This window comes from Dipteris shenzhenensis, chromosome 5, assembly GCF_047967505.1.
Source record: "Dipteris shenzhenensis isolate YYH24624 ecotype China chromosome 5, Dip_SZ_1.0, whole genome shotgun sequence".
Lineage (NCBI taxonomy): Eukaryota > Viridiplantae > Streptophyta > Polypodiopsida > Gleicheniales > Dipteridaceae > Dipteris > Dipteris shenzhenensis.
The window spans coordinates 51,919,730-52,063,908 of NC_141600.1; the positions used below are offsets into that span (position 1 = coordinate 51,919,730).

General features: G+C 44.3%; 1 protein-coding gene across 12 annotated transcripts; it reads right to left on the reverse strand.

The window, feature by feature from the left end:
- Positions 1–10,329: 10,329 nt before the first annotated feature.
- On the reverse strand, positions 10,330–83,794 carry MEE44 (Nucleotidyltransferase family protein). Of its 12 annotated transcripts, none has more exons than XM_087374728.1 (19): positions 82,747–83,794; positions 81,791–82,306; positions 78,658–80,988; positions 78,454–78,573; positions 78,145–78,327; positions 71,301–71,363; positions 58,736–58,807; positions 58,290–58,598; positions 58,076–58,195; positions 53,274–53,333; positions 53,099–53,139; positions 50,518–50,595; positions 50,339–50,423; positions 31,341–31,477; positions 18,277–18,475; positions 11,841–11,940; positions 11,545–11,706; positions 10,847–11,099; positions 10,330–10,750 (listed from the first exon to the last, which is right to left on the reverse strand). In XM_087374728.1, the coding sequence occupies exons 1-15, from the start codon at positions 83,755–83,757 to the stop codon at positions 18,445–18,447; spliced, it is 5,157 nt and encodes a 1,718-aa protein (XP_087230854.1). In that variant the 5' UTR covers positions 83,758–83,794; the 3' UTR covers positions 10,330–10,750; positions 10,847–11,099; positions 11,545–11,706; positions 11,841–11,940; positions 18,277–18,444. The 12 variants fall into 12 exon arrangements, with proteins under 12 accessions (XP_087230854.1, XP_087230856.1, XP_087230853.1 ...); XM_087374730.1 differs by having other exon boundaries at positions 10,964–11,099; positions 11,841–11,947; XM_087374727.1 differs by having other exon boundaries at positions 11,841–11,947.
- Between the last annotated feature and the right edge of the window lie 60,385 nt (positions 83,795–144,179).

Here is a 144,179-nt window from a genome sequence, read left to right on the forward strand (position 1 = left end):
TAAGTCAACAAGCTGTGAAACATTCTCCTTACTATGTCTGGGTCCAAGAGTAGAGAAGAACTGCTTGTTGAACCTACCTCCCATCAAAGTCCAAATTGACTCTCTGGCATGAAAGGCATACTCTGCTCTCTAATCTAACAATGACTACTGCTGAGCCCTTCTTGGAGCAATAAGGCGCTCCTGAACCCAAGCACCTGTAGGCCTCTTCTGCTCTTCCCTCTAAAGAGTAGCCAACTGCTGGTGGATACCTATCTCTTGCCTGAGGATCTCAGCTCTCCTGATACAAGCAACTGAGTGATAAAAGTCGCTAATATCCAAAAGGGCTGCACCTATATCTAACGGGGAAAGTTGCCCATCGTGCAAGTGAGATGACCAAGTCCGCAACACTGCCTCTATGAGGCCCTCCTCTACATAGAAGGCATATGGAATCCTGATACTGGCAAAGCGACTCCTCACGTTGAGAATCTGAAACAAATAAAACGACTAGAAAATGATCTAAGGTGGACACCCCAGTGTAATGCATTCTATCCCACCTCTCAATCATCCACATAAATCTGTCAATCTGTACATAGATAGGCATCTACAACCTCCTATTTGACCAAGAAAGCAAGAGTGACTGCGCGGCTGAGTGTGGAAAGCATCATCATGCCAAGCATCTCTGCCACTCTACTGAAAAAGGAAGGCATCCCAGGCTGCTCTCTCTAGGGAATGGATACCACCTTCTCTACCTCCTCTTTTATGTGTGAGCATTTCAACCATGTTGAAATTACCCCCAATTATCCAAGACTCTGCAATGCAAGAACAAGAAAGCAGTTCTTTCCATAGGACACAGTCCCCTATTGAATTGGGGGCATAGAGGTTTAAGAAACCAACCTTACGCCAACCAATCAAAAGAATGATCCACTGAGCTCTAGAGGGAACTATGGTCCCATGCCCAATCACACCAAGGGTAAGAAGAAACATAAATACAAGTAGCTCCCCTGGTGCCCAAGGCGGGTGACTGCCTGAGAGAAGCTTACCCAACTTGGCACAATCCCTAACATCCAGTTTGTGTTCTTGAATCATGAGAATATCAATGGGGCCCCTAGTAACACTTGGATGAAGTTGATTATGAATCAGATGCTTATGGTGGCGGCCGGTGAGGTACACCTCCAAGGCCCTAAATGTTCCAACTAATAATCCTCATCAGCGAGAGGAAGAGGCCAGATGAAAAACCTTACTTGACCTGGTAGCAGAGATATCCCTCTCTTGGGAAAAATCCATCCTATCAAGAGGAGAGACTGACCTGGTAGCAGAGATATCCCTCTCTTGGGAAAACTTCATCCTATCAAGAGGAGAGAAATCAACTGGGGAAAGCACTCCCACACCTGCAGAAGGAGAAGCTCTATCCACAGTGATCTGAACAAGCTGGTCCCCAAAAGGCAAATATCTCTCACAATGGAGTTCTTTCTCAATGAAGGACTCTCCCTATATTTCTCACAAAGGATCTCACTCTCACAATCTCTCAATGATGGAACTCTTGAAATGGAGTTGAATGGATAGAAATTTTCTCTCTCAAGTGACGGAAATTTTCTTTCAAAGAATGGATGAAGATTTCTCACCAGAAGTGGACTCTCACGGAGAACACTCAAGAGAACCTCACTCTCTCAATCAATCACACTCTCTCATATGGATTGCAATTCCTTAGTGGAAGCCAAGGGAGCTCTGATACCATGACAAAATATTAAGAGGGGAGAGGAGAGGAGTAGAGATGAGCAGAGAGGGCACAACTAGAGTGCACACCACAAATGACTAACTATATACTAGATTTAGTTGAAAATGTAGAATATATACAAACCCATTTAGGGTTAGGGCTAGGGCATCTAATCCTTTCCTTTATAGCACTCTATTGGGCTAGTGCTATGTGCATATGATCACATGATGTTGAGCGTGATCTTGGTCATGTTAATGTACAACGACTTAAATCAATGCAGGCCCAAAATATTGTTGCAGGATTGCCTAAATTCAAGGTTGCAGAAATGCATAAGGTGTGTGAAGCCTGTCAATTTGGAAAACAGGCAAGGAAACCATTTCCTAGGCATGTTCAAGAGAGTAAGAAGCCATTGGAATTAATCCACTCTGATGTGTGGACTACTAAAGCTGCATCTATTGGAGGCTGTCATTACTTTGTCACCTTTATTGATGATTACAGCATAAAAGTTTGGGTGTATTTTATGAAAAAGAAAAGTGAAGTGTTTGGGCACTTCAAAGTTTTTAAAGCTATGGTTGAAAAAGAAACAGGCTTGCAAATAAAATGCCTAAGGTCAGATGGAGGGGGAGAGTACCTCTCAAATGAATTTGCAAGGTTCCTGCAGGAGCATGGCATAAAGCAACAATATTCATGTAGTCATACTCCATAGCAAAATGGACTTGCAGAAAGGAAAAACAGGCATATTGGAGAGGTATCTCGTGCCATGCTCAATGAAAAAGACCTGCCAGATTCAAAGTCCTCCTCTAACTCAAACTCTACCATCTCTGCCAGAACTACAAAAGAATTGTTAAATGATGCTTTTAGCGCACAAGTGTGGAGGATTCCTATGAAGTAGAAGCTATAATCCTCTTCCCTCTGTCAAGAGGTGAAGAAAGAGGAGTACAAGAGAAAGGGAGCTGCTAACGGCGGCTTGGCGCTGGTGAAGCTTGGCCAAATAAGTATCATTAGCATGGAGTATGGCACGGGTTTTGGCAACAAATTGCTCCATAGATGGAAGCTCCTTCACATGAATATCTGAGGGGACAAGAGCAACCACATCAGCACTAGGAACTAGGATAGGAATATCTCTTGCCTACAAGGAAGGGTCCGTGGCACCATCAGTAGCCTCTTGAGGTGGAACAGGCTCAATAACTCTGACTGGCACCCAACGAGGGACGATTGGAACAAGACGTGTTGATGGTCCTATAGGCACTTTAGAAGAAGGTCCAAGATGAGAGGCTATAGCCAACGGTCCTAGGCAAAAGATGGAAGGTCCAGCAGCACAAGAAGTGGTAGGATGTGCAGTAGATCGAGAAGTAGGTCCAATCGAGGTGGTGCTATGAGGCGCTACACCCGTGGACCTTTTAGAACATTCTTTTTTCTCTTCCTTGGGTAATCTCTGGCAAAGTGTCCAGGGGTCCTGCAAATCCTACACTGATCGTGTCTCCCAACGATCTTGACTCCTGCAAATCTTGCACTGATCCTGTCTACCAGCGATCCTGAAGAATGAGCCATCTGGATGCTGGAGCATGATGTGGTCATCTGTGACGTTAGGGTCAAAGACAATGACGCTAACACTTGGTACCCCATCCAACCTGACCGCCTTTGCTGTCGAAGAAGGCATCCCAGGGAGGGGGGGATCTCGATGACCATCCCAAAAGCTGCTTTAATGGAAGATAAGAGTCAATGGTACACCTGAGGGAGGCCGGGGAACCTGAGGAAGAGTGAAAACATCCGACCATCCTCCACAGGGTCGAAACCCAATGAGAAGGGTGCCAAGAAATCCTCCTGGAGCTCATTACTTAAGGACTGGTCTGAAGCACTATACCTGCTGCATCTGGGGAATCAAAAACAACCTAAAAGAAACCTTGAACAAACAGTCGAACATCTGTGAGGTGCCATGCAAGGTCTCCAGGTAAAGCAACAAGCATCCACTCCCTAGCCTTGTAACCTAGAAGGGTGGGACCCATGAGTGCAAGCAAAGAGCGATGTCGAGCTCTCCTTTGTGTATCTTTTCTAACCTGCTCCAACTCGTCTTTTGAGAATGTGATGGTTTTTGTGGCCGGTGGAAGCAGGCGAGGATTGGCTGAGCCATCTTCAATCGAGGTGGGAAGGCCGACTCGAACATTGTTGAGCTCCGTCCAACTAAAAATGTTGCTACGATAGAGAAGAGGTGAAGGCAGAGGGTAAGAGTAGAGTGAGGAGGTGAAGAGAGGCTAGGAGGCTAGGAAGGGAGGAAAGAGAGGCGGAAGAGGGGGGGGCTGAAAGGACTAGGAGGAGAGGCTAGCAAGGGACAGGGGAAAGAATGCAAGGAGAGGGGCTTATGGAGGAGGGGAGGGGTGAGGAAAGGGGCTGAGGGAGGAGGCGAGGGGTGAGGCAAGGGGCGGGGGTAGGGAGGTAGAGAAGAGGGGCTCAGGAGGGGGGGTGTAGGGACTAGGGGAGGTAGTGGTAGGGGGCGAGGGTAGAAGCTGAGGGAGGCAAGGGTGTGGGGAGGGGGTAGGGGTAGGGGCTAAGGGTTCGGGGTAGGGGCTGAAGGAAGCAGGGGTAGCGGGCGAGGATAGGGCTTGAGGGTAGCAAGGTTAGGGGTGGGGGTAGGGAGGCAGAGAGGGGGCTGAGGGAGGCGAGAGAGGGGAGGCAGGGAGGAGGGTGAGGAGAGGGAGGATAGAGGGGCAGGAAAGGGAGGAAAGGAGAGGCTGAGAGAGGGTAGCAAGGGGAAGGCGGGGAGCAGCAGCAACTCGCATCTCATACCCCTACTTTTGAAGCTTTTCATCAAATGACTACAAGGGAATTTGAGGTAGTTATTGTCTACAAAGCCAATTGCATAATTTGGAATATCATGGATCATGAAGGGAATTATAGATGCTACATAAGAATTTTTAATTTCGATTTGAATTTCAACCTTTGGCCCATCACTCAGTGAGAAGCCAAGGGTCCTAGTTCTACCTTGCTTAACAAGATGCAACTATATGAATGATTACCTCATGGTTACACTATGTTGGAAGGCACGAACAAAACCCCAATTTGTCTACAATATTCTTAAAAAAATGTGCAAGATGTATCTAGTTATCTAGAAACCTTATCAAAACCTTGAATAGCTAGATATCCCATAAAGCTGGGTTAGGAAGACACTCAAGAGAGAGAGAGCACATGTGGGTTTGTGATGGACATAGAAATATTATATGCGTAGTGAGAGAGAGAGAGAGAGAGTGTGTGTGTGTGTGATAGGTGGGAGAGAGAGAGAGAGAGAGAGAGAGAGAGAGAGAGAGAGAGAGAGAGAGAGAGAGAGAGAGAGAGAGAGAGAGGATATAAGCATCAGCTAGATCAAAGTAGAGATCTTGTTCTTCACGCATTAGAGCTTCTATTCTTCAATGAGTGGCTTGAATTTCTAAAGCTATCCTCTATCCTCTCAATCCTAGGTTGGAGATGCATCAAGACACTTAGAAGGCTTTTTTTTTCCCCTCTCCTCCTCATAAAGTCCATGATGTCCTCAGCCTTACAGTCTCTCAAATTCTCTTTCTCACGGATACTTAAGACACATCTTCAAGAAATTTTGAACATTTTCCAAGGTTTATTCACTTCAATTTGCATTTGCTATTCCATTTTGCTACACACTCACATTTCATGGAACTTATCAACCTTGTAAAGCTTACCTACCACCCCTATGCCTCCCATGGTTGGTATTGTGAGGATTCATTTGATTTGTCTAAAATTTTCCACAAAAAAGTACACCATTGTTACATTTAAATTGAATATCGTCACTATTTTACTATAGTCCATGTGTGATATCTAAGATCGAGGGGATTATTATTATTATTTGACATAAAAATAGTTTCTCAATATTAAAAGACATTTGTACTAGATTTTTTCTTTTAGGTGCAAATACTTTTTTAGAAAAGTTTGGAAACCATGATGTCATACACTGTTACATTACCAATCTATTATTAAAGATTCCAATTCTTTGCATGGCCATAAAATGATTCACAAGTGAAATGCAACAATGAGATCATCTTTAAATAGTTTATCATAGAGTGTATGATCCTCAATTCGATTCCATATATCCGAAAGTTCACACTAGATTGTGCTTTGCCACCACTAATTGCAATGGTTTTTTCTAACGCTAAATGAGGACCTTATTCACCACATCCCTTGTACTTTGTGTTGGCGTTATGTACGTTTTTTCTATTAAACATTATGTGCAATGTATCTAGACAAGTTGTCACCTCACGCCATTTCCTTTGCAAATTTTAAATTACATTTAACATTCATTCAACTTCATTGTCTAAACTGAACATTCTTTTTTTATTCCCAACCATAGCTTTTAATTCTTTGAGTTTCTTTAAGCACAAATGAAAAAGGGGCTCCGGCCACACCCTTAAAAAAAGTTATGTTTAGGGTGGTGCCCCTCTTTCTCCTCATTTAGAAAATTAACCCATGTGTGCTTGCTATAGTCATCAAGAAAGGTGACACAAGTGAGTGACATAATATAGTCATCCATTTATAGTCCATCTTCTTCATCACATTTAAGGCTTCAATTGTTTTTTCCCATTTGTAACTGCCAATCCATTCTCCCTTTGGAACATATAAAGCATTACCAATGTATGCTTCCTTTCATATATGCATATTGATATCAATCACTTAAATTGAATTGGATGTATTATCTTTTGTATAAATTACATTTCTATGCCCCTTCTAATGGATATATCCTTTGATCCATTCTTTCTATGTTGTCTTATGAGATGAAATTCCACTAGTAATTCACCATGGCATGAAAATGACATTGTAATGTACAATGTGTTTGATACATCCACTCTTCTTCCATGCCTTCAATTGTTAAAAATGCTCTTTTTGTATCAATTACATATCTTTTCCCAAGCAATCCTTGATTTGCATAATGTCCCATCATATGCCCATGCCCTCTTCCTGCTAAATTTCCTAATCTATTCTATTTTTCTTGGTCATAAAGTTTCCTCTTGTAATGTATTTCATAATGTCCACTTCTTATTGCATTGAGCATTGTTGATGGCCTTGGCATATTTCCCTTTTTACAATTGATCACATCAATAGGATGATATGCCTCTACTAATATCCTAGTCTATTATTTAGATATAGATCGGATTGGATGATGCTACCACTATTTGTAGATGCAAGTATTTGTTCATGACTCTTTTCTAGCTTTAATAGCATGTGTTCACTACTCTTTCGTGATTCTTACAGTTTGAATGTCTTGGAGTGTTAAAAACTCTTTTTGAGCTAGAAATCAGAGTGGGTGATCAAAACTTGAAATAACCTCTTTGATATCTCAAAGCAATTCTTCAAATGTAATGGGATTCTCTTTTGAAGCAAGGTGATTATTGAAGGCTTCACCATTCGATGCCTTGCCTCTGTAATTCTTTAACATGCAATCCTGCACGATTTGATTCTTGAGTGTTATAGTGCTACAAACATATCCAATGTTTGATTTTTTGGCTTATTTTAAATAGTCTAGCATAACATCTCGTCTCAACCTTTTCCACATGCTACTTGATCCCTCCTCACATCCCCATCAATGTTGAATGCCTTGAACAACAAGAATAGCCTTAGCCTTACCAAATTGATATGGATGACTCATTGTTGGTCTTGTTATGGGACAATAGAAATGGGAGACTCACAACTGAGGTATTCTTGAAAACTAATAGTAAGTAATACTTTCCAAAAATATTCCATTTCGACATATTAGACTTATCATTGAAAGAACCTTCCAATATAAATGAGAAAAGTTTGCCAAAATATTACCTTTGACCAATAGGCCTGTAGTAAAGATGTCTTTGAAAATGGATGCAAAACAGAAAGAGACCTTTCCAGGTGCTTGTAACTTAGCTCAAGTCTTTTGATGAAACTAAGAGTGAGTAATACTTTCAAAAAATATTCCCTTGTGATGTACTAAACTTATCATTGAAGGAAGCTTTGAATATAACTGAGAAAAGTTTGCCAAAATATTGCCTTTGACTACTAGGCCTTTAATGAAGATGTCTTTGAAAATGGATGTAAACCACCTCAGAAGGAAAAAGACCTTTCCAAGTGCTCGTGACCAATGTCTGCAATTGTTTAATAAAATATATAAACATTGTACAAAACTTGTTAAAATCATGCCAAATACTTGCTTTAAGTGTTGACTGAAACTAGGCTGGATTTCGCCTCCAAATCCTTCTTCAAGATCAATGCAAAAATTGATGAGCAAGCTTTTCAAAATGCAAACCATTGAATTCCTTCCATGGCCTTCATAGTTTATCAAAATTGCTAAAATGAGATTAACTTACAAAAGCTTCTAAACTTGAATGTGATAGTTCTGTAAGTCATGGATGATAGCCCGGAAACATGGCATGCCAAGTCTAACAATATTGCACTTGGACAAAATGCTCATGATGCGGCCATATGCCACATTCATAGCATTGATTGGTTGAGTTTGATGACAATGCAATCTCAAAGTCAACGTATAAGTCAAATGATATAAGCCAATCAGTCATCATCAAGTAAACCCCAGCGCCTACTTGGCCCCAGTTCATGCCAAATCAGCCCTTGTTCCAGTCAGCCATGTTTGGGACAGGTTCAACCTATAAAGGCAACTCTAGGCTTGATTCTAAAGGGCCAAAGTTGAGGCAGTTCCTTTGGCATCCAGTCCCATCCATAACCCCTTCAACCCAAGTAGATCCAGCCCTCACCATTGAGGAACCAAAAGCTCAAACCAGAAGCTCACAATTACATTCAAGGGGATTTTGGAGATTGCCAAAACCAACAGTAATAAAGACAATACTTGGCATAACTCCTAGTCTTCCATGTGTAACAATTACTAGTATGATGTGATAAATTTTACGCATGCCCACGATCTCCCTCCCTCTCTCTTCAGATAGCATTCACACTCGAAGGCCTCGTCGCTTTACTGTTCTAGTTTTAATATTTCACATAGCTTTAAAGTCCTCATCGTCTTACTATTTAGTTTTCAATATTAAAGTTCAAACCCCAAGATGTCTTTGAAAATTAATGCAAAACCATCTTAAAATGAAAGAGACCTTTCCAAGCACTTGTAACCGATGTCTGCAGTTGTCTTATAAATTGTCTAGATATTGTACAAAACATGTTTTAAACTAACAGTGAGTAAAATATTCCCTTTCGATGTACTAGACTTGCCATTGAAGGAAGCTTTGAATATGAATGAGAAAAGTTTGCCAAAATATTGCCTTTGACCACTAGGCCTTTAGTGAAGATGTCTTTGAAAATGGATGTAAAACCACCTTAAAAGGAAAGAGTCCTTTCCAAGTGCTCTTAACCAATATCTGCAGTTGTTTCATAAAATATCTAAATACTGTACACAACTTGTTTAAAATAATGCATGGATGTAAAACCACCTTAAAAGGAAAGAGTCCTTTCCAAGTGCTCTTAACCAATATCTGCAGTTGTTTCATAAAATATCTAAATACTGTACACAACTTGTTTAAAATAATGCCAAAGACTTGCTTGAAGTGTGATTGAAACTAGGCCTGATTTTGCCTCCAAATCCTTCTTCAAGGTTTGACCAGAAATCGGTGAACAAGCTTTCCAAAACACAATCTATTTAATTCCTTCCATGGTCTTCAAAGTTTATCGAAATTGCTGATACAAGATTGACTCACAAAAACTTCTTAATTCGAATGTGATATTTCAATGACCAGTTGATGATGAATGTAAGGCTTAAGCCATGGATAATAGCATGGAAAAATGGCATGCCAAGTCTAACAATATTGCAAAATGCTCACGATGCGGCCATATGCCTCATTCATAGCATTGTGGTTGAGCTTGATGACAAGGAAATCTCAACCTTAAAGGCAATGATAAAGCCAGTTGGCCATCATCGAGTCAGCCCAGTTGGCCCTACTTCACACCCAATCAGCCCTTGTTTGAGTCGGCCATGTTTGGGACTGGTTCAACCTATTAAGGCAACCATATGCTTGATTCGAAAGGATCAAAGTTGAGGCAGCTCCTTCCTCAGCCTCAGCATCCAGTAACCCCAGCCATAACCCCTTCAGCCCAAGTAGATCCAGCCCTCATCATTGAGGAACCAAAAGCTCAGACCAGAAGCTCACAATTACATTCAAAGGGATTTTGGAGATTGCCAAAACCAAAAGTAATAAAGACAGTAGTTACTCCTAGTCTTCCACCGTGTAATAATTACAAGTATGATGTGATTAATTTTACGCATGCCCACAAGCTCTCTCCCTCTCTCTTCAGATAGCATTCACACTTGAAGGTCTCGTCGCTTTACTTTTCTAGTTTTAATATTTCAGATAGCATTAATTCATCGCTTTGCTGTTTAGTTTTCAACATCTTAGGACAAAGTTCAAACCACCCCCCGCACGCCCCGTGCCCCCCCCCCCCCCCCCCCAACACCCCCTCAAGCAAGCATTGTGTCTCAGTGCTAGACCAAGTATTGCCAGGGCATCTTGTGAAAGAATTTATAATCTAATGCTTTTATCTTTAAATCATCTACCTCCACATATAACAGACTGATGGAAAGGGAAATTAGATACTGATTTCCAAAATCAAAATATCTATTGAACACCATCTTTATTTCATGAGGTTTTGGGGCTTCTGACTTCACCTGGTGAATTATACACATATAGGTATAGCATCCTCATGCAAGCCATCACATGCCAACATTTGCCCACTGTCTGCTCATGTTATGTTTTTGTCCTGAAAATTACTTAAGGCAGTGAGAATTACTTTCCCACACCCAGGTTTTCTTATGAACTTCATACATTTTAACGCTCCTGATCCCTCTCTCTCATCCACACCAGGAGTGTGCTCATCTTCCAAATTTCTTGTATTCAACCAGCCTGGTTGTGGCAATCTTATCTCCTCCACTTCTTATCCCCGGTGTTGCCATTTGATCAGAGAAAAGATCATGAAATGGTCCATGAATACGGAGGTCTGCATATGGCACTATCTGCTGTCACCTGCAGGAGCTGACAGTGAGATGTAGGTGTTATGTTTGTGATTCAAATCCTGGACCTGGTGGACAGAAAACCAGGCCATCAACAACCAATCCAAAGACCTCACCTAATGCCATATGAAATAAGACAGCACACAATCCAGATCACAACCTACTAAAAGAAAAGTGCATCTATATTCATCTTCTAGTTTACTGTGGCTCAGTCAAGTAAACCCTTCTGGCTGTTGTATATATAATGGTGAAACTATCCAATATTCATACTATTAGGTTACTTTGAGAAGTCTTGGTGCTTGCTCGGAAATGTTTTCAGCCCATCAACTTCACTGCCTCCCTCTCCTCAATAAAGGTGATATCATGCAGTTCTGATAGTAGAGATCAAGGACACAAATGAACATAATTCGAATGTACCTGATGCATCACAATGTCAGATTGCTTGGCATAATGTTTATTTCCATCAAGTCCACTGCAGTCGCCTCATTTCATCTTTCTCTCTCTCTCTGGGGAACCTTCTGCTCTCATGCATTCATTGAAAATGAAAAAATCATGTTTGCAGAGCAGTGTACATCCTCACCTATGATGATGCAAGTCCCAACAGCGACATTTTCGTGCCAATAATTACAAATAATTCAGAATTGGATCTTTGTACAATCCCTCATGTCATCTAGAGTCTTGTTTGCACACAAAATTTTAACAAAAAATGATAGGGCGGAGTATTTGCAAAAGCTCTCATAAACAAAACAGGAACTACATCACTCAGCCCAAAAGATCGTTCCTTTTGAAATGCCTGAATATCATTCAATACAAAACTTCTGGAAATGCTCAAAGATCATCACTTATGGGGCACAAGTCATACCTTCCACAAATAATCCATCCATCCCTCTGCATATGCATGGATTCCCACAATCCCTGAAATACTGCAGGTATCTTGTTGCATATAGAGCCCTGGTTCTGAAAGAAAAACCAGATTTGGAAAAATAGTTTGAGATTTATGAGAAGCGCAGGATCATCAGAGGTCCTGCAAGAGCACCCGATGTGGATGTTACTGTAACTTTGAAGAATACATTGTATGAAATTACTTCTTGTAGGGGATACACAACATTTCAATGTTAGATGTAGATGCTAATACTAACAAAAAAACCCAGGACTTACCTATTTTGCAGTTACAATCGAAATTGCACTGTACTGTGGACGAGTTGATACTGTGGCCTGCCTATCACCCAGCCAAAATACCGGAAACCTTATCATCCTCCTGCAGACTTGAAACAGGATTTACAATGTTCCATCAATGAGTAAAAACAGAGGAATGGGAAAGAACATCAGCTGCAATATAGAAATTATAGGCCGATCCTGCAAGTAGTCCCATTTATAAGGGGTGCACTACATGATGCACTTCATTCTATTTCTTTGACTCTAACAAATCTCGTGCTTCCTTTAGAGACACATGAAGACATTGGCAAAATTGGTGATTCGTAATAAAGTTTTTAAAAAAGGTGCTTAAACTTCAAAGCTTCAGAGATTTGATTTCCTGAGCCACATAATGACATGCAGATATATACATAGGTAACAAATAGGTGGAGCAAGAACTTTTATTCAGTGCTATATAATGATTTTATAACACACATATTCTAAAAGTTTCACTAAGGCTTGCAATTCATGTCATAAGGGGGAATGATTATTTAAATTGACTAGGGTCAGTTTATGAGTTTAATTTACAAATTTCAATCACAATATATGGATAATTGCAACTTACAACTCATCCCAACACATTCTACAGTCCTTGAAGTTGCCTTTGACTCATGCATAGAATTCTCTAGCGTTCCCTAGATTACTCAAGGCATCTCAGATATATGAAAGAAAAGGCAAGATTGCAAGAGTAGAAGTAACATAGCCAAAGCATGCAGGTATCCTCCTATACAGATACTGATATGTCATCCTCTTCATTATGCCTGCATAGCATCTTCTTCGATAAGACCTTCACTGCATTATTGTCAACCTGTACCTCTATAGGGATCCTGTAGATCTGCTTGAAATATGCAAGCATAAGATTCACAAATAAAATAAAGGTCCCTCACCCTGTTGTGAATAGATACTTTCCATTAAATAAATGTGTAATGCCCTAGTATTTATCCCACCTATGCACTAGAGGTGCAGTCTTAGTAGCGGGTTCTGGAGTAAAAAAGTATTGTGTAGCTTTTGCAAAAAATATGCTCATGCAAATAGGCTGAATTCCTCGCATACAACTAGAGCAGCAAAGTTCACAAATGTCACAAGGATCCATATTTTGATGAAAAAGGCTTGGTAAGGATAAGAGCTCCATTTGTTGCAAAGTTCAAAGCCAATCATGACTCATGTCTATATCACTCCCAAACAAAGAACAGAGAATGTAAGCTATTACATGGGTAAAGATGCAGGTCGCGAGGTTATATTGGGGTTGCCTACTGAGGTTTTTAATGTGCTGATGCCTCAAGCATAGTTCCAACCAAACGTTACAAATGTTTGAAGTATGAGACGTTTATAGACCCCCTACTAGCCCTCTCTTGGAAGCATAACACACATAGAATGCCTTCAATAAGAATATTCATTGTAGATGGTATACCCCGCCCCCCCCCCCCGGCACCCCAAAAACACACACACACACACACATCCCGCACCATATGAGTTTGATCCAAATGTTTGCAAACATTTGTCTCATGAAACATGCAAGTATGGTTGGAACTATGGCCCCAAGTACTACGAGATCCAGGCTGATACCGCTACTTATTTGACCAAGAATTTCTAGATATGAATTAACTGTCAACACTTTGTTGCTCTCTTTGTATCTGAGATCACTTTTAGTTTCAAATTGTCCTAAACATTTGAGGGTGTGCTAAGAACTTTTAGTTCCCCTGTGAGGGGTGTTCTCTCATAATGTAACTCGAATTACATAGAGAGAGGCATTCAAAAGCAGATCCACTGGATACATCTATGTCCATAGTATCAATCGAGCAGGACACATCTCAGCCTACATGGTTTACACCATGATCAGAATGGAGTGACACCGATGGAACAGGTCGCGCACACAGTGGCGAGGTGGATTTGGTTGCAATATCTCGTGCTATTTGGACTTAGGCATGTAGCCAACAAGCACATGCAAACACATAACCTCTTACGAGAACAATCACTTCTCGAGCAACCTTGTAGTACAATGAGAAAGAGAAATAGAGAGTTTCTCGCACTATGGAGTGCAAAGTACAAAAGATTTCAAACAGATTGAAAAAATGTCATCTTTTGCAGTTTAAATCACTCCACTTGAGTGTGAAAGTTGTGATTTTTTATCCCCAAAAAAATTCATGAAAATTTTTAACAATTTTGCCTCAAATCTGCTTTTTGCAAACAAACAAGTTCACATTTGCAAGAAATTACAAAAATTCAGAGTTGTGCAGGTTCTTTTGCAAACATTTGGGGGCTTAAAGCTATTGTTGCAGCTTTTTGAGTCTAGTGTAGACTTAGGGCAATTTTTACATATATTTGCAATCGGTGTGAGTCAGATTTTTAGAGCAAGTTGCAAGCATTTTCTGGATTTTTGTTTGTGGAATAATGGGCCAGCAAGGAGGAGATGCCTTTGATGTATTGAATAGGAGGACGTGTTGGATGGAACTAGACACTCCATATGGAACCTTATGGCAAAAATATGTTGGTTTGTCAGAAGTGGACAGCAAGCTGTTAGACAGCAAACTATAGGACCTTCGGCTCCCACAAAAGATTAGAGGTGGGATTCATGTGATGATCAGCCCTAGCAGTGATCTCTATGTCAATCAAGAGATCCATCATTCTTCACGTCCGTTCATGAAACACTTTGTAGCGTGCATGGAAGATTCTTGAGACCATGTTTCAGGCCAAGCATGAGGCAAAAGTTTCTTTTCTCAAAGATTCCTGAGACCATATATCAGGCCAAGCATGAGGCAAAAGTTGCTTTTCTCAAAAAGTTGTTTTTCTCAAGAAGGAGATTGAGAATTTGGAGATGCATGAAGGTGACAGCCTGGATGATCATCTTTCAAATATCTAGGATCCTCTGGAGCAAATCCTAAATATTGATCAAGTCTTTCTTAACTGATTTCTAGGACTTTGTCATCATTGCCAAAGACCTACTTGGGGTAATGCTTAGCCGCTTACCTTGAGGAGTTAGTGAGTTTATTGTTGCAGGAGAAACAAACGAGGAAAAATAAATATTCCTCAATGCATGGCAATGATCTGGCATTTGCAGCCCATGACAAGGGAAACGGCAAAAATTCAAGTGCTTTTCAGTTAAAGGCTGCTTCAGAACAGTAGTCAAATAAAGCAAAGGTTCACACAGGGCAGCCCAAGAAGAAAGGAAAATGCCACTACTGTAAAAAACCAGGTCACTATACCACAAGAGATTGGCCAAAGAAAAGAAGAAAGAATCTGGTTTGGCTATTGCTTCCTCTCCTCTACAGCAACTGAAGCTGATGACTCAGCACACTTTGTGCAACTTTTATCGTTTGCAGTTATGGTATATCACATGTTGCATATCTCCTTGAATGTGAATGTAAAACAAGTCACATGCAACTTTGACAGTGGAGCTTCAAGACACATCACCTCCAGGAGGGAATTGTTTTGTGCTAATACTTTTTGCCTATCCAGTTAAAGGCATGGGTGATGTCAGATTTGTGCATTTCAAATCTGCCATGCATGAAAGGGAGTTATGGATGCCAAGTTTGGGCATCTGAATTATGGGAGCCTAAATATGGTATGGTACAGAATATGCCTTCTCCAGTCAAGAAATTGCAGCTCATTCAGAGTCATCTGTGTGGTCCCATGCGGACACCATCTTTTGGAAAGTACCTAGTAGCCCATATTTTTTCCGGTATGCAAGTATGGAGTAATTATGGAAAAAAGCCCCTGGCTGAACCATACATGGCCCTAAGAATTGTCATACTTTCAAATGTAAAATGTAGGACATTTTTTTAAGAAGTTCAAGTTTCACGTTTCAACTACTTAAGCATTCCAAAAATATATATTAAACCATAAACAGATTATAGATCTAGATCCACTAACATTGAAAGACTTGTCACTTCATGATTCATCATTCGCCAAATACATCAATGATCAAGGATTGAAGAGCCATAAGGATTAAAACTAAAAGACAAACGCACAGGCAAGGTAGAAGAAAAGCGAAATCAAAATTGTCAAAAACGAGGGCATTCAACATAAATACCCCCCCTTCTCCCCCCTTCGCGGGTAACATTTGAAATGCCATTTTATACGTCTTTTTTCAGACGTTTGCAAACATTGGTTTTCCATACCATACGCGTGCGGAAAAAACTATGTTGTTGATGATTTCTCCAAATTTGCTTGGGTTTACCCATTGAAAGCAAAGTCTTAAGTACTTAAATGTTTTCAGCATTTCGTTGCAATGGCCGAAAATGAATCAATTTTCAAGGTGCAGACCCTCCGCACAAACAGAGGGGGGGGATATGTGTCAAATGCATTAAAAGCATACTTCACAGAAAGGGGATAAAGCATTAGTGTACTATGCCATACACACCACCAATGAATGGTGATGCTAAAGGAAGAACATGAGCTTGATGGAGATGACAAGATGCATCATGAGGGCCAAACATCTGCCTTATAAGCTTTGGCTTGATGTGATCATGTGTGCAGCACACATTCTGAATAGGTTCCCTATGAAGGCTTTGAAGACCGCCACTCCAGTTGAAGACCGGTATGATAGAAAGCCTAAGGTTGACTATCTCAGGACTTTTGGTAACCTTGCTTATGTTCATGTGCCTTCACAAAGGAGAGGCATATTAGATGACAAGGCTGTCAAATGCATATTTTTGGGTTACAACAGTGGCAATAGGGGATATTCTATCCATGGAAGCTGAGAATATTTGATAGTAGCAATGTTTTTGTAGAGACATTCACCTCTTCCATGTGCTGAATTCCATAGACAGATAGCAAGTAGCTCACATGATATATTTGAAGGTTTATTTCCATTGGACACAGAGATCCATGAAGACCAGCAACTTGTAATGCCTAATGGACAGCATGTTCAGGTAGAAAATCAGCCCATCACTAACCGTAGTTAGGGATTAGACTGTGGTTAGGGGGAAAAACCTCTAAGAGGGAAAAGTGCCCCTAACCCACTTATTACATTACATTGGCCACTGCCTAGAATATAATAATAATTCTAACATTATAAACATAGAAATGTGCTAGCTGAATTGGCACAACCACTAGCTGATCGCAAAACTATAAGCAAGGGAAAGTAATCATAAGCAATGAAATAGGGGTCAAGCAAGATTTTTCAGATTGTTCATTGATGAATTGGAAGAATGGATGAGAGACTACAGTGGAGGGGAGTCCAGATTGCGGGCTATGCCCTACTCCTACTCATCTATGTGGATGATATGATCCTCTTTGCAAAGGACAAAAAAGATATGCAGGCCCACCTGGATGCATTGGGCGAATTTTGCAGACACTCAAGAATGCAAGTAAATTATTGCCAAAACAAACGTGATGGCAATCGGGACATGAAACAAACAAATGGCATTCATGTTTGAAGGGGACCCTTGGAAGCAACCACCTCATACAAATATTTGGGACTTGGAATGAGTGCGTGGAAAGGAGAGTCATGGGAGGGTTGAAGGAATTATACTACTTTCAAAACAAATGCAATAAGGCACATCTATGGGGCTGGGAAATGAGAAAGTTTCTGTACACCATGCTCATACAAACAGTAGTGCTCTAGGGTTGCCTAGCCTGGGCACCCAGAGATCAAGGGCATATTGGAAAAGACCAAAGACAATCCACAAATGTTTTCTCATCGGTGAGTTAGGGGTTAAAGCCCAAACTCTATACCCTCCTTCTTGCAGAGACGGGGATGTTACCTATTGAGGGGAAGGCATTATAACAGTACATGGCATACCTCAACAAGCTCGAAAAGATGGATGCAAGCAGGATCCCACGAAAGGCAATGGAGGCCACAAGAACCACAGGGTGGCACAAAGAAGGGGCTACATGGATGGAATAGTGGGAAATACCGGCTGCCCATATCCCATAGTGTGGAGAAGAAATCAGAAATCTGGTCAGGCAAAAAATACTACAGAGATTATGGCAAGACCCACAAAAGAAAATGGATGACATTATTCTATCAAAGTTTGCATTGAGACCACTCCACATGGACAAAAAAATGTATATTAAGCACCTTTCTGCATTGACAAAATGGTCTAAGCAAAATTCCCTGTGAACAACTATCAGGGGAGGTAAAATAATAGAATTGCATGCCTTTCTGCCTTACAGAGGAAGTTGAAAGGGGAGGTAAAATAATAGAAATGCTGTTTAAGAATTCAATGTTGAGAATTATTAGAAGGCGTAAAAAGTGTAGAACTACATGCCTTTCTGCCTTACAGATAGAAAGAAAGAAAGTCTATTAATGTCCACAGGAGACCAACAGGTCCATGCGACAGCAGAAAAGCAACTAGTACATCACCTTTTAGGGAGGGCACATGGCCTCCATGAACCGAAGAGAAAGCGAACAGACCAAGTTTAAAAACTTCACAATAACACCAGATTCAATCCCTACCTTGTGTGTTGACCATGTCTGTTTAAGAAGCAACAGATGCACGAACTGTGGAGTACAGGGGAAATCTCCTTTTACTGCTCCCCTGTTAAAGCACAGTCTCACAATGATAGTTTGTTTTCTACCAATAGCACCCTCAACTTGTCAATTCCTTTGACATCTCAAACTTACTTAAGTTTCATAAAGACGATTACCATTAAACCTGCCAAAAAAAGATCCTCAAAGTGAGACCCTCAAGATTAACAGCTAAACTTGGATACTAAGATGCTTTGTCCTCTGATACATCCAAAAGAAGACTCAGTGAGTGCAGTCACAAACCTTCAAGCCTTAAACAATGCCATGATAGCATCAACAAAAAGCTACTGCACCATTCATTACATCAAGGCCCCCAAAAAACATGTCACTTATGCCTTACAATCTCAAAAACCTACAACCATTGTGGAGGGACAGTTCATCAATTCACACGCTCAACCAACAAAACGCAAGTGCAGCTGGTTGTGCAACTGCACTGCATTAAACGTATTAGCATAAACAGCTCAATAATAATTTGTATGTCCACTATTACAATAGAAAAACATATCAAGATTATTCCCAAACATGGCATTACGAAAACAGACAAGCATACAAATTGTCAACACAACTTATGATTGAGACACTTCTTAATTGGCTGGTAAACAAACACAGGCTTCAAATCTAACTATGTTACACCCATTCGACCATTTCAGAAATAGTATGAGGATGGATATTCCTTTGAGATATAGGTTACATTTACTTTTGACCTTGTTTTGACTTATTTGACTATATATACCAAGTGGATTGAGTTAAATTTAGATGCTTTGGATTGTGACTGTGGTGACTAGATCCGCCACCCTAGGTTGAATACCAGGGAAGGGAATTGCTTCTAGGATTTATGACCAGGTTAACCCAAGGTCTAACTGCTCATCACACAATTGTAAATGCAAAACAGGCAATTCATCAGCAGCTGAGCTCTGGAAATGGTGTGACAAGGGTCCCCCACTTGTCACTACTCCCGACTGTAAAACACATAATAAATAGAAGCTCATGTAAGCTGTTTAGACTAGAATTAGGCCTTGGTGTTAGCTTTGAGACAATTGTACTTGAGAGATCTAAAAGAGACATCAAGTCCAACCAATCATGATTCAAGGATTATGACTAAACATGGGCTAATCATTGATCTAGGTTGAGCACCCCCTACATGTATTGAAGAACGGCTGCCCAAGACAGTTCCATTCAAATTCCAGAACTTCCAATCCTCTACGTACCAGGCTGCCTATGTTGACTTGCTCTAGCCAGCTCCAACTTCCAGGTGCCCATTGCCTCAATTCAACATGCAAAAAGCCCTCTATAAATGCACTAGCCATCTTCCTGCCAGTCACTGCCAATTGCCCCAGCAAAGCTTGCCATTCCTTGCCTGCATCAAATGCTCTGTGCTTCCACCTTCATAGTTTTCCCTATGCACATTGCATGTCGTTAGGCAGCCAGTCGTCTTGCTTCAATCATCAAACACTTTCAAGCTTCTTGGCTCCAGTTGCAATACCTGCAGCAGACCATAACAGAAACAAAACAATGGTGCAGCCAGCAAACCCTGCACCAACTACTCTGTTAGCGGCGTCTAATTTCTGCCAATAAATAAAGCCAGCCGTTTATGCTGTCCAGCAGGCCATTGATATCAAGCACCTCCCAACTGCCATTTGGGCCCAACTGGAGCACTTCCTAAACTGCAACATTTTCCTCTATGTAATGAAAGCAGTTACCTTCTCATCCAATATCCATTTGCAGGCCGTCCAATCTCTAAGAGTGCTCAGCTCACGACAAGCAGGGCAAGCAAAAAATTAAAATTAAAATAAATGCTCGAAGAAACATTGAAGCAAGATGTTGAAGAAATAGAGGTCCTCGTCAAAAGCCACAAGGGTAATAGTTCTCCTCAAATTCAAAGAAGGTTTAGATGTATCTTTTGACAAGAAAGTAAAACTGCTTCCAGGGGTGGTGACCCCATAGGCTCCCAAATTGTGTGTAAGATTTTCTCCCCATCCTTCATCCCCTTACTACTCTGATTTCGTATTTCTCATTAAGATTCATGCATCAACTAGATCTTTGCTAGGGCATACCTTGGGTCTTTTGGTATGTTCAAATTGCTCTAAAAGTTGAGTCTAAAACTCTGTTGGTATCTCAAATGCTATTTGATGCAATTCTTCTTCCTTTTTCTTTTTTCATGAAGAAGACTTCTATTAAGTATGACAAAAGCCCCAAGCGCAAATGCTCAAGGCAAAAGTACACCATGTGTAGCATGAGAAAAACCCTAGAAAGTCAAGCCTTGCTCAACAAAAAAGCCATAAAGATCAGGGCTGAGGCTGAAAATGCCACCTCAAACCTATAGTGGCATCCAAAGACAAAGGAAAACCTCGCCATTTCTTGAGGAATATATCCCCTTGGCAGAAGCAGCCCTGGAAGACCCATGCATACTTGACCAAATGGCCATCAAGTGTGTAAGATGTCTGTCCAAATACTGGCCAAGGTACGAAATAGGTGGACCTGGAAACCATCAATACCTCTATGCATCTGGATCTCCAGATACCCCAAGCTGAAATGCTCACTATGAGCTCCCAACTAGTGTCCATCAAGGCAAGTGCAGGTCTATAGGGAGAGGAGGGACCAACATCCACAAAGCATAGCTCAACGCTAAACCAAAGAAGCCCAAGAGCAGCTATGCATCTCATAAAACACTTGAGGCCTGAACACAAAGAGCCAAGCCACTAAGCCCCACGTGATGAAGAAAGGGGAGGGAGCAAACCTTCTCAAAAGTCCCACAATCCCGTTCGAGACAACCCTGGCCTGTCTGCAATCGCACAGGCAATGAATGGACTCCTCAACACAGAGGCAACATGGGCAAGGAGGGGAGTTCCAAACCTGGACCACCCACTAATGTACTCCTCCATGAATAGAAAGAGTAATTTTCCTATTCTTGAGGGACTTCCAAAGCCTTCTCTTTAATGGCCATTTGGGCGAACATACAGGGAACCTCCAAGACTGCTACTGCTAGGAGGGTTACTTTTCTCAGAGTCTGAAAGGATTGTCCTTTCTTCTCTGACTCTCCCTCAGGGATGAGGTGGCATTTTCAGCCGCCACCTGGGTTTTTTATTTCCTCATTCTGAGCTGTTTTTTTTTCTCATGCTTGACATGATATACTCCCACACTTGAGCTTGCTCTGCGGTTTTTATTCATACTTAATGAAGTACTTTTCTTGAAAAAAAAAAACTGCAGATTTGCAAAATATGAAACACCTCCCAGTGAGAGGCTCTAGAACATGATGTACTCCCGCACTTGAGCTTGCTCTGCGGTTTTTATTCATACTTAATGAAGTACTTTTCTTGAAAAAAAAAAATGCATATTTGCAAAATATGAAACACCTCCCAGTGAGAGGCTCTAGAGGGTATCCAACCCTTAACCATGATCTGGAACCTCTTGGAGCAATGTAGTGGAAGAATGGGAGGTTCTTCTCATGGTTTCTTGCATTAATCCATGTATTAAATCCTAGTAATTTAGCATCACTAGGGAGTTGAGGAGCAAAAAAGAGATTGTAGTGATAGCAGAGAACAAGAATAAGTGTATTATTTGAAGTGTTAGAAGTAACTATCTCATCTACAAGAGGCTTCCCTTATATAGATAAGAGCCACACACGAAAAGGTGAGTGCTCCAAAGCGCGTGTGCATGAAGAGGTGTGTACCTCTAGTGAAGGGTGCAACCCTTGATGAGAAAGTACATTACAATGTTACAAATAGAAGTGAAGTTGCCCCATCTTGAAGGGCATACCGTTTTACAAGTGTCCGTTCATTGAACAATTTAGGACAGGAATACATCATAGATCATGACATCCCCTCCCACTCAAAAGAAGATCTTGGTGGAAAAGATGAACTAATGTAGAATGGATCATGTCTGATGCTGAAAATACTGCTGTAAAATCTCAAGGTACTGCCATATCTTCATTGATCTACCAAGTAGCATTAGAATCATCAAGATCGTGCCACTCAAGGAGGAACTCAGTGATAAGTGGATGTTGTCTCTTGTTGTCCATGGTCCAAAATGCACTTGGAAATGAGAAGAACATCGTTGTCTTAGATTTCTAGAACATAATCGCCTGAAGGTAGAACATCTTCATCACCTAGAACACATGCCGAACTTCAATAACTTGTCAAAGATGTTGCTAGTCTTCGATCAAGGATCTGTGAAAAAGTAGGATGTCATCCAAGTAGACGATGAAAAACTTATCGAGGTATGGCCGAAAGACGTGGTTCATAAGAGTCATAAATGTTGATGGGCTAATGTTTAACCCAAATGGAATAACTAAACAATCATAATGTCAGCACTTTGTGCGAGACGCTTTCTTATACTGATCATCTTTTTGTATGTAGAGTTGGTGATGACTTAAACGGTAATCAAGCTTGGAGAAATGTGTTGCATCATGCATGTAGCAATGTACCAAGGTATGGTCGGAAGATGTCGTTCATAAGAGTCATAAATGTTGCTCGGGCATTACTTAACCCAAATGGCATGACTAAACATTCATAATGTCCGTACTTTGTGCAAGAAGTTGCCTTGTACTCATCACCTTCTTTTATGCGGATTTATTGATAACTTGAACAGAGATCAATCTTGAAGACGTGTTGCATGTAACAATTTGGTCATCATTTCGAGGCAATGGGTACTTGTTCTTTATGGTGAGCTTGTTTAGAGCTCTATAGTTAATGCAGAGGTGCATAGACTTTTCTTTTTTCCTAAAGGAGTATAGGGGAGCCAAACAGACTATCTTTGTTGAGTAAATCTGTAACTTGCCGTTCAGTTTCCTCATTAACCTGATAAGGAGGCCTTGGCAATGGAATATTGCCAAGAATGAGTTCAATTGCATGGTCCACTAGTCATCAAGGTGATAACTGATATTCGGTAACTCCTTTGGAAATATATCCAAATAGGGCTAGAAAACGGATGGGTCTAATACTTAGAAGGATCTTGCTTAGGTGTCTCTTTGACTGAGTAACCCACAAAAGTCTAGTTTGAACTTATCGCTTTCAAACCCATTTCCTTACTTGTAACAACAAGACAATGGGTGTAATAGGAGCATCCCTAGAGCCAATTAACTCATAAGTTACTATTCTGGACAAACTTGATCGTGTCACTACGAAAACTAATTGGACAATATTAGTCGTAGAGCCATTGTTGTCCAAGGATGACATCATATCATGTTGTCCAAGGATGACATCATATCATGAGAGTGGCGTGACATTAAAATTCAACTTGTCCATGTATTGTTCGATATAGAAGGAAAATTGCTTCACCCATGGTTTGCACAAGAAAGTAGTTCTATTTGCAAGTTCGATTCAGTACTCAACAAGACTAGGCCTCTTATTCAATCTGAGTTGTTGTACCCAGAAAATCGCTAGAAAAATATGTAAGCAACCATTGTCAATCAAGATGGTTACTGAGGTACCATGGATTAAGCCTTATACACAAAGAAACTGTTCGACCAAAGGAATCTTCCGAGTTGGTAGCAAGGGTCATATAGATGATATTGGCTACTCAAGGTGCTTTGCCTTTTGTATGATGTGCTGGTATTCTAGATGAGGAGAGGTGCTCGGCTCCATATTGGAGTTCTTCTTGGGTCATTTAGGACAGTCAACCATTGGCGATTGCCTGTACAGATGGTGCATAGTCCTTTGGATGAATTTCCATTCATCTTGTCAGTCCTCTAGCTGCGCCTGTCAAGTACTGAGGGCGATCGTTGCTACATTGGGGTCAAGAAGAAGAAAAAGCATGAGCCTGCTTCTGTTGTTGGCTTAAATAAGGCTTGTGAACATGTATAAGAAGAAGTATAAGCTTGCGTCTGGCTTGAATATGATTATGTAGATTATGAAGGATATAGAGCTCCTCCTCCGACTCCTCTACTCCTGCCATGCTCCCACTCCTAGCTAGGCTGAGCTCCCATGGCTTAGCTTAAGGGATTAGATATAAGTCTAGAGCCTTCAATAAGATGATATTGTTCAAAATGAATCCTAGGAGTCCCTCCCTAGCCGTTGTCAAGTCTTACCAAGCTGCTGCTCTAGGCTTGTTTTTTCACAAGCAGAGAAATTAGCATCATTTTCCGAGGTTTGCTTGGATCACTACAAAAGTCAAATAAAATTGTATTCCTTAGATGATGATCTACACTTTTGTCTTATGAGTCAAAGTTAGATTCTTCATTTATTGAGCGCCAAAAGTGCTGCAAGAATGGTGTAGACTATCATTTTTTGGTTCTAAATGAGTGATAGAAAAAGAGAGAAGCAACCCTCCTATGCTGCAACAGTAGCATCTGCCATCAACTCTCATTAGCACTAGGCAGAATGAGCCCTACTTATTCTCCAGCAGCGACTTCTCCTTCTTACAAAGGAGAACAATGAGCTGAAGCGCAGATTTAAGGAATTAGAAGAAAGAGTAAACGCTACTGAGCTCAAGATGAACAAGCCAACTCCCTACTCAGCTTTAGATGAGGAGCTAGTTTCTACTCGGATGAAAGGGTTCCACAAAAAGCTTAAGGGAGAGATTCAAGAGAAATTTAAAGGAGAGTTGAAAAGCCACAGGATGAGAAAGAAGAAAGGAGCAAGGTGAAAGGCATCTCAACTCGAAGAAAATCAAGAATGGAGGACTACCAGATAACTAGAATATGGTAGAAGGTACTGAGAGTGAGACCCTCAAAAAACTCAGCAAAGCTCTACCAGAAATTGATCGGGAATATGCAAATTTTGACATTGGTCAAGAAGGAGCTCAACCAGCACAAGAAAGAAAAGAACACGGATTCTTTGACAACCCAACAAGTTGAAAGAATTTCCAGTGTGGATTACAGAAAAAATCACAAAAACCTAGCTAGCAAGCAAAGCTTCAGGGCTTGCAAAGGTGAAGGCAGGCTACGGCCAGAAAAAGGAGGTAAATGGGTTGTCTGCCGAGATGGCAAGGCACTAATCAGGGACTTCAAAGCTAAACCAAAAATACTCTCAGTCTATAACTGACGTATGATCATCATTTACTTTCTCTTGTTCAGTTTTTGGCTTTTCCACTGTACAGGTTGTGAACCAGTTGCAATCGAAACTTCAAGTTATCACCTCATGTCTTTTAAAAACATAATATTTTGCTCAAAGAATAAGGCTTGCAAAACTTGTTGGAATCTTGATTTGGTCCAGAATCTTCATTGCTAAACCTTGTTTGGATATGTTGGTATCCTGAGAACAAGAAGTGTTGGCTACAATAGCCTCGTTTGAAGGAGACTTGAAAGTCAGTGAGTGACCGCATCTGATATAGTAGAGAGGTTGGTTTCTTTCTCTTTTTTTCCAAAGAAAGGAACCTTCTATTAATGCTTGAAAGATTTCATACAAGACAACAGCCCCGAAGGTGCTGCGTATGAAAAAAACCGAAAAAGGCTGAAAGAAAAACTGGCCTGTTCCAGAGAAGCCCAGCTCACTGCCTAGAGGATCTCGGGAACTAGAGCTAACAGCCAAGTGGGGGGACTATACAGCCAAAGAATCCCTCGCAGAGTGAAAATGTAGAAAACACCTGCAAGCCAAGCCTTGCATAAACGAGAACGCCTATCAATAGTCGCCCTGGAGCCTGGAGTCCCACGCTCCCAGGTGGACCGTAGAGTGTAAATGATATCCTGCCAGATGGCAACCAAGGTAGCCGAGGGTGGAACCGGGTGCTCTCCCATCACGAGACTGCAACGAGCCACCCAAATGTTCCAAGCCGTGATGCTGGCTACCACCTCCCAAACACTGTCTTCCCTAGGGGAAGGAGGAGCTAGGGCATCAGGGGGGGCTGCCTCGTGGAGTGCAATCCTCTGAATGCTCTAACCTTGTATCCGATAGGCTAGGGAGATCTCATCAATCTGGAACGCGTGTCCTCCCTCTGTCAACCAAGCCACCATCCCCCAGGTGTAGTCTCTGTGAAGGCTCTGCATGCATGTCATGATCCTGAGGGCTCTCATCCAGAACCTCGCTGCGCTACAACAGCTCCATAGGCAGTGTGGGATAGTTTCCAGGACACCATCTGAGCAGCAATGGCACAGCTTCCAAGGCTCAGCACCTGGGGCAAGGCCACAAACCACCAACTTGCCTAGAAGGGCTCTGCTCTGCATCTCCGGATCAATGATACCCAAGCCTCCCAGTGCCTACAGGATCACCGTCTACCAAGCTACTCGGGCCCTAGTGTTCCTCGTGCCGTCTGAACCGGCCCAAAGGAAGTTCCGTACCAACCGTCAGAGCTGCCCAATGCATCCTCTGTGAAATGGAGAGGTTGGTCTTAAGGAGATCACACGAGATTGAGGCCTAAGATGAAGGCATGCAACCTATCACCTTCAGTTACGCCATCGATCTCCAATACCAATGTGGTGAACTGGGAGATGTAGGTAGACAAGGAGGCAGTTTGCTCCAATTGTCGGAGTTTTAAGTGTGCTTCGAAGTCCGCATTGACAGACACAAACTGCTTACAAAGCATTGCTCAAAATGATCCCATGTAACTATGTCTTTTCCAACTTTTAGGCGTCTTTGCCACCAAAGAAAATAACTAATGTCATGGTTGCACATGTTCATCTTGTAGGGATATAGCAACATATGACTGTACAGAACATAACAAATCAAGTCACAAGAGGTACTAAGTTTGTGACAAAAATCAACACAAACTCGTGTGCTCTGAAGTAGCTTGTTCCATCCACATTGAGGGAAACTCTCTTGATATCAATTATTTGATCGATGGTAATGATTGATCAATGGTAATGATTGTTTGGATCTAATATCTAGTTTTGCAATAGATTTGCAAGTGAAACCCCCCCAGCATGAGGCTCTTCCACGTCCATGAAACTCCAGAGATTTGTGCCATATTGCATCATTCGTGGTTTTAGTTTTCCCCACCACTGGTGATCAGCAGATCAGTCCTCAACATGAGGCTCTTCCATCTCCATCAGATTCCAAAGATTTATGCCATTTGCATCATTCTTGGATTCAGTTTTCACCACCCCTTGTGATCAGCGGATCAATCCTCAATATGAGGAAATTTCAGCATCAAGTCAGTCATGTCATAGTGCAGGTTAATATTATTAGTTTTTGCTATAGAGCAAATTGGGGAACAACAGTGTTCTAGTATGTGTTCATGACTATTTTGCAAGATGTAGTTGATGTAGTTTTGTGATGTCCTTCAAGACTACTAGTTTGACACATGAGAGCCTAGAGAGAGGGCTGCCCCCAATAACAGGAGGGAGTTGAGGAGAGATAGCGGAGTGCGAGGCTCCGGGGGGGTGGCTGTCCTTTTCAAGTCATACTTGAGACCACTCATATCTGTGGTCCAGAGAGAGGAGCATGCACGACACATGTGGATACGCGTTCCGCTTCCAGATGCTCAACCCATCTTCATTGCAGTGTGTTACTTCCCTCCAGACACGTCATCCTCTGCACGAGACATCACTACAAACGGACAAAGCCCCTATGAGATGATTCAGGATGACATCATGGAGTTCTCCAGATAGGGAGACACCCTCCTATTGGGGGATTTCAATGCACGGACAGGAAATAAGCAAGTTGGCTTGCTTGACCTCACTGATGACAGAGATCCAAATATAGTCCCAGAGCTAGATGCAGCTGAGCTCGGGATATTGAGGCACTTTGCAGATGCCCCACAGGTGGCAGGATATGGACGACATCTACTTGAGCTAGGGGCAGTCCACGAGGCCATCATCTGAAGGACTCACATGCTTCCCACATGGTGGTGGATCTAGTACAATGGACTATCTACTAGGCCCACTAGATTTTGTCTCACGAATACACAACTTTGTCATAACCCCCCCACACTCAGAGCTGATCCCTCATACTTAGCCTTCCATATCTCTGCCACTATGCCCGCAACAAGGACAGCCCCCCCGCACTTGCACGCATCCAAATCCACTTAGACCGTGCCCTTGACCCAGTGTACATGAGTCAATTAGCCAGGGGGCTCCCAGCTCTACTTGGAGATGATGTAGACCTCACCAGCGCCTCCAACACCCTTGTCTCTGTGGTACAAGACGTTGCTACCAGATCATTTCCCACGACCCGACCCATGCAGATTTGAGATGGGAAGATGCCCCAAAACCCTTGGTTCGATGACGAGTGCAGAGAGGCAAGAGCCCACCTAACACACGAGCGGGCTTTGGGTCATCTGACACCATTCGAGACACGTGACCTACCGATAGCAAAGTGGAGGAGATTTGAGCGGCTACAGGTGACTATGGGATCTAGGATGATTCGGAACAAGCCCTCAGTCCCGCATGAGATATTACAAGCAGAGTTCGCCATGACACCACTACAGACTGATGCCATCTTCCAAAGAGTGACATTCATTCATAGAGTCTGGGACTTGTCCCAGTGGAGACTACCAATGTTGGCTTTGGAGTCATACAAATGACTAGCTAAGAGCAGGGCAGACACATGGTATGCACGTATATCCACATGGTTTTCCAGACATAGGATTCAGATGGACAGGCTCCCTCCCTTTCAGTAGAGTATGAATGCACCCCTTGAGCCGATTCCACGAGATGAGATTAACCTTATCATACGGTTAGACCTCCTCCAGCTCCACACATCTTGCGCCCCTTTTTTTTTGGGGGGGGGGAGAGGGGGGGGGGGGGGGGGGGTTTGGTTCAAGAGCTCCCCACCAAGACCCAATTCTACCGTGACCATTTCCTCAGAGTCTCGAAGGAGGGATTCATCATCAGACTCCAGTATCCCAAGGACAAGGGAGTCTCGCACGCACTGAGGATCGCCACTGAGCAAATGCCGTTTTCATCCCATTAGCTGAGGATTGAGACAAAGAGAGCAGCACGCATACCTAGAGAGCAGCGGATCTGCATGATATGCATACTAGGAGAGATTGAGACAGAGGAGCACTTTCTATGTGCCTGCCCAGCCTACTACGAGATCTGAGGGCGATACCACTATCTTTATCGGGATGGGAATGTGTTCGGCCCACTGTCACGATTGATCCACTTCCATGACCAGGTCTGGGCTCTATTTACTTGAGATGCGCTGCCACAGGGAGACCTTGCTACGACAGATCAAGGAGCAGTAGGAGGGGACCATACCACAAGATACAAAGGCTGATCAGATACAGCGGCATGTCACAAATTTCTATGCATTTGAGTCAGCCCCAGGACACAGTGGGGTGGAGGAGGAGGAGCTAGCTGATATGTAGGCGGTACGGATTGCTGAGAGAGGATTGTAGAGGCTATCCGTGACACGTAGAGCGCCCAGAGAGAACACTCAATTGAGGTCCGACCTATCACATCTTTCCTCAAAAGAGACCGCCCGAGACAAGGGGTCACTCTGAACATAGCTCAGCAGTGAGAGATCGAGGAGACCACGCCCTCCTCCGCCACCATAGCATGAGACGGCCAGACAAAGGCAAATCCGAGACATCTTCGCCACTCATAGACGAGCCACTACAGTGCCAGGTTTCGGATTCTAAGATCCAGTCCCAGTCCCAGCTCTCTTCCTACCTTAGATAGCACATGACATGATATGATATGATACGACATGTTTTGCATTCGATTTTTCTTGAGCTATTGAGCACTTTATTCAGCATAGTACTCAGCAAGGGCCTTAGCGTGCCCTTTGCTCCAGCCCTTTGTGGCTTGAGTGAGTTTTTTCCTTTTTGTTGTTTTCCGCACTTTGTCCCAAAGCCCGCAAGGCCTTCCACAGCCGTTAATATATCTTTCTTTCTTTCTTTCTTCTCCAGTTTTGCTTGTGTGTGGTTTGGTCTCTCTCTCTCTCTCTCTCTCTCTCTCTCTCTCTCTCTCTCTCTCTCTCTCTCTCTTGCACTTTGTCTCATAGGCCCGCGAGGCCTCTCACAGATGTTAATATATCTTTCTTTCTTTCTCTCTCCATTTCTGTCCAGTTCTGCTGCAGTTCTCACAGTTAAGTCCCATATCTCTTCAAACACCCCTGGCAAATTCCTGACTAAGAGTTCATACACTAGCTAGACAATGAAAGGATCGGGTGTCGGGCTCACCTCCCCAGCCATATATCCACAGAACTCTGAGTCACCCGTGAGCTGAAGGTTTAGGATTACCCTCCTAAGCTGGAACATTCAAACAAGAAGCCATGGCATTTCATACCATCCTGACAGACCCCAAGAGCGTCATGTTCAACAAGCTAACACTAAGGAGTCCATGCACCAAAACAATCCATAGACAAATAATGAGGGTCAAGCCACTTATATAACCTCAGTTTGTATGGCTATGCTAGGCAGGGCTTAAGTAACTTCCTAAACCTCCCCTTAGATGCCAGTGCTATGGTCCTTAGCCTTGGATGTTCTTCACTGCATCATAGTCTAGTGATGCCTCCCCGCGATTGCTTTTACTAGTCCCTATAATGTGAAATATAAACCAGCCATCCATGTCAATCACTTGGCCATTGACTACTGTGCCCAAAACTGCCATCAGGCTGGTGGGCCTTAGCCCAAGGTGTGACAATCTATGCCAACTGTCGTGAACAAAACCAAAAATGTGCAGCAAGGTATATAATGACCTGGAAGCAGTGTTGAAAAAAGGGAGCTTAGCTGATGAGGATGTATCAAAACAACAAAAGGTGTATAATGGTACCGGAAGCCAGGTATATAATGGTACCGGAAGCAAGTGTTCAAACAAAGGAGCTTAGCTGATGAGGATGCTGTCAAAACAACAAAAGGCTTGTTTGACACCAAGAATTTCTAGCTCCTCCACATGCACACATCCAGCACTTTCATATGTGCATGTGCACAGACTTTTTTTGGTAAACCCATGAGAGGTATATTATCAGCAAGATTTACATGAGGGTCTCAAAAAACAGAGAGCCTCAACAGGAAATCAAAAGCAAAGAGAAACTATTTCCAGGCATGACTGAGGAAGATCTCCTTGATGTGCACACACACCACGGAGGGGTGAACACTCACATACACATGAACACGACAAAGAAAAAACACAATATACAAGGCTTTGTAAAGATTAGGATCTCTCACTTACTCACGGTCCAGATTGCAAGCTTGCCACACTTGGTAAAATATTTGGAAGTATATTGAAACAATCTCCCTCGACTTGAGCAGAAGAGCCTTCTGGGATCTCCATGAGAGCCTTCTCAAAATACGCATACGCATCTGCAAAAGCCTGCAGCAACAACAAGATGAATATCGAAGCACGAGCATTAAACCTCCAATATTAGACATGATTTTATAACACTATCAGTGGGGCTGGGGCACATCCAAACTTGGTTTAAAGTTGAAATTCCAAAATGCAGCAACCTCTAGACAACTTACCTTACAATACAATAAATGTGAAACATTTTTTCTACTTGGTGAGTCAAGACCAGAAAGACATGGATCTTGAATCCCTAGCCTTTACAAACCTTCTTCATCAAAATACTCACCAGAAACAATTCGTGCACAGAGAATCTACTCTGAAAATTAGATCACCAGGAACACACAAATAAGCAGCACACATTTCAGCTACTCTTGTTCTTAACAGCGAGTAGGTTCCATTAATGTAAATTCTTGGCATAGAAGACCTGCCAAGCATTGAGAGAGGGAGGATTTAAGGAACAGTACATGGCGCAGTAAGGGCTCGGCTGTTCGTGTGATAAGGAAGTCAAGTTGTTGGACTGACATGGGGGGTGAGATGGGAACGAATAGGATTGAGAGTAGATAAAAGGTGTCTCGACAAGTGCGGCTAGAAGCCGTTTGTACTTCCTTGGGTAGAAACGAAGTAATGAATGGAACACTCCACATTGTCCAATGCAATGATCAAGCCTTGAACAAGTATTGTATCATGCCTTTGCATATTCTTAATTTACTGACTAATGAGCATTCTGCATTACGGATTGAGTCCATCTTTGCAATGAACGATTTCTTGTGTTAGGCCATCTGAAAAAAGGCATTCTCCTTAATGGAGCCAAAGCCTAAACGAACCGATGCATGTCCGAGAGAACAGACTCACATGTTAGCAGCAATTCATAGCCGCCATCTTTAGTGATCCTATTGGGGAATGTCTGCGCTAGATGTGCCTATGACAAAGATGGTAGGATGGAGTCTGGACGAATGGCGATGAAAATCCAGCACTGACAAAGGACTAAGATGAGAAGTACGGCAAAGATGCCAGCAACCGTTAGAGGAGGTGTCAACCCAAATCAGTGTCAAGATGCAGGATGCAGCAAAGCTAGTGTCAAGATGAGTGACCGGCCATCTACGAAGTCAGTGTGGCTATCTGAAGCTCAACAAGAACAGGCTGGAGTATTATTATTCAATATCGAGCTCCTGCGAGCTTCCCCTCCCCCCCCTCGCCGTTAGCTCTACCTCCCCCTAGCTCCCCCCTCGCCGCGACCACCCCCACCCCTCCCCCTCCGCCCTCGACCCCCGTCCCCCCTCCCCCCCCCCCGCCGGACACCTCGCTGCCCCTCGCCTCACCTCCGCTCCAACCCGCCCCCTCGCTCCAACCCGCCCCCTCGCCTCCGCTCCATCCCGCCCCCTCGCTCCAGCCCGCCCCCTCGCCTCCACTCCAACCCGCCCCTCGCCCCCGCTCCAACCCGCCCCTCGCCTCCGCTCCAACCCGCCCCCTCCGCTCCAACCCGCCTCGCCCTCGCCTCGCCTCCGCTCCAACCCACCCCCTCGCCTCCGCTCCAACCCGCCCCCTCCGCTCCAACCCGCCCTCGCCTCGCCTCCGCTCCAACCCGCCCCTCGCTACTCCCTCGCCATCCACCCCGCTCCAACCTGCCCCCTCGCTTCACCCGCCCCCGCCTCATTCCGCTCTCCCCGCCCCCCGCTTCACCCCTCCACCCCCGCCATTCCAACCCCGCCCCCCCCGCCCTCCCGCGCCTTTCCGTACTCCCCCGCACCCCGCAGCCTTCACCCCGCCCTCCGTTCCGACCCCCCCGTCCCCTCACTTCGCCTCGCCCGCCTCACCCCCAGGCTCCACCTCCCGCTTCGTCCCCTTCTTGGGTGGCAGCCTGTTTTTCCTCATCGGAAGCTTGCAGTTAGTCTTGGCGGTATGGCGGCCCCCTGCCCGGATCCGGAGGCCCAGTCGGACCCTCCCTCTCCAGATGCCTACCGCGTTATCCTGACAGAGCAACAATCATCTCGTGTTCAGGAGGTAGCCATTGACTTTGCTCGTACCTCTGTTTACGGTAGAGTCATTGGACACTCCCCCTCCAGGTCTACCATCAGGGACTGGCTCCAGTCCACTCTCCTGCTAGAGGATGGCCATATTGAGGAGGTGGCCCTTATGGGAAGGGGCATCTTCTGGCTCAAACTCTCCAGTGAGAAACCTGCGAGCAATCTGATTGCTGGTTCCCCCACATCGGTGGATGGGAAGATCATCATGATAGTCCCGTGGTACCGTGGTTTCAGCGCAGCGGATTTCGATGTTCGGTTCCGTATACCTCGCCACCCAGTGACACTAGTTTTTCCAGGGCTTGCTACTGAGCTGCGGCCGATTGTCAAGGACTTGGGCTCCCATTTTGGCTCGGTTATGCACGACACCTTTGCCGACGCGGTGACCACGGCAGGAGCTCCCCGAGTCCGTGTGGCTGTGGCGGATCCTGCGACTCTCCCTGCAGTGATCGAGATTGTGACAGGTGCCGGCAGCATCACCCAGAGCATGATAGTCACCGGACAGCCAGGTCAGTGCCTGCGGTGCCACGGCTTTGGGCACTTGGCGGCTGCTTGTCCACGCTTCGCCAGCTCGTCTCGACCCTCCCCGCCCCCGCCCCCTCCGCCCCCACCCCCCCCCGGACAGCCACGTCAGGAGGAGCCGAGGCAGTCGGAGCCTGGTCCAGAGGTAGTGGGCGGTTGGACCGAGGTTCGAAGGAAAAGAGGAAAGAACAAGAAGATTTCGGATAAAGGCAAGGAGGCAGAGGTTACCCTTCCTGCAGCAGCACTCCAGAGACCTGACAGGCAGATGCCCCAGGGACCTGGGAGAGCTTCTTCTTCGACGGCAGCCCGCCCTCCACAGCCTCAGATCCTCCTCTCTCCCACCCCCCCGCCTTCTCCCCAGTTTCCCCCCCCTTCGTCCGACCCGCAGTTTCAGCCCCCGCCTCCTCTTCCTCAGTCTCCTCCTCCTCCCCCTCAGCCCCAGTTCCAGAGGCATCCCCATCCCCCTCCCCCTGTCCCCCTCGCCTCTCCTACAGAGTTAGCTGCACCGTCGGCTTTCCAGCCGAGTGCAGCCCCCGCTCCACCTCCTCCACCTTCTCCGCCAGTCGCCTCCGTGGAGTCCGAGTCGCCTATCCCGCAGCCTCCTCCCCCTCCCCCCCCGATGGCAGGACACCCGGAGTCTATACCACCAGTGGAGCAGGCTTTCCTTCCCGCTAGCCCCTCAGTGGCAGACTCAGCTGGGTCTCAGCTCCAGGAGAGAGAGCTTCCTCGAGACTTTTACAGATCTGGCCCCTGGGACTACCTGGATGTGGCCGACCTTGGGACCTTCCCGGCTTGTCTCGACATTAGTATCTTCCTGCTCCGCAAAGGGGCGGATGGGAAGATTGCTGCCTTGGCTCCCAGGGATGGCCCTAGCTTCGCTTTCACGTTCCTCAGCGATGGCACCGAGACCTGGACAGACGACTCGGTTTGGGAGGCTCTCAGAGAGCAGACACACGCCCAGATTTGCTCTTGGATAGGCCCGTCCGGTGGGCAGCTCCTCGAGACTCAGTGGTCCGAGGGCGATGTGCGCTTGCGGTGGCGTTGCGCTGCCAAACGCTTCCGACTGATTGTGATCCTCAGACCCCCCCTGTCATGGCCTCTTCCCCAGGATGTCAGAGCTTGGTCCCAACAGAAACTCCGAACCTTCTACGGGATGACCACTTCAGAGATCTCGAGCTGGCTCGAGAAAGCATTTGCTCATGGCACCAGAGGCCTCTCGCCATTGCTGAAGGTGTTGAAGAACGGGCAGGACGACCCCGTCTCCCCCTCCAAACCTTCTCATAAGCGACAGCGCCTCCATTCCGATATATCTGATTCTTCTTCGACTTCGACCGCGAGCAGACAGCTGTTCGCAGCCCCCCATCCCTCTCCATGAGCCTACACCTCGTATCCTGGAATGTGAACGGGTTTCACTCTTCGGGCACCCGTGGTCCCAGGAAGCTCATTTTGCGACAGGAACTTCAGCCTGCAGTGATTGGTCGATTGGATGTACTTTTGCTCCAGGAGCACAAGCTTTCTGCAGCTCATTCCCGTAGCTGCGGGAAGGTTCTCCCTGGACGCTCCTACACTTATTGGGAGCCTTCGATCGGCGCACAGGGGAGGAGTGGGGGTGTCTGTACCTCCGTGTGCGAGCAGTTAGCCCAGGAAGTTTTCGATCACGGCACGTTGATCCCAGGCCGAGCCCTTTGGGTAGGCCTGAATTTGGAGGGATCCAAAATAGGAATCCTCAACATTTATGCTCCCACAGACCTCCGATGCAGAGCCACTTTCTGGAGGACACTTACAGGGATTCTTCCAGACATGGATTCCTGGATTGTTGGAGGAGACTTCAACAACCTGGAGACCTTGGAGGACCAGTAGGGCAGAGATCCGGAGTTCACAGGTATGGCTCAGGCAGAGCAGTCAGCTTGGGACTCTTTCATCTTCGCGACAGGAGGGAGGGACAGTTGGAGAGACCCGTCCTTCCGGCGTTGGCACGGGAGCCTGGACTTCTCTTGAGGCTTCCGCAGGGAAGGAGGCAGACTCCTGGAGAGGCTTGATAGATTTTATGTCAGTGATTGGGCCATCAGCAGAGGCGGCCAGGCGGGTATAGTTCCAGGGACGACACTCTCCGACCATGCGCCTGTGCTCCTATCATTAGATTCGGCAGCCCAGACTCTCCCTCCCCGATCATGCAGGATTCCCGACTCCATCTTCTCGAGGGTGGACGTGCGCAGCAGCATTTGCAGTCTTTGGGACAGAGACTGGGGGGAGGGCGTGGATCTGGTAGACTCGATCGCGCAGGCTCTGCAGGAGTCCAGCCAGATCTGCCAGCTCGCAGCCCTACAGGTTCGACAGGATTGGTGGGGCAGAGAGAGAGCTCTTCGGAGGGACCTCGCCTCCATTCAACGACTCCAGCAGGCTTCCCCGGGCTCAGAGGAGCTTCGGATCCAGGCCCTTCGAGCCAGAGCCCTCCTGGAGGAGACCCTCCAGCGTCGCTCCGAGTTCTCCTATCACGCCTCTCTCTCCTTCTGGGCCCGGAAGGGTGACCGGATGTGCAGGGAGTTCTTCAGGACGCACGGCCAGAGAGCTGCAGGTGATCAGCTTCGGAGTCTCAGGACAGCGGATGGTCACATCGTTACGGATTCGGGGGAGGTCCTGGGGTTGGCCACTGACTTCTACAGGACCCTCTTCCAGCAGGAGCCGCTTGCCCCTCGTGCTAGTCGTGCCCGTGAGGAGGTGTGGAGGCACATTCCATCCCTGGTCCAGCCTAGCATGCAGGCGACGTTGTTGGCGTCGTTCACCTCGGATGAGATGTTGGAGGCCTTGATGGCTATTGACGGACAGAAATGCCCAGGTGAGGATGGGCTATCCCGAGCATTCTTCACCTCCTTCTGGGACCAGATCCATCAGCCCCTCCTTGCAGCTCTGCAGGGGATTTTCAGCAGCGGTCAGATGCCAGAGAGCCTTTCCTCAGGACTGATTTGCCTCATCCCGAAGGGAGGAGATAGACAGGAGATCCGCCAGTGGCGTCCGATCACTCTCCTTACCACTGCCTACAAAATCCTCGCCAAGATGATCAGTGCCAGAGTTCGGCCTCTACTCCCAGACCTCGTCCATGACACTCAGACAGGCTTTGTCCAGGATCGCAGTATCCTGGATAATGTCTTCACCTTTTCAGAGGCGGCGGAGTGGGCTCAGTACAGCGGATCACACCTTGCCATTTTACTTCTCGACTTCGAGAAGGCCTACGATCGCGTGGACTGGTCCTTTTTGGAGGGGACTCTGGAGCGACTAGGTTTCCCGGTAGGTTGGATTCAGGGTATCTCAGCTTTGTACAGGACAGCGTCTAGCAGAGTCATCATTGGAGGCAGGATGGGTGAGCGCTTTAGCTTGGAGAGATCAGTACGTCAGGGCTGTCCCCTGGCTCCTTACCTGTTTCTCTTCTTCGCCGAGGCCATGACTTACTACCTTCGGGCGAGGTCCACAGGGCTCAGGGGTGTTCGCCTTCCACTCCGAGAGGACACGGAGCTTCTGGACTCGGAGTACGCAGATGATACAGCCCTTTATGTCCAGGACGATGAGAGGATGCTAGAGAGGGTGCGGATGGCCCTGGAGGTTTTCTGCTCGGCCGCTGGTGCGAAAATCAACTGGAACAAATCAGTTGGTTTTCTCACAGACCCGGGGGCGTGTTCTCAGTGGGGGCGATTTCTGGGTTTCAGATGGATTCCACGTGGACAGACAGCTAGATACCTTGGCTTCCAGGTTGGCCTAGACATCACGTCAGCTCAGCAGTTTCTCCCGGTGCTAGATTCCATCCGACGGAAGCTGGCTTTCTGGAGCACTGCTAAGCTTTCCCTTGCAGGTCGTGCCTTGGTAGTCAACCAGGTCCTCCTAGCCACGGCTTGGTATGTGGCTTCCTGCTGGTGCTTCTCGAGATCCAGCGTGGCACAACTCAGGAGGTTGGTTCGGAACTTCCTTTGGTCTGGGGAGGATGGGCATAGAGATACCAGAGCCAGGGTTGCTTGGCAGACAGTCATTCTTCCGCAGGCTGAGGGTGGTCTGGGGGTCATTGATCCAGAGCTTCAGAGTCAAGCCTTGTTAGGCAAGCTTATCATTCGCGGTTTGACCCCAGGGGGACAGACGTGGAAGATGTTACTTCAGCAGGGAGTCGGCTCTTGTGTCCCGCGCCGAGGTGGAGAGTGGCCACCGTCCCTCAGGTGGATCTTCACTTCCGCCCCGCTCACTCAGCCCCGCTCCCCACTCGTTCGTAGCCTCCTCATGGTTTGGAGGCGGCTCCGTCTCAGTCTCATTCAGTCCCCTCCCAGCTGTCAGGAGGAGATCGATCGACAGCCGCTTATCTGGAACGGTCAGGTCAGAGATGCCGAGGGTCTTCAGTTGGGGGAGAGATCACATATCAGGTGGGACGGCTGGATGAGGGGGCCAGCCCGATCCCTTCGTGTTTGGAGGGATACGTACAGACATCTGGAGATGACTGATCTTGCAGACGCAGCTGGAGGTGCACGTGGAGCCCAGGCGAGACGTACGGAGATCGACGGTGCGATCCCAGCTACTTGGTTGGTTCCACCTGAGCATCAGATTCTCATGCCTGGTGACACCCGCTGGCTGGGACAGTTCACCCCCCGCGGCATTCCACTGGTGATCGCAGGACGTTTGGATGACTCTTCTATCTCCTTCTTCGCGGTCTCTGGGGATGGCCGACTCAGGAGAGAGGGTGCGCTCATCGACCCCCTACTCCCGTGGCAGAGGGTTCGGGTCGTAGGCCTCTTGGGGAAGGTCTGGCGTACCGACCCTAGCATCGAGCAGGACCAGGTGCAGCTTTGGCGTCTTTGGCTCTGGGAGGGGCGGGCCTTGTCAGAGCTTGAGTGGGACCCAGGAGAGTGGTGGTGGCCAGAGATTGTGACAGGACAGGGGCCGACCTCCTTCTTCGCCTACAGTACGACTCTGGGCAGGCGAGTTCTCGGGAGGATGCAGAGCCGCCCCCCCACCCAACGACCCAGCTGGTACGCACAGGGTATTTCCAGGTTCTTTTTGCAGGCATTCTGGAAGGCCTTGTGGGAGAGCTGGCGGCCGCGGAAGATCTCATACTTCCTGTGGCTTCTTGCCCACAAAGGTCTTCCAGTGGGGAGCTGGTTGAGGCAGATAGGCCAGGACGGTTGCTGCCAGATTTGCCATGCGGATGAGGAGACACCAAAACACTGCCTGTGGAGCTGCACGCGCGCCCAGGAAGTGTGGAGGTGGACTTTTGGGATTCTTACTCGCGCAGCACCAGAGCTAGGATTGATCACTTGGGGCGCGTTCTGCTGGTGCAGCACCGCACCTGGTCTTCATCACTTATTCGAGGCATGCCAGCAGGACCCCACTTTCCTTATTACACAGGGGACGTGGGGACCGCTCGAGGGCATCCCACAGCACCTAGCAGAGGCTGATACAGGAGTCCGGGAGAGGCAGCCAGTCTGGGAGATTATTAGCAGCATCACAGGGTGGCACATCTGGACCTCGCGCTGCGCGCAGATCCTAGGTGGCACCTCCTTATCGACTGCCCAGATCATGGCGGAGATTTGGAGTGAGATTATTCATACTCTCAGAGGCCAGTGGGACCAGATTCAGGGAGACTCCCGAGCCGGTCAGGAGAAGCGGAGACGCTTCCTCCGGGCTTGGGACACACAGGGCCTCTTCTTCGCGCAGACTACGCAGGGCCTTCGGTGGCATTACTCACCACCCCGATGGCTGTTCATTCATACTCGTCTTATCCCTCCGTGAGAGGATGGTTTATTTTGCTACCTTTTAGGGCTGCGTCCGATTTGTGAACGCGGCCGTCAGCTATAAGCTGACCTCTTGTATCTTGTTCTCGAAGTAATATAATTAGCACTGTTTTTTCGGCAAAAAAAAAATCTGAAGCTCAACAAAGTCCCCCAAAATAAATTTGGGGGAATGTGTACGACTTTACAACCCGAATGAGGGTGCTCACCAATCAATTGAACACCATTCAAGCCGAAATGGTGCTTCATTCATGGTTATTGAGCGGCCTCACAAATGGTGTAGAGCTGAGAAATATGGAGACTCTTGGCCTCAAGAAGGGAAATAGCCACCCGCCGCTGGATGTGCCAGGAACTCTCTAAGTGGGCCAATCGGTATTGAACACGCAGTGGTGCCATCCACGGATTTCATAGTATATAGGGCATCTAAAAGTATAGTGATCCTCTAGGAAAAGAGATGGGAATAATGAGCTCTAGGAAAAAAAGAGGTCTAGATATACCACCAATAAAAGCAAGGACTGCATAGGTCCAACAAATGGAAAGAGTGGGCAAAAGACCCTATTCAGCTCAGAGAATCTGAAACACCAATACCGCATGTTTCTTCTATGCAAAGGAAGGTCACCGAAAGAACAGCTACAGACTATGGAGGAAGCAACTAGACATGCTACAAAGAGCATGCAACCAGGATGAGCAGGCACCAACTACAAGTTTTGTGTTGACACAAATAGAAACAAATGACGAATCAACAAAAGTAAAAAAAAGCCAAGGCTTCACTTGTAGAAAAAAGAATACTGCGAGAAAAATCACCAAGGCACTAAAACACAAAGAGCTGCTGGTAGAAACAAAGTTTATTAACATCTTCAAAAAACTAAAGGGTCTATGAGACTAGTGGGGCCTCTAAAACAGACATCCACACCCAAGGCTGATGTCTAAAACAAAAAATAAAATACATGTGCTATCACTGTACATGAGAGTACCCAAAGTGCAAAGAACAAAAGGGAGACAAGTCCCTTGCAATCAACCAGCCACCCTAGTGATGGAACCTATGTATGCTGTCTATGGAACCAGCTCCACTGGTCAACTGAGGATAGAATAGATTACCTCGACCGATAGTGGCCATGGTCTGGTGAGGGATGGTGTAGAAATTAGTACTAGAGTGTTGCTGGTGCTCAACCTAATCAACCTGTTTGGGACTCTCTCTCCTCCATAATCTTCAAGAGGTAGCTCGTCATCTAACAAGCAGTACTATCACTCTAGTGGCCTGTCTCCCCAAGTAAAATAGTAAAGAGGAGATGTATGCGGTCCTCATGTGAGGATCAACCCTCAAGACGCAAAGATTAGGAACCAAACGGTGAATGGAGTCCTCATTGATTGAGGCTCCATAGTCAACATCATCTCGAAAGAGGTCCAAGAGCAGCTCAAGTTGAAGAACTTGAAGCCACCAACTTTCAAAATTTGTATGGCAAAACAACGGGTGGTGATGATGCCGAAGGGAATGCTCAAGGATGTGTGCATCTAAAAATAAGTGATGCTTATTTCACCGTGACATTCATTCATTGTGGTAAAGATGAAAAATGAGCAAGGAACCCTATGCCACTGGGAAGGCCGTGGTTACAGGGGGCCAATGTGGTGCACGATTCGGGAGGTGATACGCTCCGCATTGCAAATGAAGGAAATGAGGTACAAAGACTTATGGCAAAGAGCACAATCATCAAAGAATGCAAGCCAGAATGCTTAGAAGGGGAGAAGTCATTGGCCACGGATACAGAAGATAAGCTACTGGCATAGAGCATTGTGATAGCAACTATTGATGCCATGAAGTGATACAATGGATGAGAAGAGCCAAAAATGGTGTTTTCAAAGAGGTTCATTGAAGACAAAGAAGGAGAGAGGGAGATCCAAGAAGAATCTATGCATCACATCAGTCAAATCAGCGGCAATGGCCAAATCAATGAGGGCAAGCCATCAAAGAACTCAATGTGGGTTTTTAAAGAAAAACCAAAGCTGATACAAATCGATGAGAAATTACCAGCGAACTCATCAAGCAAGCCCGAGAACTCTTTTTGCATAATACAAAGATATATTCGTATGAGATTACATAAACCTAAAGGATGTACCACCACCTTTGATTCAACACCGAATCCCCTTGATCTCAGATGCAAAGCCAATTCTGTAAAAGAGATACAAAATAAATCCCAACTATGCAAAGCTGCCGCAGGCTGATTGACCAACTATTAAGGGTAGGGTTCATCTATGAAGTGGATAAAAGCGATTAGCTGCTTCCGATCGTCATTGTGCATGAAAAGAATGGGAAGCTGAGGGTGTGTGTAGACTATAGGAAGATGAACGAACAAAACATCAAAGACCCATTCCTGGGGCACACATGTATTCGTTTATGGACGGATAAAATGGGTACAACCTGATCACACTAACTGAAAAAGACAGGAAAAAGAATACCTTCATCTCCGATTTGGGGGCATACTCAAGCAAGATGATGCCATTCGGGTCGAAGAATGGACCAGCTATGTTTCAAAGATTCATGGTGGAAACCTTCCTAGAATAGATAGACGAATTCCTAACAATCTTCTTGGATGACTTTTCAGTCTACAGCATGAAGCTAACACACATAGAATGCCTACAAAGGTGTTTCAAAAACGCAAGGAGACCCAAATCTCCCTTCAGTGTGTATTCTGTGTCTTTTCATGAGTCTTGCTGGGACACACTATTTCAAGTGAAGGCATAATGACAAAGAAAACAAAGATTGATGCCATTCATAAAATAAAGGAGCCTAGCGATTTTAAGCAAGTTGTTCATTCGTTCATTTGTCTTCTGAGCTTCTATACACGATTCATCAAGAAATTCCTCGGAGTGGAAAAACCCATGCATCAACTAAAGAGACAAGATATGAAGTTTGAGTGGCCGAATGATCTAAAGTATTTCAGCTTTTGCAAGAGATGGAAGTAAAGGTGCAAGTACTCCGAAAGCGAGACTAGAATAAGATTTTCCATGTGCATGTCAATACAATGGGGTCCATTCTAACTCAACCTTGGATTTCCCTATCTTTTATGCGAGCCGAATGTTCTCAATGGCAGAAACGAAATACTCTACTACTGAAAGGGACGCCTTGGGAGTGGTGTACAGCGTACAAAAGTTTCAGCACTATTTACTAGGCCATCTGTTCATGTTATTTGTGGATCACCAGGCCTTGCTCTATTTGATTAAAAAGACAATCATGAAATCAAGGCTGATCAAAAGGATGCTTTTGTTGCAAGAATTCAACTTCAAGATTATTCATAAACTTGGTTCACCTCACTATGAGGCCCATTATTTGTCTCACACTGAAGGCAATACATCCAATGGATGATAAGCTGCTAGATCCAAGATTGTTTGCTTTGTCGATGTATGAAGCTAAGCACCAAGAAATCTTGCAGTATTTCTCCATAGTAACATTCCCTGAAGACGTGTCACTAGATGAAAGACGAAGGATTGCACTCAAATGCTGGAAATACAAATTGATTATGGGTCATCTATACAGAAAAAGTGGGGACATGATTTTCTGATGATGCATCTTTCCACATGAGAGCGATTGTCATTGCCGAAGCACGTTGTAGAAGGTCATTTCTCGACCTACGTCACTGTAAAAGAAAATTCGATTGCTAGGTTGTGGTGGTGGAGCACAATGTATACACGTCGCAAGACATTGCAAAGATGTAATGTGAAATTATCTAGAATGAGGCATCTCGTGGAAAGCTCTCACTTGCAAATTTTACTAGGATGATGGTATGTGGTGTACACCGCTTCCCCCAAATCGCGCAAGATAGCATCATGACCTATAGCCTCACAAATCTAGTCCACTCATCCTCTCAGAGATCTACTAGAAACACCCGCATATGAAGCCGTTGGTCAAACAAGAGAGTCAAAGAGGAGCAACTTCATGTTCACATGCTAGAAATGTGGCTGGAAACACTATCTCTCTAGTCAAGGCAAAGAGCCATGCCCTCTGGTCAATCGTGCCCGTGCAACTGGTTTTCATGGTAAAGTTGGGGCCTTTGAAAATGCACCCCAATTATACGTAAGGCTTGATTATCACAACCAGCTCCTCTGCAAGTATGAAGGCCTCCCACTAGAGCTAACCCTTGTTAGTATTCAAGATATGACCTTGGTTTTAATCCAGGTTGACCTTTATGTCGGGGCCCTCATAGAAAGCCTATATAGCTATCAGATGCATCTATAACCCATGTCCTGCATCTAAAATCAAAACCACATCATCTACGTAGAACAAGATGGGTATGACTAACTATGCTAAGATTGATTCTCCACGTGTGTGTCCCAAGATGCTAGCTCATCTATGTAAAGTCCAAAGAGGGTGGGGGAGAGTGTTGGGATATGTGTGATCAAGGGCTTGCTAGGTGCATGTGTGCATCCACTAGCAGTCATATGGTTGTGTGTGTGTGTAGTGTGTGTGTGTAGAAGAGGCACACTTAGTGCCATAGGCCATGACACAGGTGATGATGTAATGCAAAGGCTCCCACATGGGGTGGTGCCTATGATTGTAAATTCCTATGATTTAGGAGTTACCTCCATTGATGTAGAAGAGGTGCCACTAATTTAGGCCACCCTCTCTCCATTTCTATAAAAGAGGGATTTTCCTCTCAAATCAATAGAACACCCATTGCAATATCTTTTGTGTTCTCACTCCTCTTGCCACAATGCACCTGTTCTTCCCCACATTCCAACAAAGAGGAGGCAACCCTGCTTCACCCCAATAGTACCGCTTGCCTCCTTGGACATCCCTTGTGTGGTGCACACTCTGCTTGTAACCCCTCTCATATAGAGCCACGACTGCCCAAATAACATCATGTGCCATAGCCAAAGCTCGAAGTTGTGCAATAAGTGGAGCTTGAGGTACAGACTCGAATGCCTTTCGGAAGTCTACAAAGCAGTTGCATACTCTATATTTTCAGAATATGGCCTCCACTATAATGGCTATTTATGTGAAGATGGGCTCCAACGTGGAGAGATCTCGTGTGCGCAAGCCCTTGCTTGCTACAGTGTGTCTCGGGAGCTGCTCCATATACATTGGCCACCAGAGACAACCATGATAGTCTGGTAGTTGCTTGCATTCATGGGATCCCCTACCATGTGAGTGGGTATGATGGCATTCGTGGTCCAAGAGCTGCGAAGGCTTGTACAAAAATAATTTGGCTAGGATTGGAGCAAGTACCTCCCACCCGTGGGGTACGAGTTTAACTTGGAGGCACTCTTGATCCTGGGCTTTGCCATTCTAGATCTTCTTAATGGCTTCTTTAAAAGGGCTAAGGTGAAAAGGATGGATGTGGTGGGGCAAAGCATGTCCTCTGATCAAGCATGGGTTGGTTAGGAACATCATAGACTGTACCCACGTAAGCTTTCCAAATCTGTGATAGGACAATGATCTCTTTTCCAATAGCTTCATCCAAAACTTGTTGGAATTACTGCTATGAAGGACATTAAAGAGCTCTCATTCATGCAAGGTATGAAACTATTTTTTCTTATGTCACACTAAACATTGACACTTTTTTCCAATCTGATTTTGGCCAAGGTGTCCTTGATTGATCTCAAAGTGCCAATGTTGCCTAAAAACTTTGCACCCATCATCATACCAATTATTTTGAGATACGGACCTTCACGTGACTTTCTTGTGTTTTTAATATTGTATGGAAAGAAGTGTTGTGTTGTTGCGATGTGGATTGCATGAGCTTTGGCATCTATCTGATTGCTCATCTATGTGATCTAATATAGTGGCAAGATAACTACCATAGATGTGGTCCAGTGAATGATCAAAGTCATACTAAAAGACGAGCCTATGGAAATCATGTAAGGGTTGAAAAGGGATCAAATCAAAGGATATATGTCACGGGTACGCTCCCAGCGTAAGGGGGGCACCATAAAATCAAAAATCCTTTATGTGAAGACAGGGGATCCCATGCCCACTACACTCTGACCTCCTCCATGTGCACAGCATGTATATCCCTCTGAACCTGTAGTCAATCATATTCATGACCAGTACACATGTCTAGCAAATATCTCTCGGAATGTGATGGGAGGTACAGCATGTGTGTCCTCTGATCTACAACAAAAGTCCCCGATGTGGGCGCCAAGTAGTGCTAGGGCATCCTCCTAGAAAACCAACATCTCTGTCTATGCATCCCTAGTTCGGGCATTGAAGTCGCCCATGAGCAAAGACCTCACCCAACTGTCTATACCTCTAGATGTCTTCATAAGTGCTAGGAAAGGTGAGATCCTCCCTCTCCCTTAGGTTGTTTTGGTCTAATCAGATGCTTGCAAGGGAAGTAGCACGCTGCAATGTACACATCTATGTCTTGGGACTCCTACATATAGGGCGTATGCTCATCTGTACCAGTGACTATGATCTGGTGGGATTAGAAGAGGACTACCAGTGTATCACTCTTCTAGACCCCCACATCCTTTCGTACGTGTGGGTCTGTGACCTAAATACAGACTACCATGTGTGCGCATGTATGATGGGTAATCTTCTCTTTGGGCTCTGGTTGTCTCTTGAATACTATGAGACCTCCCCCCCCCAAAAAAAAAGTCTTTGCAAATTTGCCTAGTGAGGACCACACAGTCCCCTTCCCATTCCAAAGAACAAGTAGAGGGGAAATAACTAGTGGTCCACATGTTTTGTACCCCACTTGAAGGAGGGAAAAGGGAAGGGAGGGGCGGGCCACTCCCATCCTAGATAATGACCTTGCCATCCCTATATACATCCCATTTTCCCTGGCTTCCATGACCCTTTTGATGCCCTCATTGCGATGTTTTATTACCAAATGGCCCATTTTTCCTTATCCCTAGCTGCCATGACCTTTTGATGCCCTCTTTGCAATGTTTTAATTGCATTTGTGTGAGGTCTTCATTAATGAAGACCAGATTGCCTCTCAAGCTTGCTCTTTTTTGTTAACATGTGTTGTCTTGCAGAGGCATCCTTGAACCTCACAATCAAAGGCTTCTCTGTTGTCTCATCAACCCTCCAAAAAATCTCAACTGATTTTTATCCACCCGAACATAGCACGCATGAACTTCCTCGCTGTATCTTAAGTGCAGCATTTTCATCTTTCACTATTGCATGTCTTGGCATTCAATGCTATTGGGCTGCCTTTCCGTTCCTTCTAAATCTAAGTTAAAGGGCTTTTATGGCTGATGCTTTGTGTGTGTGCACGCACGCGTGTGCGTGTGACACACACACACAGAGTTTATTAAAAATCTTCGAAAGACCGAAAGGTCCATGTGACTGAAAAAACAAGATACAATGAGCTGAATGGCTGGAGCCTTTATGCGGGCATCTACATGCAAGACAAGTGCAACATAAACATAAAAACATTAGTGCAAAGTGCAAAGTGTCTACGCCCACAAGAAGCAAGAAAGTTGTGGTGTGGTGTCACTGAGGTTATTCTCTAGATGTTGGCAGAGGAGTCAAGTCCACAAGGAGCTCTGATGAAGTACGAGGCTATGGCGACATAAAGCCTATGATGGAGCACTGCCAATGACGAGTATGTGTGGTCCGCCGTGGTCTCCTACTAGTTGTGGCCTTGCACCGGACAAGTGCCACTGTCACACACCGGGTGTGCCTCTAGTTTGCAAAGCATGGAGGGGAGATCTCTGCATCAAGACGCAGATTGGTCTGTCGTATCTTTAGCTCTGGGCCTTAGCTACATCGTCTCCCTCGGGCCCAAAGAGAGAGAGAGAGAGAGAGAGAGAGAGAGAGAGAGAGAGAGAGAGAGAGAGAGAAGAAATACTGTTTAGTAAAAGTCTGGACGTGGATCTATGTATAGCTTGATGGGCTGATGAAGCCCTCCTCTGAAATCCGTAAGTAGTGGTCCCTTTAGAAGCTAAGCTTCACACAAAGCGTGCTAGATGCCAACCACGTCCTAAATGTGTATAGCGGTGAGAGATCCTCTTGGAAAACCTAGTTGACCTCGGTGGTAGGATGCTATACTAAAAGGGGGGTAATCTATCCATATGAAGCCCCATACTCTCAAGCCATTTGCATGTACATGTGTACCAACACCTCTGATTGCCCTCAACTACTAAAACCATCGATGAGATAGATCTAGCCATGGTAACCTATGTCGGCCTGAGATATAAGAGCCATAATCCTTGACTCAGCTGTGGTACGTGGTAACTTAGAATGCCATGTCAAGCTGTAGTAAAGATACCTCAAACTTGGCTAGAACTATTTGATGTGGGCTAATAGCTTACTGTGGATCATCCACGACAGCAAGAGAACTTGGATCCTCTCTACTTAGCCCAATCTGGCTCCGATAGGTCAAACCCCCAACAAGGACTCCCATACATGCCGTCGGGTAAACCAAGGAGCCAAAGAGAAGAGACTTGGTCTGGGGATCTTGAAAATGAGAGTGAAAGCACTACCGCTTGAGTCTAGCAAGCGCAGCATATCCTTGGCTCAGTCAGGCCTACCTCGTTGGTCACGTCGTGAAAATCATAGAAAAGAACCCCCATGTATGTTTAGGATGCGACGACCCCCAAAGGCACTCCGTCCAACGTGAATTGCTATCTATGCATGGCTGCTCAGGACGTGTTGAAAATCATGACCTTGGTTTTACCGAGGTTGACCTTCAAGCCATATGACTTGCAGAAGGTATGTAGTGCATCCAACTTTCGTTGGAGATCCTCCATTAAGGATGAGAGTAAGACCACATTGTCTACATATAGGAGAATCTAAATCAAGGAGCTGGCGAGAGAGTAGCCTGTTCCCTAGTATCCCAATGAAAGCCTCAAGCTCGTCTAGCTCATTATCTCCTCTATGCAAAGGGAAAGAAGTTTATCAACATCTTAGAAAAATCAAAGGGTCTATGACACTTTAATAGACCAAATACAATAAAAGCTAAGGGGTGGGTCCACTAAAGCGAGGATGTCTGAGGCAAGAATATCAAATAGAGAGATACATTGCACTGTCACTTTGTGAGAGAGTGTGAACAAATGGAAAGGACAAAAGGAGAGGGAGATTTCATGTCAATATGCCGTCCAATCAGCTCACCATCTGATTGATAGAGCCTATCAGCTGAGAATAGAAGCCATGATCTTCGTCCACAGTGGCTCTATATCTAATGAGGGTTGGCGCCATCGAGTATAGGAAAAATCAGCGATAGACTGTTGCTAGTGCTCACCCTGATCAATCTGCCTAGGACCTCTCTCCTCTATAGTTTTCAAGAGGCAGCTCGTCGTCTGACGAGCGCTACCGTCACTCCTCTCCCCAAGTCAAATAGTAAAGAGGAGATATTTGTTACGGTCATCACATGAGGGTCAACTTGAGGGCAAGCCTCCGTGTCATGCTCCCCGAGTCCCCGCTGCCCTGTGTCTCTGACTCGAGTCACCAAAGAAGAAGTCTATGATCGTCCTCTGGCTAGCATCCGACGGGCCCTCCTAGTCTCTCCTCCGCACTAATAGGAGTAGGTCTCTATGTCGCTGAGCCTTAGAAGGAAGGTCGTCACTCATCATTGATCAGGATGTGGTCCAAATGTGCTCCTAAATAGATAGTGATGCAGTCCACATATCTCATAGTACATAGAACGTCGGAATGCAATGTGCTCCATTGTCTCAACCCTATGCATGCCGCATAAAGTGCAGATCCCTCTCTCACATGGGATGCCCTCTACTCATCCTATCTCGATATGCAGTCAATGAGAGGATACTCGGAACTGCCCAATCAAGATCCTCAATGCATGTGGGAGATGGATCCGAATACAGCCAGGGGGATTGGTAAACCCTTTCTCTGGTCATGTACGAGTGGAGCTGTAGGAGGTCCTCTCTGATGACCTTGTTCACCTCATGATAGGTAAGCAAGTGTATGGGACCTCAAGGCTATATTGAAACAGTTGCAGTCTGCCCATATGGAGTCGCGTGTCTGCAAGCCATTTGTGTGTCCAAGTATACTGACTCCTTTGATCCCCCTCTGCCTCTAGTGCCATAGACGAGGTCAAGGCTAGCCATGGTAGCCTGCACCAAACGTATGAAATTCTAGATACCTATTGATTTTGATATAAGAAGCACACTGAGAGAGACACAAGAAGATGTGCTAACACATCATGACCGGATTAGAAGATGCTAGGCTATATCAAAGTTAAAAAGACAATTAATTATATGCTTCATGACGTTGCATTGATAAAGTATAATGAAAGAGTGCTATATCTTGCTAGCACACATGGCATCTTACTTGTAATAGCATTCAATGTAGTTTTTGACAATATAATAAACATCTTGAAGCTTATTTTCTTTCGTTTTCTTTCTTTTTTTAAAGACCTATTTATAGTTCTTTCCTAGTGGACATTTCTTTAGAGAAGGGCATTCTCTCTACGAAAGGAAGCGTGCCCATAACAAATGCCAACTAGAAACGTGGAATGGAGTCTGAAGGAAACAAAACAATTGAGCACACTAAATCGATAGAAACATTTCTTCCATTAGAACCTCTGCCCTTTGTGAGATAATACCTCTCCAAATTAATTTGATTCACCCTTGATCAAAATTTTCATGCAACAATGATTTAACATGAGCTAAGATCAGCATACCTTAACACATTGAAGGATCCGAAAGCAATTACGGCCTACATTGTTAGACGGATGGAGTGGATCTTCAATGTGAAGCGGATCGATACTGCAAGCATACGACTAAGTAATGTTCACTGATGGCCTTAAAATAACAAAGAACTCAACATTGTTGCAGCCTTGTCACTTGGATGTTCAAATACCTATGGCCCCTGTCTCTATTGACATACATTCCACCCCCTCGAATGCAGACACCCATCCTTCGAGGATCAAAAACACACCTGCAAGAAGCCCATTTTCACAAGATGTACTTTCATGATAAAGTAATAAAAAGGGACACAAGCAACCTTCTAAATCAACACAAATACAAGTTGCCTTAAACTCAATGAAGCACAGCATCAAAAACACACAATTTTTAAAAATAATCTTAGCATGTAGCTTCAAGCCAAATGATCGCAAGAACACTTGGCTGAATATAAATGTCACTTAAAATCAATCAAGCATAGATTCAAAAACACAAGTTCTGAATCAAAATCCCAGCATATAGCTTCAAGTTAAATGATCACAAAAACACTTGGCTGAATATAAATGTTACAAGATAGCCAATGCAAAATCGTAACAAGAAAAGAGGACCTTGCTTGGGCTCAACTAGGGGACACGATTCCATGAGGAAATTTCATAATTTCTTTGCCGAAGAATTATTAAAAAAAGCTTTTATAAATTCAATGCCCCATAGCATACCTATGCGACTTCTATTTGAAACCTACTAAAACGGATTGTAGCCAAAAAGAGATTATGTGGCCTCTATGCAAAAATGATAGGAGAAGGATATGTGGATACTACAAGGGAAATTGCTCCTATCTTGGTGGACCCCATAGCATTAGGTAACATGCCAGCAAGAGCACGTTCCAGATATTCCAAATTGGGAACATGTTTTGGGACATGATGCTTTCAGCAGTAAAATCCCACCTTCGGACGCAATTTGAGTTCTTTCTATTAACAAACCTATATCCAGTTTTTCACCTTTTGCTGAAATAGTATTACTACATTAAACTACTACATCAACAGTATTTGGGGTTGCATTTGCTTGCAGGCATGACTTCAGAGAATTCAAGAGATAGGCAGAACAAAGTCAAAGACAGCAAGGTAATGCATTCCAGGACACCAACAATAAAACAAAATCAATCATCGAAAGATCAAGTTCTTTAGTGAGCTTCTACAATCATTTTGCATTATAACGGGGCATGTTGGGATGATGCCCTTATCAGTTGTGATTATGGCTCTGTCAAGAACACTACTTTGTTTACCACGACTGAGTATCTAGGTTTCTCTCACTTGTGGTCGTAAAAGATTTAGAGCTGTACATGTGGCACGTTAAATGTCGCCTAGGCTTTAATCTTAGTTAGGTTTCAAGGTTTATTATAAATCCCTTTCCTTATATTTTCATGTATGCAATTCATTTCAGCATTGCTCTTTAACTACATAGTCCCAAGAGATCCATATCCTTCCCCAAACAAAAGCAACAGAACCATCGCAGCCTCTTTATATAGGGCATCAAAAGAGCAATGCTCATTTGTATCCAACTCCTGTACACCACAAAAGAGAATTTAATGTGTGTATTTGCAAGTATCCAAATTGAATTACAAAGACCTCGTCTGAGAAGAGTGGCATCATTTCCTGCAAAACTAAATCTTCATAGAAAGTCAGCAGGCAACGTACAGGTACATGCAGCATGAAGTTGTCCCAGGTGGTGACAGATAATTATGTTGAGAGAGAATCAGCACAGTCAAGTGGTTCTGGAGCACCAGTCAGACCAAGCTCTGACCATCCCATTCTCCCAGCAGCCTTAAGGAGCATAACAGCATTAAAGGTAGCAGCCATGCAAGCAGCAACAGGGTGGACCCAAAAGGCAGAGCATACAGGTGCACTCAATGGCAGCCACTATGAGGACCTTGAAAAGGGTATAGCAGGCCATAAGGGGAAGCCGTAGGCAAAAACGTTGTGAGGAATCTTGGAGATGTGCCAAGCAGTCATTCAATTCAAAAGCAGCAAAGTCAAGCACCCTCTTTAGGAGAGGGAGAGAAGGAAGGGGGGGGGGGGGGGCAGGGGGGGGGCGGGATTTGCAACACATGATTGTATGGTCACTCTCGTGATTTGATGCTTTATGGATTACATTTGTGAGTCTATTGCGAGTAAGTACATAGACGTGGGCATCCATAGGAAAGCAAACTGAGTCTCTGCATATTACATGAAACGGTGGACATGATATAATGTGGACACATAAAATGAATGCACAAGAAAAGCAGTAAAAGATCTAACGCTTATTTGAGAACAGGAAGGGATTATATCCAATACATTGAATTCAGCAATTGTCATTTGTGTTGAGTAATCCTGCTTAGTGAAGTTGCACGATATGGTAAAATATGCAAAGCTCATTCTACAATCTTAGTCGTTACATTGAAAATCTAAACCATATAGGATGCAAAATTCTTTACCACAATATCCCATTACATGAATAAGAACAATGCATGATATATAAGACAATCTTATACATATACCCTTGTTTGCAATTCCCAACTCTTCATTCATACAGATGCAATAGAGTCCCAAAGCCCTTTGCTGCCCATGTAGTTATGTGAAAAGAGGTGAGTATGAAATTTTACAAGATATTCTTCCAGCACTATTTCTTAGTGAAGAGATCAAATGGCAACATCAGATGCAAGTCTCTAAAATATCAGTGACAGTATAGAGGTGTCACAAGAGAGAAGCAGCATAAATAAATACCCGAAAAAATGTAGAAAGTCAATCAATAAGCTCCCAAGATTCTGTACACATCACACAAAGCATGGAAATAAATTGACCTCAGCAAACTTAATACCAACTAATCTTTAAAAAACGATTACAACGATCTGTTTGGTGCATTTGTGATGTCCAATATAATCATGAAATATAAAATTACCTGTTGAAAAGGCCATCCTAAATGTTGCTGATGCTGCAAAAACCTTGTGATCAGTAATACCTGATGATGCAACATTAAGCAAACAACTGGATAAGAAGGTAAATTTATCAGCACATTGGATCTGTTCCAATGTACCAAAGCACTCACACCTATGAAACCCCAACTGAAATTTTAAGCACCTTTATGGTTTGTAGACAAAGAATCAGGTGCTGCATTCCATAAGTTTTCCTAAGCAATTTTGAATACAAGTGTTTCATCCTAAACACGAACTTAATCAAAAATACAAGTAATCTTATATACATTTCAAAAGGGTGCCTACGGAACCTTTAAAAAACTAAGGTACAGTAGCACAGTAAGCTGTCAAGGTAATTTTCCCTTGAAAGTGTTATGATACCTGCTGACGAATTAGGACATGGTTGTTTAAAAGCCCTCACCATAGCTCAAACATCATGCGATCTGAACATATAATCTCAGTATCCATGATGCTAAGCCATTTCGTCCTGTATAATTTAAGTTTACAGAGCATTCTGGCAGCTGAAGTTTTTTCCCACTAATAAATCTGAAGTGTGTATAAAGGAAACTTGAGAGACCACTTATCCTGTACTACCACCGTGCTAGTTGCGATGCTAAAACAACTACAGCAATAACCCTTCTCTCTCTCTGGAGACCTTCCACCCGAGATGTATACATTGCAGCATGCTACTGTCCCCTCAATACATCAGAGTATGCCAGGCTCTCCAAAGGGGTACACACATGTCCACCTATCTGCCATTGCCATAGCATCGTCAATTATGCCATTGGATCTCCTGCTTTCACATCACAGATTTCCTGTCTCACAGTCCACCCACTCATACCAGCATTGCCATGGATTTCATCTTCGATCTTCCACGTACATCATCGGGACATAATGGGATATGGACCATTATTTGCAGATTCAGCAAGCACGCCCACTTTTTTCCCGTAAGGAAGAAGATTACAGCAGACCAAATGGCGAAACTTTTTATGTCTCATGTGTTCAAAGATCACGGGATGCCTCAATCGATGTTGTCCTTGGTCAGGTGGGTTAGGACTTTAATGAAGGGCTATTTGTCATGCATGCACATGCATGAGCTCCTACCACCTACCATCTCTCTCCCTTACCATCCTGGAGCATCCTAGAGCCAGCAGAAGGACTCTGGAGCAGATTTCCACGCCAACTTCACAGTTTTCCACGTTTTCTTGCTCATTTCCATGCATTCTGGCTGATCTGCACGTGCTGGCACACTTCCCAATGCACCTGCATCACCTGCGACCTGTCTAGCTCCACCTGCTCTGATCTAGCACCCAAATCGAGGTGCTTGCAGCTGTTTTCACGCATTTACTGCAACATTTGCTGCATTTACAGCAGCCGTACAGCTGTATGAACTATACGGACCAGTACAAGCTGTGGCGAGGTGACTGTACAGGCATTTAGGCGCAGATTCTGAGGTGATTGCAACAGTGGCACAGATCCCGGGGTAGATTATCCATCCGTACGGATTTTCCTTGCAATTCGGGGCAAATCTGTGGACCCTAGCCTCTACAGCTCTTTTCTTGCCTTCCTTCCACCTTCTATATGTTCATTCTCTCTTTTCCTCGAAGCTGGAAGACTCCTGCACCCTGCTAGAAGCCTAGATAGGGGATAGGTGCGAGAACTGAGCTCGCACAGCGGGTCTTTGGTTTCTGTCTTCTTTTTTATTTCCTTTTTCTCGATTAAAAGATATTTGCGGTACTTTTCCTGTGTTTGGAGTCCTTTCTGGTTCCCACAGGCTCAAGCAGGCACTCAGAAGCAAGGGTGTGCCTGGGAAAGACCAGAGGACAGTGTCGATGCATGTGAACACCTTAAGGCTACTTTAAGCACAGTTTGCATGTTGGTTTGGATGCTTTGATACTTTCAGTTGGGTCAAGTCAGAAGTGAATGCCTAAGATTGCCTTGCCAGCTGGATCCTAGAGGTGCACTATGGAATAGATGCCCAAAAGATAGTTAGAGGAATTGCAAGAGGAACAGTTCGGGGGTGAGCCCCCTGGTGTAAAGCATTTTCCATTCAGAAAAATTAAATAAATACCAAAAGGGACGCCAAGGCATTTGGGGCCAGTGGGCGCCTTGTGTACTATTTTCATTGAGCAGGGCATTCTAGCCTCCACACTGTTGTTATTCAGTTTATTTCTAAGTAAATTTAAGTAAAGGAAGTGTTTGGTGTGACGCATGGTGGCTATATTTGAGGCATTTGACAGTTTAGCAGAGGTTCACTGCCCTTTAGTTTCCTGAAGGCCGGTTTCACCAGGGGCTAACCACTCTCATATCTCCTTCCACCTATCCTTTCCCCAGCCCATCCCACATAAACCATCTCCTGCCCCTTCCATATATTACAATTCCCTAGATCACATATATGAAAGCTACCTTGCGACTCTCTTAGAGGACCTAAACAGCCAGACCACTCTCGATGCTGACGCCCAACTCCTTACCCCATCCACAGCAGCCTAACACTCATTTCCCTTCACAACTAGGTCCACAGGGAAGCCAAAGGAAAGATATGTTCCTAAAAATAGCTTGTATGATGGAGTGCAAAGTGCTTAAACGATGCTGGCAGTCTGAGACCAAAGAAGGGCACCCACACAAGGAATAACAGGGAAGAAGTATTGACGCTTAGTGTAATGTAAGAAACAACAGTTTCTCGCCAAGCTCGAGCAAGAATTCTTGAATATCCTCTATAGTAGCAATTCCAAAGAGCTTTGGATGAAACTCTTCAAGAAAAAATCACCATGTCCCATCCAAGACCTCATCCTTTGGAAGAACTATGCAGCTACATTATGCAGCTACATTATATGATGTCTCCAAACAGCCCCAGCCAGCAGACATCTCAGACATTCCTCGTCCGACAGCTGTACTGTCTTCACTACCTCAGGCTAAAGAATGCCATTAAGAAGCTTCAAATGGTAAAGACAAAGATCATGATGGCCTTCAAGCAGAACTCCTAAACCATGGCTAGGAAACATTCACACCGACATACAGACATTGGTAGCTCATCAAAATGCTCGGTGATGTGTATCTAAAGAGCTAACCCATACACTTGGCCATTTGATAGATTGGCACTCCCCTCTAACCATGGGATCCTCTGCTTTGTGAAAAGGTATGATGGTGTTTGTGGTCCAGCAAGGGGGAAGCCTTTGCAGAAAGCTACGTTAAACACCTTACCTACAAACATTGGTAGCTCATCAAAATGCTCGGTGATGTGTATCTCAAGAGCTAACCCATACACTTGGCCATTTGATGGCAATCCCCTCTAACCATGGGATCCCCTGCTTTGTGAATGGGTATGATGGTGTTTGTGGTCCAGCGAGTGGGAGGCCTTCGCCAAAAGCTATGTTAAACACCTTGCCTAAGATCGAAGCATGTATTTTCCACTCATGCTTGGAGACCCTCCTGATCCTTGGCTTTGCCATTCTGTAGCTTCTTAATGGCCTCATTCAGGTGGGCAGTGGTGAAAAGCATGGACGTAGTGGGACAGGGAATATCCTCTAGATCAGGTAAGGGCTGATTGGGAACATCATAGAGCATGTCCATGTAAGCTTTCCAAAAGACTGGGATCCTTGATAGGAAATGGTAATCTTTTGTACAGCTTCATCTGAAATTCTCTGGAGTTACTGCTATAAAGGACACTTAAGACATCTTGTTCATGGCAGACAAGAAACTGCTATTTCTTCCATCATACCAGACATTGATACTCTTTCCCAATCTATCCTTGGTCAGGGTGTCCTTGATTTGTCTCAAAGTGCAAGCGATGCATAAGCGCTTTGCACTCGTCATCCTACCAACTATTCTGGGAGACAGACCCTAAAGGTGGCTTTCCAGTGTTATTGGGGAAGAAGTGTTGTGTTGCAATGTGGATGGAGGCACTAAGGAGCTACTAAGGAGACGAGCTTTAGCATCTATGTTTGGTTGTTCATCTATGTGCCCTAGGGAGAGTGGCAAGATAGCGACCATCTAGTAAATGATCAAGCTCATATTGGTAGTAAGTAGGCAGCCATGTAGCGAAAGAACAAAAAGGCCAGAAAAATAACTTCTCGAAGACTGAGGAATCCAAGAGAAATAAAGAAAGAGAAAGAGAAAGAGAAAAGAAAAAAAAAAGATATACTATCGTCTTCAAAAGCTCACGGGCCTATGAGACAAAAAATACATCTAAAGTCTATCCGAGTACAAGCCATCATGGGCTGGTGCAAGGGTGCACTAAGACCCTTGCAATATGCTAAGTACTGACAACAAACTGGCCCCTCCCCACAGTTGCATCAAGATTTCAAGCTTTCAAGGCCGATCCTTGTCAGGATCAAGGAGCAAGTTTTGTCCTCTAGCACTTTGCCAGTACTGATCCATGTTTTCCCTGCAATCTACTGACACATGAAAATGAATTGGAGTAACAAATAAACCGGTAAATTCTGAGGATTGTAATTGGATTGACGGTGCACACTGAGCTTCAGACAGAGAAGTCCTGCACATTAAAGCTTAGACTGCACATTAAAGCTTTTTCTAAGAGCTGCACGCAATACCTATGGACTAAGCAGTCCCCACGCACAAGATCACAAATTTCCCTACCTGGTCTCTTAAGAGTATATTCTTGAGCCAAAAAATAAAAGAGAAGCAAATAACAATAATAAAACATCCAATGGAATGCTATGAAATCATGGAAGACAACCGCGTGTGAAATAGTCCTTCCAACTGTTTCAAATCTCACAAATAGTTTACAAAAACATTTTCAAGGTAAAATAAGCACACAAAAGAGACATACCAAACAATATGAACTCAGTCCACCAGTATAAGGATGGTCCAAACTCCGGTCTGTCAGGAATTGCTTTAACACTAATGCTAGAGGAGTTATGGCAGGAAACTGTGCAGTCAACTCTCGAACCTGGGAGTACATACCCAGTTAATCCACAGTCCACCTTTATTCACCCAAAAGAAGAGGAGAAGCTTGACAAAAATGTATAATTATTTGATCTTACCAGTTCAGCCGTTCGAAGGCCTGTGTGTGAGGGAGCTTCGAAGCTAATATCCAATCGAATAAATTCCCGATCTGCTTTGCCCCCCCATGGCCCCTTTCTATCCTCACTCAAGCTTGCCTGTGCTGAAGAAATAAATAGACTGTCCATCCCAAAATTTGCTACACTTTTCCCATTTGCATCAATAAAAACGTGCCTTTGCATCATATTAGTGTACTTTGATTGTAGCTTCAGATGATTTCCAAAGTCCCCGCTATCTGTAAAGTTGCAAAGCTGAGACGGGACGTGTGCTACAAGCATGATGATTGGGATCTGCAAGAAGCTTCCAAATCGCGGTTGGTATTGAAGATGCAGAACACAACATGCAATCTAATGAGCCCTTTAATTGCTGTATGCTGGATTTAATTCCCAGATTCTAACATGAGAATATCTAAAAATATCAAACTTACAGCTGTATTCTCAATGGTCTTTAATGTGTCACCCTTGACCCAATCCTGATCAGCAAGATAGCGAGCAGCATGCTGCAAAGGAACCATACACTTAGCAAGGCTCAGCAAAACAATTCAAAGACCAATCTACAACCAATTCAAAAGGCCAATTTCTCCTACCAAAACCTCCATCACATCAGTTTTGAGCACAAGGTGTTTCTCGCAGTCATCCAAATTATAACGTGAAACCAAAGATGTCAGCCACGACTATTGCCACCTAAATTTCCAAAAATTTGAAGCTATAAATACTAGCCCAGGCAAGTTGGAGAAGCCTCTAGATTCACCATTGAGCTAATATTTGGCCCTATTTTTTTCCTTGTTCCTCATCCCTCCTCTTCTCCAATGGAAGAGCTTGGCTACTCATTTTGGTACGCATACTTGTGCTCCTCAAGAGTTCAGTCCCAATCAGTATTCAGCCTCCACTCATGCACAAGCATGCTTTCGCAAAATATATTCATGAAAAAGACATATACATGGACATGGACCCCCTTCGAGGGCTAGGAAAGGAGGGTTCTTACAACTAAAGCATAAAATTTGACTGACCCAACCAAAATCACAATGGGAGATGCTAGGCCCTTTATGCCTCCTTTGTGTTGCCTCTTTCTATTTTTCTTGAATTAGGGTATTTTAGATATGTTGATCACTTTTTCCTTTGATATCACTCTGTAAAATCTGCAAGCACATCCAATTGAGCAATCTCTCACTCATTGCAGGTTTACTTATTCTTCAAATCAGCACAATATCAATTCCATACACAAACAGTATACATGCACTTCAAACAGAATTTTCCATGGCCATATACATCACATCATAAATATTACTTTCACAAATGCTGACATATTAAATTATTCTCCTTAGTTTGACTTGTACGTATTGACAAATGTATTTTGAATTCATAGATTAATGGCATGGAAGCCAGAACCTGTTGCAAGCATTCTCTCAGCTCATGCACATCTAGCTAACCCCAGGACAGCCACAAGGGGTCCAGACTACCAGGAGCAAACCATGGGACAGCAGTATGAAGTGCAGCCGTGGGCTGCCACAGCAGTACAGAATATAGGCTACCATGGCTGGCCTTGACCTCATCTATGGCACTAGAGGCAAAGAGGGATCAAAGGAGTTGGTACACTTGGACACACAGATGGTTTACAAGCCTGGCACTCCATATGGACAGACTACCACTGCTTCAATAAGGCCGCATCCACTCCACTCACCTATCATGAGGTGGACCAGGTCATTGGAGAGGACCTCCTATAGTTCCACACGTACAGGGCTTACCTAGTACCCCATGAGTCTTTAGTAAAACTCAGTTCTACAGAGATCACTGCTTGCAGATCTCGAAGGAGCATTGTATCAATCCCTCTAGCTATACTCAAATCCATCTCCCACATGCATTGAGGATTTCAATTAGACAGTTTCGAGCATCCTCTCACCGGTTACAGATTGAAACAGGATGAGCGAAGGGCACCCCACGTGAGAGATGGATCTGCACTCTATGCGACATGCAGGAGATTGAGACAAACAAATTCACATTAGGATCACCTATGTACTAAGAGATCCGTGGACATCATCATTGTCTAGTCAAGATTGGTTTTGGATCACTCCATGATTTCTTGGCCCATCCTTATTGGTGATAGGTGGTGAATTTTTTCTCGAGGCCTAACGACACAAAGACCGACTCCTTCAAGGGCACAGGTGAGACCAAGAGAGCTCATCGGAGTCCAGCCAGAGGATAATTCACAAAATTCTTCTCTGATGACTCGTGCTAGAGCCAGCAAGGGACATGATGCAATCCGGACCCAGAGAGCATGACACGATAGGCTTGCCCTCGCATTGACTCATGAGAACTGCAAACATCATCTCCATACTATGTGACTTGGGGAGAGGTCAGCTGATTGGATGGACAGCCCACACGGGGACCTTCCTCCTATTTTTATCTTGTGTGTACTCCCCAACAATAGCATGGTGAATCTCTCTAGTTATAATCTCGTCTCACACATGAGCCTTGGGTGTGGATGTTGGCTTTAGTGGCCCGTTCCCATAGCTTTTATTGTTTCGATCTTATAGTCCCTTCGGTCTTCCGAAGATGTCAGAGGAGGACATGGAAAATGGCTTGAAAATAGCTCTCCAATGGAAAAGCTCCAGACACAGAAGGGCTAGCAGCAGAGATTCAAACATGGGGAGATGAGAAAACAAAGAAGATATTCACAAGGCTTATGAATATGGCTCTAGAAGAAGGATTTCCGTCAGACTGGCAGATAAGTACAATTGTACCGATCTTTAAAGGGGGAGATAGCAAGATGGCAAAGAATTATCGGACAATCATGGTAAGCAACCTAACAGCAAAGCTATATGGCACTAACCTTGAGTAGGAGATCAGCAAATGGGTGGAGGAACAAGAAGTGAGGGCACCATCCCAGGCAGAGTTTCGTCCCAAACACTCAACGGTTGATCATCCGGTTGCAATAAGGGCTACAACAGAAGAACTCAAAGGGAGGAAAGAGGCTGTCTACTGCTGTCTCATAGATTTCAAGAAAGCCTTCGACATAGTGCCACGTATGAAGTTATGGGAAAGATTGGAAAGCTCAACGTTCCTCAAAAACTCAGAGAAGCCGACTCTATGACAAGGTACTAGCTGAGTTATCACAGCCGCTAGTAGATGGGTCAAGCTCCAAGGGGAAAGCTGTAACAAGAAGTGACATAGGGGTTAAACAAGGCTGCCCCCTCTCACAGACACTCTTCGGTCTTTTTATCGATGAGTTGGAAGAGTCGATGAGGATACACAGCAAGGAACGGGTTCAGATTGCAGGAGACGCTTTATTAATGCTTATCTACGTAGATGATGATGTATTCTTCACAAAGAATAAGGAGAACCTGCAAGCACATTTGGATGCGCTAAGAGATTTTTGCAAACACTCGGGGATTAAGGTTAATATAGATAAGACAAACATGATGGTCGTCGGGACATGCAGCAAACAAGTGGATGTCACATTAGGAGGGGAGCACCTAGAAACAGTCAACTCATATAAATACTTAGGACTGGATTTCACAACTACAAATGGAATGCATGTGTGGAAAGAAGGATTCTGGGGGTTTTAAAAGCCCTATGTAGCTTTGGACTCCAAACGTTTGGGGGGGGGTTTTGACGATTTGGGGGTTTTTAAGGTGCTCTGTGAGTTTCAGTTTCGAAACATGTAGTATGTTTCGGGGCTGCCTGAAACGCGTTTTGGGCCAACTATGCTTGCCTTCCACCAAGGCTGAGTACCCGCCCGCATGCTCCGCTATATGTAAGGCAGTCTGGCTTCGTAGATTGCCTGGAGAGATTGGGTTCCCACAACCATCATCCATAGTGACAACCCAAGCTTTATAGCACTTGCTCGTAATCCAGTGTTCTATGCGAGGACGAAGCATATTGAGATACAGTAGCACTATGTCCAGGAGAAGGTGCTCGATAAGTGATCATGCTCATCTTCTCTAAGACGGAGGACAACAAAAACTAAGAGTACCCCTCTCTATATGGTCTGGGGGTCAATTGCCCATCTCCGTCCCAAACAACCAACCACTTTGATCCTTTGCCACTTAACGGAATCAGGGACCCCATCATCCTATCCCCCAAAGGCTCCAACCAAAGAAAACCTCTAAGGTCCATACTAAAGAAGACCGAGGAAGTCAAATCAATGTCATAATCCACCAAAAAAACTTGAGTTGGACCCCCATCTTGGAGAAGTAATCATACCATGGGAAGGGAGGGAGGGAGGGAGGGAGGGAGGGAGGGGTGGGTGGCCTTCAGGACCCTCGCGCTCGCCGCTCCTCCCACTTCTAGATTTAAAGTCAATCGGCTTCGACAGTCAGTGTCCAAGTACAACCAAGTATAGTGTCAGCAATACAACAAGCATATAAAAGCAGAGAGGATATAAGCAAAATTACAAGACAGCTGAACAAACAAAGCAGCACAACAGCAGCAAATGCCCCAAGACAGTAAAGGCCAGAGGAAACCGATCTGAACTTGCAAATTGTGCCATTTCGTGCCCAAAACAATCTTTAGTGATGAACAAGGACCTCCTCTTCCATCGCTCTTTTCCTTTATCCTTTTGGCCCTTCCCTTTACCTGAGCTTTGGCAGAAAGCCACACTTACAAATGAGGAGACAATAGCATAGCTTCTCAACCAAGCAAAAGGAAACAACAAATTTAGAGTGGCAATGGCCACAGAAAGATCTATCAGCCCCCTCTCTGCCAATAACATTGTGTCATTCTCCTGAAGCCGTTGCCACCAATGTACACCAGCCACTCACAGTGCCATCTGACGCATCTGTCCCCTGCCATATGTACATACATATATATCCGACCTACCATATGTCGCTTAGCTTTCATCCATTGTACAACATATCTGTCACTATCCTCAAGCCATTGCCAGCACTGTACACCAGCTGCTCCAAGCCATACAGCAACTGACTCTGCCATCTATACACATTTGTCACCTGCCATATGTACATCCATATCTATCCATCCTACCATACATTAATTAGCTTTCATCCATCATACAACAGCAACCGAAGGACTTCTTTTCATGCTCGTTAATAGCTGTCTGTCATCCCATTCATGACCTGCCATAAATTGCGTGTCCATATTTTTTAGCTGCAAGTCCTATGCCCTTACAAACCCTGCCATCCTTTTGACCATATGTCTTCCATGCTTGCAAATTTACCCCTTTATATTTTATAGTTTCATAAGGCTTCAATTAACTAGTCCCAGCCTGTGGGTCCTAGGTGCCTTTGGGGTCCTAGGTGCCAAAGACAATACCATTCACACATGGTCCATATGTGCCCTGTTTCATCCAAAATTTGGAAGTCCATAACTTGCTCAAATCAAATCCAAACTGGTACCAATCAACGCCAGCTTTCACACACTGAAAGCCCATGTTTTGCACGTATTTCTCAGCAGTTTTGACACATCTTTGGCCATCATTTCAAGTCCCAAATCGAGCGCTGATTTTCAGGCTCCTCATGAAGCAAAAATCATCATACCATCCATATACATCAAAATTGGATGCAATCTTCACGAAAATATTCAGCAATCAAAGGCAACATTATCAAGAAATTGATGTAATCATTAATTCAAGAATTCAGCATCAAGGCAATTAACAAACGTGGGACGTTAATCAGCAGGTACCATCAGCTCAACTCAAATTCAGTTCAATAATTTTTGTAGCAAAGAGCATCACTTTCAGCAACTTATGATGTAGTCAAATTGACATTTCAAGCATTTTGAAAATCTAGTGGCAACATCGAATCAAGGCAGTTCAAAATAGTGTCACATTAAATCAAAAGCGAGTTAAGACTTGCAAATTTTACATTCATACAGATTTTCTATAGGGCAAAGCAAAAGGCAAGCCTACAATTGGCACCAGACAGTTTCAAGATTTTCTCAATCTTTTTTTTTCAGAACTATCTTATCTTTCAAAAAAGAGCCATCTTTTGCGTGCATCAACACAATTATGCAGCATGAAGAGAAGAAGCACCCAACAAGCAATATACGCAGCAATCAATAATCATTCCAGTGAATCATGGAGTACAACCCAAGGCCCTATACTACAAATCAAATACATCAGCTACCCTGAACCAGGGAGGAGAATGTCACATATGGTGAGTAATTTACAAGGGATGACCCATGATCACAGATACATTACCCAAGGACTAGATTGTTTCTCTTCTGGCCATGAATGGACACTGAAGATATATCTTGAAGTACTCATTGAGCTGAGAACATAGATGTTATGATCTACGTAACATCCACAGATGGTATGATGTACATTAGCATCTTACTTATTTGGACTTAAAAGCTAATTATAGAACTGAAAATATAACCGACTCGCTCATAAAAGACAGCAATTCCAGCTCATAAAAGACAGCAATTACACTTTCATAAGCTCTCCCTCACTCCCTCTCTCTGTAGATGCACTAGGGCCCAGGACAAAAGCGTCGGACTGGACCCCCCCGAAGGTTTTTATTCATGAGAGAGAATTTTTGAGTACACAGTTCAGCGTAGAGCTGCCATACATAAAATCCTAAAATGTGAATCCTTACAAGAGCTTCAAGCTCATTTCAAATTGGCAACATGCCACTTGTCTAAAATCTAGACTAAGTCCTATTACATGCCACTAAGGGCCACTCTGGAGTCTTCAAAGCACTTGGTCACACGAACCACCTCCTAGATGCTTGTCAGGCTCCCGTAGTGCTTAGGAAAAATAACTCTTCCTAGTACCTGCAACAATTAATTAAAGCGCACCACCATGGTACCCATTAATTGTTAGCGCTTTGCATGCAAATAACACACTGTGGACTAATTCTAGTCACGGTGGGCGTCCCCACTGAACACATGTGCACACCTAATAAATATAAAAATATATATTTATTTATTCTCTGGTTGACCGGAGTCAACACTCTTGATTATAATTAAGGAGCTTTGACCAAAGGTCGAGGCGCCTTAATTATAGCCAAGTCTCTCCAACCGAAGTTGGCACATCTTGGTTAACCGGGGTTAACCCTCTTGGCGCATGCCAAGTCTTGTTGACCGAAGTCAACACTCTCTGACCGTAGTCAGCTCTGTAGTTCTCTGGTTAACCGCAGTTAACCCTCTTGGTAATAAACCAAGTCTCCTTGACCGAAGTCAGGTTTACTTGACTAAAGTCAAGTATCTTTGGCCATAGTCAATCCCTTGACCATTGAAAGAACTTTTTGACCATAATTAACACATATAAAACACTGTAATTATGATCAAATAAATGGTCAACTGTACTTTGACTTAGGATATTTACATTGTGGTGACATCCCCTCGGCTTCTATTCAGTTGACCTCAACTGAAAAGCTTCGTTGTAAACATCCAAAAGCTGTGGATGGCCGGATAACATGTCTTCGTCCATCCACTTGGCATCTAGTGCCGTATAATTTTTGAATTTTACAAGATACCTGTAAAACTCCTTACCCCATGGGCCTTTGCGCACAGTATGGTACACAATCTGCTCTGGCTGAAGGATCTCCTCCAGCTCATCCACTTCTGGTGGATCCTCTGATACTGGTTCTGTAGGCTCTGGTCCCTGGAATTTCTTTAGAAGACTCGCATGGAATACATGGTGAATCCTCCAATGCTCTGGCAATGCTAATCTGTATGCAACCTCATTTATTTTTTCTGTAACCCTGAAAGGGCCATAGTATCTGGGAGATAACTTTGCATACACTTTCTGTTTGCCTTTAAACTTGCGGAACCTAGCTTTTTCAAACTTCAAAAGTACCCAGTCCCCTTCCTTGAGATTTAACTGTCTCCTATGCTTATCTGCAGCTCTTTTATGTTTCTCTTGAGACCTTTCGATTGCTGTCCAGACTTGGCTGTAAGCTGTCTGAAGGTCTCTCACAAACTGATCAGCTGCAAATATTTCATCTTTGGTCCTCAATATAGGTGGCAAAATGACCTTCCCATATATGACCTCAAAAGGGGCTTTCCCTGTAGAGCTATGTACTGTATTATTGTAAGCAAACTCTACCAACAGTACGTACTTTTCCCAGTCTGAACTTTGGTCACCTACGTAGCATTTCAGCATATCCAAAACTGTAGAATTTGCTACTTCACTTTGACCATCTGTCTGGGGATGGAAAGAAGAAGAAAAATTCAAATTCGTCCCCATGTTATCAAATAAAGCTCTCCAGAATAGACTGGTCATTCTGGGATCTCGATCACTAACAATGGACTTAGGCATACCATGATGTTTAAAAATTTGTGCCATGAAAAGCTTAGCCATATGATCTGCCTTTATGGTTTTGCGAACCGGAATGAAATGAGCTTGCTTGCTGAACCTATCAATGATAGTCCAAATCCCATCATTCCCTGACTTTGATCTTGGCAAATCAAAAATAAAGTCCATTGTAATACTTTCCCATGGTGCCTGAGGCACGAGAAGAGGCATAAGTAGGCCAGGTGCCTTCCGTCTGTCATACTTCACTTTCTGACACGTAAGGCATTCAGTAACAAACTGATGTATATCTTTCCGCATCCGTGGCCAAAAGAAATACCTCTCTAGTGCTAGAGTTGTTGCTGTAATTCCTCTGTGTCCAGCATAGGGAGGTGCATGGCATTCCTCCAAAATCTTTTTCCTCATCTCCTGGGTGATGCATAGGCAATCATCTTTCATTAAATACCCATCTTTCACGAAATAGTGACTGGTGGATTGCCCCTCTTGCATTTGCTGTAAAATTTCACCAAAATCTGAATCACGAGCATATTGCTCCCTTATGCCTTCCAAGTCCTGATGATAAGCAATAGTCACATTATTGACCTGGGGTCTTCGGGACAAGGCATCTGCCACTCTGTTCCGAATTCCTGGAGTATGGACAATCTGAAAATGATACATTGACAGCATGTTTGCCCATTTCATATGCTTCTCGAAAAGCTTGGTCTGAGTCAAAAAGTATCTCAGACTTCGGTGATCTGTCTTAACAGTAAAATCTGCACCCAAAAGATAGTGCTTCCATGTATGGATGGCATGAATTACAGCCAATAACTCTTTCTCATAGATTCCTAGATATCTTTCTGCATCCCGAAGTCTCCTACTTTCATAGGCTACTACATGGCCATTCTTATGCAATGCAGCCCCAACACATTCTCCACAAGCATCGCAATCAACGATTGATAAAGATCCGGGACTACAAGAATAGGCTCTGTAGTCAACTTCTCCTTGAGTGTATTGAATGCTTTCTTCTGTGATATTCCCCATGTGAAGGCTGCATTTTTCTTAGTAAGGTCATGTAATGGAGCTGCGATATCAGCAAAGTGTCTGATAAACCTTCTGTAGTAAGAACATAGGCCTAGGAAACTTCGAACTTCATGCACAGTTTTCAGCTCTGGCCATTCCTGAATGGCACGGATCTTCGCGGGATCCATTTGTATCCCATTCTTGGATATTATATGCCCCAAATAGTGGATTTCTTCCAAGAAGAATTCACTTTTCTTGCTGTTTGCGTAGAGCTGATGATTTCTCAGCTCTTGAAACACTATAGCAAGATGTTCCCTGTGCTCTTCTTCTATCTTAGAAAAGACTAAGATATCATCAAAGAAAGTACCCGTGAAATGCATGTACTTTCGGAAGATGCGATCCATCATTCTATTGAATGTGGCTGGAGCATTTGTCAACCCAAAAGGCATCACTAAGTATTCATACAACCCGAATGTAGTGCAGAATGCTGTCTTGTGCACGTCCTGAGGCTGTATCCTCACTTGGTGATAGCCACTCTTTAAGTCTATCCTGCTGAAAACTGAAGCTCCATTTAACTGATCCAGCACATCATCAATGCGCGGAATAGGGAATCTATTCTTGATGGTCATTTTGTTCAGTGCGCGATAATCGACGCACATACGGAATGAACCATCTTTCTTCTGTACTAGCAGTACAGGGGAACAAAAAGGAGACGAGCTGGGCTGAATCAACCCTTTGGACAGCAAGTCCTGTACCTGAGCCATAATCTCCTCTCTCTGAGTCGCACTGACTCTGTAAGGTGGTCTGTTTGGTGGCTCACTATCAGGTATTAACTCTATCTGATGATCTTCTGGTCTCTCTGGGGGTAACTCCCCTGGCAAAGCATCAGAAAAGCAATCTTTAAAGTTTACAAGAAACTGAAACTTATCTTTGTCTGCATCATTTATTTCAGCATGCATATCATTCTCTTTTTCTTTTACAAAAACCATGTACGCAGAAATTGCAGACTTTATTGCTTTACCACATGTAACATCGGATACAATGGGGACAGTGTCCCCTTTATTCCTGGCAACTAAACGCTGATTTTTCCCCCTATGTAAAAACTCCAACACTCTTTCAGGAAGAGTCAACTTCACTGCCTTGCGATGAAACCAAGGCATTCCCAAGACTACATCATGATGTTTCAGTGGAGAAATGAAGAAGTCTTCCTGATCCACATAACTCTGTACATGAAGACGGAGCTTCCCTATCAAGGGAGTAACTGGCACAGGATTCCCACAGAACATCTGATCGGCATCCAAAGCCCTGCCCAACTCCTCCGTCTTTTTTTTTTTTTTTAAAGAACAGTAACCAGATGGAGTAACTGGCTAGTTACTCTAACCAGACTGACTGGTTCTGGTCTGGTTAGTCTGCAACTGGACTAGCTAGACTGGTCACAGTCTGGTTACAGTGACCAGACTAGACTGGTTGGATCAACTAACTGGACCTCTAACCAATCCACTACCAAGGTTGAGTTAGATTAACACCTGGTCAGCCATGTCAGCATCCATGTCACCTGTTAGAATGCCAGGTCATCTCACACGTGCATGCCACGTCATCCCTGCATGTGGGTCTGCCACATCAGCTGACACATGTCAGAATGACACGTCAGCATTGTTCTGTGCACTGCCACGTGTCATATGTGCCACGTCAGCTCTGGCTGCCTTGCCTGCCACATCAGCACCACGTGTTAGATCTGCCACGTCAGGTGGGCTACCACATCAGCCTAAGGTCAGAGACGGGTGTGCAGGCGACGGAATTCTGTAGACCATCACGCATCGCGCGTTACGCCCCTTGTTCACCAAACATTTCGACGCATCTCCTTCCGTGAAGCGTCGCAAAAACAGCCATGGAAGAATTTTGCTCGCGTCTATTTCATGACGAACACCTCAGAAGCTCTTCTCTTGTGGTTCACCAGTCGACACCCCGCGCTGGGCAACCGTCAATGCTCGTGTGAGGATATTTCTTTGGGGTCGTCAGCACCGAATTTAACTTCGCAAAACCTCCACGCTACTAGAACATCGTTGAAAGGTCTCTGCAGGTCCTTTTGGTCATTCAGCATCGTGAGACCACCCCGAAATGCATGCCAAGGTATGCATCACGTGAAGACTTTACTTCACGGAGAGGTGTGTTGCTGCGTGGATGTCTCCGTCATCCAGCTCTTCATCAGACGCGTAAGTCTCTAGTGAGGGCGTGTCTACACCTTCTCGAGGCTTGACCACATATTCGCACCCCCAAATCTCTACCTGCGTCACAATTTCCTGTGGAATATTCTCTTTTTGCATACAGCCCGTACTTGATCGTCACACAGGAATTGTTTTCTCTGATCGTGATTGCCATAGAAGGCAATTCATGCCTTGCTCTGATACCAATATAACCGACTCGCTCATAAAAGACAGCAATTCCAGCTCATAAAAGACAGCAATTACACTTTCATAAGCTCTCCCTCACTCCCTCTCTCTGTAGATGCACTAGGGCCCAGGACAAAAGCGTCGGGCTGGACCCCCCCGAAGGTTTTTATTCATGAGAGAGAATTTTTGAGTACACAGTTCAGCGTAGAGCTGCCATACATAAAATCCTAAAACGTGAATCCTTACAAGAGCTTCAAGCTCATTTCAAATTGGCAACATGCCACTTGTCTAAAATCTAGACTAAGTCCTATTACATGCCACTAAGGGCCACTCTGGAGTCTTCAAAGCACTTGGTCACACGAACCACCTCCTAGATGCTTGTCAGGCTCCCGTAGCGCTTAGGAAAAGTAACTCTTCCTAGTACCTGCAACAATTAATTAAAGCGCACCACCATGGTACCCATTAATTATTAGCGCTTTGCATGCAAATAACACGCTGTGGACTAATTCTAGTCACGGTGGGCGTCCCCACTGAACACATGTGCACACCTAATAAATATAAAAATATATATATATTTATTCTCTGGTTGACCGGAGTCAACACTCTTGATTATAATTAAGGAGCTTTGACCAAAGGTCGAGGCGCCTTAATTATAGCCAAGTCTCTTCAACCAAAGTTGGCACATCTTGGTTAACCGGGGTTAACCCTCTTGGCGCATGCCAAGTCTTGTTGACCGAAGTCAACACTCTCTGACCGTAGTCAGCTCTGTAGTTCTCTGGTTAACAGCAGTTAACCCTCTTGGTAATAAACCAAGTCTCCTTGACCGAAGTCAGGTTTACTTGACTAAAGTCAAGTATCGTTGGCCATAGTCAATCCCTTGACCATTGAAAGAACTTTTTGACCATAATTAACACATATAAAACACTGTAATTATGATCAAATAAATGGTCAACTGTACTTTGACTTAGGATATTTACATTGTGGTGAAAACTGAAACTCCTACAACACATCCATTCGATGCCTCGTAGCAATACAAAGGTGACACTTCGTTTACGTCAATGAGTATAGCATCATGTAGTATATAGACAATGTTAGGAGCCAAAACATGAGTCCTAAGGTTCTACTTATAATACTATTTCCTTCTGATTTCCTCAATTCCAACTTGCATGTGCATGTTTACATATTCTTTGAAGGTGTTTAGCAAGTTCATACTCATTAAACCTAGGTTTTTCTTAATTTATAATACAAGAGGAATGAAATTTGTAGAAGACAAGACAATAGTATCTAAGGAATAGAACAATGATCACACTTCTAGAATAAATGCAAAATTGAGGCCCGACTTGAAGATGGGTATATATAAATCTGATTGGGAAGTTAAAATCAAACACATACCTGTAAGCAAGTTTCTTTGATCCCATTGCGACCCTCCAAAATTCCTGCTTCCTTGATTGGCTCCTATATAAATATCAACGGTTCAAATGTGAAGATCTTACCAGACAAAAAATAGAAAGAAAGTAAATGAATAAACTAGGAAAGACACAGCAATTTATTTCCAAACTTGCACTGTATCATAAAGGAAGTCCAAAAGTAAGTCCACATGCAGTATAGAAGCTAGAAGAGAAACAATTACTGATTTTTAACTTGTAAGTTGTCAACGAGTAAGCCTTAAAGTAGTGTTTGCACAGTATATATAAAGCCTTAAAAGTAGTGCTTGCACAGTCTATAATTTGCAAGGTACAATTCAATTTCCCAGACATTGTAATGCAATATTTCTCCAATGCATATCAAGTGCAATCATTGATAACTTTTGTCATAGCAAATAGGTGTTTCCATGGAAGACAACCAGAAATAATGCAATCTTCATTGTAAACTCATAAAACAGGTCTGAAAGAATTTACTGGCAAACACATTTCCTTCCCCCAACCAACCCCCCCCCCCCCCAAAAAAAAAGGGTGGGCTGCAAAATACTTCATTTCTCATTAGCAAGCTACAGTTCAACACTCTGGCGTCTAATATAAACTCGCCACAAGTCACATCACTCCGATAGTTGCTACACAAGCCTCACTCGCTTATTTTCTTGCCTCGTTGACTTCTTCCTACAGCCCAAAAATGCCAAAGAGCATCTCAAGAGTCAAAATCTTAAGCTCTTATAACTTATACAACTACATCATGATCAATTAAAACAGATTGCTCCCGTATTCTAATTCCCCTGAATTTGGAGATTACTTATTACTTCCATCTTGCAAACCAAGATGGTGGATGTAGCAAATCAAATCTAGCATCTCCAATTGAGACAGGCAGCCTGATGTTGACAAGATTGTCAACCCCTAGTAGATCCTTCGGCACATACATGCCGCAACAAGTGAGGTTATTATACTTGCAAATAGCTTTAAGTTTTGATATGATAATACTACTGGTGCAAAGAGGGTGAATAAGGCATTCCTTATTGAGTTCCCTCATTTCATTCAGCTATATGAGGAAGCATTACGATTAAATACCTCCGAGTACTTGTCCCTTGTCAGTTAAGGAGCACTGCTTTGATGATCAAGGCAAAGTGATAGGCCATCACCTTCCCATGGAATATTACCACTTTCTTTCTATTTTTTGTGCGCATACTACCGATTTATGTGTTAATTCTTTATTCAAAAGACTTTCACACATAGCTCGCTACAACCACAATTGTATCCAATGTCCATACTTACACGTGTGCTTATCTAACGCATTGATAACATTATAATGCAGAGGCCTATTTCTAATTATCCATGTAAACTACTGCTTTCATCTTCCACACTGCAATGGTTAAGTATTTCATATCTATATGGGACCTCCGCCCCATCATAACAATCATTCATACAAATGAGACCCTCCGCATTATAGTGTTCAGACATTAGTCATCCTCCGCGCCGTATAACCTTCTATGGTGACATAAAGAATTGAGCTAGCCCTTATGATGGCTCTCATTCCATTGAGATCGTGACCTCCATTAGATCATCGACCAACATCCATACAAGTGGGACCATCCACTCATCCACAAACCTTCGTATCCAACCCTTCAGTTCCAATATCCTCTTTGTGTTCCTTGGGAATGAGGCTTGGTGTGTTTGGAAAGATACAAAGCGAGGTCAACCAAATATCCTGGTGATGTTTAGTTGGCATGACCTGAGCCATGATTTTAATATTAAGCATTTCATAGATGTGCTAACTTTACCACAGCACTAACTTGCTAGCAAAGATATTAGACATTGATTTGAATGGGATTTCCTTGCTGAGCAAAGCCCAAACCAAACTATGTACCAGAAATATAATAATAACCTCAAGATCTCCATTGATCTGGATCCTACTCAATGCATGATTGCAAGCATGAATTACATCATGCACAGATGTGAGAATCGAGATTGATTTGAACATGCTTTCCTCGCTGAGCCAAGCCCAAACCAAACTATGCAGCAGAAATATAATAATAACCTCAAGATCTCACATTGATCTGGATCCTACTCAATGCAAGCACACATGCAAGAATTACATCATGCACAGATCTGAAGATAGGCAGTGAGATATGCAACCAAGGCACGTATAGATATGTATGTAAATAAAATCAAGATGGGCACAGCAGGCGCCATTCCACTTGCATCTGATCTCTATCCTCTACATGCTGCCTTATTTCCTGATCTCTCCTTCTGCTGCATGCCTCTTAAAACAGGGCTTGGGAGGAGCCTACAAAGTTCTCTTCAACACTGTTTCTGATGTAAGTAGTCTGCACCTTAGATGTTCTCAACCCCAAGCTAAGAGCTACTCTCTTGCAAGTACCTGTGACTGCACTACACTCCGTGTATGTTCTCTGAACTAATCTACTTCTGCCCCGCCCCCCAATGTGCTGACCAGGCTGGTTATGGTGGCCGACCAGCCACCTATTACTGACCTGCTGCACTTCCCCGCCACCCTGTTCTAGCCAACCAAGGCCTCCACTAGGGCCTATAAAAGCCCCTATTGTAGGTGCTTTTTGCTGGGCTCTGCCCCAGCTCCCTTGCCAATCCATTGGGCCTTCTTGTCCAGCCATATGCCCACATACAAGGATTATGTGCAGCCCACATGTGGGCATGTGGGCTGATCTGCCATGCTAGGTGGGTCATAATAAAAAGCTTAATCATGTGCTGCCCACGTGGTAACCTGTGTGCTGGCCACATGGCAGCTTCTCTCTTTCCCTTTTCACCCTACTCCCCTTTGCAATCCTCATTTGCCATGTGGGGAGTTGAACCTAGTATTCCAACATCCCTTGTCAATGAGCCAATGTGAGCCACAACCCACCACTCACAGAATGTGCTCCGTCTACTCCCGTGGAAAACTGCTCAGGAACACATCGACGACGTCCTCCAAGTCTGATCCATACACCCGTACCTGCATCTCCAGCTCTTCTAGGTCCAGCTCTCTGATGACATGGTACATGATTGTGACATCAATAATAGTGTGGTGAGCATTGCCCCTAGTGGAGTGCCTTGGGATAGGAAATTAAAAAGCAAAGATAGTGGTCACTAGTTAGTGGGATTAGAGTGACCCTAAGGCCTAGTAATGCCTAGTTGGACACCTAGGTCAGTTAGAACTTAGTACTATCCCTAGGCCTAAGTGGATTAGTGAACAATTAGTAAGTGACCACCGGGCTTAGGCATGACAGCTAGTGCAATTAGATAGTTCTAGTACATCTCCTTAAGTGAAGTGCCGTGGCTCAGTGGTGAGAGCTTTACAATGCACCTCGCCCACATTTGTATAGGTGATGCAACACTAATATCAGAGCGGTAGATTCTAGCTTGTGTGGTGGGCTGGTTAGGGATTGTCGTGTAAGGGAGTAGAATTGGTGGGCTGGTTAGGCATTGCTGTGTAAAGAAGTGGAAGTAGTAATTGTCACGTGCACCGGTGCCAAATACAGGTGGCAGTGACACATGGCTGCACTGTCACGTATCCACAGCATGATTCACAGCAGATGCAGCACATTTTGGAGCAGTTAGGGCATGGTTTTGGGCAGCGTTGCCACATCAGCCAAGGCAGGAAAGTGTGCATGCAAACAGGAGCCTAATCATCCAGAAAATGGACCAGATCAGGCCAGACCAGGTCGATCAAAACAGTCAACCCAACCAACCAGTCTGTCAGTCAAGTACCTAGTCAGGTCGGCCTGTCCAGGCCCATTTAAAGGGTCCTAGGCTCTCATTTCCAGCATCCAATCACCTCAGTTCATACAGTATACCCGCAGCAGGTCCAGCATATAGTACCAGCATACGTGGGGCCTCAGTTCCAACCTTCAGTACACACAGTAGAGCCCGCAGTTCCAGCATCAGTAGGCGCAGCATTAAGCATTCCAGAGCAGCATTGGGAAGGCAACAGTCACTGATAACAGGACTTCCTAAGTTCAAAGTCTGCATCAGCATAGGTGTCAGCATCTAGCTCAGCAGCCTCAGCATCTACAGTCTACATAAAATCCTCAAGTCAATCCTCATCAAGATAGTGAGAGCACACATCGAAGCGATTGGGACACCAAGCTTCATGCTTCCTTGTGGGCCTATCAGACAGCTTATAAGGTTAGCACAAACTTAACCCCTTTCAAAACGGTGTTTGGATTAGAGAGAATGGTTCCTTTATAATTTTTGGTCCCAAGTCTACCAGTAGTAGCCGATCATAATCTAAGCCCAGATCTGTTGGGCATATCATTGGAATCAGTTTCGTATCATTCATATCAGTAATTGCACATTGCATTTGCATGAAATTGCGAGTCTTGTGTCAGATTTGCATTCTCTTTATCTCTCTCTCTCTCATTGCTATCTAGTACTTGATTGTAGTTAGTCGAAAGTTGTTTAACTACGGTCAAAGTCCTCTGCATGTTACAGTAATCAACGACAAAAGTTACAAAACAAGTGTATGAGCAATCGTTGACAGAGTACATCATCAATAGGGTAGCATCACAATTCAATTCGACGCTGACTGTATGTGCAAGAATAAGTTGCAACTTGCTAATTGATAAATGCGATCGTGTGCTGATGAGGCACATGCAACAACTGAATCTGAGTGATGCAGCATGAGCATAGCGGGCTGGTAGATTTTGGCAATGTATCACTTCTGAAGACTTGAGCATACTTGCATGATTGTAGGTGCACTGAGCAGCAACCAAAATTAAAGCGGAGGACTACGTGCACCAATGGACATCAAAAGTAGATGATTGCTTGTTCATCGAATGAAGTAGTTGTCTATTCGTAAAGCATTAGTTCATCAACAGAGTGCAAGCTTTGTACGTGACAATGGGTGTCTTGTCTCGATTGTGGAATGCAAGTATTTGCTTCAATAGAGGTAAGAATAGTCTGATGTACTGGTCCGTGTAGGGCATCCATGTATTGTGCCTAGTTGGTAAATACTCTAATGATGTGGTGCTTGTAGTAGTTGGTGGTCAAACGATGCAATCACAACATCAATAGGTCGCTTGCAAGATAGTCGTTTGAAATAAGTTATGACGTGAAAGCTTGGCGATCTGTTAAACTCAATTTTCTACCTGCAAACACGTCTGAGATTACGAATTGCTTGTTTAGTGTTTTAGTTTTGACCTTATAACCGGTGCATATATGTGAATCTCATTGATGATATGAAGTGTATACTCTAGTTTGTTGGGAATACACAAGTTTATGCTCAAACGAGAGTAATTGGCAAGTTTGTTTTGAGATAAAGTTCATGTATTCTCTGTAAGATTTTGCCTTGCTATGGTTTTGAGGCTTATCTAGAATTCTGTTGAGTATTATATCCCAAAAGCCCCATATTTTGGATCTAATTTTTAATAAATTTAGTAGACAAATTTATCAAATCTTTGTTATACAGATTCATATAGTTTGAATTTACGATTTTATATAGGTTTAAGATTTATCTGCAAATTTCCATCATGAAATCGTGTCATGGTGCTAAGTAGGCTTTTGATGAGGCAGGCTAAATGTTAGATACAGAGCAAAATCCATCTATGGCCCATTGTCAAGCATATAGCTTGAATCATTGGAAGGGGAACCTAGCTTCCAGTGCTTAGTGATAATTAGTATGTAGAAATCTTGAGCTCAAAACTACATCCCTAGAGAAGAGAATCTATCATCTAGATGAATTGGTTAGCACTTTAACTCCAATTCTTAATAAGCTCAAGCTAGGATAGATATTCAAAGAATGGCTTTAACATCATCTGCACCTAGTAGTGTGCAAGTGATGCCTCATGGAGAGGACACTTTTGTCATGAGTACTCACAATAGAAGTACAGAGGTATGCCCTGAAATCTTTGGAAGAAGCCATTAAAATTGCTCAGATCTATGATGATTCCGTAGCCAAAAACCCTCAAATCCTCAAGTGCATGCTAAATGTTGAGGATCACTACTTGGGTATCCACCATCCTTATTCCCATCCACACTACATGTCCCACTGTGAAGCTCGCTCTGATCATACACCTCCGGGGCTAGAGCCTCTGCCCCACTGAGATGCCAAAATCCTTGTTGGCTCCCACTGTAGGGAACTAGACATCTATGCCCCTTCTTGGAAGAAGGCATCTCCATCTATGGACGTCCATACTTGAAAGCATGTGCTCTTGGAGCATGAGAATATCCATTGACCACCCAACAACAGTTCTCGATAGCTCTTGCCATAAGTTTAGGTGATGTGGTTGCTGAAGTGCCCAATCATGGAAACTGTGCATGTTCCAACTTAAAAAGTGTCACACTCATGGAGACGATGAAGGTCTGGAGAAAACAGCCTTCCGATGACTGGACGCATGCATGACCACTTTTGAGCAAGTGGACTTTACTAGAGGCTTAGAAGAGAGTAATCCAGATCCATGCAATGCCGTGTAAGAGGCATCACTAGCTTCGGATCCACCTTGAGGGCCCAAGTCATTAGGAAAGACTTTGAGACTCCAGGCCTAACTACAAACTGGTTCAAGGGCTAATGCATCACTTCTCACTCCTCTCTAATCAGATCCCTTGCACAACCGCAACCACAAGCATCTCTGGGAGATCAACAACCATATGATGTAGAACAACTACCTTACAGATCAGATCCATGGCACCTAAGGTCAAAGACAAGGAAACTAGAAGAACAATCAGTCCACAACAGCAGAAAAACCCAAAATACTTTACCAGTCACCTAGCAATAAATAAAATCTTCAGCATCGATCATGTCCATGGTGTATAATATCCCACAGAAGAAGCATCACATTGAAAGAACGCACACTCACCAAATTCCTGACTGGAGGTAGGCACACAACCAGGTCAACATCACTGCATGGAAGGGCAAGGCCAGTGGCATTTGATCCAAATATCTTGAGCCTCGACCTTGGCCACAACACTCGCATGGCATGAGCAACCTTATCAACAGCCGTGCTGATTGAAGGCTTTCTCAACAGATTCTCCACTGCAACCTTCATTAAGAAAAATGCTGGAGTGTAAAACCTTACATATTTACACTAACACAGCCAAAAAATCTAAGAGACAATTCTTTGACTATGACACCCACTACTGTTCAAATAATCAGAACACATTATTACCTGTTTACAAAATCCTTCTATCTCCTCATGAAGCATACTATGTAATCTTTGGATTCCAGACTGCAGAGAGGGATTGGAATTGAATAAAAGTGTGGTTTGCATCGGCAATGCAACATCTGGCTGTGGAAGCAAACAATGTTTAGTCAGAAACAAAGCCTAAAAATGTTTAGTCAGCCTCACGAACTGTATATCAGGGGTGCTCACATGATCTTGCTCTAATCCCAAGGAAGGGATAGCAATCAATCGTTCCCGAAGCAGTGCCCCAGAGATAGGATACATGGGTGATGTGTTAGTCATGCTTCTGCTCCGCAAGGTATTTGCAGCAGCTTCCTGGCCTTCAGATTTAAAAAGTGGGCCATCCAGCTCCTCTTTGTGACAGACATTAACAAGACCCCAATGTCGTGGACTGGAACTACCTGAACGAACTGTTGTTATCCCCTTCCGTTTAAATCCACCCACTGGGGAAGGTGGAGGTGGTGGAGGTGCAGGCAGGACACATCTCAGAACAGGTGATGGAGGCCGTCGCTGCCATGGTACCTCTCGCCTTCCACGAGGCACGTGAGGACTTCTCGCTTCCTGACGCCTTCTAGATTCAGATACAGGCACTTGTCTACTAAGGCTTGGATCACGCACAACTATTATGGGCCTTAAAACTGGCCTTGTGGCATCACTTGCTACCCCATCTAAGACACCAACTGTTCCAACTTCTGGAGCCTTACTCAGATCCTCTTGTAAAGTTCCAGACAGAACTGTTGAAGAGAGTGGAGGAAACATTCCAGAAAATTCATTTCCAGACAAGGGCAAACCAACCCGTGGAGTTGGACTGACTGCATTGTGATCGAATCCTGGATGGTATGTAGCTGTTGGAGGAGATGTACTTGCGAGGTTTGGAGAAGCCACAGTACCAAACGTCCCAGACATTGGAGAAAGTCCCACAATGTCATCCAGCACAACACTCAATTCAGCTTCATGCCGTGCCCAAGAACTGTCCTCTGAACTAAGTGAAGGTGGACGTGAGTAACCCATGCCAGCATAATCTGCAGTATTCCAGTACATCACACCGCCGCCAAAAATCTGGTTGACATAATCACCCTCACGTTGGAGATTCAAGTCCAAAAACTGCCGATCCCCCTCCTCCTCCGAGACAAGATAACCCTCATGATCATCAAAATCTCCTGAAAAGTAATTAGAGTCGTCGTAATCAGTATCATCAGGTGTTCTATCATCATGCTTTAATTCATCTTGAGACCTTACTATTCCTGTAAACACTGATGGAAGAGTAGGTTGGGATATTGGAATGAAGCCAGGTTCGTCTCTAAACCCAAAAGAATAGCCCCTGTTTGGAGCAAAAGTGTACCCAGCCGGGAATAGGGGTGGGCAATCTAGGCTCTTGTAACTGTTTTGAACTGTACTGCTCCTTTTTGCGTTAGATCCTGAGCCTGGTTGTTGCATCATGACAGGACTTCTCAATGCCATCAGAGGTGCTGGCAACCGCTGTTGCCAATTCCTACCTACATCAAGATGTAATCTTTCTGTCGCTGGTGGCACGATTTGAGATCTTCTCCTAGAAAACCGAACTTGAAAAGTCCCAGGCCATTCATGTGCAGTGGATAGACCGAACGGAGAGGTCGGATGAGTGTGAAATGGCTGTGGTTTCAAACCTTCCACATGCTTATAGTTGTCATAAATCATTGGGGATGAGCACAGTGATCTAGAATAGAGCTTTGGAGTGGACGATAGATTATCGGCTGAAGAAGAGACAAACTGAGGTTCCCTGATATCCAAGGCCTTGGGAACCATTCTGTTAGTACTTACTCTACTGATAACACCGCACTCTTCTGGGACATCTTTCGTTAACATAGCTGACTTGACTTCATCACAAACTGTTCTGGCACTGCCCTGAATTACTGCAGTTTGCCATGGCAAATCAGGTGGCCTCTCGTGTAAGATCTGTGTTTGCAATCTCGCTTCATACAAACCTCGTAAACTATGATCCTCAGATGAATTATGGAGACTCTTGGAAGCATCATGGTCTGTCCCATTTGCACTGCCTTGGCTACCAGTGGAGTTTTGAAGGTGAGATTCAACAGTCTGTGAAGAGGATACGTTAAGCTCAGTTAATTCCAGATGCTGGGACTCAGCTGTCAGATGATCTGGATAATGTGCAACCAGGTTTCCAGAGAGAAACAGCCCCTGGCTGCTAAAATCAGTACAATCAGAGTGTAAAGACGTCTCAGCATGACTCTCAGCTTCTAGTTTTCGTTTTTCGTCCAACGTAGAGCTTGAGTCATCCATTCCTTCATTGACTGACATGATTAAGCCTTTCTTCAATTTATCTCTGCTATTTTTCCCCTTCTTCCCTTGCTTCCTATTTGCAGCCACAGAATTCTGCTTTCTACTCATAGGGCCCACCTCCAATTGCAACTGATCGCAATCGTGTTGTACCACTCGGTTCCCATCAGATATATGCTTTTCCCCAACTTCATGCCCCTTCCCCACAGCACTTACTTGAGAATGATGATTTCCTAGCGGCCTCTGTACACATATTGAGCCCAACTCATCATCAAAAACCTTAAATAAAGAACACAACAATGTTCATAATTCTAAGACATAGAAGCCAAAAAAGAATCATCAATTGTCTGAACTGTATCCACTCTTACAACTTAGTTCATCAATAAACACAAAGATCTCCTAAGACCTCCCTGCTCATTTTATCGGTGCTCATTAACATCCATGTACGGTCATGATATTTAGTTATATACATACAGGCAGCAACATGCTAACTCAACAAACACTAGCAAGAGATGCAAAACTAAAGAAAGTTGATTTTCTCACACTTCCACTCAGCTATTATCCTATGATGTAGAAAAGACATTTCGGGACTTCACGATAGATAATCAGAAATTCTTTCTATAAAACATATAGAAAATTGAACGAAGACCGCAACAAACATTGAAGGGAGTGGCATAAAAAACCTGACCGCAACCTGACAAGAAGCGTAAGCAGATAGTAGGGGTCCATCCATAGCCCAGAATTGAGTTCTCAATGACCACTAAATTGTGTTCTCAAAGAAAATGACATAGTTCCATAGACTGAACAAACATGTGCTCAAAGCATTCCACTCAAATGCTGCATACCAACGACATTACAACAAAATCCCCACATTTGTGCATTTTGCAGTGCCCTTAGTATAAACAACTGACCAACATCTGAGCAACACGCTTAAGCAAGTTTTTGCAGGCCCACATTCGAGTACGAGAACATATTAACTAAAGGTTTGGAACACGAAAACTGACACATAGTCCATATCTAATGGTAAGTCTGAAATTGTGTGTACCTCATTTTCTGGCTTTGTCTGTACTATGCTCTGTACAAAGTCCCGAATTTTCTTTCTGCGATTCTCCTTCTTCGCTTTACCTTCAAGATCTTTTGAATGGCTAAACGCGGTTTGACTTCCACAACTTTCATTTCTAAGGAGATCTAACTCCATAGATTCCACCATGACCTTATGTAGTGTATTTCGGACCCTTCTCATGGCATGACCCGGTAGAGTATCTGCCAACTCCAAGGGGCTGTGAAAAAGCCAGCCACATTCTGTTCCTTGAGTTACGTTGAAACCTTCAGAGGATAGTAGAAACAATGGGGACGTTGTGAGCTTTCGGATTGCCTTTAGCCCAACCATCAAGGAACGAAAGATGTCGTCCTTCTGAACAACCTGAGCATTCCCAGGCTCAAAATCTGTGTCTGAAAGATACAATCTCTGTGCAAACGTTCCCTGAGGTTTTGAAGCCTTCCATTTGCGCTGTGCGGGTGCGTCAATACCAAAGCGTGATTGTCTCACAGCCTCTATCACCTAAGAGATTATCCAAAAGGATAATTAGTTCAATTCACAGAGATGTAAGGACTAAAAAGAAGGAAAGGATGCAACTCGAACGATCATATTCCAATCATGTTCACGATTGCAGATTCTAATCATGTTCACTATTGCTTGGGAAAAAGTCTTCGCAGACGGGACACCACCTAATACGTAAACTTATATTAACAGGCCCGGCGTTGGATTCACACTTCTTCATTGAAACCATAACACTCTTTGACACAGCAAAAGATTGCTGTGTCAAAATGTAAACGCCAGGTCCAAATATTTTTATCGGCATGTTTGTCGGGGAGTAAATGTTCTACACAATTGGCAAATGCACGGATATTAAAAAGGATGATAGCTCTCGGAAAACATTCACACATCTGCCGATGGAAATCTTTGAAAAAGAAACTCCTCCTAGGAACGATAGTGCTAACCTCCACCTTGGCAGCCCTTGCGACCGAATAACGTAACGCTCTTGATTTTACATCCTTGGTCAAATTCATCCACCAGTCCGTAAATCCTTTGTTTCTTCTGCAAATAGCCGATGTAGAGACATCGCGCTGACAAGGCGCTACATTTCTCCCTGATTTGCGAAGTTCCTTCGCCAATGCCCTGGGCGGGCGCCTCGTACCGTCGGCTTGAAGCCAAGCTGACCACACAGCCATCTCGATTTTATTGGCAACGAATGCTGGCATCGTGTAATAACCCATAGCCTTTAACCACGGCAATTCCTCCCAGGAAGAACTCCCCCGCCCAGCCACAGAAGTCAGAAATTTGCCATGTGTGATCACATCCATTGTTGCCAAAAATTTGTCCAAATTTTTCACTAGATCGTCACTCACGGTAACAGTATCTAGTACGTCAAGACCGTGACTAGCTGCTTCGTCCCCTGAGCTGAAGACTTCCAAGTGTCTCGAAAGCAGCTCCCCTGCAGCTTGCTGCTCGCCCAGCCTTGCTAAAAGACCTTTCGCTTTGCGGAAACACAAAACTGGGAGACCTGTAGCGGCACGTTTGAGAGATGGTGAAAAGGTTTGAGCTGCCATTCTTTTTCTCGCTTTCTGCGATTTGCGAGCCTTCTTGACGTCCGATTCGTGTTCCGATCGACCCCGAGACGTTGAAGCTTCGTCCTTGGACACGCTCGAGGTTTGAGCTTCAAGGACATCAGTGAGAAGAAAGAAGTAGCCTGCACCTTCCCTTTCCAACCGTTTTTGCATTTGCAAAAGAATGGCCACCCAATTTTTGTCGGCGATGGTCACAGCAGCCTGTCTCTGCTCTGCACTGAGCCCGGCCATCCAATCCAGCACCTTGTTCCTGACCGAAGCGTTCGCGGGGACAGACTGAGAGCAGCCGATGCGGCTATGGTACAAGGCCAAGTGATCGGTCAAAGAATCGAGAAGCTGGGGAGTGGAGAGGCAATTCTGAGGGGGGAAAAGGTGGCGTTCCATGGCGGAAACTCAAGCTAAGGAGGCAGCTATTGATGGCGATGAAAGCTTGAACGAAGAAGAAGAAGAAGACACGAGGAAGAAGAAGAAGAGGGCAAAAGTGAAAAACTCATTTTGAAGAAGATTCACCAACCCATTTTAGTTTTAGTCCATTTTGCCAATTGGCACACACACACACCACATTTTCACATGTGTGTGTTTCCTTCTAATCCCTCCTTCCGCACGCACCCTCGTCGGTCGTCCTCTCCCTCGCTTGCCTCATCGGCTGGTCGGTGGTTGTGCCGCAAGTACAATAGAACTGAGGAGTCGCATCGGCTTGCCCGAGCGACTGCCCTCGTTCCAAGCATGGTCGGTGTTTGTGCCGCAAGTACAATAGAACTAAGGAGTCGCGTCAACTTGCCCGAGCGGCTGCCCTCGTTCGAAGCCTGGTCGGTGTTTGTGCCGCACGTACAACAAAATTGAGGAGTCACGCACATCGGTGGTGCCTACTTGCCCACCTTGTTCCGGGTTTCCCACACCGCCAACATCGCCGCTGCCGTAATGTATGGTCAGCATGCCGCCAATGTGAAGGGGCGACCTGTTGATTCATCGGTGAGCACCAGCCTCCACCTTGCCCCTAGGTAGAATATGTGCTTGAGCCCCGTGGTTCTGATTGCACGTTCCACTCTCCTCCACACATCCCTAGCGATCTTGCAGCTCCACAATAAGTGACGAACACCTTCGATTTTGTGGCTACATAAGGGGCACTCCAAGTTGACGGCGATGAATCTCACCAATTTTCCTTTGACCGGGACCCACTGATGAAGAACTTTCCACAGGAAAAAACTGGCTTTTCCCAGGCGGCACTTCCTCCAAACTTCTTGGAATCTTTTCTTCCACCATTCAATTCCCCTGCGTAGGGACCATCTCCTGTTAAGATCTCCCGTTGCCGGTAGGCCCACTATCAGCCTCCAATATGCGACTCTCACCAAAATGTTTTGCAAGCGGGCCCAACCACCCGTCCAAGGCACGGAGACAATTAGATGGCCATCCCTCCAGGATTATGTCTATCACCGCTCTAATCAAGTCCTCCTCCCCGCCGATGCAAATTTCGAACTCCTCCCGAATCTGTTCGACTTTTTTCCAGTAGGCCACACCCGCATTCCAGATATCTTTCCATGATCTCACGCCTTTCTTGTAGAGACTCCTGGCACGCCGAATGTCATGAAGAGGAAACACCTCCCTGCGTTTTCTAAAGGCCACACTCCACCAAATTGATTCCACAAGGCTAGCATTGCCTCTCAAACTGGTCCTCCCTTTCCACCTCAAAAGGTAAACCCCTTCCTCCCAGGCCGACACCAACCCCACTTTCAATTCCGAGCCAACTATTCGGATGGGGAAGTCAGAGATGAGTCTATCGTACCAAGGCAAGCCTCGCCACGCTTTAACCCCTTTTCCCAGACCTTTCTCTATGAAGTACTTGACCACAGCCACCCATTGTCTTTTCTATGAGAACAGCTTGGGCATCCACTTGACCATGAGGGAGACGCTTTTACAGCGGATGTTGGGAAGGCCTGCACCGCCTTGAGCTTTGGGGACCTTGAGAGCGTCCCAGAGGATGTAGTACATTTTTTTTCGTCCTTCCTCCTTAGCCCAGAGGAAGTCGTGCATCAGCCCTTCGATTTCCAACCATTGGCACTTCTTGAAGTTCCAGATCGAGCCTAGGTACGTAGTTGCAGCCGATAGGATATGCTGAAGCACTAAGAGCCTGGCATTTCAGCCTAGGGGAATTCCCACCCATTTCCTAAGCTTTTCTCTAAACTTATCTTTGAACCATTGAAATATCTACCTCATAGTGATCCCTAGCCCAAGGGGGGCTCTTAGATATCGCACCACCTCTCCACAAGGGATGATCTGCACCTCCAGGCCCTGCAGCCAACAATTCGAGGGGCGCCCATAATCTGTCTTGATGATGAACGTCTTCTGCCAGCTAATATTTGAGCCTAAGGCAGTGCAGAAAAGATTAAGGATTTGCATGAGCTCTTGTATGATGTTACCTTCCTCGCGCAAGTAGATTACGGTGTCGTCTGCGAACATATGGATATTCGCCTAGCCACCCTGGGGGAGGGTGATGCCAGGGATCCTCCCCGCTTCGGTTTCCTTCTTGATTGCCAGGATCAAGGGGTTGGAACCGATGGCGAAAAGAAGAGGGGCTAAGGGGCAGCCTTGGTGGACTGAGCATCTCAGTGGAAACCTCCCCACCACTCCCCTGTTGATGCTGAGAACTAATATCGCATTGCCAAACAGAGCTGCGGTCATTCAAGCGAAGCGGGGCCCAAACCCAAGCTGATCAAGGACCTTTAACAAGTAATCCCATTTGATATAGTCGTAGGCCTTGTCGAGGTCTAGCCCCAACACGATGCCTTTTTGGCTTGTATCTACCGCATAGTCGAGCGCATTAAGATTTCAAAGATGTCACGCCCCTTTACGAACCGTTCTATACGGGGCTGACAACAGCCTTGGCAATGATCTCATATGATGTGTTGAGCATGGAGATGGGTCACCAATCACCTACCCTTATCTGGTTTTGATTCTAGGGGAAGAGCTTAACGAGGCCCGTGTTGACATCCTTTATCAGCGTACCCCTATCCGTCGCCGCGTTGACCATCTATGTTAGATCCTTTCCTATCAGCCACCAAAAATGTCTGTAAAATTTAGCCGTGAGGTCGTTGGGGCCCGAGGCTTTGTCATCTTTTAGCTGCTGCAGGGCTTCCTTTAATTTGTCAATCGTGAAGGGGTGGCCTAAGGTGGCACGTTAAGGCTCCGTAACCCTGGGTTATAGACTCTCTATCATCGCCTGGATACTGGCGGCCCAGTCGTCGTCCTTCGGCGGCTCGACACCAACCACTGCACTCAACTCCTTAATGACTACTTTTACCAAAAATGAACTCATACCAATGTGGAGTAAAATCATAATGTGACTAGCTTTGCCACCAAATGAACTTGTATCAATGTGAAGTCAAATATATGAGTACCTTTGCCATTAAGCAACATACGTGCTCCTAAAATACAAAGAAAGAAGAGATTAATGAATACAATGAGCACATCATCTAAGAAGGTCATGAGGGGGTGTAACCATGTAAGGTGAGGCAAAGCAACACCTTGGTTACTATTGAATAGGGCATGTGTTTCACAACATACAATAGCAATTGCTCCAAGAGGCTTGCAGGTAGAGTACTCGTGCATTTGTTTATCAAAGAAAGCTTATTTGTCGATAGAGTAGTCTAGGGATACAAGTATAGAGATGCTAAGTGGAAGATCTCAAGATTGGGGTCGCAAATGTTTGTCACCTATCGTTCACGAAGTCCGGAGGGCTCAAGCAAAAAACTTCACCAAAATTGATAGGTATAATTGGCCTGCTTGTCAAGTTAATTCACATCGACCATTTATAGACCTAGTCTAGATTTACTAAAACCAAGTGATATTTGCAAGAATTAAAGGTTATTTCCAATTAAAAAAACTAACCCAAGCATACAATTTGATAAAATACATTCTCAGTAATATAAGGAAACTGTAAGGGAGTGTCTACTAGTTTACAAAGATAGCTCTTTTAGCTATGTTAATAGATAGGTCTATTCAAGACCAAGCATGGACATGCCTTTTTTTAAGCTACCCTTTTGTTGGATGTAGGCCCATGAATGTTGGATGTAGACCCATGAAACTTTTATTGAATGTAGAGCCGTGATACTTTTGTTGAACGTAAACCCTTGAATTAGTTGAGGTGACTCAATCTAGAATTTCTATAGGATAAGTTAGTAGGTGTGATATTTTGCAATATCATATGGTCATACTGAGGCAATTAGGAGCCTAGTTCCCTTCACCAAATACCAAGTCCCACATGAAGTCATGGCACTACCTAGAACTTGAAAAAGCATTCATTTTTATTAGGTTTTCACAAGAGGCTACGCATATTGCTAGTCTTACCATCTCTCCCTACTAGCGGAAATAGCGCTTGTGTTAACCATATTAGAGCACTTGGGACAAGCCTGGCATTAGAAGGTGTTCCTAACCGACTCCCAAGTAGCACTTGTGTTGGCCTCGCCACTCCTAGGCTTAGGTGATTTGGGGATCAAACTCCTTGAGCGCCCTCACACCTTCACCTGTTTGTGGTCATGCATGATGCATGAGGCTCAAACCTTGAGTGGCGAGGCTCAGCTTTTGCGAGACACTCAACGGTAACCCCATCTCGGAATATTTGGGGAACAAACTCCCTGAGTTTGACCTGTACTCCTTTCATGGCTATTTTTGTTGGTGTGGCTATTTTCATGGATGTGGAGCTGAAAAGTGCAAGGTGCTTGCACTCCTCATGCTTCTATGGACATGGCCCAAAAGTATGCATCTCCTTGTTCCGGGCGGTGGTAGCTGGAACATACAGCTTGTGCCTAGGATCCTTGAATCCTTGGACTTTGGAGCAGACTTTGGGTATTTGGGGATCAAACTCCATGAGTTTGAACTATACTCCTTCCGTGTGCACATTGCTTGTAATCATTGACCTTGGTGTATTTAGGTATCAAACTCCCTTGAGCCTATCCGTTGAAGTAGATCATTCGGCATGGTCACCTTTACTCATTGATTACCCCCTCCATTTGGCGGCTGTACTCTATGGATGTTAACATGCCCCTTTCCTGTTGCTGATCCGTCCTCAGGTCAACTAACTGCGCTGGAGGAGGTTGGTGGTGAGGACTGAATGTAGGATGGCATAGTGGTCCAGTTGCCTTGATGTGAGGTGAGTGAGGTACAAGCAGTATTTCCAAAAATGTGTGGCATGCATATCCTCGTAAGTGCGGAGGTGATGCCCATGGAGATTGCGGACATGGAGGTAGATGCGGAGGTCCTGGAACTGAGTCGACGAACTGACATCGAGGTTGAAGACAATCTGGTTGTTCAGATTGTGGATGCAGTCATCGATGGGGCGACTGTGGGCAGGAAGATCGTGAAGGAGTAAGACGATGAGGTGGTTGAAATGGACGGCGGCAACGACGGCTGGATCTGGCACTAAGCCGTATGTGTCATTGAATGACTATAGGTGGAAGCAAAAACCCTCCTACGTCATTTCTTTGGGAAAGTTGTACTTAGGAAAATTGTACACAACACATTGGGGTCCTATTGCTGGAGAACTCGAAAGGCGGCCCAAGTCCAACATTGTTCCATGGGCATGTAGAGTGGGTGGACTTGACGATCGATGGGCACACTACAGTAGTAGCACCAAAATTTCTCCAACTTTAAGAAGGGGAGCCGCCAATTCGATTGTAGACTAGCATCTACATTAGTCACTAGGAGTGGGGCATCGAGGGCGAGGCTATATCCTCCTCTTGTGCGCTTGGGATGCGTGCAGCACCAGTCATCCAATGATTGCGCTATGAACTATGTGAGGGCATGCAGCTCAAGAATTTCATAGAGGTGGAGGTGGGAGCTCTCGAGTTGGTGCTTCCAATGGTGCATTAGCGCACTACTGGTAGCTCCTGAAAGGACCATAAGTCCGGATGCCAATGAACATCTTTAGGGGGAGAAACTGGCGGGGATGGCAGAGCGATGTCATTTGCAATCGGCATGGTCTCCGGCTCCGTGGCGCTTGCAGGAGTTGTGGTGTCAGTGCTTTGTACAAAATTTGCTGCTTTGAGCAACGTGTTGAACGCTTCATCACATGAAGGTTGATCGAAGCACTGGAGGAGATGGACTGGGAGGGTCCGTGCTATGCAGTGGTGGTGTTGACAGTGTTGTCCGAGGGAGGGGAGGTTGGGTAGCTTGTTGGGTGGGTTGGGCAGGATCTAGGGGAGGCGGTAATGGAATATCTACAAGGAGGCGGTGGTATTAAAGAGGATGACTGCATTTTTTCCCTCTGCCTCGGTTAGTTCCTCTGGCTATGCTACGTGAATTGTTTCAGAATTGCTCACCAAGGACTCAAGTGAGTCTTGGAGAGCTTGTAGCACCCTATTAAAGAGGATTATTATTCCGAGGGGTTGGTAGGTGGTGGACTAGTAGGCCGCAAGGTGTCCTTGAGATTGGACTGCTGATGAGGCTCAGCCATAGGTCTACATCCAATTTATGTATGCATGCAGACTTGCAGGGGTGCAGACCCATGGCATGAGGTCCTCGGGGCTTTAAAAGTTGCATCGCTTCATCATCCACAGGATAATTAAGGGACTTAATGATGATGCAGCACCAGGCTTGAAAATTAAGGAGAATGGGATGGGCGGATAGGGTTTGGAGATCAGAGGGGCGGAGAAGAGATAGAGAAGTGGATTGAAGGTCAAGAGAGAAATATGACATGGCTAAGATGGGGCGGTAGTGGTTGGGATTACGGTGGAGAATAGTTTGGAGGGTGTTAGAAGGAAGTGGAGTAGTGAGGTCTAGGTGGAAGATAAGGTTTTGTGTGTGGAGTGGATCAAAGTGCATTTGCAAGGTTTGGGCAATTGTGCATGGTGCAAGTGTGTATGTGGCTAATTGTGCAGACACCTCCCTATACATCATGAACTCCTATTGCTCGCGGTCTTCCAACCCTGACTCCTCAGATTGGCCAGTGGCACGCTAGCTTTCGATTTCTTCTTGAAGGGAGACCGTGAGGTTCCTCTCTTGTGCCAGGAGATCATGTAAGGAGCCTGTGCCTGTTGCTCCAGCGTTGTGCATAGGGCTAACTCTACCTTGTCCACTTGATCTATGAGTGTCTGGACCAAGGATTCATAGGACCTGCTTGTCGGAGGCGTAGTTGTCGTTGCATGAATTCTACAACTGGCGGTCCTCATATTGGTCGAGTGGTTGACTTGTTTTCGGTTGCACTTGAGTTACTGGAGTGGCACTTGGTGTTGTCCTCGCTCTCTTGGGCCTTATCTCTGTGTCTTCTTGCTTGGTCTATACAGGACCAGTGGCGGATTTCTCAATGAGGCCGAAGCCGATTGGTGGATGCTGACTTTTCAAGTAATAGAGGACTGGCATGTACAACATTGGATTGTCGATAATGTCTCCGTGGGTGCCGAGATCATTTCACATCTAGTTGCTGAAGTAGTCAGCCCAATTTGTTTCTTCGAAGTTCACCATTCTCAGCAAGATATTGGGCACAATGGACTGATGATGGTCCGTGTGCTTAACTTGAGTGAGCCATTGCAAGGCTCTTGCTGGTCACTCTACTTTGGGCTTGTGGATGGTGGTGAACTGGATGCGTTCCCTGCACTTGTGGTGGTCGTAGTGACAGACCGTCTTGATGGCGTCGAGCTTCTTCTTTTGCTTGGAGTATTTCTCCCCCACTACTGGTAGGTTGAACGTTGCTTGCACCGTGTCCTGATTGATCTGGTAGTGGTAGGGATTGCCTGCTATGTCGCACAGGACACCAATGTTGGTGGTGTTGTCATACTTCTTGAGAAATCCGCCAGTAGAGTCATGTCCAGGTGGCATGGGAGATGGGCTACTACTCTTCCCAAGCCTACAAAGTTAAGTGCCTCCACAATTGCCAGGTCTTGGAGAGCGGCATATGCTGCTGCTGTGTGGTAGTGGAGGGTGTAGTCGTCGCCCTCATAAGCGAAGCGCGAGTGTATCACGCAAGCATCTAGCTCTTGGAGCCATGCTTCTCCCAGTTGTGAGTGTGCTCGTGAATGCACGATCTTGTACTTGCCTACGGTTGGCGCCAGGGTGGGCTTTCATGTTCTCATGGGAGGCGTGCCTGTTGTAGCTAGCTCTTCTTGAGTGGCATTCCTGGTGGAAGATTCTTCCTCCTGTAAGTCTTCCACGGGTATCTCAGTTGGCATGCGAATTGTGGCAGAAGGGGTGCTTTGGGAATCTGATGGGCGAGTGGCCTCTGGGTTAGGGCAAGGGTGGAGCCCCAGGTCAACTTTGAACTCAAAGAAGTCATGTTTGGACTCCATCGCAAACAGGAGTAGAAGTTGAGTGACGAGGGAATTGGTGGATGAGGAAGAACAGGACATAAATTTGCTGTTTGGAATGTAGTGGAAGGGGTCAGGAAACTGTTAGATTTTTGGGTAAATTTTGACATAGTTCTGGGCAACAACTATGGCGATGACCTGGTGGGATAGGCCTGCTTTTATAGATTTCCCATCCCCCCGACCGGCGGGATAGTGGTATGACGAACGATCAATGCTGCTGAATTCGATGCTGAATTCGATGGCAACGGTTGGCGTTGAACTTTGATGGCAAGCGGCGATGTTTGTCTTTGGCGTCGACTGGCAGGATATCAAGATCATGATGGTCAGGGATGTACTTGGTCAGCAACGAATAGTTTGGCGATAGTCAGCATTGTATTGGTTTCGCAACGGTCGACAGCGAATAGTTTGGCGACGGTTGGCAGCAAATAGTTTGGCGACGGTTGGCGGGGTAGTGACTGTATAAAAGAGAGAAAATAAAAGGAAGGAAGGAGTGGGGTGGGGGAAAAATGTGGTGGCTGAGCGGAGTGCACTTGTGCGGTGCAAATGTAATAGTGAGGTCAGCGCGCAAGAGCATGAACACTTGTAAAAATGCAAGAATGGACTCTAATCAACTGTGCTGATCATGTGTGCATGTGTGTTCGACAAGGACTAGTGGGTTGCAGTGCATCGGGTGAGATGCCTACCGTATTGACTCACCTAGACCTGGACACGATCATGATGAATCCGGTGGAGGCGGGCACCATACTATGGCATAGCAAGTAAGGAGCCATGCAGAGTATGTGTCTAGCTTGTTCTTTACCTTGGATGCCAGCGGCACATTTGTGTTGGACTTCCTTGTTGTTGCTGCTAGGTTCGTCCTCTTAGGGGAAGTGATCTTTCGTGACCCATGGAATTAACCCTTGCTAGTGTGAGTAGGGTAGCGTCATTACCTTCGAGTGTTCATCCCCAGGGGGAGGTTCTTGTGTAACTCTTCGTGGGGTGGAATTCGGTTCTTGCGGAGTTCCCTGGTTGTGGCGATACTTGTGTTAAGTCGGACTACCCGTGGCACCAGTGTGATCTACACCTAGTAGCTCTACTCCACCTATTGTTCACAGCACCAGCAACAGGATCTATAGTGGGATCTACAACTACACAAATAGTTTTCGCACCTATAACACATCCTGCCATTGCCCGAGCATAGGCCGAATGGCATAAGAAAGACAAGTACACATATTATCTGATCAAGCAGAATGTGCAAGATGCCATGCTAGGACAACTCAACATAGTCCAGACATCCAAAGAAGCATGGGATATGTTTGCAACTCTCTATGAGTCCAAGAACACATCCAGGATTCTCACACTGAAAAACCAAATCAACCAGAGTTTCCGCAACAGCAGTAGGCAAAACTAGTAATGCTTATGTACTCTGGATAAAAGACTACAACAATCAACTCGCAACAGCAGGAGAGACTATGAACCCCGCAAAAATGGTTCAAGTCATCTTGAATGGACTAGGAGAGGGATATGAGAATCTAGTCCAGAGTATTGCCATCCACCAACAGCAAATACCGACATTGGAAGAACTCCAGTCAGCAGCCCTACTTTTGGTGAAGAACTTAGGACTCAAACCATTCAAGCACAAAAAGTCATTCTAATGACGAAGCATTCACAGCTTTAGACAGAAGCAGAGGCAGAGGCAAATCATTCCAGTGAAGTGGTCATCATCAACAAAACAACAAAGTCAGAATCACCATTAGCATCATCCTCAACAACATCATAATCAGCAAAGAGGAAATCATTCCAACCGAGGAACATTCCAAGGACGAGGGAATGCATCCATCAACGTGTCAAACATTCAGTGCAACTACTGTCACAAGTTTTGACACTATGAAAGAGATTTTTGCAAGTAGTATGCCCAAGGCGGTCAATCCAACAACAATTAAGCGAATTTCCGTGGCAGAGGAAATCATCGTGGTGGACATTCTAGTCAGAACCTCTTGTTAGTAGGTCACATGATGGAACACAACTACCGAGCCATCTTCGATAAAGATGAATGCATTATCAGAGATAAATCCAAAAGATGTCAACTAGTAGCAAAAGGTGTCAAGGAAGTACGCTTATACAGAATGCTAGCTATAGTACCAGATAAGCATGCCATCTTAGCTCAATCACAATAGATGCCACTATCTGCAAAATGGCATAAGAGATATGGTCATGTCAATTTCAAGTACTTGCTAGATCTCAGGAATAAGAATATGCCAATTAGGATTCCTAAGCTACAGTTTCTTGGCAAAGTTTGCGAAGCATGTTGCTTCAGCAAACAAAAGCCAACCAATTTTGGTAGAAGCACCTCTCGTGCACGAGGTATTCTTGATTTGATTCATACAGATGTATGGGGTTATGCCCAAACCTGTAGCATCAATGGTTCACTTTACTACTTGACTTTCATCGATGACTACAGCAAATATTTGTTGGGTCTACTTTCTGAAAGAGAAATTCGAAGTTTTTTCCATATTTCAAGAATTCAAAGCCATGCTAGAAAACCAAACATGGAGAAAGATCAAAGTCATGAGATCTGATAGAGGAGGTGAATACATGTCTTCAGCATTCATGAACTTTTGCTAAAATCACGACATTCAAAGACAATTCACTTGTGCAAATACTCCTCAGCAGAATGCAAGAGTTGAAAGGAAGAATGGGATAGCAGATAGTGCTAGTGCAATGCTTAGTGAAAAGCATCTTTCGAATCAATATTGGGCAGAAGCAATAGCTACTGCAAACTATTTGCTTAATCGGCTTCCTACCAAACCGATATAGGATATGACTCCTTCTGAAGCATTCATTGGACACAAGCCACACATTAGGCATCTCTGCATGTTTGGTTGCATAGCATATGGCCACATACATGATGATCATCACAGGATATTGAATGTGATAACATGTTACAGGATGGGGGGCTAAGGGAAACCGGTCGTCATTGTTCTGTAAGGCACTAGGAGAGAACTCAACTTGGAGATGAGCCTCTTGTAATTGCACACAACCTTCAGCTTTGGGGAAGGAACTCAACTTGATGATCAGCCCTAACACACTAAGAGCATGCGTTAGTGCGCTGGAGCTCACCACCATATTGAGTTCCTTGTCCGCTGTCAAATGTTGTGCTCAAGTGAGCTCCCTTTCAAGATCAGTTTCCTCTTCTAGTGCCTTGAAAGAAGTTGCTATGAAAAAGGTTATTCCAATTACGAGGTGCACATATTGTCCCATGCATAAATACGAGGAGTTCTGAGTTAAAATTATAACAAAGTCCTACCTATGATAGCACTACGAGGTGCTCGTATTGTCCCCTACATATAAGGCACCAAGTCAAAATTGTAAGAAAGTGCTAATAAGGGCAAAAAGTGACACCCAATCCAGCCATAGTGGTGGTGTTGACAAGTACTAAAAGTGTTTAAAGAAGTCTCACAAAGACAAAGTGCTAGCATCTTTGTATGTAATCTGTTTTGTTAAATGTTTTCTTCAGATGTAATTTATTGTGTTTCAATTTCGATGTAATACTATTATCGCAAAAACTATCGGATTTAATTTCTTTTGTTTCAATTTCAATGTAGTACCAATATCGCCAAAACTATTGTTGCTATTACTTCGGTAGTGAGAGTGGCTATAAGAACAAATGGCATATTTCTACCCTCGTTTACATTTTATTGTAACCATAGGGATCGTTGCACAAGAAATTGTTAAAAAAACTGTTGTTACTGTAGTGAAAATGGTTCCAATAACTAGCACGGTAGTTGCAAGGAAACGATACTTTATTGAGAAAACTATTGTTACTGTAGTGAAAATGGTTCCAATAACCAATGCAATGGTTACAAGGAAACTATACTAAATTGCAAATGTCTACATTTTCCTTAGCTTGGAACTGAAATAGCTCCAAGAAAGTGTGCAGTGGTTGAGAAATTGTTGCACAAGGAGTAATACGACTAAAATATCTCCAAAATAACACTATTTATCTTGGTTTAGAACTAAAATAGCTCCAACATCCAATGCGGTGGTTGTGGATATGGAACTTGAGGGGTTCCCTTTAGAGATTGACATGCCATGGTGGTCTTGATGCCAACGTGGTGGTCTCTCCATGTGAAAGGTAAAGCAATAATCTATGTGCTCATGAGTAAATGCATATAGTGCCATGTGTCGAGATCTGTGCTATTGACCATTAGAATTGTGATTGGGTTAGCTCAAACACTAGTTAAGGCTTAAGGAGGTAGGCACTGGCAACTAAATGCATTTGTGCTGGTTTAGGATTACCTATAACCCCCACAAAATATAACCTTTATTAAATCCCAAACAACCACCATGCTTATTTCAGTAAATCTTCTATCCAAACAAGGGAAAATGTAAATCCCAAAGAGTAAACTAATTGAAAACAACCACCGAGCTTATTTCAATCAATCTTCTCTCAAAACAAGGGAAAATGTAAATCCCAAATAGTAAACGAATCGCAAACAACCACCGAGCTTGTTTTAGTGACAATCACTATGCATGAGGGACCATCTAATTCATAGGTTCAGATTAGCATTCAGCCAGAATCAGACTGTAATAACAATGACTATGCATGAGGGACCATTTAATTGATAGGCTCAGATTAGCATTGAGCTAGAATCAGATTGTAATAACAATGACTATGCATGAGGGACCATCTAATTCACAGGCTCAAATTTACATTGATCTGGTATCAGACTGTAATAAGAATAACTTTGCATCTAGTTCACAAGCTTAGATTAGCATTCAGTCAGTTTATCAGGCTATAATAACAATAGTTTAGAATGAGAACTAGCATTAAGCTGAGATAGACTGTAAGAACGTATCACACTATTAGAATTACCATACGTCATGGTTAGACGATGATGTATATGATTGCCTACGCTAGGCTAGGCTACCAGTTAGCAAAGCTGGGTGTATGTGCCACCGCTCCTCTCCCCTCATCCCATTGAATTATTATGATCTTGGCTTTGATGACTGAGAACTTCTCCCATGGCAACCATCTAATCGCTCGTCATTGCTAGACAATGATGTAAATAACCACTTAGGCTAGGCTAGGCTACCAGTAAGTGCCACTGCTCCTCCCCTCTCTTCCAAGAAATTCTAGCATGGCAACCATCTAATCGCACATCATGGCTAGACGATGATGTAGATTACTACCTACGCTAGGTTGGGCTACCGACAAAATCTAGCGAGTGGATTGTGTGCTCCTAGCAACAAAGATAGGCACCCAAATTTGCACAACTAACACAAGAAACGAAGGGGAAAAGAGTGGGAGGTCGACAATTCTAGCTATATAAAGGCCTTAAGGGTAGAGAAACAATTCACCACACCAAGGAAAATTTCTCTCCTACCCACTTCCATAACCCACTTCCATAGTCTCTCTAATCCCCCTTCTATCCCTATGATGGATCTTCTGTTGCAACCTCGATGCCGCTTCATAATGCTACCCAAGTCATGGAATCCATTGTTTCCCTTGGCTCTCCATCCTGCAACACTCCACCAGCCATAGCCATGACCAAGGGAGTTGCAAGATGTGGAGCTAAGGGAAACGGGTCATCGTTGTTCCGTCAGGCATTCCGTCAGGCACTGGCATAGAACTCACCTTGGTGATGAGACCCTCATAATTGAGCACAACCCTCGACACTAGGAAAGGAGAAGTCAACTAGTAATAAGCTGTAACACACTAAGAGCATGCATCAGTGTGCTAGAGCTCACAACCAGATTGAGTTTTTTGTCCCACTATCGAATGTTGTGCTCGATTGAGCTCACCACCAAGTAGTTTCCCTCTTGGAATAAGCTATTCCTTGATAATCCCGCTAGTTCCTTGAAAGAAGTTGCAAGGAAGATGCAATTCCTTGATAACAAACCATGTTGCAGGATGGGGAGCTAAGGGAAACTAGTCGTCGTTGTTCCATTAGGCATTGGGAGAGAACTGAACTTGGAGATGAGCCTCTCGTAATTAAGCACAACCTTTAGCTTTGGGGAAGGAACTCAACTTGATGATCAGCTCTAACACACTAAGAGCATGCGTCAGTGTGCTAGAGCTCACCACCATATTGAGTTCCCTGTCCACTGTCAAATGTTGTGCTCAAGTGAGCTCACTTCCAAGATCAACTTCCTCTTCCAATGCCTTGAAAGAAGTTGCTATGAGAAAGGTTATTTCAAGTACGAGGTGCTCATATTGTCCCATGCATAAATACGAGGAGTTCCGAGTTAAAATTGTAAGAAAGTCCTACCTACGATAGCACTATGAGGTGCTCGTATTGTGCCTTGCATACAAGGCACCAAGTCAAAATTGTAAGAAAGTGCTAATAAGGGCAAAAAGTGACACCCAATCCTGCCACAATGGTGGTGTTGACAAGTACTAAAAGTGTTTAAAGAAGTGTCACAAAGACAAAGTGCTAGCATCTTTGTATGTAATCTATTTTGTTAAATGTTTTCTTCAGATGTAATTTATTGTGTTCGATGTAATACTATTATCGCAAAAACTATCGGATGTTATTTCTTTTGTTTCAATTTCAATGTAGTACCATTATCACCAAAACTATTGTTGCTGTTACTTCGGTAGTGAGAGTGGCTCTAAAGAAGAACAAATGGCATATTTCTGCCCTCCTTTACATTTTACTATAACCATAGGGATCGTTGCACAAGAAATTGTTGAAAAAGTTGTTGTTCTTGTAGTGAAAATGGTTCCAATAACCAACGCGGTGGTTGTAAGGAAACTATACTAAATTGCAAATGTCTACATTTTCCTTAGCTTGGAACTAAAATAGCTCCAAGAATGTGTGCGGTGGTTGAGAAATTGTTGCACAAGGAGTAATATGACTAAAATATCTCCAAAATAACACTATTTTCCTTGGTTCAGAACAGAAATAGCTCCAACATCCAACACGGTGGTTGTGGATATGGACCTTGAGGGGTCCCCTTTAGAGATTGACATGCCATGGTAGTCTTCATGCCAACATGGTGGTCTCTGCATGTGAACATCATTGCTTGAACCAGCACGATGGTCAGCAAAACAAACATGGCAAGGCAAAGGCTGTGTGATGTAGTCAAGCTAGAGGTAGAGCTATAATCTCTATCCACATGAGTAAATGCATATAGTGCCATGTGTCAAGATTTGTGCTATTGACCATTAGAATTGTAATTGGGTTAGCTCAAAACCAGTTAAGGCTTGAGGAGGTAGGCACTAGCAACTAAATGCATTTATGTTTGTTTAGGATTACCTATGGGTCATGGGATCCATTGTTTCCCTTGGCTCTCCATCCTGCAACACTCCACCAGCCATAGCCATGACCAAGGGAGTTGCAAGATGGGGAGCTAAGGGAAACGGGTCGTTTGTTCTGTTAGGCATTGGCATAGAACTCACCTTGGTGATGAGACCCTCCTAATTGAGCACTACCCTCGGCACTTGGGAAGGAGAGGTCAACTTAGAGATAAGTTGTAACACACTGAGAGCATGCATCAGTGTGCTAGAGCTCACAACCAGATTGAGTTCCCTGTCCATTGTCGAATGTTGTGTTCGATTGAGCTCACCGCCAAGTTGATTTCCCTCTTGAAATAAGCAATTCCTTGATAATCTTGCCAGTTCCTTGAAAGAAGTTGCAAGGAAGAAAGCAATTCCTTTTGATAACCAACCATGTTGTAGGATGGGGAGCTAAGGGAAACCGCTTGTCATTGTTCCGTCAGGCACTGGGAGAGAACTGAACTTGGAGATGAGCCTCTCGTAATTGCACACAACCTTTAGCTTTGGGGAAGGAACTCAACTTGATGATCAGATCTAACACACTAAGAGCATGCGTCACTATGCTGGAGCTCACCACCATATTGAGTTCCCTGTCTGTTGTCGAATGTTGTGCTCGAGTGAGCTCACTTCCAAGATCAGCTTCCTTTTCTAGTGCCTTGACAGAAGTTGCTATGAAAAAGGTTATTTCAATTACAAGGTGTTCATATTGTCCCATGCATACGATGAGTTTCGGGTTAAAATTATAAGAAAGTCCTACCCACAATAGCACTATGAGGTGCTCGTATTGTACCCTACATACAAGGCACCAAGTCAAAATTGTAAGAAAGTGCTAATAAGGGCAAAAAGTGACACCCAATCTCGCCACAATGGCGGTGTTGACAAGTACTAAAAGTGTTTAAATAAGTGTCACAAAGACAAAGCGCTAGCATCTTTGTATGTAATCTATTTTGTTAAATGTTGTCTTTAGATGTAATTTATTGTGTTTCAATTTCGATGTAATACTATTATCGCAAAAACTATCGGATGTAATTTCTTTTGTTTCAATTTCAATGTAGTACCATTATCACCAAAACTATTGTTGATGTTACTTCGATAGTGAAAGTGGCTCTAAAGAAGAATAAATGGCATAATTCTGCCCTTGTTTACATTTTACTAAAACCATAGGGATCGTTGCACAAGAAATTGTTGAAAAAACTGTTGTTACTGTAGTGAAAATGATTCCAATAACTAGCGTGGCGGTTGTAAGGAAACTATACTAAATTGCAATTGTCTACATTTTCCTTAGCTTGGAACTAAAATAGCTCCAAGAACGTGTGCGCTGTTGAGAAATTCTTGCACAAGGAGTAATACAACTAAAATATCTTCAAAATAACACTATTTTCCTTGGTTTAGAACTAAAATAGCTCCAACATGCAACGATGTGGTTGTGGATCTAGACCTTGAGAGGTCCCCTTTAGAGATTGACATGCCTCGGTGGTCTTCATGCCAATGTGGTGGTCTCTCCATGCAAACATCATTGCTTGAACCAGCACAGTGGTTAGCAAAACAAACATGGCAAGGCAAAGGCTATGTGATGTAGTCAGGCCAGAGGTAGAGCAATAATCTCTGTGCTCATGAGTAAATGCATTAGTGCCATGTGTCGAGATCTGTGCTATTGACCATTAGAATTGTGATTAGGTTAGTTCAAACACCAGTTAAGGCTTGAGGAGGTAGGCACTGGCAATGAAATGCATTTATGTTGGTTTAGGATTACCTATGAGCCCCACAAAATATAACCTTTAGTAAATCCCAAACAACCACCATGCTTATTTAAGTAAATCTTCTCTCCAAACAAGGGAAAATGTAAATCCCAAAGAGTAAACTAATTGCAAACAACCACCGAGCTTATTTCAATCAATCTTCTCTCCAAACAAGGGAAAATGTAAATCCCAAATAGTAAACTAATCGCAAACAACCACCAAGCTTGTTTTAGTGGGACAATCACTATGCATGAGGGACCATCTAATTCATAGGTTCAGATTAGCATTCATCCAGAATCAGACTGTAATAACAATGACTGTGTAGGAGGGACCATCTAATTGATAAAATCAGATTAGCATTGAGCCAGAATCAAACTGTAATAACAATGACTATGCATGATGCACCATCTAATTCACAGGCTCAAATTTACATTGATTTGGTATTAGATTTAATAACAATGACTTTGCATCTAGTTCACAAGCTTAGATTAGCATTCAATCGGTTTATTAGGCTATAATAACAATAGTTTAGAATGAGAACTAGCATTAAGCTAAGATAAACTATAACAACATATCACACTTAATCACACATCATGGCTAGATGATGATGTATATGATCGTGTAAGCTAGGCTGGGCTACCACAACAAAGCTGGCTGTATGTGCCACCACTCCTCCCCCCTCATCCCATTGAGTTATTATGATCTTGGCTCCCATGACTGAGAAATTCTCCCTTGGCAACCATCTAATCGCTCGTCATGGGGTTAGACAATGATGTAAATAATTGCCTAGGCTAGGCTAGGCTACCAATAAGGTTGGTGCATGTGCCACTGCTCCTAACCTCTCTTCCTATTGAAATATCATGATCTTGGCTTCGATGACCAAGAAACTCTAGCATGGTAACCATCTAATCGCATGTCATGGCTAGACAATGATGTAGATGACTACCTACGCTAGCTTGGGCTACCGGTAAATTCTAGCAAGTGGATTGTGTGCTCTTAGCAGCGATAGGCACCTAGAGTCGCACAACTAACATATGAAACAAAGGGGAAAAGAGTGGGAGGTTGGCAATTCTAGCTATATAAAGGCCTTATGGGCAGAGAAACAATTCACCACACCTAGGAAAATTTCTCTCCTACACACTTTCATGCTCTCTCTAAGCCCCCTTCTACCCCTATGATGAATCTTTTGTTGCAATCGATGCCACTTCAAAATGCTACCCAAGTCATGGGATACATTGCTTCCCTTGGCTCTCCATCCTGCAACACTCCACTAGCCATAGCCATGACCAAGGGAGTTGCAAGATGGGGAGCTAAGGGAAATGGGTGGTCGTTGTTCCGTCAGGCACTGGCATAGAACTCTTCTTGGTGATGAGACATTCATAATTGAGACCCTCGACACTAGGGAAGGAGAAGTCAACTTATTGATAAGCTGTAACACACTGAGAGCATGCGACAGTGTGCTAGAGCTCACAACCAGATTGAGTTCCATGTCCACTGTCGAATGTTGTGCTCAATTGAGCTCACCGCTGAGTTGATTTCCCTGGTGAAATAAGCAATTCCTTTATAATCTTGCCAGTTCCTTGAAAGAAGTTGCAAGGAAGAAAGCAATTCCTTTTGATAACCAACCATGTTGTAGGATGGGGAGCTAAGGGAAACCAGTCGTCGTTGTTCCATTAGCCACTGGGAGAGAACTGAACTTGGAGATGAGCCTCTCATAATTGCACACAACCTTCAGGTTTGGGGAAGGAACTCAACTTGATGATCAGCTCTAGCACACTAAGAGCATGCGTCAGTGTGCTGGAGCTCACCACCATATTGAGTTCCTTGTCTGCTGTCGAATGTTGTGCTCGAGTGAGCTCACTTCCAAGATCAGCTTCCTTTTCCAATGCCTCGAAGGAAGTTGCTATGAAAAAGGTTATTTCAATTACGAGGTGCTCATATTGTCCCATGCATACGAGGAGTTTTGTGTTAAAATTGTAAGAAAGTCCTACCTACGATAGCACTACGAGGTGCTTGTATTGCCCCTTGCATACAAGGCACCAAGTCAAAATTGTATGAAAGTGCTAAAATAAGGGCAAAAAGTGACACCCAATCCTGCCACAGCGGTGGTGTTGACAAGTACTAAAAGTGTTTATAGAAGTGTCACAAAGACAAGGTGCTAGCATCTTTGTATGTAATCTATTTTGTTAAATGTTTTCTTCAGATGTAATTGATTGTGTTTCAATTTCGATGTAATACTATTATCACAAAAACTGTCGAATGTAATTTCTTTTGTTTCAATTTCAATGTAGTACCATTATCGCCAAAACTAATATTGCTGTTACTTTGGTAGTGAGAGTGGCTCTAAAGAAGAACAAATGGCATATTTCTGCCCTCCTTTACATTTTACTATAACCATAGGGATCGTTGCACAAGAAATTGTTGAAAAAAGTATTTTTACTGTAGTGAAAATGGTTCCAATAACCAATGTGGGGGTTGCAAAGGAAACTATACTAAATTGCAAATGTCTACATTTTCCTTAGCTTGGAACTAAAATAGCTCCAAGAACGTATGTGGTGGTTGAGAAATTGTTGCACAAGGAGCAATACAACTAAAATATCTCCCATATAACACTATTTTCCTTGGTTTAGAACTAAAATAGCTCCAACATCCAACACGGTGGTTGTGGATATGAACCTTGAGGAGTCCCCTTTATAGATTAACATGCCACGGTGGTCTTCATGCCAATGTGGTGGTCTCTCCATGCAAACATCATTGCTTGAACCAGCACGATGGTCAGCAAACATGGCAAGGCAAAGGCTGTGTGATGTAGTCAGGAGCAATAATTTCTGTGCTCATGATGAGTAAATACATATAGTGCCATGTGTTGAGATCTACACTATTGACCATTAGAATTGTGATTGGGTTAGCTTAAACACCAGTTAAGGCTTGAGGAGGTAGGCACTGGCAACTAAATGCATTTGTGTTGGTTTAGGATTACCTATAACCCCCACAAAATATAACCTTTAGAAAATCCCAAACAACCACCATGCTTATTTTAGTAAATGTTCTCTCCAAACAAGGGAAAATGTAAATCCCAAAGAGTAAACTAATTGCAAACGACCATCGAGCTTATTTCAATCAATCTTCTCTCCAAACAAGGGAAAATGTAAATCCCAAACAGTAAACTAATTGCAAACAACCACCGAGCTTGTTTTAGTGACAATCATTGTGCACGAGGGACCATCTAATTCATACGTTCAGATTAGCATTTAGCTGAAATCAGACTGTAATAACAATGACTATGCATGAGGGACCATCTAATTGATAGGCTCAGATTAGCATTGAGCTGGAATCAGACTGTTATAACAATGACTGTGCATGAGGGATTATCTAATTCACAGTCTCAAATTTACATTAATCTCTGGTATCAGACTCTGGTATCAGACTGTAATAACAATGACTTTGCATCTAGTTCACAAGCCTAGATTAGCATTCAGTCGATATATTAGGCTGTAATAACAATAGTTTAGAATGAGAACTAGCATTAAGCTGAGATAGACTGTAAGAACATATCACACTATTAGAATTACCATCTGACCGCATGTCATTGGCTAGACAATGATGTATATGACTGCCTACACTAGGTTGGGCTAGCAGTAAGGCTGGATGTATGTGCCGTTACTCCTCCCCCCTCATCCCATTAAGTTATTATGTTCTTGGCTCCGATGACTGAGAAATTCTCCCATGGCGACCTTCTAATCACTCGTCATGGGGCTAGACAATGATGTAAATAATCGCTTAGGCTAGGCTAGGCCACTAGTAAGCTTGGTGCATGTGCCATCGCTCCTCCCCTCTCTTCCTATTGAAATATCATGATCTTGGCTCTGATGACCAAGAAATTCTAGCATGGCAACCATCTAATCACACGTCATGGTTAGACGATGATGTAGATGGCTAGCTACGCTAGGTTAGGCTACCAGCAAAATCCAACGAGTGGATTGTGTGCTCTTAGTAGTGATAGGCACCTAGAGTCGCACAACTGACACAAGAAACGAAGGGAAAAAGAGTGGGAGGGAGGAAAGTCTAGCTATATAAAGGCCTTAATAGTAGAAAAATAATTCACCGCACCCAAAAAAATTTCTCTACTACCCCCTTCCATGCTCTCTCCAAGCCCCCTTCTACCCCTATGATGAATCTTCTGTTGCAACCTCGATGCCCCTTCATAATGCTGCCCAAGTCATGGGATCCATTGTTTGCCTTGGCTCTCCAGCCTGCAACACTCCACCAACCATAGCCATGACCTAGGGAGTTACAAGATGGGGAGCCAAGGGAAACAGGTTGTCATTGTTCTGTCAGAAGTATTGGCAGAGAACTCAACTTGGTGATGAGACTCTCATAATTGAGCACAACCTTCGGCACTGGGGAAGGACAACTCAATTTTTTGATAAGCTGTAACACACCGAGGGCATGTCAATGTGTTGGAGCTCACCACACCAGATTGAGTTTCCTATCCATTATTGAATGTTGTGCTCGATTGAGCTCACCGCTAAGTTCAATTCCCTCTTCTAGTGCCTTGAAAGAAGTAATTCCTTCATAACCCCACCAGTGCCTTGAAAGAAGTTGCTACAACGAAGGCAATTCCTTGAAAGACTTGAAAGAAAAACCTCATGACCAACCACGTTGCAAGATGGGGAGCCAAGGGAAATAGGTTGTCATTGTTCCATGAGGCACTGGGAGAGAACTCAACTTGGTGTTGAGCCTCTCATAATTGTGCACAACCTTCGGCTTTGGGGAAGGAGCTCAACTTGGTGATCAGCTGTAACACACTAAGAGCATGCATCAGTGTGCTGGAGCTCACCACCATATTGAGTTCCCTGTCCGCTGTCGAATGTTGTGCTCGATTGAGCCCACCTCCAAGTTGAGTTCCCTCTTCTAGTGCCTTGATAGAAGTTGTTATGAAAAAGGTTATTTTAATTATGAGGTGCTCGTATTGTCCCCTACATACAAGGAGTTCCGAGTCAAATTTGTAAGAAAGTCCTACCTACGATAGCACTACAAGGTGCTCGTATTGTCCCCTGCATACAAGGCACTAGGTCAAAAGCGTAAGAAAGTGCTAACAAGGCCAAAAGTGACACCCAGTCCTACCACAGTGGTGGTGTTAACAAGTGCTTAAAGAAGTGTCACAAAAACAAAGTGCTAGCATCTATGTATGTAATCTGTTTTGTTAACTTCGGATGTATTTATTTTGTTTCAATTTTGATGTAATACTATTATCGTAAAATCTATCAGATGTAATTTTTTAATGTAATTTCTTTTGTTTCAATTTCAATGTAGTACCATTATCGCCAAAACTATTGTTGCTATTACTTCGGTAGTGAAAGTAGCTCTAAAGAAGAACAAATGGCATATTTCTACCCTCATTTACGTTTTATTGCAACCATAGGCATCATTGCATAAGAAATTGTTAAAAAAACTATTATTGTTGTAGTAAAAATGGTTCCAATAACCAGCACGGTGGGTTAGAGCTATGATAACTCCAATATCCAGTCCAGTCGTTACAAGGAAACTATACTAAATTGCAAATGTCTACATTTTCCTTAGCTTGGAACTAAAATAGCTCTAAGAACTTGTGCGGTGGTTGAGAAATTGTTGCACAAGAAGTAATATGACTAAAATCTCTCCAAAATAACACTATTTTCCTTGGTTTAGAACTAAAATAGCTCCAACATCCAGCACGGTGGTTGCGGATATGGACCTTGAGGGGTCCCATTAGAGATTGACATGCCACAGTGGTCTTCATGCCAACGTGGTGGTCTCTCCATGCAAACATCATTGCTTGAACCAACACGGTGGTCAGCACAGCAAAAGATTGTGTTGGCGAAGCTATGCAATGACAAGTGGCAAGGCAAAAGTTTTGTGCTATAGTTAGGCCAACGTGGTTGTGTTCGAACTAGCATGGTGGTTAGCATAGCAAAAGATTGTGTTGCACATGACAGATGGCGAAGCTATGCAAGCAAACATGGCAAGGCAAAGGGCGTGTGATGTAGTCAGGCTGGAGGCAGAGCAAAAGTCTATGTGCTCATGAGTAAATGCATATAGTGCCATGTGTCAAGCTCTACGCTATTGACCATGATGAGATTGCATCTCATTATTATGCCAGTGCGCCTTCATGACATCGGGAAAATTTTCGGCGAGAGCATCGATCTGCACAAAATTCAAATATTCACCTGGAAGCATATCGCGTCGTAGCCCCAAAATGGCCCAAAAAATGGTTCCGCGATTGCTCGGGGGGTGCACCACTAAGAAATCCTAGGTATCATGTGCATTCAAGGGGTATTTAAAAAACCCCTCAACTAAAATTTCCCCCCAAATAAATCCAATCCTCTTTACTTATGAACTAACATATTTTTTCCTAAATTTGAATTAAAAAACCCCTCCTATTATTGTAATACTATTAATTTTTTCCCAAAAGTGGGATTGAAATACCTGTCGTTTTGAATGCGCGTGGTATACTAAAATTTTAAAGGTGAACCCCCCGAATGCAATTGGCTACACCGAAGCAAACATTGACCCCTCTCTTCTCTTTTCTCTTCCTCTTCTCTTCTTCCTTCTCTTATTTCTCTCCTTCTCTCTTATTCTTCTTCTTTCTCTTCTCCTTCTTTTATTTCCTCTTCTTCCTCTTCTCTACTTCTTTTTTTCTTTCTCTTATTTCCTCTTCTCCTTCTCTTATTTCCTCTTCTCCTATCCCTCCAATCAAACTCTTAATGAAGGTGGTAGGACTTGGAAAATTCTCAAAATGGACATTTTTTAAGAACGTTTTTCATCTGCAATGCAGACTATGGGCGACCCCACAAGTTCTGTGAATGTAATGCAGACTGTAGGCGACCCCTTAAGTTGTTCCTTGGGGGATCCACATCCCAAAATTTTAGTGTACCACATGCATTCAAAAGAAGGGGTATTTTATTTCCACTTTTGGAAAAAATTCAACAAGTTTACAATACCAGGAGGGGTTTTTAATTCGACTTTAGGAAAAAATCAATTAGTTTATAAGTAAAGAGGTTTGTTTTATTAGGGAAAAAATTAGTTAGGGGTTTCTTTAATACCTCTTGAATGCACGTGATACCTAGGATTTTTTAGTGGTGCACCCCCCGAGAGTTGTTCGCATAAATTTGCATGGTTGGTTGTCGCCAATCCCTTTGATTTAGGTACTCTTCATGCCATGCAACAAACCTATGTCTTCTTTTTTAGCATGTATCAGACATTGGATAAGCCAAGAATTAGACAAATAGTTGCCTGAGTGCACACTATTGTCCAGACTCCAGTCTTCAAGCTTGTTATCAGACTTTGCTACTCGTCTAGAGTTACTTCGGCATAATGCTTGTAATAAGTCACGACACCTAGCAATTGCTTCAGCTCATCACTAGTCAACATGAATCCTCTCTCATTAACTTTCCTCTCAAATCTAGTCTTTCTAACACTCAATCCACTCAAATCCTTCCATGAACACGTCAATTCCCAAATTCAATTGACCATTCCCCAACAGGATTGCCAAATGTTGATGGTCTAGTTTTCTCGCTTCCAATCGGTTCATACAAGAGGCTCGATGCTCAAAATGTGCCCTTAGAATTACCTTTGGAATTCTCAAAACATAAGATAATCACTCTTGTACTTGTTGATGAGTTTTGTGTGTAGACATGCACATGTGCATGCGATTCAGCATTAATGAAGAAACATAGAGGTTGGGGAGGCTATTATAGAGAGAATCATATGATGATGGGGGATTAAATATGGAAAAACCAAAGACAAATAGTACAGAGAACACTGTATATATATATATATATATATATATATATATATGTTCGGATGAAAACCCACACTTCTGTGAAAAGAGTCTGATTACATTACAAGAAGCCACCTTGGCATTGTCTTTGTTTGATCCTCTGATGCAATAGAAATTTGATTATACCCATTGTATCGATCCATGAATGAGTACATCTCATGTCTTGCAACTTGCTCAAGAATTCCATCTGTGAAAGGAATTAGAAACGGGTTTGGCATTGTTTAGGCATTCAGCTTTTTGTAGTTCACACACACATGGAGCTTGCCATTTTTATTAGGAACTACCACAATTGGAAACAACCTGTCACATCGATCAATGGCATAGGTGACCCCAGATTGGATAATTTTGTCCAATTCTGCCTTCACGTGCTTGGCATAATTCGAGTTCATACTAGACCTCTATTATCGGACTATCTTTATTCTTGGCATCCAGCATTGTGCTCTATGTGCTCATTACATCATGCACACATTTTGATGCTTGTATTGCACACTTTTTAGCCTCGGCATCAAAACCACTTCTTTCACATATTGAAGCCTCTTCATCAATAATCTGAGCCCAACAAATAAAAGAAACAAAACAAAAAGAAACTATTTGTTGTTTTTCCTCGCTTGACAGTGGGTCTAGATCTAGATCAGAGTAGATTAGATCATCCTTATAGGAGATAATCCACAAAAGCCAATCGAAGCCATGCCCAAAAATTCACAATTAGTTCCTACTCGGAGTCAGTCCCTATGCTCACATGCAGTTTCACATCATCACTTGTCTTGAAACCCGACCGTCTACACATCAGCGTGAGCAGATTCTAGAGTATTAAGAGGTTTTGGTAGATTGTATTTCAATGAGCAGATTGCACATTTGCACTTTATATTGGCACCATTGTAAAGCCTTAATCCGGCTATTTTCTAGCATTTGTGCACACTATTTTGAGCCTTGTAAAACCTTTCAGGCTATTCTCGGCATCATTTGCCACATCAGCCTTGTAACATGTTATATATTACAGCTTCCATCTTCACTAAAGTTTGCAAATTCCAATCATTTCAGATTGCAATTGATTTCAACCGTATTTTCATAGTGAGTTTGAGTACAAAGTTTGCATCATGTCTACCACTAGCAACCTCAATCTATAGGCATCTGCTATGCTAGACAACTCCAATTATGTTACATGGAAGTAACGAATGGAGACCATACTTGTCTTGCAGGACAAATGGGAGTATGTAGATGGGTCTACACCTAGACCATCAGATCTTGTATGGGTCTACACCTAGACCATCAGATCTTGCCATTGTTGTTATAGTAGCAACACAAGGGCCTACACCTGCACCAATTAGTTCCTGCAATAGATCCTACCATTGCCCAAGCACAAGTAGAATGGGATAAAAATGACAAGTATGCATATCACTTGATTAAGTAGAATGTGCATGCTAGGCTAGATTAACACAGTAAGACATTAAAAGAAGCATGGGATATGTTCGTAGCTCTTTATGAGTCCAAGAACAATTCCAAGATTCTCACACTGAGAAACTAGGTCAACTAGAGTTTCCACAATAGTAATGAGACCGGTCATTCCCTGGTCATCCTTACGTACTCAAGGTCAAAGACTACAACAATCAACTTGAAGTAGCAGGAGAGACTATGAATCCCCTAGAAATGGTTCAAGTCATCCTCAATGGACTAGGAGAGGGATGTGAGAATCTAGTCTAGAGTATTGCCATTCAACATCAAATTCCAAAACTGAAAGACCTACATTCAGTGAAGAACTCGGGACTCAGGCAATTCAAGCACACAAAGGTCAATCTAATGATCAAGCATTCACAACCTTAGATAGAGGCAGAGGTAGAGGCAGAGGTAGAGGTAGAGCATCTTAGAGAAGTGGATATTAGCAATAACATTAAAGTCAGCATCAACAACAACATCAACATCCACAGTAGCATCAACATCCAAGAGGAAATCATTCCAACAGAGGGAGATTTCAGGCATGAGAGAATGCATCCACCAACATGTCAAACATTCAGTGCAATTACTGGCATAAGTTTGGACACTATGAAAGAGATTGCCGCAAGAAGTAGTATGACCAAGAAGGCCAATCTAGCAGCAGCAATCGAGGGAATTTTCATGGAAGAGAAAATCACTGCAATGGACATTCAAGTCACACTCATTTTGCCAATGAACCTTAGAATATGTTTCTCGCAAGTGAGGATATGCAGAAGACTGATACAGTGTATTGGGACATTGATCTTTATTCCAAGGTAGAATGCAGTTAATCAAGTTGACAATGCAGGTCAAGATCCATGGTACATTGATAGTGGTGCATCATCTCACATGACAAAGAATTAAGAATGGTTTACATAAATGACACCATCAGAAGGACCAAAGAATGTTATCTACACTGCAGATAACACACCAAATCCAGTTCAAGGGAAAGACATTGTCCTTTGAACAATTTCACTAGTACGAAAGGATCGGTGAAAGATGTATGCTATGTTCCAAAGCTCAACAAGAGCCTTTTGTCAGTTTGACAAATGATGGAGCATGACTATAGAGTCATCTTCGATGGAGATGAATGCACGATCAGAGACAAATCCAGAGGATATCAGCTAGTCTGAAAAGGAGTCAAAGAAGGATGCTTATTCAGAATGCTAGCTACAATACCAGATTTGCATGCCTTGTCAGCTCAGCAGTGGCCAACCAATGCCACTTTTCACAATATGGCACAAGAGATATGGTCATGTCAATTTCAGAAGTTTAATCCAATTGAGAAATTAGAATATGGCAATTGGCATTCCTAAACTTCAGTTTCTTGGTAAAGTTTGTGAAGCATGTTGCTTTGGTAAACAACTTGTAAACAATCACAAGCGAGCTTTGGTAGAAGCATCTCTAGATCAAGAGGTACAGTTGATACTACAGTAGCTATTGTTGGGTCTACTTTCTCAAAGAGGAATCTGAAGTCTTTTCTAGATTCTAAGAATTCAAAGCCATGGTAGAGAACCAAATAGGTAGAAAGATCAAAGTCCTCATATCAGATAGAGGAGGTGAATACATGTCTTCAACATTTATGAACTTTTGCAAAAGTAATGGCATTCGAAGGCAATTCACAGATGCAGATACTCCTCAGCAAAATCCAGTAGCTAAAAGGAAGAACAAGACTTTAGCAGAGAGTGCAATGCTCAGTGAAAAGCATCTTTCGAATTAATATTGGATAGAAGCAATTCATATTGCAAACTATTTACTTAATCGGCCTCCAATCAAAGCGATTCAAGGTATGACACATTATGAGGCATTCATTGGATATAAGCCATGCATTGGACATCTTCACATATTTGGTTGCATAGCATATGCCCATATACATGATGATCATCGCAAAAAGTTGGATGTCAAGTCACATAAATGCATAATGGTTGGCTATAGTGACAAAAGCAAAGCATACAAGTTGTATGATCCCATCAACCAAAAAGACATAACCTCCACAGATGTAGTGTTTGATGAAGAATCAGAATGGAAGACATCAACTACACAAGAGATAGTCACATCGACTATTGAGTCACCTGTAGGCAAGGTTGATGAAGAAGAGCAAGAATTGCCACAGGGTCCTCTAGTAGAGCAGCCACAACTCATATGGTCTACTAGAGAAAGAAAACCACCAGTCAGGTTGACCTGTACTCAGAAATGTAAAGCAATTCAAGTTGAAAGCACCAATTATGCTCTTATGACTACCATCATGGCTACAGAAGGGCCAGTGTACTTTGAAGATGCAGCTAACAAGCCAGAATAGCAAACTGCTATGAATGAAGAGATGGATGCTTTGTACAAAAACAACACTTGGGATTGATGCGACCTTTCACCAAGAAATAACGCCATTGCAAACAAGTGGGTTTACAAAGTGAAGTACAATCCAAATGGAAGTATTAAAAGATACAAAGCCAGACTAGTTGCAAAAGGTTTTGCACAACAATATGGTCAAGATTATGATGAGACTTATGCTCCAGTAGCAAAGATGGATTCCCGATGGATTCCATAAGATTCTTGATATCACTAGCCACACTTAGCAAATGGAATGTGCACCAGCTAGATGTCAAGAATGCTTTTCTCGAGGGATACTTAGACGAGGAAGTCTACATGTAACAACTGGCAGGATATGTTGAAAAGGGAAAATAGCACCAAGTTTGGCATCTCAAGAAAAGTCTCTATGGCTTAAAGCAAGCACCCAGAAGTTGTTACAGTAGAATTGACAAGTATTTTGATGATCTAGGATACATCAAGTCCAATACAGATCATACTCTCTCCTACAAAGCTCAAGAGTAAGACATTACTATTGTACTTTTTTATATAGATGGTCTGATTATGACAGGAAGCAATGAAAGCTTCATCATTGAGCTGAAATAAGACTTATCTGCAGAATTCAACATGAAAGATCTTGGAATTATGCACTATTGTCTTGGTATTGAGTTTTGGAGAGACTCAGAAAGCACCTTTATGAGCCAGCAGAAATATGTGGATAGTCTCCTAGAGTTGATCTTTCAGTTTCTTTTATATTATATTGTGTTATGATGTACTCTTAGAAAAGTTTGCATATATAGCATATTGATGGAAATCAAAGAGGAATTGAACTAAGAATTAGGCACTTGTATTATCTTTACAAGGGTTTTCATTGTCTTATTAGCACACCCTCATGAAAATTTTCACAAGTAACTCTTTTTTGAAAAATAATGTTTATTAGGTTAAAAAACTAAATCAAACCATAAGCTACTGAGGTGGTCTAGATAGTGTACTAAATTAAACTAGATCCGGGCAGGCAACATTGGCAATGGTTTGCTATAAGAAAATCCTACCACAAATCATGCAATACTACAATTGAATGGAAGAAAAAAGGATAGTACATGTTGTTGCATTTACAACGTTGTAGGAATCTGAATGCAGTATATAAGAATTTCTATTTGGCTTATAGCACTTCGTATTTCTCTCTCTTTCTCTATGAAATGCATCTAGGCCTATCTCTTAAGTTTGTTCTAATTCGTGAAAATTTGACATTATCTAGATATATAAGATCACACATGATAGTAGACAGGTAGTGAACAACACTCATCAAGAATACTTCAGCAGAAGTGGACTGGTAAAATAGATGATACTGCCATTTATATTGCAAGAGTTCTTTCTAACTTTCAATGCATGATAGTCTGAATAAGATGATCTTGGTTGATGAAGAAGATCATCAACCATGAGGATTTAGTCTCATCAAGGTGGGCTTCCATGGTAGAGTGGAGGGCCAACATTGCAAGTTCCTGCACTAGGGCAACGAGATGGCTTCGTATTCTCTACTTCGAATGTAATTCTCCCATCCTCATGAGACACTACCAACACCCTCAGGCAGAGCTTTGCTTTGCTCTAACGCGGTGCTGATCAAAGCGTTGTTGAAGCGTACCCAATTCTCGACAATAGATTGAGCTTGAAGAGAATGTTGTTGTTGAAATCTTCGGCATTCGAAGTCTAGAGGGTAACAACATGAATAGATATTGGATCAGCGATAGTTGTGTATACTTTCATTCCATTCCAATGGACAACACGATTCTAATGATCAATGGGTACTCTCTTTGATAGGGGCGCACATGCTTGGGATGACGGCATGTCTATTTTCACTTTTTTTTTAAAATTGAAAGAGGTCTAATTTTTTTAATTACTCAAAAGTTAGCAAACGATAGCTCATACAAAATGCTCTCAAGTCGAGCTTTAACAGCCTCATTGGGCCAACTGACAACCAACCATCTAGTCTAGGAAGCAATGTCCAAAATAGCCTTCTTACACGGTAATGAGAACACCATAGTGCTATTGATCGAGGCCTCATAACGGGCTAGCCAAATCCTATGGAGCATTGCGTACCTAATAACATCCCATAGTATGGATTTGTTTGGACCAAGGTCTGCCCCAAAAATGGCAGCTCCCTTGGAGATGAACTCAAGCCCCAGGGTCCTAGCACACCAAGCACGGATAGACCCCATAGATTTTGAACCCATGGGCACCCCCAAAACAAATGCATGAGAGTTCCAGCAGTGGCTCTATAGAATTTGCACCTATTGTCCACATTCAACTATGGAACATGGCTTCCCACTAGGAAGTGGCCCCCTACTATCCTTCAGAGGAAGAAGTTGACTCTACTATAGGGTGAGGCTTTCCATACACACTTGAATCTACCTTTCCAGCTAGGCTCCCCATCCTCCCTTAGCCATCTTTCATTATATCTCTGATGCTGATCCTCCTTGTAAGCAAGCAATTTGTCCATCTGCTTTGCAGGGATGTTGTTAATGGATAATCCTATCCCCCATTCCCATTCTATTTTCACCATTTGCTCTACACTTTCACTGCAATAGGCCGACGTTTAGAACCCATCATCAACAAAGGCTATTTGCCTCAACTGCAAGCGATGTGCCCTTTGGATGGGGATGGAGTGCTTTAAGTGAATTCAACTTTGATACAAGTTATTACATCAATCTACAAGTAGGCAATGCATTGCTGGGATCCGATCAAAGTATAAATGGAGGATAGCTCAACACAATCCTACATGAGCATCTATGAGCGTTTATTCCAAAGAATTGTGCTTTGTTTTGCTTCGAAGCTTATTCTAATTTTATTGTTGTCATCATTTTGGATACATCACACATCAATGGGGTTATCGCTTTCACACCATAATGTTAATCGGTTCACGTGTACCAAAAATTGATTAATGAAGCACGTCCAGTCGATTCTTTGATGACAATTTTCGAGCACATATCTCATCCGGTGCATCTTTAGTTGGTCCAGAGATTACGTATGTGAAGCATGCATGTCGCTCGCTCCATGAGCTCTTGTTGGGCAATTGATATTGAGAGAACTTTCTCATAAGTGCAAAGAATTTCGTGATCAGACTAGGACATTCATAATGCTCTTTGCTTCTTACATGAGCAGTCCAGAATTTACACATGGTAGTCTTCATGCTTAAGACAAGCACGAAGAAGTCAGATTCTTTAATCGCTCCTTTCATATATCTATGCTCCTATGCCGTATACATATGTAATTTTATGATGAAGTACTATGTATTGTATGTATACTTCCCGTATATTCTACTAATGTTTCAAAAATTGCATTCCATGTACAAAACTTAATCAGTTTGCAAGATTGGCTAAAAAAGATAATGCTTAATCTAAATATAACTTTAGCCTAAGTTTACTCCTTAATTTATTTAAATTAATACATTTCCCTCCCCCTCCTCCTCGCCATCCTCTACTCAGCTCAACTGCTCCTCCACCCCCCTGGCCCCTCTCTCTCTCTCTCTCTCTCTATTTTTGGGCCGCTTGTTGTCTCACTAAAGTGGGGTGGTTCTTTGTTTGATCGACCTGAACTTCGTTAGAATTGCAAGATCAGAGGTCTGGATTCTATTTTCAATGGACCGTAATCCTTTGTTCGATCGAGGTGACACTCACGTTTTGTTGTGGCCATATTTCATATATAGGCCAGGGACCGAGCACTAATGCCATCTATGTCAAAGTAGCAATCTACGTACAATCAGAAGCACAGATCGATCTACCTACAATCATGGTGAAGCAGCACATATGCATGGCAAAGGAGGAGCAGTAGTTGGAGGGAAGAGATGAAGCTCAGGAGTATATAATGAGCGTATAATGAGCGTAAGCGGATCACTTGCCTGTGATTGCGAATGAAGTAGAGCATGAAGTGAACCTGGCACAATTTATATTGATTGTGTAGGTGGTGCAGAGAATTCCAAAAGCATGGACACTTGGCAAACTATGCCTCCCACAATTTATCCTTCCCCTCTGCCCCTTTTCCCCCTCTCCCATCGTCCACTAGCTAATACCATTTTTCACTAAGTAGGGTTTTTATTGGCTACTATATCTATCCATGCTTGGCGCTTAAGTCCAAATTAGTGTTTTCGGGATTAGTGTTGTCTCGATTAGTGTTTTCGACAACACTGTTAGGATTCATCCTCATGGGAGAGTAGAAGGTGATTAAGGTTTAGAGTGGGTGATAAACATGGACACATGGCACTATTGCATGGCTTCATCTATGTAGTTCTCTTCTAGCAAAGGAGTTCCCCAAGGGGTAGTCACAGTGCTATGTCTGAGAGCAGTCATCGGGCTAGGGATAGTCACAGGGATAGACCCCCGAGGTGTCGCCTGAGTGGATTCAAAGTCATTTGGAGAGTAGAGATCATGATGTCTCCTCCTATGAGGATTTTCATACTCGTTAGACATGCGACGTGATCCCATGTCTAATTTGGGGGAATTGGACAAACGTAGACACAAACACGAAGACAAAAAACAAAAAACAAGTGCGGGTAAGAAGTGGATAGACAATTAATTACTTAAGACAACTATGAAATTCAAACTCAAGAAATTATGAAAAGGCAATTAATCACTTGGTTAAATTATGAAATGACATCAACGCATAAAGGATAAATATGAAAGGACAATTATTTACTTAAGAAAATTATGAAAAGCCAGTTTTGAAATGACAAATATTTATGAAAGATAAGTGGAATCCAATAAGATTTTCATATATATATATATATATATATATATGTATGTATGTATATATAATAGAGACCAAAAGTATGTCTCGAGCACATGTGCCAAAAGAGCTTCGAAAGAAGCTAGATCCTAAGTCTAGGAAATGCATCTTTTCGGGTTATGGTGAAAGTGGAGAGATGGGCTATCATCTCTGGGATCCAGAAGCAAAGAAGATCATATGTAGCCATGATGTAGTCTTCAATGAGAAGAAGATGCATAAGGCACCCATGAGGGATGTGGAAATGAGGAGAATCACTTTCCAGGATGTGAATCCACCTACATATATTGATAGATAGCAAGCTGTCCATGCACCAAATGTGCAAGAAATGGTACTACCAAATACTCCCACAGGTATACAATCAAGGGTAGATGATGGATCATCTATTGGTGGAAATGATGAGCCAAATGTGGCTGATATGCAGGTGGGACAGCAAGCTAAAATGCCCTTGAGAAGATCTTCTAGAGTGTCTAGACTGCCTGATAGGTTTGTTCCAGGGGTAGACTATGTGATGCTTACTGATTGTGGGGAGCCTTCTTGCTACAGAGGGGCTATGATGCACGAGGATCAATGCAAGTGGGAGTATGCTATCAGAGATGAGTTCACTTATGAAGAATAAGACTTGGGACTTGGTTTCTTTGCCACATGGAAAGAAAGCATTGCCATGTAAATGGGTCTTCAAAATGAAGGTCACAGGTGATGATGTGCCTAGGTACAAGGCCCGTTTGGTTGCTAAAGGGTTCAAGCAAGAGAAGGGTGTGGACTTTGATGAGATATTCTCTCCAGTTGTGAAGATAACCACACTTAGATGCATGCTTGGACTAGTGGCATCAGAGGATATGGAGCTTATGCAGATGGATGTCAAGAAAGCTTTCTTGCATGGGGATTTGCATGAGGAAATTTACATGGTGCAGCCGGAAGGCTTTGAAAAAAAGGGCAAAGAGCATTTAGTTTGCAAGCTGAAGAAGAGTCTCTATGGTCTTAAGCAAGCGCCTAGAGAATGGTATCAGAAGTTTGATGCTTTCATTCGGTCCCAGGGTTTTAGAAGGAGTGAAATTGATCACTGCCTCTACACTAAAAGGGCTAAGGATAATAGCCTAATAATCTTGGCACTATATGTGGATGATATGCTATTGGCTAGCAAGAATACTTATGAGCTAGATGCATTAAAGGCCAAGTTGCATGAGGCCTTTGATATGAAGGATTTGGGACTTGCAGGTCATATTCTTGGTATGCGCATCACGCGTGATCAGAGTAGGAAACTCCTTTGGCTTTCACAAAAAGAGTATGTTACAAAAGTATTGCAGTGTTTCAATATGGAGGGGGGGAAGGAAGTGAGTACTCCATTGCCTCCATATGTGAAACTGAGTCATACAGATAGTCCCAAATCAGATGAGGAAAGGGCCATGATGGCCAAGGTTCCTTATGCATCAGCAGTTGGGAGTCTTATGTATGCTATGATAGCTACTAGACCAGACATTGCATTTGCAATGGGAGTTGTTAACCAGTATATGGCTAATCTAGGAAAGAGGCATTGGGAGGCAGTTAAGTACATCATGAGGTACATGAAGCGTACCAAGGAGATGTGCATCTGCTTTAGTAGAGGAGACATGCATGTACTTGGGTATACAGATTCAGACTATGCAGGGCATGTGGATAGTAGGAGATCCACTTCTGGTTATGTGTTCACCTTTGCAGGTGGTGTAGTCTCATGGATGTCTCGCACACAGAAGTGCGTTGCTTTGTCTACCATAGAGGCTGAGTATGTTGCAGCCATAGAGGGTTGCAAGGAGGCTATATGGCTTGATCAGCTAGTGGGAGATTTGGGAGTGATTCCATGAGTGCTATTCAGCTAGCACAGAATCCAGTCTTTCATGCAAAGACCAAACACATTGAGGTCAAGTACCATTTCATCAGGGAGGTACTTGAGGACAAGCACATAGAGCTTGTCAAGGTTCATACAGATGATAACCCTGCATATATGTTGACGAAGAGACTACCTAGTCAGCAATTTGAGTATTGTTGTGTATTGATGGGCATTGGATAAAGGTCACTGTGCCTTTACCCCGGTTATATACAATACTCAAACACATATATAAATGAATGAAAAAGAAGATTAGGGTGTTCTGCACCCACCAAAACTTGTGTGGCTCTCTGTTTCTCTCTCTCCCTCTTCCGTTCTTGCTTCCGTTAAGAGCACTCTCACTGGGTAGGGGTGAGGAGTGTGGAAAATAGAGAGGAGGAAAGCGAGGTCATCGAATATCAGGTAGGAGGAGAGATTTTTGCTTTTCCTGCAATAGAGATGTGAAAGATGGCGTCACAAGGGGTTTCAGGTTTTAGCCCCCTAGCATCGCTATATAGCGACGCTAGTCAGTCGCTATATAGCGATGTTTATATCCTAAAAGCATCGCTATATAGCGATAGAATAGGACAAAGCATCGCTATATAGCGACGGTTCAAGGCACTTATTGTTAGAAGAGAGAAAAGGAGTTCATGGGTGGCTATTTTTTGGATCTTAATAGATTTCCTTGCAGCTCATGTTGTGATTTTGAAGGTGTGCAGATGGAAGGGATGAGTGGAAGCTCGTTAGATGATGCACTAATGCCCAGGAGCACAAAGTGGCTTACAGAGAGGTTGTATTGTCATTGCACTCATTGCAAGCGAGAAGTACAACATCAATGTCATATTGTCATGCGCCACTTGCGGATATATGGGGAGGAGCCTGAATCAGTACCCACCGTTGGTGTTGCACATGGTGATGGATCATCGGTAAGTCAATGCTATTTGAGTTCATGATTAATATTTCATACCATTATGACACGAAACCTTGAGATAAGATCTTATATTTACATGAAATCTTGAGACAGGATGAGGAGGGTGGCGAGGGTGTGCATATACCTTCACACTTTGAGCAAGACTATAGTCTCTCGGATGTGCCAGATGATGATGAGGGTATGGTGGACATGATGGATTCTATTTTTAGGGGCACTACATCACATGTACATGTGATGTCGAAGTCTGAGGTCAATATGAGAGTTGCAATCAACACAATTGTACGAGGGTGTTAGGATGTCTAAACTACGGGCTTGTCTCTCAATCTTGAATTTGTAAGCAAAGGATACGTGGTCAGATACTGAAGGTCATGCTCGATACCTTTCACTGGACCATCTAGCGCGTGGAGGCCAACTTGATGCACCACCACCATATTTGAAGGCAAGTGACTAGATTCATGCTTGGAGGGCAAATGGAGAGGAACCTCCTCGTGGTATGAAGAGGCTATCCATCTTTCATGAGCTTCCTTATTGGGGGTTCAGTTACAAATCAATCATCTCTTGGATCCCATGCATATCTTCAAGAATGTGGGGACTACTATTTGGGCACACTTGGTTGGTTCTAGAGACTCGAGAGGAGTGCGAGAAGACTTGCGTGCTATGAATAGGATGTCTCGTTTGTGGCCCCAAGTGCGCGCTTCAGGAAAAGTTGTCATCCCAAAAGCAACAACATGGATCCTCTCCAAGAGAGAGGAGGCAATGGCCAAGGCGAACATTGTCTCTTTTCGAACACCCACAGGGTACATGTGTTGCTTGAAAGGAGCATTTTCAAAGGAAAATAAGCTTAGTGGGCTCAAGTCCCATGATTGGCACAAGGTCTTGCACGTATTCTAAGCTGTAAGATTAGTGTACCGATAATCATGATGTGTTAGTGTAATTATGATTATGTTATATTATTGACATGACTTCTTTGTTGCTTTAATGGTTCATCCTTCCAATTATAGTAAAAGGGTGCTTACAAGAAGATGTTAGAATGTACAGAACTGCCATCTTGGCAACTTCCACCACATGAACCACCGGAGAAGTTGCTTGCCACTGCCACCACCGCCGCCACCAGTGTTGCTGCCTGTCCATGGCCATGCTTCATGCTGCTTACTTGTAATTTGGCTTCTCTCAAGCCTGGTGATCAACAGGCATCCCGCTGATGGGTTACACTCCCCCACTAGAACTGCGGAATTCCTATGGGTAGACTCGAAGTAAAGGACTGCATCCTTGCCAAATTGTGATTCATCCAACCACACTTTGTCATACATAGGATACCCCTTAAACCTTCCGTCTGGTACCCTTCTTGTACTGATGCAGCAAGACTTATAAGTCTACCAACAACTCTTGTAGACTGTCATTGCCCACGAGATCTAGCTCCTTTTGATCAGGGGGTGCTCGTAGGAATCAGACCATGATCTTTGGTTACTCACATGAACTACCGAATGCATCTTCCAACCCGATGGCAACTCCAACTGGTAGGTGAGATCATTGAGCTTCTTCACAATGCAAACCTTGGTGCCAACTTCAATGACACTTTCCCAAATTGCTTCAGTCTTTGTTGTTAGATCTTGAGATAACACCATTGGCTCTCTCGAAAGACAAGCTCACGTTGATGTTTTTCAGCCTTTTTCTTTTGATGTTGCTGAGCCTTGAAAACATTTTATCTACTCGATCCATATTCGTGATCTGCTGACCCGCAACATGTTTCACGTGGATTGCCAACACGTCTACCATAGACAATCTCAAAGGATGTCCTCTTGGTCGATGCGTGCACTGTATCATTGATAGCATGTTCCACCAACGGTTGGTACTCCTCCCAAACTGCTTGTTGATCCTGCTAACAGCATTGAAGTGCTCTGATCATAATCTTGTTTGAGATCTCAGTTTGTCCATCCGTCTACGGATGAAAAGCTATCCAGAAAGCCAGCTTTGCGTTAAAAAGTGCCTTCCAAAAAGCACTTGTGAACTTTGAGTCACTATCAGAAACGATCTGCTTCAGCAATCCATGTGCCTTGAAGATATCTCAGATACATAGCCGTGCAACCTTTGCAGCATCCATATCTGACTTACAAGGTATCAAGCACATGTGTTTGCTAAATCGGTTCACAATGGTCATGATGACATCATGGTCTGGAATGCTTCAAAGGCGGTCTTCGTGACCAAATCATCCAAGAGTCCTTGATCATCTCCACCCTGAAGGTCCAGGCCTTGTTCCATGTCTTGAACTTCAGCTTCGGAGGAGTGATTGACGTCAGCCATGAGGGAGGTAGGAACTGGAAAGAAGGGTAGTTCAATTGAGCAAGCAATTTCCGCCAACAAAGGGCTGAATTATGGAGGAGTATGGGCAGGCTCAAGGAGAGAGAGGAGCTGCGAAATTCCTGCAGGGGGTAGGAGAGTGGGTGTGGGAGACGCTTGTGGAAGAGGTAGGCTTGTAGCAATGCTGTGGGCTCAACAAAGGGGGGCTAGGCTATAGGCTGTTGGGACTAGCTTTGGTCACCAAAAGCGGCTGTTTTTTGAAAAAAAACACTTGCTTTCCTGTTCAAAAAGCTCCTGCTTTTTGGTGTTCCCAAAAGCTATGCTTTCCCTCTAGATACAAATCAGGGCCATATATGGCCTAGCTAAAAAAGCTAAGGTTCTAGAACAGCCTGAAAGCAGCCAGCCCAAAAGCAATATGCTTTTCACGTCTAAACCTGCAGCGCCACCCTACCTATCTGCATCGCACCCTACAAGCATGGTTGTGTATCAGCCTGAACCAGCATATGCAGACTGGATCGCTGCCATCCAGCCTGCCGGCACTGATTCCCTGGCCTCCAAGATCCCTGCACAAGGCTCCTTCGCACAGCTTCCAACACCCATGCGGGTGAGTTGCCCTGGCCTTGGGACTTGATTCACAGCTAATTGGGTTGCCTAGACCCTCACACCAGGTCCCTGCTGCCCCAAACGATTGGCTCTGCCAGCTCTATGCGTCTAACTCGCAGTTACTAAGTGAGGCGATAACATGTCTTGGTCATCGCTCCAAAGCCCAAGGACATGGTGGTGCAAACGTCACTTGCCTGTCCCATCGCCTGACTTCCTGGCAGGCCTGAGCCGAAGCCCTCCATCGCTTCATCAATCCTCCAATCCGCTTGACGATTACCTTGTGTTTTATTACATTCCCTACCTACCAGTTGGAAGCTCTTGCACTACGTTCAATCAGCCGCTCTAATTCTTGCCATCCCTAATTGTGAGTCGGACCAACATAGGAATCCATGGCAAACAGCAAGTTGCTGATTCGTACCTTGAAGAAGCTTCATGCAAACCTCAATCTACAGGATTTCGTTACTGGAGCTGGCTCTGATACCAACTGACACGTCCCCAGCACTCCTGAAAGCTCGGACCTGCAAAACAAGCACAAGAACATATCCCTAGAACAATGGAAATCACAAGCTTGCTCACCACCCAACCGCGACATCCTAGACTCGGATGTCCCCTCCGAGCCTCGAGCAGAGCTACTGGCACGAACTCCAACCAGGTCCCCAGCGAGCATGGTGTCCCATACCACCAGGAGGCGCCTGGGCCTTGGACCTGCTATGGGCCTTGGGCTACCCTAGCCTTGCACTAGGGAACTAACTGGCTCCCACTTGTGCAATGGAAAACTGAGCCTCTGAGCCCTTATATAGACTCGGGCCTAGTGCGCCAAAAATAGCGAAGTCTTATATCTAGCTTGTACCCTTGCCACTCAACCCGAGAATCAAGCTTGCCTAGCCCTAAGCCTTTGTGACTCGTTGTTGGCGCATCATGCGCCTCCTAAAGAAGTGTAGCCTTAAACAAACTTGCTTGCTGCACAATGCACAAAGGATCACTATAATACATCCACCCATCCTTGAGCACAAAGTTTGAACAAAGACTTTGCTGACGCTTATGCCACTCCGGACCAAGATTCAGATTTGCTTTGTGGAGTTCCTTTGTCGATTGTATCCACCTAAGTTATCAACATCATCGGATGGGGTCTCCTACACACACATTGTCCTTCCTCGAAACGTAATTGATATAGAAACTGAACTGAGAAAGAAATTGCCACTAGCACAAGTGTCTAGGCGACATCTTGCTATGGCCGAGTCTACAAGTAGTACAAGGCTTGCTGATCTATGTGCAAGTGAAAATCCTATCCAATGAGATAATGTTGTTAGCATTATGAGCATCTCTTGTCTACAACATACCAGTGTGCACCGTAGTCCTAAGTGAGGGCCTTTGTTGTGGGTGTGCCCGCCTAGTGTGAGAGTAGTCAGTTATGGTATTTTTCTGCCATGTTGTGGCCTCGTACAACATCGTTCAGGATTCAGCAAGAGCAACCACTTATCCCATGCTCTTTGGGTGTCATGATAAAAATGCCTAGTATTCCTCCACCCATTTGTTCACCCTTAGGGTGGTATGTAGTGTTAGGAGTGAGTAAAGTACCCACTGTTGTAAATAATTCTTGCCAAAAGTGACCCATAAATTTCGCATTTCTGTCATTGGCAATTTGTTGGGGAAAGCCATGATGCTAAAACACATGATCAATGAACTGCCAAGCAACATGTGATGTTGAATATCGAGTCTTAGTGGGTATGAAGCCAGCCTCTTTTGTCAATCTATCCACAACATAAATGCTGTCCCATCCTCTCTTGGTAGAAGGCAAGCCTGTGATGAAATCCATTGCTATATGTGTCCATTTGCCTTCTGGAATGGGTGATGGTTGCAATAGACCAGCTGGTAGTTTGCTGTCCACTTTATTCTGTTGGCAAGGCAAGCATTTAGCAACATATTTAACCACATCTCGCCACATGCCTTCCAAGAAGAAGCTTTGTATGATCCTCTCATAAGTCTTTGTGACACCTGTATGTCCAGCTAGGAGAGGAATGCATTTCCTGAAAGGCTAGCTGCTTATATTGTGAGTTTGGCACTATTAAATTCTGTCCTTGCACCACAATAACCCATTATGCAGTTTAAAGTCAGGGTGACTTTGGCATGAGGGCTCCTGCAAATCTGAAAATATGGCTGCTGCCTTCGAATATTGCATGTACTCTTCCTAAATGCCATGAACCCAATGGTAGAAACAACACACAACGTGCAAGCCCACATCCGGGACAAGGCATTTGCAACCACATTTTCTTTTCCTTTTCTGACAAAACCAGATTTAGACTTAAAGAAGGGCTTTTTATCAAACCTTCTCTTCTTATGGAAGGGTACAGGCCGTTCCAAATCTTTCCCTCCCTATTCTTAAAAAATGTTTGCTCTTAGTTGCAGGGAAGAAATCTATTTCGTGAAATATTTTCTGGTTTATCTTTTGAAGACATGGCTGGTTTTGCACTGATTGATCAGAGGGGGAGACAATGGTGGTGGTTAAGTATTTAGGTGTTTAGATTTTTTGAGAGCAGCAAGTTTGGCAGTCTTAGCTTGGCTCTCTTATGCAGTTTGGCAGTCCTAGCTCAGCTCTCTTCTACAGATAGTTTGCTCTTGAAGAGAATGTTGGTTTTGGTCGGCTGCTCCCTGGGTGGTTTAGAACTTGCAGTGACTGTACTGGCTCTTTGTGAGTAGACCAATATGAGATGCTGATGCAGAAGCTTCGGCTCTTTGTGAGCAATCACGATGTGATGTTGGGTTCTGCTTTGACAAGGCTACGATGCCTTGGTTAGCTTCAACAGGGCAACGATGCCTTGGTCTTATGCGAGGGCTACGATGCCTTCACTTTGGCAACGATGCCTTCACTTTGTCTATGATGCTGAGGGCTACGATGCCTTCTCGATTGAATATGTTATTTTGGCTACGATGCCTTCTACAGTTTCACAAAGCTATGATGCTTTGATTTATGGTGTTGTTTCTGGTGATTCATTGTATAGGCAAAAAGCCCAGATGGGATGAGCCCTTTGAATTTTGTCTGTTGGTTTTGGTCTTTGTCATCTCCTAGTTCGGATCAAGGGAGGGTGTTGGAAAAGTGATCCTCAGGGAGATGTCAAGTATGATTTCAGACAGGCCATGTTTTAACATGGCAAATTTCCATTGGCTGGCCATCGTGGTCTTCTTGTATTGGTTAGTCATAGGTAGCTGATAGGTGGCAGATGCATGTGAGACCATCTTAGGTGGCTGATAGTCAGTGCAGTGGCCTCTGGGGCATGGCGTATCCACAGGCGGCTGGAGCAGCACTTTTCAGAAGTGTTTCGAGTATGTCTTCATCAAGGGTGATCTACAAAGCAGGGTGATGCCACTAGTTCAAGATATAGAATGGCTATTGTACTTCATCATTAATTCTATTGTATTGAATGGCTCAAGTTTTATGAACCCCAACAAGCCCCATAGGGTTGAGGGGACAGTCATGAGACATCACTGAGATATCAGTGTGGTAGACGTAAGTTTGTTTTGTAGGTCAGAGTTGATCATCGTCTGAGTCTTCTTGTAACTGCAGCTTTGTTGTGCATACTATAAATTTAACATTCCCCTTCTCAGATATGTCCTGCATAGAAAGGGAAAGCCTCCAGAAATGCTGCAAGTACTCCTGGACTGTTCCAGTCTGTGATAATGCATAAAGCTTAGCCAAGTACTGCTCCAATACTAGTTGTGATACAAATGTCGTGACCATCAGCCCTTTAAATTGTTCCCATGTGGTCAGCCTTTGTGAGAGTCTCTCATGTACTGCTAATCCTGCAAGTGCATCCTTGCAGGAATGATGCGATCCTCTTCTTGTTTGGGGTAGATGCGGAAGTAATCTTCTAGCTTCGTGAGGCATTCTTCCAGCTCATTGGGCATGGGTTTATCACCCTTAAACTTATGCATCACGTGCTTATATCTGACATCCTTTGCTGCATAATTTTTGTTTGGGCCACCTCAAGAAGTGCGGGCATCATCACGCTTAAGATTCACATAGTGGTGGAATGGCATCTCATCATGGATGTCCTCAAGCAAGGCCCAGTATGAACACAACGCGTTAGAAAGCATATCATCAATAGCGGCCTGCTGTCCATAGCCAACACCTTGCTGAAAACTAGAGCCACTTGTCTGATGTACAGGCTGTGTGTAGCTGTATGTGCTCAACGGTGGTGCAAAAGGAGCATGAACCCTTGGTTGTGTAGTTTGGCATACCAAAAGGTTGAGAGGACACTGTTGTGGACTGCCATGTAAACCGAACCCAACTGCTGGCCGGTGTGTGGACAAAGAAGCACTGAACGAATGCATACCAGTGGGTTGACCCAAGATAGATGGCTCTATCTGCAAAGGTGTATAGAGCTGCGAACTGTAGGATGGCCTCACATCTGACAAAAAGGTGCTTTGCAGCACAGAATGCATCATCAAAACCAAAGTAATCCCCATGTTGGGGTGCGGATTGCTCAAAATGAAATGGCCTAGGAGGCGGGAAACATGGGGTACGGTGAGCATCTGCCATAAAGCCCCCGCGTGGAGTAGAGAATGCATCCTAGCTGTCCGAATGATCCCCATGCTGGGATATAGGCAGCTTGCCCTTGTCCTGTAAAGCATGTGTGGTGACCTGACTGAGTTGCTAGCCAATCTGCTGCCCCATTTATAGAAACATACCCTAAAGCATGGAGGAGAGGGTCTCAAGGAACTGTGCATGCCATCCATAGGTGCAGGAGATGTGGGCCGTGTAGTAGCAGATGCGCCCATGGTAGGTGCACCCTTAGAGAAAAGCACTCGCTCCTGCTAAGCAGCCTCAAACGATGTATCACCACCTGGTAGTGACTCCTCAACACGAGGTAAATGCTTGGGTGCCATCGTGACTATAATTAAAAAATGGAAGCCAAATGAGAAAGTTTGGTGAAGAAGCCGCAATATAGAGCCCAAACGATGCTGAAAAGCTGCCGAGTGTAGCTCGGTAAAAGGCCGAAGAATAGGGCTGCAAAAGCTCGTTTTTTTTTTTTGGAGACACCTTGGTCACCTAGAACAGTTAGGACATTGACATAAGACCCTTAGGACAATTAGCACATTTGAGACAACCCAATTAGTCCAACCTAACCCAAGCCATGGTTTGACCCCGGTTAACGCAACCTAACCCAACCATGTAGACCTAGCCTAACCCCAGTAGGTAAAAAGACTAACCAAACTTACTAACTTGCTAACCCCCCCCACCAGGGTGAAATTAAAAAAATTAGTTACGAGGGCGGATATGGCGACATTTGTGACGGATTGGGAAAACATGGCGAAATCGGCAACGGATTTGGAAAATATCATGATGAAAATCTTTATGCAACTCCTTCGTTCATGGTGTCTCTATCTAGCCAATCATGTGGGCTTTGCCTGCGTAGGTTCGAATTGCATGATGGAAATCTTTATGCAGATCCTTCTTGAAGACTTATCGTAGCTACAAAAATGATCAAATCTGGCCACAGTGGTTGCGCCTCAATTGAGCATTTGATGGTAGGTGGAGAGTTTGGACGAAGAGGAGCGTCGGTATGAACCAACTTCAGATTCGGCAACACGTCGTAGTATTACAGGCCTGGCCAAGACCTAGCTTGACCAACATGTGCGCTGGAGGAGTTCTTCGCAAAGTGTGGGTTGAGACGAAGGCATGCAGATGGGTTGACAGAATAGACGAGACATAGTAAGCGTATGGAAGGACATTGTGGTTGAAGGATTGAATTGATCCCAATCTAGTTCTTTGTTAAGACTGCCACAGGTAACCAAAAGGCCCTTGTGGACGCTGCTTCTCGATAGCTCGTTAGAGTTGTGGACTTAAGCGTGCTGAATCGGAACTAACCCACAATGGCTCTGCTGGAGGGACGAAGATGCAGCGGTGGGAGTGAATGGCTAGGGAGGAAGGGAAAACAGACTAGAGGATAGATAGATAGATAGATAAGTTTGTGGAAGACCAATGTGTCTATGTGACTATAAGAAACCTGAATACAAAGCAAGTTGAAGGGTGGAGCTGCTAAGCGAACATCGACACCCATGCCAAGTGCTAAGTGCTAAAAAGCTACATAGTAACATCAGTGATAACATCATCGCAAGCGCCAAGTCAAAGTGATCAATTGCACCAGAATTGTCATCATCATCATGACCATGTCACATGTCAACTCTACCCTCTCCTCCATCATCAACATCAAGAATGGTAGGGAGTGGTAGCATAAAGTCGGAGATAGAATGCTATCGTCTCTCCGTGGGGCATCCTTGCGTGATCTCTTGGCCATAGCTCGGCGTCTGACAAGGGCAACGGTGACGGCGGTTGGTCGTGTCCCCACTCTAAAGAGGGAGGGGACCCCAAGTGTGATGTGTGACTCAATCCTCTGCCTGGTCTATCGTATCACGCTCTAGGCCACGGTCGAGTCAGAGTCTCGAGGGAGGGAGATTTGTATGATCTGTATGATCGGGCTGAAAAAACTCGGTGATCATGCTCAGAGAGGAGTCTGCCAAGCCTCTGCCTGGTCTGTTGTATCACTGGCTCTGGGCCACGGTCGAGTCGAAGTCTCGAGGGAGGGAGATTTGTATGATCTGTATGATCGGGCTGAAAAAACTCGGTGATCATGCTCAGAGAGGAGTTTGCCAAGCCACTCTGCTCCTGTCTCTGTAGTCTGAGTAGACGCTTCCGGTGTTTGATTGTCTCATGGATGAAAGCGGCCAAGCATCTCTAGTCTAGGAAAGAGAGGAAACATGATAACAGTCCGGAGCTATCTCTGACAAGGCAATAGCAGTGTCTCCAGATCTTATAATATACTGGACACCTGAAAATGAAGTGCTCCTCTGACTCAACCTCCTGTAGTCCGCATAAGGTGCAAATGCGCCTCGCTAGGTACTCTCTCTACCCTCTCGGTGCGGAGTCTATGTGAGACTCGGAACTGTCCGATCACAATCCGCAGCGAATGAGGTAGATGAATCCGTGTATATCCCGGTGGGACAACAAAGACCTCCTCTGATATGTGTAGACATTGGTCCCTGTAGAAAGTGAGTTTTACTGGGAGCTCACTTAGTTCCAACAAGGTCTGGAATGTATGTAGCTATAAGAGATCCTTATGTATGACGTGGTTAACCTACTGGAAGGGAGGGAGTCTATTCAAGTGGAGGCCTAACTGCCGGAACCATCTGCCTGTATGTGCGTACCAACATCTCTGGTCCCCGGCCTCAGCTAAAGCCATGGAGGAAGATAATGCTAACCACGATAGTCTGCGTCGCCCAGATGTGCAATCCCCAACTGACTTGGTATAAGTAAGTGATGACTTGGAACGCTGTGTCAAGCTACAATGGAGATGAGCCAAACTCAGCCCGAATAATCTGGTGAGGAACCGATGGCTTGCATTTTGCATTGGCGAGCATCCACACCAATGCAAAATGCAAAAAATGCAGAATGGTAGTACTAAGTCCTAAGTACAACATAGTCATGTCGGTGGTCGACTATATATCAATCTCATCATCATCATCATCATCATTAGGACATTAGGAAGGATGAAGCAATGGGGGCATGAAATCGGCGATAGAGTGCCGTCGACCACTCACAGGTGCAGCCCTGGCACGTCTCTTGGTCATAGCTCTGCGTTTAACCAGGGCTACCGTGACCCGTGTCGGTTGGGCTCTGACTCTAAACAGGGAGGGGATGTCCCCGAGAGAGAGAGAGAGAGAGAGAGAGAGAGAGTCCACAGAGAGAGAGAGAGAGAGAGAGAGAGAGAGAGAGAGAGAGTCCACGGGAGACCTCACGGGCCTATGGGACAAAGTGCCAAAAAATAGGTGTCTCATACAAGCCTCGAAGGGCTAAAACAAAGAGAGAGAGAGAGAGAGAGAGAGAGAGAGAGAGAGAGAGAGAGAGAGATGTATTAACGTCCACCGGAGACCTCACGGGCCTATGGGACAAAGTGCCAAAAATAGGTGTCTCATACAAGCCTCGAAGGGCTAAAACAAAAGAGGCAAAGGGCGCAAAAGCCCTTGCCAAGTACTAAAAAATAGAAAACTATAGCACTAAAAAACTGCGCTGAGAAGTCAATGATCTGGATCTAGTGCTGCAGGCTATGAGGATCTCTTGGATCTGCAGCTGTCGAGTGTTGTCTCATTGTGGCAGGGGGCGGGGTCTGTGTAAGCTTCGTATCCGATGAGCCATGTTGATAGCGAGTCCTTGACTAGGACGGCTACTACCGAGAGAAGCAGTGATGGGGTGGACCTCAATAGTACGTGCTCTGGGCATCCTCCATGTCAAGCGTGGGCTTTGAGCCTGTCTCGTATCCCTGATCCAGTGAGCTCGTAGGTCAGTTAGCTCCTCAATTCTCTACCTCATGAGTCATAGTGTCAAGGGCATAGAAATCTGTGACATGTCGCTCTGCAGTCGATCAGGCTGAGCCTCCTATGTGTGATACTGTCTCTGTCTGTTGCTGCTGCCTAAAACTGTTGTAAAGGCATGTCTCTGTGCCGTCTCATCTCCATTAAATATAGGCGAATGCATACCTGGTCATAGAAGTGAAGCAGGCGTGTGAGTGGACCAAAGCCATGTCTCTCTAGAAAAAGGCAGTGGTATCGTCCTCTGATCTCATAGTAGACTAGGCAAAAGCATAGGAAATGCTCCTCTGTCTCGACCTCCCCTAAAGTGCATAGCGTGCATATCCGTCTCTCTCTGGGTACACCTCTTGCTCTCCCTGTTTCAATCTCTAGCCGGTGGGATGAGACCCGATGGCAATCTCAGTGCATGTGAGACTCCTTGATCTTGGAGATACTGGGGCCTGATGATAAAACCATCATCTGATATCCTCACGAAATGATCATGATAGAACTGAGTCTTGGTGGGAAGCTCGTGCTCTCCCTTCCAAGCTCGGGATATGTGTATGTGAAGGAGATCTAACCGTATGATACGATTAATCTTGTCTCGTGAGGGAAGTAGTGAAGGTGGTGCATCAAAACTGTACTGGAAGGGAGGGAGCTGATCCATCTGTAGCCCATGTCCGGTGAACCAAAGGCATACTAGTGCATACCATACTGTAGCATCTCCACTCTTTGCTAGTCGCATGGAGGATGCTAGGGCCAAGCTTGAGAGTCTCCATCAGAGTAAGGCTCGGACTCTGTGGAGGAAAGTAACTGTATGAAAGATAGCATCAATCTGGAGAGGTGTCACGGCAAACTCTGCCTGCATAATCTGATGGGGGACAGAAGGCTTACTGTGGATCATCTTGGAACCCACAATCACCTACCTGAGGCCGCTCAAACCTCGTCCACTTTGTCGTCGAGATGTCGCACCCCCAAAAAGGTGCTGCATACATAGCAGTCGGTCTCACGAGTGTGTCAAAGAGCCAGCTCTTCGTAGGGGGGTCCTGGAAGCATGCCTGAAAAAACTTTCTCTATAGTTGTGCCAGAGCTCCTTGTCCACGTGTAAGCGGTGCTCTAGCTGCCTGTAGCATCCTGAAAACTGGTCTTGTGAAAATTGCTCCCAGATATGTGTTAGGATTGCACTATCTCCATTGGCTATGAGAAGCTATGACGGTGCAGTACCGCTCAAGAGGTGTTGAAAATCATAACCTTGGTTTTTGCAAGGTTAACTGTCAAGTCTCACTCCGTGCAGAGCACCTCTAGAGCCTCTAGATGCCTCTGTAAGCCCTCTGTTGAAGACAATAAGAGGACTATATCATTTGCATATAGCAATATTGGATATCTGTATCATCAAATCAGCCAGCAGTGATCCCTTTCCTTCTAGACGGTCGATAAAAGATGTGATCTCATCTATGTAAAGCCTGAAGAGAGTCAGTGAAAGGGGGCATCCCTGCTTGACACGAATGGTACTGTCCACTTAGTTTGACAAGCCTCCCGAGGCATGAACTCTTCCTCTGACAGATTCATAAAGGCTCATGACCCCCCAAATTAAAGTGTTTGGAATATGCATCTCCTAGAGCCTCGTGATCATCCGAGAGCGTGGGACTGTGTCAAAGGCCTTTTGAAAGTCAACAAAGCATGCATAAACTTTCTGATGTCTCGATCTCGCCGCCTCAATGACAGCCCTTAGAGTGAAAATATGATCTAGAGTGGAGTGCTATTTTCGGAATCTCGCCTGTCCTATGGCTTGCTGCCCCTGTGCCTCAATGTAATTGCTGCATTCACTCTCTAGAACCGACCCGTAAATCTTGGCCAGAGTGTGACCAATCATTAGGGTGCGGTAGTTCCCAGAAACCATGGGATCCCTTGCCTTGTGTATAGGCACAATGGTGGTAGTACTCCAAGTAGCTGAATAACCATGGCACACCGCATGGTTGAACATCTGTGCTAAGATCGGAGCTAGCATCTCCTGCCCATGTGCAAAATGCTCAGTCCGCAAGCGCTCGTGGTCTTGAGCTCTCTGATGATGGAGTTGATGGAGTGCCTCTCGTACATTCTGTGTAGTGAACAGCTAGCATGTAGTAGGCCTGGGCATGGAAGACATATCAGGGGGTGTCTGCAACAGTACATCGTATGGCGAGCTAGCATAGGTGTGCTAGACCCCTGGATCTGTGATGGAAATAGGAGATTTCCCCTCAGATAAAAGTCCCCAGCCAGAAGTAGGGTCTCCCCTACGAAAAGATCTGATCACCTCCTCCATCCTACGTGTCAAAAAGGTCCGTCGTTTACGACGTGTCAAATGCCGTAATGTCTGTTGTGCTTTCTGTGTCGTCATGTGGCCCAAAGCTCGTTGATGTGTCAAGTGAGACCTCAGCTCTCTGCACTCATCATCAAACCAGGGGTTCTGAGTCATAGTCCTGATCCGGGCACATGCTGAGGATCGAGTCGTGGGGAAAGACTTGGTGGCAGCATCATGTATCACCGAAACGAGAGCATTTGAAGCGCGGTTGAGGTCCGTCTCCTCACTAAGCAGGTCAAGTCCCTGGGTGAGATGACTCTTGTAGACTGGATCAAGGGCATGATCAAAGTGTACTCGGACGCGAGGCTGTGTATGGGGGGCTGTCCTTATGGCTGGCGTGGTACCTGAAATTCTAAAAGCCAAATAAGAGTGATCCGCCCCGAGAGGGGGATGCAGGCAATGGGCACAAGCTGCAGGTTCCAGCTCACAGATTGCAGGTTCCAGCTCACAGGTTGTAGGTTCTAGCTGCAAGCTGTGGTTAAGTGTCTCGCGGGAGTTAAGCCTCGCCACTCCAGGTTTTGAGACTCCTACAGGGGGTTTGAACCCCAAATAGCTTAGGGCGTCATCTGCATCAAATCAGAGAGGAAAGTCCAATGGTGCAGTCATCCACTGTGATAGGAATCCCGTGATGGAGCTCTGTCGAGTATCTGTACGTACGGCCTGCTGCGATCTCCTGACTGCAGCTCTGTGTCGGACAAGTGCTACTGTCACACCTAGTGGTCGTGTCTCTACAGTGGTGAGCATGGAGGGTAGGTCCCTGAGCCTGATCTATGTATCTGTACCTATCCGTTGGCGAGTATGTCGGGGCTCATGCTCCATGTCTCGCCCCCGCCGTCTCCTTGTGGTCAGCTGGTCCATCCCATGTGTGTGGAAGAAATGGGTATATAGTTGTGCAGTCTATGATGGTCTATGCATTCTTGACCCACATAGCCCCTTAGATGAGTTTACACGTGGTTTGGCAGATGTATTGCATGCCTCAACAGCACTAGCTGCCCTTTTAGACAGGATAGCTCTCTTTTTGTCCATGTTTGCAAATTTCAAGATGAAGGCCCGTGTTTTGGTAGCATCTTTCCCTACTCTCCATGCATTCACAATAGGAACATTGGCTGCCCCTATTTTCATACCAAGTGCTTTTGCATCTTCTTGGGGGATATCTTTTCCACTCAGCCTGTGACCCGCACATGCAATGTCCTAGCTCCTCTCTTGGCCTCTTCTTCAAGGGTTGTATTCATCATTTCCACTTTATTCTCCGGTGCACTCTTTTGTTTCTTTACAACATCTATCCATCTTGTATTCTCTCTATTTTGGTAAAGAAGAAAGACGGTTCATACCATATGTGCATTAACTACAGAGGCTAGAATAAGGCCACTATCAAGAACAGGTTTCCGATCCCCAAGAAAGATGACCTGTTGGATGAACTCAAGGGTGCTCAATTTTTCACTAAGATTGATTTGAGGTCAGGCTGAACACCCACTTTTTTCGGACTTCAGGCTCTCTATTGGAATGAGCCTGTTTGAGGCAATGTATGGGTGTAAAGTGCCAAATGTCTTCCTCAGTTTGCTGACATGGTTGTGAAAAATCAACAAGCATGAGATGACTTGGAAAGGATGGGGGCTCTTTTACAATTGGCTAAAAAGAATATGTAGGATACCCAAGCCAAGCAGAAGAACTATGCCAATGAACGCAGGAGATATTTGGTCTTCAAGGAAGGAGATTTTGTGCATTTGCATCTCCACAAGAATCGTTATGCTTCGTTAAGGGTAATACCAACACAAAGCTTGCTCATCGGAATTACGGGCCTTACAGGATTAGCCGCAAGATTAGGGAGGTAGCATATCAATTGGAGCTACCCAACACCTCCAAGATCCACAATGTGTTTCATGTGTCTTTGTTGAAACTACATGTGGGACAACATGTGCACAGTGACACAAGCGCTATCTAAGATCAGTCAATTACATCTGCCAGAAGGGAGTTTTCGGCAACAGATCATGAAGGAAGAGTGGCACCAATTTACTTCCTTCTAGAAGGGGTTAGAGAAGTAAGAATTGCATGAGGGAACAGCCCAGGAACAGGCACCCAAGGACAGCCCCTGCAACCATCTAGTCGGCCTACCCAATGGGCCCCAGCTGGCCAACCAATTGGCCGATCGGTTGGTCAACCAACTGGGGCAGTTGGTCGGCCAACTGAAGGGGTTGGCCGACCAGATGTGGGCCGACCCCCTACCCAGTAAACTGGGGCCTATAAAGTGGCTCCTGCCCCTCATTCCAGGGAGATCTGCCAGCAGCACCTTGGCTCCCTGTTGCCGCCCAGTTGTGCACCCCAGTTGCAGTCACCAGTACAGTTCTGGACAGCATGATTTCGCCTATCTCCAGCCCCCCAATACGCAGCATATCTAGAGGATACAACAGACAGAAGCGCTCTCCTACAGTCGCCTAGTTCCAGTGTACGGATTGGGCACCAGCCAGGGTCGATTTCACCCTTTCAGACAGCAGTATACAGCAGCTTGATGCCTAGTTTGGTATCCATTTTGAATTCAGTTATTTGGCAGTATTCCCACCATATTTAGCACCATTTACGGTGCACCCAACTGCAGTTCTCGTGTGTCCTTTCCGCACAGTAGCTCCCTGCATGCTACACATTCTAGGATCTTTTTGACGTGGCATCTAATCCTATCCTACTCTCTTGTTCTTCCTGCTCGTATGTGCCTACTCTCTCTCAACCAAGTCATACGTGATGACCTCCTACAGCTACACACATTGTTCTAACAAAGAGCGCGGTGCCCACCAACCCTAGCACAGTACGAGGAGAAGGGTAACGCAGCGATGCACTAATAGAAGTACATACTCCACCATTGCGGCCATGATCCTCAATCGAAGGCTCCCAGTATGTATGAGAGCGTTCTGGAAGATTGGGAAGCCTGTTGAGCGGATAACTTGTGCTCCTGCAATAGAAGCACATCAATATGACCAATAAGGCCAACTGCAATTCTTGGTAAAGAATCATTTTCCTAGGACTACGGCCTTCAAAGCCATGTAACCTATTCACATTCCAAGAAATGAGGTGTAAAGAGATGGGATTTGAATAGGTTCTTGTTTGATGTTGAGGACGAGGCAAATGAGTGGCTATGTGCGTACTCCCGGAACCACTTGGACACCGGTTTGGAGGGCAAGGTGGAGTCATCTTCTGAACTGTGGGATCGGAGAATAGGTGTAAAACCGCCAGGAAAGGATGACAAAGCTTCTGCCAACCTTCCTGACATATCAGCAAGAGACTGTTGGAAGCAGCCTGCAGCCTCTGAGGCGGCCCATGCCTTAACATCTAATGGGAGCTCTGACTTGGGGGGAGCCCGCAACAAAATCTGAAAATGGAACAACTGAGTGGATCTCTGCCAGCTGAATCCTATCCTATACTCTGCCCACTGCGAACGAAGGAGGGACTGCCTTGATGGCCCAATCCACTCCATGTGTGCAACAGTCTGCTTATTTGGCACAAGGTTACTCTCTATTGGTGGACACAGTCGTGATGCGTGTTTATCAGAATACGTTTGAAAGACATTTTCATTGGCTGGAGCGTCCAACGTTTCCAACTTGCGTTGTGGCTTCTCCTTCACCAGCCTTGACCCTGGTCGTCGGCCAACCCTTACATACGACACAGCGCACATCTCTTTTCTAGCCATCTCTGTGCCTCGCTCAAGCCAACGGGTCCCTTCAGTGCCTATGTTCCGGTATTGATATCTGATTATACATATGTGTTCTGGTTGTTGGTTTTTGGGATCGTCACAATATCGCCACAAGGCCATTTTGAGTGGATGCTTCTCCCTGCCAATCAAGAGTGAGCGCACTTTTCGCTGATTCTGCAAGCATCAACAACGGCTCAACGACACAATGGCAATAGACTAGATTCGATAGAGGATAGTTGAACGTTGATTGGACGCATCTTGTCACTGACAACATCCACAACTAACTATGAATCTTCTCGATGCACGTAATTGCTGAGAAGTTGGCTTGAAGATTATGCTATCAGCTCTCAAACTTGACTCTTGAATAGATCAACGCCTCTTTTCCTGCAATATCTTCTCATAAACTTTTTGGGGCTTTTCTGATTTCCCCTTTCCTTGATCAGAATTGATGCAAACATTTGGGCATTTTGTGAAATTTGAGTAGATTCATCGGTGATTTATACATCTATTTGGGGGTTTTGCTAAATTCAGCAAAATTTCTTAAACCTAAGGACTTCAAAGTTCAAACTGTTATTAGTAACTCTCAGCTCGACATTTTAAGAGTCATGCTGTGATTGCTCCACTCAGCTGCTCCTATGACCTTCACCGACATATTCTTCGAGGGCATTCATGCTGGGATTTCGACACTCAGATTCAAGATGTGCATACACCTGTATGCAGCAGCTGTGCGGAGGACATCTCTCATTTCGAGAGATCTACATTTTTATTTATTTATTTATGTTGTGTGATTGGGTACTTTGCCCTGGGGGTGTTCCCCAAAAATGAATGCAATAAATCATGTATGTTGAGTCAATAAAGGTTCTCAGCCTTGGATTGTCCTCCTAAAATGATGTCATCTTTTCTATTTTTTTGTGTGTGGCTTCCTACCATGTCCTGTTATGAAGCCAGGGGGGGATGTACTATAGGAGCCTTGTATTGGCTTTGATAGGATCTCATTATACCACAGTTTTTCTAGACGTTTGAGTTGTTCATGCATCCATGCATGATGGGCCTCTAAGCCATGCTTGATGAGCCTCTGAGTCCATTGTACCATGCTCACTAGCCTCTGAGCCATGCTCACTTGCCTCTGAGATTGTGTGGGAACCATGTCTAGTTCTAACTTGGAGATTAGTAGTCCGTCGTTGTCATGTTTTGTTCTTGGTTCTCCCTCTGGGACAAGTGGAGGTCCTGGCGGATCACGTACTTGTGTTGGTTGTTGGCCCATGGTGGGCTACCCATGGGCAGTTGGCTTGCACAGATGGGGCATGATGGTGTATGTCAGAGGTGCTAGCTTTAGCTAGTTGAGATCCCAAAGTATTGTCTTTGAGATTGCCCCTAGCGCAAGCAATTTGGAGCGGGGCCTTCAGGATTATGGTCGAGGTGATCCTAGATCTAGGATATGTACCTTGTGGGGCTTTCCGCGAGCTTAAGACTCAAACATGTAGGCATCTTGTTTTTGTGGCATCTACACAGGATGTCATCTATCAGGTGACCTTAGGGACTTGGACCATCCATATCGACTCCATTCCAGAGCAACAGATGGATGCAGAGACTGGAACATACATATGCCATGAGGCCTGGGAGATCCTAGGCAGCATTGTAGGCTGGCACATATGGAAGGCTCGATGTTCGTAGACCCTTGGGGGGAGGTGCTTCTAGTGCCGTGTACCGTGGCCCATATTTGGAGCAAGATCACCCGCACCCTCAAAGATCAATGCGATCAGATTCAAGGCAATTTGCGAGGCAACCGAGAGCGGATGAAGAAATTCCTCCACATTTGGGACCAACAGGTTCTCTTCTTCCAGATGTCCAATAATGGACCTTGCTGGCACTTCATGCTTCATGTGTGGCTTTTTGCCCCTACTCTCTCCACTCTGTCGTGAGAGGCTTGTATCATTTTATTTCAGTTTGATGTTGGAGTAGTACTCTGGACCTTGGCCTCTTGGCTGGTCCCTGTTCATTGTATTTGTCGAATTTTTCAGTAATGTAATCAGCCGTACCTTTTTTGCAAAAGGGTCCTAGAAGCATGCCTGGAAGCAATCTCTCTAGTCGAGCCAAAGCTCCTTGCCCACGTGTGAGTCATGCCCTGGTTGCATGAGTCATTGTGATAACTAGCCCCGTGAAGGCTGCCCCTAGATAGGAGTATGATTGCACAATCTCAACTGGCTCCCCTCGGCAAGTGAAGTTGTGTCGATGAAGTATTGCCCATGAGGTGTTGAAGGTCATAACCTTGGTCTTGCCAAGGTTGACTGTTAGGTCTCTCTCTACTCTAGGGTCTCTAGGTGTCTCTGTAGGCCTGCGCTTAAGAGGAAATGAGGACTATGTCATATGTGTACAACAGTATCTGTATCATTAGATTAGCAAGCAAGGATCCCTCCCCTCCTAGGCGATCAATGAAAGTCGTGATCTCATCCATGTAGAGCCCAGAGAGTGTCATCTGCGTATAGGAATATATGTACTAGCAAGTCAGCCAGCAATGATCCCTCCCTGCTTCACTCCTATCGTGCCCTCGACCCATTTTGACATGCCTCCAGGAGTGCGGACTCTTCGTCTGACTGACTTGTACATACTCATCACCCCCCAAATCATGTCCTTTGGAATCTGCATCTCCTTAAGCTGTGTAATCATGCGAGATCGTGCAACTGTGTCAAAGGCATTCTGAAAGTCTACAAAGCAAGCATAGACTTTCTGGGATCTAGATTTCGCCTCCTTGATGATAGCCTGTAGAGTGAAGATGTGATCTAGAGTGGAATGTTGTCTCCAGAAACGAGCATGTCCCACGGCTCGCTGTCCATGCATCTTTGTATAGGAGCGAAGCTCTCTCTAACCCATAAATCTTGGCCAATGTATTACCAATCATAACAGTGCGGTAATTCCCCGTATCCATGGGGTCCATTGCTTTTTGTATCGGTACAATGGTAGTGGTAATCCACGATGGGGGGAAGGCGTGACATATGGCATGATTGAACATCCGTGCTAGGATCGAGGCTAAGATCTTCTGTCCATGTGCAAAGTGTTTAGCCCGTAGTCTCTCACGGTCTTGGGCTCTTCGGTTATGGAGCCGTTGTAGTGTAGCTCGCACATTCTGTGCGGTAAACAAAATGCAAGTGGTGGGTCTGGGAATAGCTGATGGTGCCTGAATTGGGACGTCATAAAAGGATGTCGCATAGGTGTGCCATATACGTGGATTTGTGATGGGAATGGGCGGCTTCCCCTTAGTAAGGAGTCTCCATGCAAAAGTAGGTTCACTCTTCGAAAGGATCGAATCACCTTATCCATCCTGTGTGAGAGGAAGGCATGTTTCTTACATTGTGTCAGATGTCGTGAAATCTGTGGTGCCTCAGATCTCGTCAAATGTCCCATAACTTGCTCCCGTATGAGGTGAGATCTCATCTCTTTGCACTCATCATTAAACCATGGGTTCTATGGCATCTTTCCAATTGCAGGGGATACTCTGAGTTGGGTCGTGGGAAAAAAATTGGTGGTAGCATCATGGATCACTGGACAAGTGTGTTTGAGGCATGTGCGAGGTCTGCATCATCTCTAAAGGGTGCCATAAGCCCGTGGGACAGGTGGCTCATATATATTGCATCAAGAGAGTGATCGAAGGTTATCAAACAAGGGTGGAGGCGGGGGGGGGATCACGCCTTGCCTCTGGTAATGCAGTCAAAATGTTGAATGAGAAGTATGAGTGGTCGGCACCAAGTAGGGGGGGGGACTATGAAGTCATGTACTCGTGGTATAAAATCCAAGGAACCCAATAAGTAATCCACAGTACTAGTGCCTCCTCCATGTGGGAAGCAAGTAAGCCCACTAGACAACGGCCATCGGTGAAGACCGTTGTATATTATCAGATCATGTACTGCTTCCACCTCTAGTAAATGTCTCCCATACCATGTCACATGGAGTGCATTATCCGAGTGTCTCACTATCCCGAGGTCCACTAGATCTAACTCTGGTGCTCTGAGGTGGTCTAACTCAAAATCAAGTAGTCCCACTTGTCTGAGTGAGAAAGAAAGAAAGAAAGATTTATTAACGCCCACTGGAGGTCTCATGGGCCTATGGGACATGGTGCAACAAAAAAGTTTATTCATACAAGTCTCGAGGGACTAAAACAAAGGCAGAGGGCTCGCTAAGGCCCTTGCCGAGTACTGTAAAATAAAAGTAGGAACTGTGCTAAATTGCTATCAAAAAGCTAAAACCTGAAATTGAAAGCTGAAAGGAGTCTATAAGATACATATCGGGATCATAGCTCAAGGTCTGGTATGTCCTGGTGGGTTGTAAGAAGCTCCCGGATCTGCAGCTGTCGAGTAGTGTCGTGTCGTGGAGGGGGGCGAGGTCTGCATGATCTCCATATCCGCTTGGCCATGTCGAGCGCGACGACTCAGCTAGTGCGACTCCTTCCGGGGAGAGCAGAGATAGGTCGGATCTCAATCGTACGTGCTCTAACCGTTCTCCAACTCGGGTCTCTGATCTTTCGTAGACTTTAACAAATTTTCTCTTTCTTTCTCTTTGCCCACGAGTGTTTGATGTAGATTGCAATGCTCTAAGAGTGTCCTGCTATTGGGGGCACATTGGTGTTTTATACCTCTTTTCCCTTAGCTAGCTAGTTGCAATATGGCTAGAGGGTGGGGCGGGGTTGGTTGGAAACAACTCAGTCGGCCAATAAATTTTGGCAAGGATGACGTGGAGGCCCTTATGGGGCCCTTTCTCTCCAACATTTTGGGTTGGGGTTCTCGCTATGGGGTGACCTCCCAAGCCTTGGCCCGTAGCCCTCAACTAGGGTAGCCACCCACAGAATTGCACATTGTTGCATAGAATTGTCATCTTGGCCATTAGAACTGCCCTGGTGCCTGACATTGTCGCCGTTGCCAATGGTACCATCCATCCATGGTCATGCTTTGGGCTCCACACTTCAGTATACCTATAGTTCAGCTCCTCCTAAGCTCGGGTAATCAGCATGTACCCTATTGACATGGGTAGGTTGGTTACATGAAGGTTGGAGCTTGTGAGATTTGTGCCTATGAGGGATATCTTATGGCCCGATGGTCCTTTTAGCTTGATACTTAGCATCAACTTTGAATGTAGTGGTAGAGCTGACCTTGAGCACCCATGCCTTATGTATCGATACTTGATAGAATAGTATTGGTATAGTATTGGTAAGTAGTGTGAGTGACAATGAAGGAGGATAGCAAGGAAAGTCTGCTAGCTTAGTAGCTTATTGCGGATTGACCAAGTTCAGGGTAGGTCTGATTAAGTCAAGGACTTGTAGATTAAGCACTTGCCATATTCGAGTTCTTGAGAAGGGTTGTGTAAACCTTGTTTGCATGATGCATGTGTGTGGGAGCTGTAAATTGGATTTGAACTCTTTGTTTGTGATTCTTTGTTATTGTATACAGCTTAGATAGTTTTTTTAATGATGGTTGAGTATGCCCATCACCTGATATCATAAAGCATGTCCTTTTTGGACCAACTTCATAGAAACCTGCACCTACTCTTGGGCACTAAGGATGTTGTAAGGTCCTTGACAGCCTTCGTCATGGGGAGCCTTTGATAGTTGGCCAGGCCCCTTGGTTATCCCAATCAGCAATATCTCTTGCCTCCACTAGAAGCAAGAATACGAATGATCAAGAAGGACCCAACTCTTTCTTACAAAGAAAGCTTGGGTTTTGTGCTGTACCAATTGGGCTAGATGGCCTAGCGTGAAGGTAGAGTAAGCTTTGCACTTGGTTCATAGAAGCCAACGTTTGCTTACCCATTGGATGCAAGGCATAGTTGTTGGCTTGTCCCCTAAAAGAAGGCATTGCTCGAGTGTAATGCCTATTGGCTGTTCTTATGCTACGAAGCAAGAAGTTACCCGTTTAATTGGGTCCACCCATCCATGGGATGGTGCCGTTGGGGTTTGCATCCACCTACTTTCCACCCAACTCAAACCCCCATAAGCTTTTTTTTTTTTTGGTTTTCTAAGTAGTTGGTAGTATGTACTATCATGCGTGTGAAACCGTTAAAAGAAAAAATATTCCTAAACATACAGCAATGCAAACAATATCATTTCCTTGTCCCATACCAGGGTCTCAATCCATCTAGGAGCGCGATTTGCGATGTTGACAACGCACGAATGGCTGCACCTTGACACCGTTTGGGGGCCATGATAGGAGAGGAAGTATGCTTGATTGTAGCGAATAAGGGAGATTGAAGAATGGAAAGGAGTATGGCTATGTTTAGCTTGCGACGAGGATTCCAATGCACTTTCTTGCTCGCGAAACGGACACCTAGGGAATTCTATGCATCCTTTTGAAGGAGGGATCTTCTTAAGTATTCTTGTGGGGGGAAGAGGCCTTGAGGTTGTTTCTAGATTAGGAAAGAAGAAAGAGCCTTTAAGTCTCTTTGCACGGATGGGAGAAGGCTAGATAAGAAAGGGGAATGAGGATTGATTGACCTTCAAGGAATAGAGACTGGGTGTCTCATGAGAGAGGGGGGAAGGACTCCTTTTTATTGCTGTGGTGGGCGGTTACGAGAGACTTTCTTGATGATATATTAGAATATATTATTTTATTTGATTCTATCAAAGTGGGGCAACATGTGGCAGGTGGGTGCCTTTCTCTAGAGTAGGCTATTTATGATTGGTGCCTTTTCGAAGGTACCTATGTGGCAGACGTATGGTGGCAGACGTATGGCAGTGTAGGGGGTCCCTGTGGGGCCATAGCTAGGATCTATGGGGTTTCCCACGAGTGTGATCAGCTCGACGAGACGAGCTTAACCGCTCCCTACAAAAACTTTATCCAAGATTTCCATAACTTCTTATTTTCAGTCAAAGTCTAAATGAGTAAAAACTTTGATTGTGTGTTATGGCTATTTGGAGCGGGGGCTGAATTGGGTTCTGAGATTCTTGATGTTGAACTTTCCAAATATAAATTCAGAATGTTGCCTTAACTTGTGGAATGACCTTAAGTTTTGGCTTGCAATTGGTTAAAAAGAGTGGCTGCACAGGGATTCAATCATCAGCTTTGCCTCATATGTGTGGCACTAAGAAAAAGCTATCACATAGGTGCTTTGCTTCACA

Coding starts and splice junctions, on each gene's coding strand:
- MEE44 (XM_087374734.1), bottom strand. CDS start 83,757: ATGGAACGCCACCTTTTCCCCCCTCAGAATTGCCTCTCCACTCCCCAG. Junction 58,808..71,300: donor TCAAAGAAACTTGCTTACAG/GTATGTGTTTGA, acceptor GTTCCTTTGCAG/CATGCTGCTCGCTATCTTGC. Junction 58,599..58,735: donor AGACCATTGAGAATACAGCT/GTAAGTTTGATA, acceptor AGCTTCTTGCAG/ATCCCAATCATCATGCTTGT.